This window comes from Rosa rugosa, chromosome 4, assembly GCF_958449725.1.
Source record: "Rosa rugosa chromosome 4, drRosRugo1.1, whole genome shotgun sequence".
Classification (NCBI taxonomy): domain Eukaryota; kingdom Viridiplantae; phylum Streptophyta; class Magnoliopsida; order Rosales; family Rosaceae; genus Rosa; species Rosa rugosa.
This window is the reverse complement of record NC_084823.1, coordinates 40,408,545-40,548,022: the sequence shown is the minus strand read 5'-3', so window position 1 is coordinate 40,548,022 and position 139,478 is coordinate 40,408,545. Positions and strand designations below refer to the sequence as shown.

The 139,478-nt window shown below is 38.1% G+C and overlaps 17 protein-coding genes across 33 annotated transcripts in view; 8 read left to right on the top strand and 9 right to left on the bottom strand.

Moving 5' to 3' along the window:
* Positions 1-978, bottom strand: part of LOC133706977 (WAT1-related protein At5g47470-like) — a 3,361-nt gene extending 2,383 nt beyond the window's left edge. Inside the window, exons 1-2 of the mRNA XM_062132520.1 lie at positions 520-978; positions 331-396 (exon numbers count right to left, since the gene is read on the bottom strand). Coding sequence (XP_061988504.1) covers positions 331-396; positions 520-716 — 263 coding nt within the window. The 5' untranslated portion in view covers positions 717-978. The remainder of the gene's footprint in view (positions 1-330; positions 397-519) is intronic.
* Positions 979-7,660: 6,682 nt separating this feature from the next.
* Positions 7,661-10,059, top strand: LOC133746284 (putative pentatricopeptide repeat-containing protein At5g47460). Its single transcript, XM_062174463.1, has one exon. The coding sequence runs from the start codon at positions 8,022-8,024 to the stop codon at positions 9,825-9,827; it is 1,806 nt and encodes a 601-aa protein (XP_062030447.1). The 5' UTR covers positions 7,661-8,021; the 3' UTR covers positions 9,828-10,059.
* Positions 10,060-10,987: 928 nt separating this feature from the next.
* On the bottom strand, positions 10,988-13,296 carry LOC133743810 (protein NONRESPONDING TO OXYLIPINS 2, mitochondrial-like). 4 transcript variants are annotated; one of them, XR_009863279.1, is made up of 5 exons: positions 13,021-13,296; positions 12,745-12,916; positions 12,148-12,217; positions 11,597-11,646; positions 10,988-11,287 (listed from the first exon to the last, which is right to left on the bottom strand). XR_009863279.1 is itself a non-coding variant. In XM_062171843.1 (3 exons), exons 1-3 carry the CDS (start codon positions 13,173-13,175, stop codon positions 11,262-11,264), a joined length of 300 nt encoding a protein of 99 aa, XP_062027827.1. In that variant the 5' UTR covers positions 13,176-13,296; the 3' UTR covers positions 10,988-11,261. The 4 variants fall into 4 exon arrangements, 3 of the variants coding, with proteins under 3 accessions (XP_062027827.1, XP_062027828.1, XP_062027829.1); XM_062171843.1 differs by lacking the exons at positions 11,597-11,646; positions 12,148-12,217 and having other exon boundaries at positions 12,798-12,916; XM_062171844.1 differs by lacking the exons at positions 10,988-11,287; positions 12,148-12,217 and having other exon boundaries at positions 11,299-11,646; positions 12,798-12,916.
* A 7,218-nt stretch (positions 13,297-20,514) lies between these two features.
* Positions 20,515-22,120, bottom strand: LOC133745946 (metalloendoproteinase 1-MMP). The gene has a single exon (XM_062174103.1). It carries the CDS (start codon positions 21,754-21,756, stop codon positions 20,623-20,625), a length of 1,134 nt encoding a protein of 377 aa, XP_062030087.1. The 5' UTR covers positions 21,757-22,120; the 3' UTR covers positions 20,515-20,622.
* A 9,667-nt stretch (positions 22,121-31,787) lies between these two features.
* On the bottom strand, positions 31,788-32,830 carry LOC133706741 (uncharacterized). The gene is made up of 2 exons (XM_062132280.1): positions 32,416-32,830; positions 31,788-32,104 (listed from the first exon to the last, which is right to left on the bottom strand). The coding sequence occupies exons 1-2, from the start codon at positions 32,828-32,830 to the stop codon at positions 31,980-31,982; spliced, it is 540 nt and encodes a 179-aa protein (XP_061988264.1). The 3' UTR covers positions 31,788-31,979.
* Positions 32,831-47,301: 14,471 nt separating this feature from the next.
* Positions 47,302-53,092, top strand: LOC133706925 (O-fucosyltransferase 29). The gene is made up of 9 exons (XM_062132473.1): positions 47,302-48,257; positions 48,350-48,440; positions 48,552-48,628; positions 48,777-48,865; positions 48,981-49,170; positions 49,275-49,456; positions 50,106-50,208; positions 50,437-50,765; positions 52,352-53,092. The coding sequence occupies exons 1-9, from the start codon at positions 47,931-47,933 to the stop codon at positions 52,728-52,730; spliced, it is 1,767 nt and encodes a 588-aa protein (XP_061988457.1). The 5' UTR covers positions 47,302-47,930; the 3' UTR covers positions 52,731-53,092.
* Positions 53,093-53,426: 334 nt separating this feature from the next.
* Positions 53,427-65,092, bottom strand: LOC133706924 (uncharacterized). 3 transcript variants are annotated; one of them, XM_062132471.1, is made up of 16 exons: positions 64,940-65,092; positions 64,676-64,772; positions 61,244-63,708; positions 60,634-61,143; positions 59,858-60,216; positions 59,257-59,717; positions 58,701-58,753; positions 58,511-58,618; positions 56,691-58,342; positions 56,415-56,523; positions 56,006-56,183; positions 55,567-55,634; positions 55,317-55,429; positions 54,348-55,229; positions 53,859-53,952; positions 53,427-53,773 (listed from the first exon to the last, which is right to left on the bottom strand). In XM_062132471.1, exons 3-16 carry the CDS (start codon positions 63,696-63,698, stop codon positions 53,757-53,759), a joined length of 7,059 nt encoding a protein of 2,352 aa, XP_061988455.1. In that variant the 5' UTR covers positions 63,699-63,708; positions 64,676-64,772; positions 64,940-65,092; the 3' UTR covers positions 53,427-53,756. The 3 variants fall into 3 exon arrangements, with proteins under 3 accessions (XP_061988455.1, XP_061988454.1, XP_061988456.1); XM_062132470.1 differs by having other exon boundaries at positions 64,706-64,772; XM_062132472.1 differs by having other exon boundaries at positions 56,691-58,327; positions 64,706-64,772.
* A 2,113-nt stretch (positions 65,093-67,205) lies between these two features.
* On the top strand, positions 67,206-68,385 carry LOC133742799 (F-box protein KIB3-like). Its single transcript, XM_062170475.1, has one exon. It carries the CDS (start codon positions 67,229-67,231, stop codon positions 67,934-67,936), a length of 708 nt encoding a protein of 235 aa, XP_062026459.1. The 5' UTR covers positions 67,206-67,228; the 3' UTR covers positions 67,937-68,385.
* Positions 68,386-68,902: 517 nt separating this feature from the next.
* LOC133706828 (glutamyl-tRNA(Gln) amidotransferase subunit B, chloroplastic/mitochondrial-like) lies at positions 68,903-75,958 on the bottom strand. Of its 7 annotated transcripts, none has more exons than XM_062132384.1 (10): positions 75,803-75,958; positions 73,467-74,114; positions 73,177-73,389; positions 71,614-71,754; positions 71,294-71,497; positions 70,579-70,776; positions 70,439-70,507; positions 69,642-69,758; positions 69,402-69,487; positions 68,903-69,276 (listed from the first exon to the last, which is right to left on the bottom strand). In XM_062132384.1, exons 2-9 carry the CDS (start codon positions 74,070-74,072, stop codon positions 69,407-69,409), a joined length of 1,629 nt encoding a protein of 542 aa, XP_061988368.1. In that variant the 5' UTR covers positions 74,073-74,114; positions 75,803-75,958; the 3' UTR covers positions 68,903-69,276; positions 69,402-69,406. The 7 variants fall into 7 exon arrangements, with proteins under 7 accessions (XP_061988368.1, XP_061988364.1, XP_061988369.1 ...); XM_062132380.1 differs by having other exon boundaries at positions 73,467-74,873; positions 75,803-75,957; XM_062132385.1 differs by having other exon boundaries at positions 73,467-74,118; positions 75,803-75,957.
* Positions 75,959-76,525: 567 nt separating this feature from the next.
* Positions 76,526-83,295, bottom strand: LOC133706826 (uncharacterized). Of its 3 annotated transcripts, XM_062132379.1 has the most exons (12): positions 83,242-83,295; positions 82,792-82,894; positions 82,002-82,077; positions 81,693-81,803; positions 81,375-81,491; positions 79,796-80,152; positions 79,166-79,488; positions 78,505-78,604; positions 78,365-78,424; positions 78,094-78,180; positions 77,753-77,893; positions 76,526-77,269 (listed from the first exon to the last, which is right to left on the bottom strand). In XM_062132379.1, exons 4-12 carry the CDS (start codon positions 81,726-81,728, stop codon positions 76,940-76,942), a joined length of 1,551 nt encoding a protein of 516 aa, XP_061988363.1. In that variant the 5' UTR covers positions 81,729-81,803; positions 82,002-82,077; positions 82,792-82,894; positions 83,242-83,295; the 3' UTR covers positions 76,526-76,939. The 3 variants fall into 3 exon arrangements, with proteins under 3 accessions (XP_061988363.1, XP_061988361.1, XP_061988362.1); XM_062132377.1 differs by lacking the exon at positions 83,242-83,295 and having other exon boundaries at positions 82,792-83,222; XM_062132378.1 differs by lacking the exon at positions 83,242-83,295 and having other exon boundaries at positions 79,805-80,152; positions 82,792-83,222.
* A 4,973-nt stretch (positions 83,296-88,268) lies between these two features.
* Positions 88,269-89,728, top strand: LOC133742093 (probable aquaporin TIP-type RB7-5A). Its single transcript, XM_062169781.1, has 3 exons — positions 88,269-88,494; positions 88,845-89,092; positions 89,208-89,728. Exons 1-3 carry the CDS (start codon positions 88,368-88,370, stop codon positions 89,580-89,582), a joined length of 750 nt encoding a protein of 249 aa, XP_062025765.1. The 5' UTR covers positions 88,269-88,367; the 3' UTR covers positions 89,583-89,728.
* Positions 89,729-92,435: 2,707 nt separating this feature from the next.
* On the top strand, positions 92,436-96,459 carry LOC133742090 (VAN3-binding protein). Its single transcript, XM_062169778.1, has 7 exons — positions 92,436-93,146; positions 93,593-93,998; positions 94,394-94,775; positions 95,105-95,281; positions 95,504-95,550; positions 95,703-95,760; positions 95,864-96,459. The coding sequence occupies exons 2-7, from the start codon at positions 93,720-93,722 to the stop codon at positions 96,100-96,102; spliced, it is 1,182 nt and encodes a 393-aa protein (XP_062025762.1). The 5' UTR covers positions 92,436-93,146; positions 93,593-93,719; the 3' UTR covers positions 96,103-96,459.
* Positions 96,460-97,229: 770 nt separating this feature from the next.
* LOC133742091 (formyltetrahydrofolate deformylase 1, mitochondrial) lies at positions 97,230-100,290 on the bottom strand. Of its 2 annotated transcripts, none has more exons than XM_062169779.1 (8): positions 99,977-100,290; positions 99,773-99,885; positions 99,419-99,569; positions 99,221-99,294; positions 98,969-99,128; positions 98,651-98,749; positions 98,448-98,537; positions 97,230-97,463 (listed from the first exon to the last, which is right to left on the bottom strand). In XM_062169779.1, the coding sequence occupies exons 1-8, from the start codon at positions 100,127-100,129 to the stop codon at positions 97,317-97,319; spliced, it is 987 nt and encodes a 328-aa protein (XP_062025763.1). In that variant the 5' UTR covers positions 100,130-100,290; the 3' UTR covers positions 97,230-97,316. The 2 variants fall into 2 exon arrangements, with proteins under 2 accessions (XP_062025763.1, XP_062025764.1); XM_062169780.1 differs by having other exon boundaries at positions 98,451-98,537; positions 99,977-100,288.
* A 3,378-nt stretch (positions 100,291-103,668) lies between these two features.
* LOC133745330 (uncharacterized) lies at positions 103,669-104,464 on the top strand. Of its 2 annotated transcripts, none has more exons than XM_062173387.1 (3): positions 103,669-103,843; positions 103,932-104,084; positions 104,208-104,464. In XM_062173387.1, the coding sequence occupies exons 1-2, from the start codon at positions 103,838-103,840 to the stop codon at positions 104,082-104,084; spliced, it is 159 nt and encodes a 52-aa protein (XP_062029371.1). In that variant the 5' UTR covers positions 103,669-103,837; the 3' UTR covers positions 104,208-104,464. The 2 variants fall into 2 exon arrangements, with proteins under 2 accessions (XP_062029371.1, XP_062029370.1); XM_062173386.1 differs by having other exon boundaries at positions 103,670-103,843; positions 103,932-104,080.
* Positions 104,465-105,625: 1,161 nt separating this feature from the next.
* Positions 105,626-110,037, bottom strand: LOC133744159 (phosphatidylserine decarboxylase proenzyme 1, mitochondrial). The gene is made up of 12 exons (XM_062172304.1): positions 109,764-110,037; positions 109,482-109,576; positions 109,029-109,082; positions 108,838-108,903; positions 108,629-108,689; positions 108,357-108,466; positions 108,002-108,255; positions 107,781-107,887; positions 107,453-107,520; positions 106,822-106,899; positions 106,201-106,323; positions 105,626-105,958 (listed from the first exon to the last, which is right to left on the bottom strand). The coding sequence occupies exons 1-12, from the start codon at positions 109,921-109,923 to the stop codon at positions 105,797-105,799; spliced, it is 1,338 nt and encodes a 445-aa protein (XP_062028288.1). The 5' UTR covers positions 109,924-110,037; the 3' UTR covers positions 105,626-105,796.
* Positions 110,038-119,317: 9,280 nt separating this feature from the next.
* LOC133743798 (phospholipase A1-IIgamma-like) lies at positions 119,318-121,137 on the top strand. Its single transcript, XM_062171829.1, has 2 exons — positions 119,318-119,975; positions 120,188-121,137. The coding sequence occupies exons 1-2, from the start codon at positions 119,427-119,429 to the stop codon at positions 120,809-120,811; spliced, it is 1,173 nt and encodes a 390-aa protein (XP_062027813.1). The 5' UTR covers positions 119,318-119,426; the 3' UTR covers positions 120,812-121,137.
* Positions 121,138-127,287: 6,150 nt separating this feature from the next.
* Positions 127,288-130,448, top strand: LOC133746503 (uncharacterized). 2 transcript variants are annotated; one of them, XM_062174674.1, is made up of 7 exons: positions 127,291-127,564; positions 127,737-127,907; positions 128,642-128,806; positions 128,878-129,042; positions 129,544-129,678; positions 129,892-129,989; positions 130,118-130,448. In XM_062174674.1, the coding sequence occupies exons 1-7, from the start codon at positions 127,379-127,381 to the stop codon at positions 130,299-130,301; spliced, it is 1,104 nt and encodes a 367-aa protein (XP_062030658.1). In that variant the 5' UTR covers positions 127,291-127,378; the 3' UTR covers positions 130,302-130,448. The 2 variants fall into 2 exon arrangements, with proteins under 2 accessions (XP_062030659.1, XP_062030658.1); XM_062174675.1 differs by lacking the exon at positions 127,737-127,907 and having other exon boundaries at positions 127,288-127,564.
* The last annotated feature ends 9,030 nt before the right edge of the window (positions 130,449-139,478 follow it).

The window sequence follows — 139,478 nt, the reverse complement described above, 5'->3', positions numbered from 1 at the left end:
TTCGATAATTAAACATCCATTATAAACAAACAAGATATTAGTTAAAACTTAAAAGGAAACTCAAGGTTAATTAGGATATGTTTTTCTTTGGAAAATTCTGAGGTTCACCCCCTCTCGAGATATACAGGTTATGGTCCATGAAACACCCATCACAAATTTCAGAATAAGAACAAAGTGAAATGGAATAATCCAACCAAGTCTTGCTACTAGATTATAATAATTGATGCTTGTGGGTTGGATAAACAATGAGTATCTAAACGGCATTCTGGGGAAAAGAATAAACATATCTGATACATTTCCGAAAAAAATCAAAGGTAAAATTTGACTAACCCTCCAAAGGCGATCAAAACCAACTGAATCACAAACTTGAGGCTGATTTTGTTTGGCCATTTGCTCCTGCAATTTACAAAAACACAGATGAATTCATCAAACGTCAGAATCTTCCCAGACTTGAAGAAATGCATTCAGAAATATAATATCATTGATTTTCCATATCATCCATGAAAAACAAGGGTTTACCTTTCAAAATAGTAAGCAATGGGAGAGAGGATGATGAAGGAGGCAAAGCTGGAGTAGATAACAATGGTGAGAGGGTCAAGCCCCAAAGACATAAAATAGCTCAGCAATACAGAATTCCCAGCATACACAAATTGCACCCCTACCAACCCCCCTATCAGAGCAACATCTTCGATCATCTCCCTCTTCAATATCCTCATGTTTACCCTTTCCTCCTCACCAAACAAACCCTATATTTTGGTTGGTGAAGAACACACCCCAATACAAACTTTGTAATAATCACCTTTTGTTCTTTTTATTATTAATGTTCTTTCTCTCCTGTATTTTCATTCCTCTTCTGGGTTTTTGCTTTGAAGGGTGTACGTAAAAAACTTCTCTCTGTTTTGGCCTTTTCTTCTCCACCTGTTTTTGGATTCTGAGCTAACCTTCATGGGGGTTGGTTACTTGGTTTGAGGGGAAGTTTGTAATATTCTATACCGGCCAGTCTTCTCCTGGTTCGTCGCTTTCAAGAGTATCTCCAATCCTTTTTATAGAAGTAAATAAATTAAGTGCTCCTTTGAAATGTCCCTCTCTCTCTCTCTTCGTTTTTCTGTACGTTCTACCTAACTTTTTTTAACCTTTATCTATTTGATCTTTTTTACCTAGATTGGTGTTGCTTTTCTTTTCAACGTATCGTATTACGTTTCCTAAATTTTCTCTTTGCAAAGCACTTCGTGGAGCAGCGATTTCCACATCACGTACCCACGAAATTAACCTGCCACTGGACAAAGCTTTCAACTTGAATAGAAAGTTGAGCCGTTGCATCGTGGCTGTCAACTCAGAAAGAGTTGCTAATTTGTATCCGATACACTACACTAGCGTAAACGGTATATCGTTGCTGAAATGTCAATATGGTTAATCCTAAACCTTGTTAGTTGGGATTCAAGAATTCAAGATTATTTTGTCTTTAAAATTTAAGATTGTAGAGCCGTTCCGTGATGAAAGAGTAACAACAAGAATTTTCAATACGGTACATGTGTTTGGTGGGGTGGTAAGACAATAACTTCTCGTAACCTCTCTAATGAGAGGTCATGTACGTATTCGAGCCTCATCAAGTGGAAGGAGGGGTGGGTTAAAAAAGAAAAATTCCAACACAAAAGTTCAGCAAAATTATTGTTTATTTATTTATAATTATTATTTTTAATTATATATATTCATCAAATAATATTTTTGTTGTTGTCATGTATCTAAATATTTAATTTTCAGGCGAAAGGAATTAACCCAGTATAAACTTTACATGACCAAAGGAGTTGGAGGCTATAACAGTCTAAGGTGATTGCAATTCTTATATGTTTTCTTAACTTAATTCTTTTTTCCAGCAAATTCAAGTGGTATTATTAGCCCGAACTACCATATGGCAATGTCACATGATAGTTCGAAACCATAGAATAATTACTTCACTCAATCAAGGTCCTATGCTGATCGTTTATTTTCTCTTTAAATAATAGAATGCTTCTATTCATACCTCTAAAATTGACATTTAGACCTCCCAATTTTCTCATGTAATAGTTGACTTTGTCAACTCATTTGAAATGAGTAATAATGATACAAATGAAAAACAAAAAAATAAAAAAAAAACAAAAGATAAGAAAAACTTCCTCAACCTTGTTCGATAGTAAACCCAACATAGCTCACTACATCAATTTGATATTATCACCAGTGTTACAAACTAATTTGGTTTGGTTTCTATCAAAAGATTAATAAAAACCTATATACCACCACAACCACCATTACATCATAGCCTTCAACTAGCAAGTAGCAACATGCCCGCGTTTTTCGCAGGTGATATTGTGATGGTAAGGGAAAATGAATTGACTAAAAAGAATAGTGATGATTTGGCTATTTTTTTTCAATTTACAGTTTTATCTATTTAAATTTTATTAACTTAATTTAATAGTTATGTTATGCAAAGGTACTATAGGCACTTCAAAATTTGGTGAAACCCTTTGACACTAAAAGAGGGTCTCCATTTATAGTAGTAGAGATACATCTAATGTATTATGATACAAATTCCCAAAGGGTTCTTGATCTACAACAAAAGTTGCTTGCAATTCACCAATCATATTTTCCTATTTCCAATATAGTCTGTTTCCTTTGGAACATCAAACCATTCATATGTTTGCTGCAATAAGGTATGGGTAAAATTTATGATATCCTTATTTTTGGTAGTGGAATAGTGAAATATGATAGCAATTTGGTGACCTTATTAGAAAACTCAACTCTAAGTTTGCGGCAATAAGAGCAAGTCCACCGGTTTGTTTTTGACCGGTCACCAGCTCGATTTGGTGAGGTGGTGACCAGCCAAACACCAAAACTTGCTTCCACCGGGCCTTCCTTGACCAGCCAATATCTGGCCTTTCTTGACCGAGTAGAAGAAAAAGGGCAAAGCCCTGACTAAAATTATGACCAGTCAAAGGAAAAGCCAGCTCGGCCCAAAGCCGAACGTGGCCGAAGTCAGCGACAGACAAGCAGAGAGAGACGCAGAGGAGATGACGCGTGGAGGCGACGCACGAATGAGGTTTAGCCGCATTTGCTGACTGCGTGGGTTGACTTGTTTGTCGCCTAGCGACAAGAATTGGGCGGAAGAGAGGATGTGTGGAAGCTAGCCGTTGGGTGAACAGAAAATTTGAAAGCAACTGTAAAGTAATCTCAGCCGTCTGTTTCAATTAAGATGCAGATCTGACGGCAACCAATTAATATGTATATATATTAAATCAAACGGTAAGAAAAAAAATTGTAAAAAATTCTCTATAAATACCTACCATTTGCTTTACATCTTACACCCAAAAATCAATGAACAGTGAAAATCGATGAACAGTCTTGACTGGTCAAGAAAAAAAACGGGTGGAAACCCATGTCCAGTGGCAGTGAACAGTTACTTGACTTTTCGACCTTGACATTTCTTGACTACTGGTGCACTTGCTCTAAGGTCTTCAAGTTCTTCTCCCAGTTTTAAATTTTATACCATGACTATAATTGGTTCATCATTGAGGGTCCAGTGGGAGAATGAGAGCAATAAGAAGACTGAGGGATCCCAAGATCTTGAACACCTCTAGAGAACATGCCTTAACCTTCACTTTTGATTCCGAGACTGAGAGACCTCCGTCGTCGAAGACCCTCTTATTCAACTAGAGGTAGCAACCAACCATCTTGATCTAATCAAAGTTTTCTATCATATAAATTGTAGTTTTACCAAGTATCAATTACAGATTAATTTTTACCGGAATATCATTGCATTGCAGTTGCTTGCTAAGCCTTTATGAAGAACCCTAAGTTTGGTCATATATTATGGGCAAAGTGCATCTTGGGAAAACTATGGGAGGTCTAGGTAGCATATTGTATATATGAAAAAGTAAGTAGAAGGTCTAATAAGGAAGGAGGTTCAAATACTAATTTTAGAGGTATAAATAGAAGCATTCTAAATAATAATAATAATAAAATAACATACACGTATGCAATATATAGTCTCTCCCAGCTGATCTTGGTTTTACTGTATGTAGTTACTCTTACCCGTAATTAACCTCTTTCATTGGCATGAAAAGCACATGTAATCTGTTCTGCTTCTAGGACTATAAGTAGAAAAGTAAGTTTACTAGCTAGTAGCTAGTTAAGTCTACCACCATATTATGTGCAATTTGATTGTGTCGAATTATTGGCAATTCCGATCCAAACTATCCTTGGGTGCACAGAGGTTAGAAAAGTGGTGGTGTAACTGCTTCATTGGTCGTTGGTGTTGAAAAAAAAAATTAATAAATAAAATAAAATAAAAAGAAGAAGAAGTTAAAAAGGACTACCATACTTAAACAGTCTCCTACCAAAGTCGACATATATTGTTTTCATTGTTTATTCTTGATATTCTATAAGGGTTTTGGTCGCGCAAAGTCTTAAATTTGCGATATGTACATTCTATTTGTATTCTTTCTTAGACAAATTTACTATCTTTAAATTTATCTTCTAGTGAAAATGTCAGCTTCTAGAGAGTTTGAGTTTTTACTGAGACCCGACTACCGGTTTCAAGGTGGAAAATCTTTGCCCAGTGAAGTCTAACTAGAGCAATCGTCGCTGAACCCAGAAGTTAGTGGAGTTTATGCGGGCCACGGGTAGTTCATATTGGTTATGGGTTGGTGGGCTGCTCCTCCGATCCAAATACCCGTGTTCAAAAATAAAATAAAAGGAACTTGAAATGAACAAATCGAAGTGGACCTAAAAGTGTAATTTGCCAAACTTAGATTGTTGGATATTTCATATATTCTTCACCACTTGAGCAAGCTATAGGATTGTTCAATATGTCCGATTGTATTTCTCTTAGTGGTTTACCTAAAATAATAATGTTATCATCCTCCAATTGTTTGTTGAGGACGAAAAATTAGTGTTGCCAATTTGATCTATATTTGTCAGACGCTATTAAAGAATTATAAAAGATAGAGTTATATTTGTGATTTAAGAACTAATGTAGAGTAGGTTAAATAATGTCAACAAATCTCATGGTTTCAATTTCAACCAACCAATTAACGCTTTGTGTTTTCTAAGTACAAAGATAAAAAACATTTGTTTGTTGTTGACTCTAATGATTTTTTATTGTTTGATTTCTTATTACACTTGATCATTTGTTATATTATAGTAGAGTCATTAAGCAGTCCTCACATCCATATCCAGACATGTCAAAAATAAAAATTTGGGCAGCAACACTTCTAGATCAAACTATCAAAGCTTAGCTCCTAACAACCTTTCACGTCTTTTGTACTAATCCACCGAACTACTAGTGAGTCCACACCTCATGTTCAATGGTGATGATTAATTTTATGTAGAACATGTTTTAAGTTTCCAGCTGCCTTCTATACTTGGTTACTCAAAAGGTATTTTAAAAAAATAAAAAATAAAAAATAAACCTTTTACTCGATCTGTTGACAACCATGACAAGAAATTTGGCTTTTAATCCAACCTTAACGCAGATGATTTTATACTCAATCTTCGCGCAGTCTAATATAGATATTACTAGTAGTCTTTGGACATCTATGAGCACATATCAATAACATGAGTAATGGACCGTGGACGTGTACTATGTCTTTTGGACTGTATGATTCATTTTTTCTTTTGGCAACAGATCGACTCTATGATTCATTAATCAAGTTCTCTAATTAGACTATATAAGTTGGTGGTGATTGAACAAGTATTTTCTTAGTGAATAATCAAGTTTCCCTTTCGGAAAAGCCTTCTATATATAGAGGATTTTCTACCAAGAGAATTTTTTTTGTGGCCATTTTAAATGATTGCTTTTATAAGAAAAAAAATATGATTGCTTGTGAAATTCACTTTTCGATCACATATCGCCCTTTCAATTTTTAGGTCTCTATAATATTAGTCGATAACTTCTTCATCGTCATTCTCCATACCCAAATAGCATGCACAATAAAGGCAAAAATACCAAAGAACTTAGCAAAGATAGTCATGGAGGTGGGGACCACTAAGCAACTTAACACTACTGGTCTGGCGACGTCCACAAGCTTCGGTGAAGTTCCAGTATGGTAACAATTTTTAGGTATAAAGTTAGGTAAACATCTTCATATCGAGACTCCAAGGGTTGAACATGAAGACAAGGTTGTGGAAAAAGAGAAGATTATGATGAAAGATGAGAGAATGAGGTTTCTGAGATGGAGGAGGATGAGAGGTGTGATAATAGATATGAAAATTTGGTGAGAAATTGGGCTGGAGCAAAGAAAAAGAGAATGAAAATGAGACATAAAAGACTCAGAACTCAGACCAAACCTAGGAAAACTCACCACCAAAGGGTGGAGACACACCACAAAAGGATGAAGATCCATCAACTATGTGGATTTTTTTTTTTTTTTTTTTTTTTATGGAAATAGGTCAGCCCTTTCATTATAATTCAGCAAGCAGTACAAAAACGAAACATCCCTATGGGATCGACAGAAAGAATCATTCCTTAGAACCTCATGAAACCCTATTCTAGAAGAATAAAATCCCAAAAAATCCCGAGTACACCCACATTTTGGAAAATTCACGCACTTTTATTCTAACAAAAACCTAGAAACCTCGAAGCTTACATAAAAAGGTTCCAACTAAGGTACTGGTTTTTGCGACCCAATCAAAAATTAAATAGCACTATGGGCCATAGAGTCCATCCAGCCCACTTGAGGCCCAATATTCCAAACCATGGCAAACCCTAGCATGCACAGAATCTCCATCGGCGGCAACAATGTTGCCGGTGCCGCTATCACAACTTGGCCGTCCACCACCACAGCATGATCACTGCCGCCATTACCACTTAGTCCAACCCTTTTAACAGGGTAGCCTTGTCCCAATCTGCATCGTTGCTGCCAGCGCTGGCACGAGTAGAGAATTGCGACCAACACCCAGATGCAGCACAACCACCGCTGTAGCCTAGAACCCCCAAATAGCTGTCGCCATCAGAGACACGACCCAGCATATCTGGAACCCACAAGCCGCCACCACCACCATCAACCGATGTCGTCAACCGATGTCGTCAACCAATCCACCTCAAAGTCCTTGAATCTAACCGGAAAAACCAAGAGCAACTCATGGTCACCAACATCCCAACTCAAGAAACTAGGAACAGAGTCTGCCCCATATCGATCTCCATCCCCAAACAGTAATCCAATCCCAACCCGAAATCCATCATGACGATGAAAATCGCCATTAACCTTCGTCAAGATAGGGCAAACGGCTGCACCATCCACCACAATGAGGAGAAGTAAGAGTAGGCCTAAACCTACAAAGATCTCCAAGGACAAGCCGTGGAGAAGGTGTAGAGCCGTCAGCCTTGAAGGTTGGCGGTCACAAACCCTAGCAGGGAGAGAGCTAGGTCGGGAGACAGTTTTCATCTGTTTGTTTAGAGCACTATGTGGCAATTTCTAGTTTGAAATTATTGCATCACGCTAATATAGTCATAGAGATAGAGTTTTTCAAAATATCAAAGATTCTTACAAGGAAAGGATTCAATAATCGCTTAGACAAAATCAAGGAACTTGGTATCCCTTGAAATCCTGAATCTGCATTGAGTTTTAGTTGGTCGAATTCTATTTCTATTTACAATTGTAGAAGAGGTCTCTAATTTAAATCCTCTATTCTTTAAGATAAAATAAACCACATCAACATCACAAATGCTCTACTACATAGGTTGCATTCAATATTTTGTCTTTCGTACCAACTCTGAAAACAAACATGATCTCATCTTAGAAATTTAGCATCTTCCAAATTTGCACTTCAACCTGAACTGGTTCACGGAATCATCATCTTCTAGCATTGCTTCTTCTAGATGTGCAATTTTCAGAGTCAATGCGAATTTGTCAGCTCTTTTATTTCCACAGTTCTTTTAATTTATTTTTGGTCGTTAACCAATAACCGTTGCTCTAATTCATCTCAACTGTTTTCTTTTTTAAGATAAATGTGGACTTAATGTTGAGAGTGGTTCATTGTGTTGAGCTATGCAAAGGTTTCTCTTCAAGAGAATCCAAAAACCCCTCCAAAACCTTGCACTTTGTGCAAATTATATTACCACAACTATCCCAACTCATAACAATACCAATGCCACAACAATTCCTCAAGTTGAAACTTCAGACTCATGGGCAAGTATCATTTTTGACCTTGCCCAATGTGGCACCAGAACTGGGCATGCCTTATTTGAGGCCTCTCACATGCTCAACTCTGGTACCAAACCAAATGGGTACTTGTTTGTTCAGATGGTCAGAGCTTCAGCCAACCTGGGCTGGGATTTCTTCAGCTTGCAACTTCATAGCTACATTTTACGATCTGGGTTTTGCTCCAATGTTTTTGTTTCCACTGCTCTGATCAATTTTTATATCGGAATCGGCTCATTGAGTGATGCGTGCAAGGTGTTTGTTGAAATTCCTCAACCAAGTGTAGTTTCTTGGAATTCTTTGATTTCTGGATACGTGCATTCTGGGCATTTCCGTAAAGCGTTGAGTTTGTTTCTTCAGCTGGAAAGGTCTGAAGTTTCTGTAGATTCATATTCGTTAACTGCGGCCTTAGGTGCATGTGGCCAACTGAGCTTTCTGCTGCTTGGCAAGACAGTTCACTCAAAGACTGTGAAACTAGGTTTGGAAAATAGCACTGTTGTTTTGAATTGTTTGATTGACATGTATGGGAAATGTGGATCACTTCAGGAGGCAATCCTTGTGTTTAATAACATGATAGAAAAGGATACTATTTCGTGGAATTCCGTAATAGCGGCAAGTGCAAGAAATGGAAGCTTACAACAAGCATTCAGTTTTTTGCAGCAGATGCATAACCCTGATATAATCTCATACAATGAACTGATAAATGGCTTTTCGCGGTTTGGAGACGTAGAAGATGCTATTAAACTTCTATTCAGTATGCCAAATCCAAATTCATCTTCCTGGAATTCGATAATTACAGGATATGTAAACAGGAGTCGAGCACGAGAAGCTTTGGATTTCTTCTGCAAAATGCACTTGGAAAATGTAGAAATGGATCAATTCACGTTTTCAAGCATTTTAAGTGGAGTTGCAGGTATTTCGGCTTTAACATGGGGCATGCTAATCCATTGTTGCACCATAAAATTTGGTTTGGCTACATCAATTGTGGTTGGTAGTTCTTTGATTGACATGTACTCCAAATGCGGGAAGGTAAGCGATGCTGAAACAATCTTCCATTTACTTCCAGAGAAGAATTTGGTCACATGGAATTCAATGATCTCTGGCTTTTCTTGGAACAGTAATCCGTCAAAGATGATGCTCCTTTTCGAACAGATGAAAATGGAGAGAGATGTCAAGCCTGATGAGATCACATTCCTTAATGTTATATCTGCATGTTTACATAATCAAATTCCATTCGAGAATGCACTTCAGTACTTTGAATCAATGATCAAGGATTATGGGATTGAGCCGACTCTTGAGCACTGTTGTTCTATGATTCGGCTAATGGGGCAGAGAGGGGAGGTGTGGAGAGCAGAGAAGATGATATTCCAGCTCGGTTTTGGGGCATGCGGATCAGTTTGGAGGGCACTGCTCGGTGCTTGTGGAGAGTGTAGAGAATTGAAAGTTGCCAAAAATGCAGCTGCAAAGGTGATACAGTTAGAAGGTGATGATGAATTTGTTTATGTTACGATGTCTAACTTGTATGCACACTATGCAAAGTGGGAAGATGTGAGGGTAGCGAGGAAGCTGATGAAGGAGAAAGGAATGAGAAAGGCAGCTGGTTATAGTTGGATTGAAGTGGAAAATGTTATCTCAAATTCTGAATTACAATAAAGATTGATTTCAGCTTAAGTAGTTGAGATCCCAAATTTGTTCGATTTGTGAGGGACCAAGCTCTGGATCAACAAAGAATACAGAGACTACAATTTGAATGCATAAAGTGAAACCCTCTAAATTATAGAGAATTTGACATTGGAAACAGAATGATCCAGAAATGTGGTCGTATGGACAATCCAAACTGTTATATTGAGTTAACAATCAGTCTAAAGTAAAGACCAAAAAGATAACAGAGCAAATTATTTATTTATTATTTTTATTTTATTTTTCAAGCAGAGAGCAAAGTAGTTATAAGGGTGAATTCGTTGAAACTATAGTTATAGGAGCAAAAATGGAGGCATGCCTAAGGACCAAAATTCTATTTACCCAACTTTGAAAGCATGGGTCTCATGAAGCAACTATACCTCAAAAACAAGTATTGTATTTACTTGGGTCTGCTAATTGTCCAAAGTAATTCTCACAAGCTAATCATAATGATATATCATGCAACATGTCTTTCATAATCTCAATATTAGCATGATAACCGCTTATATCAGTAGACACCTAGAGAAATGGATTTTCGTAGAATGATGATTAAATTAGAGAGTATAGGCAAATTTGATGAGGATGAGATATTGGAGAAAACCAGTATTGAAATGATGGTCTGTCTTCCGGTTCTAGGGAGAGGACTGCATATAGGAGAAGAGTTGCAAATAGTTTGTTCATATAGGAGAAAAAAACACATGAATATTTGCCTCTTTAGTCTGAAACTTGCTTTTAGGCACATGTTCTATGTACTGAATAGTAACATGATAAATAAATAAATAAGGGTATTCTTTTATTCGATTTAGACTATGAGCAAAGTACAGATGTATAACCTAAATATAATCTCATAATGATAAATGGCTTTTCCCCCTAAGAATGAGAATGCCATTAAATAGTTGAATTTGAAATGAAAAATACTATCAAAAATTTCCTTACTTAAAAGATCAATTAGGGATGTTGGGACACTTCAGGGAGTATATTCTAGTTGAATTTGAAATGGAAAATACTATCAAAAATTCCCTTATATTCAAATTTGATAACGGAACACAATTTTGCTGTGCTCTGAAAAGTTGTGCAATCTATGATCTATCAGTTGTACCAGACAAAAAAAAAAAAACAAAGTTATCACGAAGTGCTGAAAACAGCATTTAGGTTACCACTAACACATGAAATCAATTACAACTTCTCCAACAATACCAAGAATGCAACCTTGAACTGCATGCATATTGATTCAAAGATCAAAATCATCGTATACCAGTCAAGATGCACATACAATTAGTATTGAACAAGCCAACTGAGTTATTATTTTCAAGCATCCTTCATGGTTTGAATTAATGAAACTACAAAATCTGTAACTTTCCAATCCCATGAAGGTAACTTCTGATCATGATGACAGCCTGCCGCAAATCACCTTGGAACAGACAAACCAAGCTCTGGATCATCAAAGAATACAAAGGCTTGAATTAGGACCACATAAATTGAAACCCTCTTAATTGGAGAAAAAATGCAGAGTCGGTGGCATTCCAATTTCAATAACTAAATGAACCAATCAAAAAGACTACAGTTTAAGATGTGCTTTAAAAGAAATAGGCTCAACATCCCAGCATTCATTACAGCATTCACTAAATCTGCTTTCAGAAGACAGTTCAAATGGCTAGGTTGTATATAGTCCAAGAATAACTGGTCATCTTATAGTTTTGCGAAATGTTTTAAGTCAGGCACAATGAGCATAGATGGCCCACCTCCATATACAGCAAACATGTCAACATGTCTCACGTACCATCAATTCCATCTGGGAAAAGGACAAGCTATGTTATCAAACCACTTCTATTTGTTTAAAAAAAAATTACTGTATTAAGTTCAACAAATTTAAGCTAAAACGCCAAATTATGTATTGTTTGCATCAAGTCATACTATCTTTCCATACCAGCATTAAACTTAACCAATTAGTTTTAAGATAAATATATAATATGGTGAGCACACAAAGTCTATAGACAACTTACTAAAACATGTCTCAATGTATACTGGCAATACAAAGACAATTAACTGTAACACATCCTAACGGAAACTTATCATAACATCATCCTAGATTAATTGGCACACATTACTAATCTGCATATATACGCACAAGAACCAAAAGTGAAAGCCCATAACACAGAGCCAAAACATGGAAAGTGCAGTTACAGCCAACCAAATTGAAAAATCAGTCCTCAGACATAGATGGAATGGAAGTCTCTAAGCTAACATACTCCAACATTTTTAAGGTTTTTGAGGGAAACTCATAGCTTCGTACTTGGTAATGAGCAGCAGGCCATAATTAGCGGGTCCGGTTTATTTCTTTCAAGCATATGGATATTATGTGCCTGCAGGAACCAAATATTCCAGTCAGATAATACACCCTTTGATTTCCATTGCCTTAAATGTCTTATTCTCACTGGCCAAAAGAAAATTTCCCATTTCAGCAACCCCATTGAATACCCAGAAAATGTCCCATAAGCTCACATAACCTTGTCTCTATGAATGCTTCTAGGTCATAAAGCATCCTAGTTTCAGTTTACTCGGAATTAATACTTCTATGTTAGACTTGAAACATCAAAGTAGACAACGCATCCTGTACAAGTTTAATGTTGTTCAGGCTCCACCGCACACGGAAATCACATAACGAGATCATATAAAAACCATGTGAGCATGAAAAAACTTAGTAATGTAAATCCAACTATTGCTACTACCATAAATCCAACTTGTTCAATGCAAAATTCAACGGCAGCAACAATGAACCAAACTCGAATTTCCAAACAGAACCCAAGTAAGCAAACACCAAAACAAAGGCACGGGATCGAAAACAATTACAACAAACTGCGGTAGAAGCAAAAAAAAAAAAGTGACTCACAATTCAAAAAGAAAGCAAAATTTAGAGGCTGGGAGAGGTGCGGCAGAGAGTACCCTGTGAGAGCGCCCGGCAACTCCTCGAAGTTGTGCTCAGCGCTGACGTCAGCCTCGCCGCCGCCACCGCGCTGTGGAGCGGCAGCAGCGACTGCACGCATCCCAACACGCCCGTAGACCTGAAAATCCAAAACCCAAAACCCAGAAAAGCTAAAGATCAATACTTGAATTTCAAGGGAATTAGAAACCCCAGAAAGAAAAAATGAGAGAGGGGGAAAGAGACCTGGAGATTGAGAAGCCGCGAACTGGAGCGGAGGAGGGGGCGGAGGTGGGGAGGGGGAAGCGTGAGGAGGGGGATTTAGGGGCGTTGGATCTGATGGCGGATCGGATGGACGATAGGGATGCTCTGCTGGCGAATTGTCTGCAGGCGGAAGCCATTGGAGGGATGTGAGGGTGGAGAATTGAGATCTGGAAATAGCTTGGATTGGAGTTCCAGAGGGTTTAAGGGTTTTAGCCTTTTAGGAGCGCGATATGATATTCCTATTGGTTTGGGCTTTGGGCTATTGTATCTCTTGGGTTTAGGTTTAACTGGTGCTGCTAGGTTACTAATGTTGTAGTTGGACTCGAGTTTGGTTGGTGTATGTGAAAGAAATGGAGGGAACTTGAACCCCCAATGTTAGGCTTGTTAAAATATGGAGTTTAGCAAGAACTCAACTTCATATTTTGTTATGAGGAATAAAATTCACACTCTCTATTTTATTATTTATATTTTATGTTTCTTTTTTTAGTATTTTTAAAATCACATGTTTCACAATTCACATTACAAAAAGACAAAACGTAATATACTAAAAAGTGTAAATTGTAAAATGACCTTGGATAATGTGAATGTAACTCCCCCTCATTCTTCGCTTTGGTAATAGCTTCTAATATTTTGTTAAAATCAAGAGTTTTTTCTTTTTTCTTTTTGTCAAAGAATTAACGGAAAATTAGATGGGCAATCTTAAACTCTATCCCGTTCTTTTTTTTTTTTTTGAATCAATGAAAGAACTTTTATACAAGAAAACTCAAGTGAGTTGGATACAATCGTGCTGCAGCACGTCAAGAATAGATGTAGTCGCATGATCCAACCACACAATACCTATTTTTGCTTCAAAACCTAGTGCTACTAGGTGATGTGCTACCCCATTGCAATTTTTTGGAGTGTGACGTATTTTCACTTCTGTTAACCGACTTAAAGTAGATTGAATATCATCTATAAGTCCTCCATTTGCGCGCAAAGCATACTTTGTACTACAAGCTTCATTAATGGCATCCATGTAATCACTTTCAATAACCATATTTTGAATATAGAGGGAGGAGAGAAAATCCACACCTGCCCGAATAGCTAGCAGCTCACACTGCTTAGGTGAGGCAGCATGCATTATTGGCTGAATAAAAGCCGCCTTGAATTGGCCATCTAAGTCCAGGAGGACATCGCCAAGTCCACCATGGCTTTGGTTCAGAATAAATGCAGCATCAATATTTAGTTTGAAACCTGTTGCAGCTGGCTTCCATTTCTTGTTCTGAAGCTTCTTTGGGTGATTTGTACCACCTCGAGCTTTTTGAAAATCATTCAGCCAAGCAAAGTCCTGTGCAGTTTGAGCTTTTCCAGACCACAAAACATTGTTTCGATTCTTCCATAAAGCCCAGATAACCATCAATAACTTCTCAAGTATCTCAGGCTTTAGTTGTTGTACCCTCTCAAGCATCCACTCTTTGAAGCTCATATTAGGCAGTAAAGACCGCTGTAAATTAATAGGAGGTGCATATAGGATTTGTGCAGCAGAGGGGCACTTGCAGAACAGATGTGAATTGTCTTCCATATAATGATGGCAAAGCATTCATTCGGTGGTTCCAGAATAACCCTTAGTAAGCAATCTTTCTCTTGTAGGCAAGAGATTGTTGCATGCTCTCCAAATACAAATAAGAATCTTACCAGGAACTTTGGCTTTCCAAACTTGCTTCCAAAGATCTTTGAAGGGTCTCCATTTGAAGTGGAAGTAAGGACATTCTGTAAGACTTGTACTCGAGCAATCCAATAGGCTGATTTGACTTAATAGAATCCCTTCTTTTCTGGACTCCAAATAAGACGATCTTCATAAGTACGTCTTCCAAGTGGAATACACAAAATCTTTTCTGCTATGTTAAGTGGAAATATAGCATAAACAAATGCATGAATCCATTCTCCAGTTTCTTCATTGATGAGATCAGCCACTTTTTGAAATTCAGTGTTGGCCGGTTGTGGAAAAATACCTTGAGAGTGTGTAGGGATCCATCGATCATGCCAAATGTTTACTGACTGACCATTCCCTATTTTCCATTGCACTCCAGCCTTCAAAACTGGCCTTCCAGTTTGGATACTCCTCCATGAAAAAGATGGTGAGTCTCTCAATTCTGCTTCCCAAAAAGAAGTACGAGGAAAGTACCTGGCTTTAAATACTCTTGCAATTAGTGACTGAGGGTTTATGACAATTCTCCAGCCTTGCTTTGCAAGCATGGCTAAGTTATATGCATATAGGTTTTTGAATCCCATGCCTCCCTCCTGTTTAGTTAAACACAATCTCTCCCAACTTCTCCAATGTATTTTCTTTTTCTCATCAGTATCTCCCCAGAAAAAAAGAAGCACATAGCTTATGAATATAATCACATAGACCCTTTTGCAAGAGATAACAATTCATTACATACAAAGGCATTGTCTGGGCTACAGCTTTAATCAGAATTCCTTTTCCTGCACAACTAAGTATGTTTGCTTTCCAATTGATGAGTTTCTTTGTCAGCTTCTCTTTGATATACTAAAAAATAGCTGTTTTTGATCTACCAACTCTCAATGGTAATCGCAGATACCTGTCATGCTCATCAACTCTCTCAACAGCCAAGATGGATGTTAACCTATTTTGTTCAATCAAGTCGACATTTTTGCTAAACACCACACTGCTTTTCTGATAGTTTACTTTATGACCCGATGCTTTCTCATAAGTGTCCAGAATGTCCTTAAACCTGTAGCATTCAGTGTCAGTAGCAGTTCCAAAAATAAAGCTATCATCTGCAAAGAAAAGATGATGAAGAGTTGGAGCTTGGGGACACATTTTGAGGCCAGCAATGACATTTTGTTTAATGGCATTTGAGATCAAAGCAGACAGTCCTTCCGCACATAGAATAAACAGGTAAGGTGACAATAGATCACCTTGCCTAATACCTCTTGAGGGAACAATTTTGGATGTTGGTTCACCCTGGATAAGAATGGAATAAGTAACCTGTGTGATGCAGCTCATAATCATCTGAACCCAACAAGAATGAAAACCCAACTTTATAAGCATTGCTTGGATAAATAGCCACTCCAAGCGGTCATAAGCTTTGCTTATATCAAGTTTCAAGGAGAAGAAACCGGTTTCTTGGTTTCTAAGTTGATGCATGAAATGAGCAGCTTCTGTAGCCGCTAATGTATTATCAGAAATTAGTCAACTTGGGACATATGCACTCTGCAAAGGTGAGATAATCTCAGGTAGAAATCGCTTTAACTTGATAGCAACAACCTTGGAGGCAATTCTACAAATCACATTACATAATGCAATTGGTCTGCAAGTGCAGCAACTTTGGGAGATTTTATTTTGGGTATCAAACAAAGATAGGTATAATTTGACTCTTGCCATAACTCACCCTTCTCCAGGAAATTCCTAATTGCAGTACATACATCCATGTTAACAACATTCCAATACTTTTGAAAGAAGAATGGTGACATACCATCCGGGACAAGACTTTTAGATGGATGCATTTGAAAGAGTGCTACTTTAATTTCCTCTTCATTGTAGGGCTGCAGGAGACTTCCATATCTTTCCGGCTAAGGAATGGGAAACCTTTCTCTTGTTACATGAATCCAATTTTCATTTCATCCGGGAAAAGCCATCTTTCATTCATAGCCCGGTGACTTTAGTAGGTGTAGCATCAATCACAGTTTGGAGTGCCATAGTGTCACAACCTTTAGAGGAGAAAACAGATTGGAAGTACGATAGCAATAGACTTTGAATTTCTGCAGGTTCAGAATGCCACTGCCCCTAATCATCATTAAGTCCCCTGATGGTGTTTCTGCTTTTTCTATTGCTTGCACGATGATGAAAGAAAGCAGAATTTTGATCTCCATCTTGAAGCCAGATTGCTCTGGATCTTTGTCTCCAGTATTTCTCTTACTGAGACAGTAACTGACTATACTTGGCATGCAAGATTCTTTGCTCCTCATACTGGTCCGGAGAAAAGAGCAATTTCATAATGTCATTGAGCTTCTCTTGAATCACCCTCATCTCCACCTTTTGCTTGTCAAAGTCATTCTTGTGCCATTGAATGAGCTTCTGGCCAATGGATTTAAATTTGAAACTCACTTGTCTCAAGGCATTGCCTGTAGTAGGCAGTGGCCATTCCTTTTGAATAATGTCAGTGCGTGCATGATTGCCATGCCACATCTCCTCAAAGCGAAACAACATGTTCACTCTTCTGTTTGGCATCTTTTCAACACTAACCTCCACTAGTAGGGGATAATGATCCGATTCAGAAGGGTTAAGAGTAATTTAATGATAAACGTAATCAATTAAGGTATAATATTGGCACAATAAAGGTATGTTGTCTTGAATTTAGAACGGGATAAAGTTAGAAAAAACCCTAAGCGCCGTCTACGTCGGTCGCAGCCAAACTCCGGCAGCTTCCTCATCATGATGCAAGGGAGTATTCTAGTGTGGAATTGTTGAGGAATAGTAAACCTCGAAACGCAGAGAGCACTCGTCGATCTTCTCCAGGCTCGCAGATCTTCCCTTATCGTTTTAGCAGAAACCCTAGCGCAGATAACCCAAATATTGACTATCTTACTCGAAAGCTAGGTTTCAAAGATAACATTTGGTTCCCACAACAGACAGACTTTCAAGGGGTAGCAGTGTTGTGGAATGATGATACACATGTTGAATTTCGTTCATCATCTACCCACCATATTGATGTCGTAATTGGCAAGCCAGAGGACACAAAATGGCGCTTCACTGGTATATGTGGTTTTGCTGCACAGGATGCAAGAACACAAACTTGGGACCTTATCAAATCCCTTGCTGCTGAGCCTTGTAATCTCCCGTGGCTTATGGCGGGAGACTTTAATGAGTTTATGTCTCAAGCAGATAAATCTGGAGGAGCCAGACATACTGCCGGGCCAATGGAGGTATTTTGAAGCACTATGACAAATTGTGGTTTCATGGATATGGGGTTTGTGGGAAGCAAATTCACATGGAGTAACAAGTTTACTAAAGAACGCCTAGATCGTGGATTTCAAACCATGCAGTGGCGTAGTATGTTCCCGTTTAGTAGGGTATATTTGTCTAACAGTTTACTTATATGATATCTTCTAAAAACCTAATTTTGTCGAAACCATAATTATGAGCTGCGCTTAGGTAGGACCGAGTAGGATTATAGCCTGATGAGGTCTAAGAGGAAATTTTACGAGTGTTTAAAAATTATTTTGCATTTTGATTTTGTGCCTTCATTGATGTCACTATTTTTTTTTTAATAGGATTTGATGTTATTAGATATCAAAGCCATGAAAACAGGCCAGAGTCTAACAGAACTTACATAAGAAAACCGGGACAAAACCGGATAACCTCTCTAAGCCACTCTAAACTCATTAAAATCTAAAGGGACGCTCGCTGAACAGCAAGCCTAAACTAAGCAAGAGTAGTCTCGCTCTCGAAGGAAGAAATATTCATCTAGTCTAATCTGCCAATCACGCAATTGTGGTACAAATATCAACTAGAAACGTCTTAGAAAAGCCTATAGAAATTACCCCTACTTCAAAAGGCTTGAGTCCAGAATGTCTAAAATCTGAGATAGCTTAAGAGAGCGCTAGTCCCTTCCCCTTGGGGTTGGAACCGACACCATCCTCAGCTTCCTCAGTAGCCAACAACCTCGGAAACAGGTTGCTCCTTGGGCTATTCTTGAAGTTCTGCAGCCCTTCTCCAAAGTTGAGCCCCCCACAAACAGGCCCAGTCATCAGTAATGGCCCATTGAAAGCAGCCCTAAGAAACTCCGACCTAGAAGCCCAAAACAGCCCGGTCAAAGTCAACCCTAGTTCAAAACTAGGGTTTGCCGCCGGTTTTTTCGGATCTTCCCTGCAGCTTGTCGCCTCAGTCCCCAACGCTGCCAGACCAGTCCCAGCCAACCTGCGCCCCGATCTGGCCACCGCCGACGCCATCTTGGCCTTTCTATCGCCGTCACAGATCGCTGGAAATTTGCAGCACCACAGCCCGACTCGAGTGCGTCCCGGCTCGACTCCACCACCGGCGTCTCCATTCACCTCGACCTAACCCCCGACATGGTCAAACGAAGCCAGCCCATGACGCAAAGTCCGAGCTCAACGAAAGCTGCAACCGCCGATGACATGATTCGCCATCCCACGTCGAGAAACACCACCCTCAGCCGAGAATCTCCTCAGCCGGAGTCTTCGAGAAACTTGACTGCGATCCCAGCGCTGGTGCAGAAGTGACCACAGTCTCTCCACACCCGGGCCGCCGCCATCTTGCTCCTGCATGGTCTGGAGAGCACGAGACTCCCCGCCGTCATTACGAAATCGGAATTTCGCCCTACTGGGTCGCTTCGCAAGTTTCGGAGGCCCTCTCTCCATTTTATTCAAGAAAATTCAGTATTCATTATTGAAGGGAAAATATATTCTACTCTTTTGTGAATTCTCTCTCCCTCTTCTATTGACATTGATGTCACTATACCAATTAGCCCTTTTGAATATTCTTTTTCATTTCATATTGGTCCAGAAAAGAATAAATGGTTATATATATATATATATATATATATATAGCGCCAATCCAACACAAATCCTTCGTTAATTTGTTCTATATTTCGATTCAATGGTGCAGCCCCGAGTCTTAACGACCTCCTTCTTCCAAGAAGATGCATGACGAGTCTAATCTACCTAGCTGCCTCTGGTTTTCTAGTCCAGATCGATCAGTTTCCTCTGCTTCAAACTACTATACAGTTTGACTCAACCGAACACTGCCTAATATGAAAGCATAACCCTTCTTTTTTGTTTTCAGCCTTTTTTAGGGGAGTGAATTTGGGGTTAGGGGGTCAATTCATTTCCAAAAGTAATAGATCACACGTCTTTGTGAAATTTCTGGTGAGTCTTCATCTATGCTTTGAATCGATCAAAGCATGCATGTTTATTTCTTAGACTAATACCCAGAAAAAACCCACCTACGACCCAACATTTACTACTAGCAATACATATATATAACATATATTCTAGTTCTAGGAGTCTAACCATCTTATTCAAATCTATAATAATCATATTAGTAATTCTCCTTAGCAACTCAGTGTTAACTAAACAGTCTGCGAATTTATATTCATGTTTGCCACTTTGCCTTTTCAGCAAGCTTCCTCTCTCTGACTTCACTGATAGAAAGATAGGTACCTTTTATTCTTGTGATATAAGTGATACTTTAATTTCCACCAAAAATTCAGGTTAAGCATATTCTTTGCAATGCAAATTGGGTAGGCAAGACTTCCAAATCCCATCCCATCCCACAACAAATATTCCCCCTAAGATAATTAAGTCCCACTTTCATTGGATTTCAAAATTGACCTCTCATTCTTCATTTTGACCCACTTAAATTCCCATTGAATGTAATATTACCTTTTCCATTCTCCCCCTTTTGGTCTCAATAAAATCCATATGTCCTCAAATTCATAAACAAATGGTACATATCAGAAAGAATCCTCTAACTTTTTCCTTGAGTATTTTGTGTCTACAACTCCAATAAAAAATGAAGGGAAAAAATGAAAAAATTACAAGTATAAGAATTTGAACCAATTAGAAAAAGAGAAAAATCAAAGTGATGAGTGATAGAGAAATTGTCCACTTTGATGCAAATGTGGTGTCCAAATTAGTAACTGCGTGGTTGTAAGAATTTTCCGACTGCAATGAGCTAAATTTGAAATTAGGATTTGACCCATAGAGTGCCTGAACGCCTGCCACGTCATCCATTTGGAGGTCCACCTTCTTAGTCCTAGGACTCAGACTCGGATACATGACAGCATCCTTGACCGAGGAGTGAGCCAACCCAAGAAGATGCCCAATCTCATGGGTCGCCACGGAGTCCAAATCCACGGCCACCTTCGACTTGTCGGATTCGAAATCTACGGCCCATGATTCCTCTGCGTCGAGATGGAACCTCCCGTTCTCGGGAGAGAAAGCGTGAGCTAGAACACCCAGGACACCATCGAACGGCTCACCGTCGCCGTGATCACCTTTGTAAAACCCGATTTTGATGTCGGCGGAGGAGTAGTCCCTGGCTTTGGTGAAGTTCACCGGAATCACAGCCGACCACCGCGAAAAAGCGCGGTGGAATATTGTCTCTATGTCCGACGAGCTCACGTAGCTGATAACGTGTTTGGGGTTGATGGCATACGTGAGCAACTTCGCCGGAGCCCAGCGAGGCTTCCCGTTGAAGTAAGCATAACGACGCGTCGCATGCAGCTTCGCGGGCGTATGTTGCTGCTGCGGCGCGTCGCTGACCCCGCATCTCGGTGAAGTGATGGCCGAGATGGTTTCCGGGTCAAGCTTTCCCGTGACGGGCAAGCTCAGCCTGGATTGGTATAGAGTCAGGGCCGATTCGAGCTGCTTGTCGAAGACGTCGGTGAAGTTGGTCTTTTCGGGCACCGGTAAGTAGCCGAAACGGCTGAAGTACTTCTTGAGCTCCGACATGCCGACCACCTGGCTGCCCTTCCCGGCGTCCAGGAACTTCGTGAAGTCGTGCCACGTGGCGTTGTGGGACACTTTGGCCGTCGCAGTTATGACTGTTACCGCAGGGTCGGGTAGGATTCTGGCGGGAAAGCATGGGCGGGAAAGAAAGAGTAAGCAAAAGAATAATATGAAGGAGAACGAAGAGTGGTAACAGAAAAATGGAAACATGGTGGTAGTTATGTTGGGATGTGAGCCGATCATGGAAAAGCTCAAAGGCTTTTTATTAAGGAACTTTTGTAAATATAATAATTAGTGAATTTTTAATGAAGCCTGCATATATAGGAAGTATCGAAGGTTAATTTGGCTCAGCTAGGAAAGGTCGATTCAAGAAGGAGGAGGAGAAGATAGAAGACCAGAGATGGAAGGAAGAAGAGTTAAAGAAGATTCTGCCGTGTTTGTAGTTTAGTTGGAGAGATTCTGACTTTCAAGAGCTAATGATGGGTAAACCACTTGAGTCTGTTTTCCGTTGGTTATAGTTGCATTCATCCTTTTCTTTTCTTTTCTTTTTTGTTTTTGAATTAATATCATGTACGTACGTGGAGTATTATACATGGATACTTGGATATGGTTGAACTAATTTTTGGGCCTTTTTTCTTTAATTTTATTTTTATTGTAGATGAAATTGGGATATATATGATTGGGAAAATGATATGTAGTTCGAGTTAGTTGATCAGTTAACCAATTTTCTTTTTGGTTGACCAAATTAGGTGATTGATACTTCTAGTGAGGATTTAATTTCTTTCAGGGTTTAACTTGTGATGCAAGGTATCTTCCTTTTAGACACGGAATGAAGCAATGTATGAACTGATAATCCAGACATCTTTTTTTTATTTTTTCCAAGTGAATTCAAATAAGAGAAAAGGAATTAATAGCGGTCAAACTTAAGATTCAAAGTAAACAAACACCTCATGCACGGTTCATGAATTCATACAACTACCTCGTAATTGAGTGCCTAGTGTATTTTTATGTATTTATTTTTATATAAAAACGACTCACAAATCAACAATTCATGAAATATAAAAACTACCATCAATCAATATGCAGCTAAAGTAGAAAACCTACTAAAAATCGAAGTATATTATATCGGTAGAATTAATTGTCTAGAAACTTTTCTTATGGATGACCAAAAAACCGAAAAATTGGGATACTCTTGTACGTAAAATATAACAGGTTAGAGTCCACATTTGAGTTCATTGGTTTTGCCAAGAGAAATATCATTGAACTGTTTGATTAGGATGATATTGATTTCACTTTTATTGATTCACATGTTACGTTTAATTATCAGCACAATTGAGATCAGAGTTACCTGGTTCGCTCACTTTGCTTCCGAACCGCGATCTAGATCGCACGACCCAGAACACAATACATTCGCGATCCAGATAGCTAGTAGAAGCGTTCCCAATATATTGTTGTCTCTCTATACTTCTCTTATCGTCCTTAGTCTCTCTCTGTACTTCTCTCATCGCCCTTAATCAGTCTCTCCCTGCACTTCTCTCATGAAGGCTTATTCTCTTTCTATACTTTGTTGATGGCGGCTTAGGGCTCAGGGTCTCAATATCATGGAGGAGAGGTTGGATTGTGTGACAGATTCTTTTAGGGGGTGTATTGTATTTGGATTTGTGCAGACTTTTTTTAAATGACAGACTTTTTAAAAAGTCCACAGACTCTTTAAAAAGTTGATAGACTGCTATTGATTTCTTAAAACCATTTATTTTAGCAACAGACTTTTTATTGATTGTTGAAAATCTATATATTTTATTATGAATGACTTCTATACTCGTTGTCTCTTCAATGGTTAAGTATCTTCTAGTAGAACTTGACTCAAATGAATGATTATTACTCTGTCTAGCTAGTTTGTTCTCATTTCTAATCTCCCAATCAACTTAAAGATACAATATAGATCACCTGATATTTATGGTTAATTATTCTCATCAAATTTGTTTTCACCTATTAACATATATCATAAAAATATTGATCAATGTCTTGATCTATAATCAATCAACCGAAATTCAATTGTTCAAGCTTTACTTGAACCATGATATAAATTCAAATTAGCCTGCATGGGTGCCCAACTTAGTTTGGTGCCCTAGCTGGTGTTGGACAATTCTGGACTTGGGCCCTAGTGGGTTGTATACGACAGCAAAAAGTGGACTTTCTAAGTTGGTCTCCGCTACTGCTATGTGGGCTACTATGGGGCCTGCACATTTCGGGTTTCGCATTTCGGATCCAGACGATTTTAGTCTTTTGTATTTGGCCTATTTACTATGTCTTAGGGTTATCATGGTTTATAGGCTTATATGTTCCTTATGGCGCACTGAATGTTTAATGAGTGGTCTATCCCTATGTACCACCGTGGTACCACCACAACTTCTTGTCTGCCCTTAGATAACAGCGGAAGGGTATGTAATGGCCATTCTGGCTTGAGTATTAATGGCAATCATTTATGGATTGATTCAAAAATGATATTATAAATTCAAATCGATGAGAATAATTAATAAGACAAAACCTAGTATTTCATAGCAACACTATTTAAGGTTTTAGGGGTAGACCACAATATTTGGGTTTTAGGATTTCATAAATCATTTTTTATTGCTATTAGAGTTACAAGTATCACAATTGAACCAAAAAAAAAATTACATTCAACAACTACAATGAACATGTTGGGTATCAAAAAATACTGATATCATGTAAGATTAGAGAAAAGATAAGAAGATGATAGATAACTAACCTCTTTGTGCGTAGAGAGAAAACTTTGATAGATTTAAAAAAAAATCTTTAATAGACTTTTTCAAATCTTTGGTCTGGTGGCTAGAAAATTATTGGAATTTGGTATGTATAGTTAACACTACAAAGTCCATGATTATCCTTGATTTTCTAATTCCATAAGTATGAATGAAATTTTGAATACCTCTAAACTTTTATTCATTTTTAGAAGGGGAAAACATCACCAATGGTCACTGAGTTATGACTTATTCGACACTTAACTCACTGTATTTTCAACAATATCACTTAACTCACTCAGTTTTACATCCGTCTTTCACTTAACTCACTGTCGTTAATTTTGCCGTTAAAAGCTATTAAAATTGAGGGTGTATTTGTCTAAACACTAAAAAAATGCATTTCTAACTTTTTAAAAAAAAAAAAAAAAGACAATTTTTTTTTCAAATTATATTTAAGTTAAAAAAATCATTTTTTATTAGAAATCTCATAAATTTAAAAAATTTTAAAAAGTCTAATAAATGTAAATTGAGGGTATATTTATCTAAACACTAAAAAAATGCATTTCTAACTTTTTTTTTTTAAAAAAAGACAATTTTTTTCAAATTATATTTAAGTTAAAAAAATCATTTTTATTAGAAATTTCAGAAATTTAAAAAAATTGAAAAAAAAAGTCTAATAAATGTAGTTTTTTTAAGTTAAAAATGATTTTTAAGTGTTTTGACAAATATACCCTCAATTTTAACGGCTTCTAACGGTAGAATTAACGGCAGTGAGTTAAGTGAAAGACGGATGTAAAACTGAGTGAGTTAAGTGATATTGTTGAAAATACAGTGAGTTAAGTGTCGAATAAGTCATAACTCAGTGACCATTTGTGATATTTCCCCTTTTTAGAAGTCCTAAATGAATACCCCTAGATTTTGGTGGAATTCATAAAGTCTTTAAAAATCCTAATCGAATACCCCAAGACTTTCATGGACTGCTGAAAGTCTATATTGAATACACCCAGACTTTTAAATTCCATAGATTTCTTAAAAAATTCCACTAATTCTATATACAATACACCCCCTTAGTGATTATATATGAATTGAAGACTTGGTATTGTGGGAAGATATTATTTAAGTCCTTATTTTTATTTTCATTTTCAAAAAATTGGCTTTTTCAAATCTATCGTTTTTAATTACGAGTTATTTATAATTATTATTAGATAGGGTTATAGGGGTTTTGTCCATTTACCCCATTTTTAAGGATTTTTTTCCCACTTACCCCCATTAAGTATTTTTAATTCACTCTTACCCAAAACACTATAAGGAGGTCTTCCCTAATACCCCATTAAGTTTTTTTTTTTTTGTTTTTTTTTTTTTTTAATACCATTTTACCCTCACCCCTTTATTACTTAGAGAGAGAGAGAGAGAGAGAGAGAGAGAGAAAATGGAAGAGAGAGAAACCATAGGAGACTTCACCAAAATCCGGTCACCGGCCGCCAGCTGCGGCCCACCGGAATTTGCTGGAAATCTCACCGGAAATGTCTTTTTTACCCTAATAGACATCTATTGCCCCCTAATAGAGGGACAATAGACGTCTATTGCCCGAATAGTCTATTGCCCCCCAATTGACGTCTATCAGCCATGTATTGCCCTCCAATAGAAGTTTATTGCCCTCGAATAGAAGTCTATTGCCCTCCAATAGATGTCTATTGCCCCCCAATATAATTTTCGGTCGCCGGAATGAGAACTAATCTTCCTAAAATTAGACAAATAAAACTTTGATTAAAGAAAAAAACGAAGAGATTATATAAATTCAAAACGTCTATTGCCCTCCAATAGATATCTATTGCCCCCCAATAGACATTCAAAAAAAAATTCTTTCCTACTGTCCCATTACTTAAAAAAAAAAATTGGTTTGGGCACCCCAATCAATAGTCGGACCAAAACCACCGGATCGAATCAGGACGCCGACCTCTCTCACCTCTCCGAACCTCCAATCCTCGTCGGAGTAGCCACCGGCGCTTTTCTCTTCCTCGCCGACCTCGATACGAAGCTCGATAGAGAGAGAGATAGAGACGCTGGAGATAGTAACCCTTCCACGGTTCCATTTCGCAAAGCTTCAACAAAACAGTTTATGCAAAATTCATACCTCGATCGGATAGTGTGGCCGGAGAATGAGGGTGAATTCGACGAAGAAGTCGCGGTTATCGGGAAATCCTTGCCGAAGGAGAAGGCGGCCCTGCGAGAGAGACTGCATCGACAATGATCTGCAATTCGAGCCCATCTCTGTCGTTGTAGCTCTGAAGCAGCTCGCCGGAGAAGGTGGCGACGTAGATTTAGGCGAAGGGAGGAGATGCAGCAGGTCGCCGGCGTCGATATGGAGAGAGAGAGAGAGAGAGAGAAAGAGGAGAGAATAGAGAAGAGAGAGAGATCGGGATGAGAGAGATGAGAGAGAGTGGCATGGCATGTAATTCATTAATTAGATTGAGGGCAGAATAGTTATTTCGTTTTAAATTGGGTTAGTGGGAATAAAAATCTCTTGTTGGGGTAAGTGGGATAACTTTGGCTCATTTTGGGGCTTTTGGTCAATGACCCGTTTATTTATATTAGATAATGCATAAATTTATTGATAAAATTATTTATTTTTAAACAATATATGTATATATGTAACGTACCACGAACCATGAATACTAGCGTACCACGTACCCGTACCGCATTCCCGTACCTTAGTGACCCGCGATCCAAGTAATACTAATTGGGATTACAAAGCGCAATATGATTGAGTTCTTGCAAGTATGATCCTCGAAGATAAATCTAAAAGATAGATGAACAAATATGATTATTGAACCAAACTGCAAGCAAGCTGCTCAATTAATTGTTTGACATAGATCACTTTCTGCTTAATACCATTTAATCAGTCTTCAGTTAGATGCTTGAAGTTTTGATGAATCAAAAATATGATAATTTATACATTGCAAAGTAATTTTGGTGATTAATGACATGAATTTGACTTCCTGTGTTAAACAAAGTTTTACTTTAACTAATAACAGATGTGATGGACTAATCACAATCCCTCTTTGTGTTTGAAGGGTATTCATCTGCAAAAGAGTGTTTTGGAGTCTGTCTTCTTTCTATTGGCCACTTCTATAGTTTGGCTTTGTGAAGACGATCTTTGAAAGTTATTATATGAGGGATAACGACGTACGCCAGTATACTACTTTAATAATAAGCCATTATGAATATCTTTGTGATTATTGGTTATTGATCAATTGCAAACATCCTAAATCAGTTGCTTTCTTGCATAGTGCTTGCCCTATTAGTTTCCGCCTTAGCCTGATTTCTGTTTGTTGTGTTGTTTCTAAAGCTAATATGATTGTGTTGCTTCCAATACCTTTGTTTTAATACACGTTATTTTCACCTAAAGCTTATGCGAGAATTGACAAAGTCAAATCTCTGGGGTATATATCTAACATAAGTTTATTGTTTGAATTCTTCATTTGGGTTTTTAAGGAAGAACAGACTTTTATGATACAGGAAAATTTAAGACACATCAAAACAACTCTGAAAGGTAACAATTAAGATGCAACAAAATTTAGAGATCGAACAAGCACACCCCTACAGCCGAATTCATGAACAATGTTTACTACATGTAAATAAGAAGATCGTTTTTGAAACTCTAAAGGTGTAAGCTGATGAATAAAAACGTGGCCTCATGTGAATTTGTCTTTTCAGCAAGGCACACCCTGACACCCGAATCCCAGAATAACATTTACTGCATGTCATAATAGGGTCATCCTTGAAACTTTAAAGGTCTAAGTTGACGAACAAAAAATGTGGCTTCATATGAATTTGGTATTTTAGCACTCAAATAATTATTAGTTTTTGTCAGGTTTCAATTTGAGTTCATAGTTTTTTATGGGTAGATCGTAGGCTGTGTTAGGATAGGTTCGGTTGAGTGTGATTTGGTTTTGCGGCCGAACCCTAAAATTAAACTGAACTTGATTTTTGGTTTTCTTTGGTTCAATATTTTACATCTCAAGTTCGATTTTTGAAACTTAAGTTCAATTTTTTTCCCATTTTTCTATTTTCTCATTTTCTCTTTTGCAATCCCACTCCTAGGATATGTTATTCTAACAGGTATGTATATAAAGATTAAAAAAATATAAAGATAAAATAGAAGGCAAGTAATTAAGCATAAAAGTTGCAGGGAAAAAAATAAAAGCAAACAAAGAATTGAACCATGCATAGTTGGAGCATTTCACATGCGCCGAAGGGGTTTATTTTAAGCCTAGGAAGCCTTTGGGTTCCCCTTAACAAAGTCAAAAAAAAAGAATTGAACCAGGGAAGAGCAGCTCCATCGGCACTTCATTCTAATTATTTTTATGAATTTGAAACTAATTACATTTGTGTGGATGGGTATAACACTAGCAGAAATCAACTCGACCATTCTGAGCAAGCTTTACGAAAGAGAAAGAAAAAAGAAATTGATACCCTAGTTGTTTTGGCCTCTTCCACAAGCTCTCCGAGCTTATTCACAATCAAGAACCTCATTCCATCACTATCTCAATAGCAAAATGATTCATAATGAATGCGTAAGTCAGATATAACGAAATTAAGAGAATGAATTGTTTGATATATAATTCATCTCACAACGGAGGTATATAAAGAGGATTACAGAAATACAAGTGATTTACATCTCTATTCTCTACCACACAAAGAATAGGTAAGTACTAACTACAATATAATTACAATATATTCCATTCCTAATATTATGCCATGACTCACACTAACACTCCCCCTCAAGTTGGCGCATACACATCAATCATGCCCAACTTGCTTAGTGAGTCATAAAATGTCTTCCTGAAAACTCATTTGGTAAGTATATCTGCAAGTTGCTCTTCAGTTGGAACGAAAGGAAAGCTAATAATTTTGGCATCTAGCTTTTCCTTTATAAAGTGACGATCAACCTCCACATGCTTAGTACGATCATGTTGTACTGGATTCTGTGATATGTCAATAGCTGCCTTATTGTCACAATACAACTGCATAGTACTTTTGAGTTTGAAACCCAGATCATGTAACAGATTTCTCAACCACAGCAATTCACACACTCCGTGAGCCATACCTCTATACTCGGCCTCAACACTAGATCGTGCCACAACTTTTTGTTTCTTACTCTTCCATGTAACTAAATTACTACCCACAAAGGTAAAGTAACATGATGTTGACCTCCTGTCTGTGATATTTCCAGCCCAGTCTGCACCTGTGAAGCCACAAACCTCAAGAATGTTGTTGTGTTTAGAAAACAGCACTCCCCTTCCTGGGGCTGACTTCAAGTACTTCAAAATTCGCATAACAGCATCCATGTGACTCTCACTCGGGTTATGCATAAAATGACTTAGCACACTTACTACATATGCAACATCTGGTCTAGTATGAGCCAAATAAATCAAACGCCCCAACTAACCTCTGATAGCAAGCTCAATCAGTAGGTACCTGATCTGGATACTTAGCTAAACAATGGTTCTGCTCAATAGGAGTATCAATAGGTCTACAATCCAACAAACCTATCTCTGTCAGTAAGTCAAGGATGTACTTCCTCTGGCACAGGTAGATGCCTTCTCTCCCCCTGGCTACCTCAATTCCTAAGAAGTACTTAAGTTCACCCAAGTCCTTCATCTCAAACTCAGAGGCTAGCTGTCTATGCAGTCTATCCATCTCAACAGTATCATTGCCAGTGATTACCATGTCATCCACATAAATAATTAGAGCTGTTACCTTTCCTCGTTGATGCTTGAGGAACAAGGTACGGTCTGAGTTGCTTTGTCTGTAACCCACCTTCCGCATGAACTGTGAAAATCTTTCAAACCAAGCACGAGGCGACTGTTTGAGACCATACAGAGACTTTCTCAATTTGCATACAAAATCACCAGGAGAAGTAACTACATACCCAGGTGGAAGGGTCATGTACACCTCCTCAGCTAACTCTCCATGAAGGAACGCATTCTTGACATCAAACTGTCGGAGTGGCTAGTTTAAACTAGCAGCAAATGAGAGCAAAACTCGAATAGTGTTCATATTGGAAACAGGAGCAAATGTTTCATCGTAGTCTATACCATACGTCTGAGTAAACCCTTTTGCTACAAGGCGTGCTTTGTATCGACTCACTGATCCATCTGCATTATGCTTTATGGTAAACACCCAACGACAACCTACAGCCTTCTTGCCTTGTGGTGGAGGAATAAGTTGCCAAGTATTGTTCTTCTTCAACGCCTCCATCTCTTCCTCCATTGCCTTCCTCCACTTTGGATCCCCCAATGCATCCCGCACTTTGTTAGGCACTGACACAGCAGGTATTTGATTCACAAATGATTCATATGACTTAGACAACCTCCTAGTGGACATATAATTGGCTACTGGGTATTTTGATTTGGCAGTAAGAGTAGGTTCAAATCTTTTGGCTGGTTGACCCTGAGTAGTCCTTTTTGGTAACACATATTGCCCAACATTAGATTCACTACTACTAGTACCAGTGGGTGGACATACCTCAGATGAGTGATCTTCAGTACCAGGAAGCTGTGGGTCAAGGGTATGAGCCATAACCGGAGGGGCAGTTGTGTCTGCAACTTCATTTTCGGTGATTGAAACTGGTGCCTGAATATTTGGAGCTTATGCTTCTGGAGGTGATGGGTTGATGGTCTCAACTGGATTCGTCAAAATACCTCCTGTCTGCGTGACTTCTTCTCCACCTTCTTATTCCTCCCCCTCTCCATGATACAACTCTTCAAAATATGAGTTCTCCCCCTGAAGAGCTGTATCTGAAGAGGAAAAATAGCTCATGTCTTCAAAGAAAGTAACATCCATAGTGACATAGTACTTTCTGGTAGGTGGATGATAGCACTTGTACCCTTTCTGATAGCCTCCGTAACCAACAAACACACACTTAAGTGCCCGGGCATCCAATTTAGACCTCTGGTTTTTAAGAACATGGACGAAAACAACACAGCCAAAGACACGAGCTGGAAGATTATGAAATGAGGGTAAGGAGACATGAGTTGCAAGAACCTTAAATGGAATTTTTCCCTGAAGGACACTGGATGGAAGACGATTGATAAGATGGGAGGAAGCAAGTACAGCATCGCCCTAAAGATACTTAGGCATATGAGCACTAAAGAGAAGGGCACGAGCCATATCAAGTAAATGACGGTTTTTCCTTTTAGACACTCCATTTTGTTCTGGTGTTTGTGGACATGTAGTTTGGTGAACAATCCCATGGGTTTTGAAAAACTCTTGGAAAACATGATTAACATATTCTCCCCCATTGTTGGAACGAAGGACTTTAATGGTACTATGGTATTGTGTTTGAACAAGAGTACGAAAGGTTTGAAAAGTTGGAAATACCTCATCTTTGTTTTTAAGAAGAGCAACCCTGACAATCTCATATAATCATCAATAAACAAAACAAAGTATCTCATACCTGATACGGTGGGCTCTCTAGAAGGTCCCCAAACATCAGAATGAATCAACTCAAAAGGAATAACACTTTTATTAGAGATACTAGGAGAATAAGTAGCACGCTGACTCTTGGCCAAAACACATGTTTCACAGTGTAAAACAGACTCATCCACACCAATAAACAGAGTAGGCATGGTTTTTCTCATAAGACTAAAAGAGGGATGCCCTAAACGGCGATGCCACAACCAAATTTGACTTAGCTTATCAGAACTCGAAGTCAAAGCGGCGCGGGATTGTGCTCCTGGTTTCTCCCCTGCGTATGTCTGATCCAGATGGAACAACCTGCCCCTCAGATACCCCCGACCAATTATCTCCCTGGTGAGAAGATCCTGAAAAATCACATACATAGGATAAAAAGTTACGGAGCATTTAGACTCAGTATTCAACTGGGGAACAGATATCAAATGGTGAGACAAATCAGGCACATATAACACATTATGAAGTTCTAAGGTGGGAGTAATACGAACTGACCCTGACCCTAACACAGGAAAGGCCTCACCATTGGCATTGGTTACATAGGACACTGGTGGGGGAGACAATTCAGTAAAATATGATTTATCATAAGTCATATGATCGGAGGCACCAGAATTAATAATCCATGTATCAGAACCAACAAAGTTAGAAATCTTTAAAGCCATACCAATCTTACCACGACCAGCTATAGAGGCTGTAGGAGTAGCCCCACCTGTCGTATGATGATCATGTCCGGCCACACCATAGAAGTCTGGTTCTTGGACTAACTGAACCGCGGCTGCCTTCGCCTTAGGACGATAACCCTTCTTTTTAGGGTATCCATTCAGTTTCCAACAAGTCTCTCGAACATGTCCAAGGTCGTTGCAATAAGAGCATTGAGGACGAGGGCGGTTGGTGAAGCCTGGTGGAAGACCTTGGTGATGAAGTGGGACTGCATACTGCTGCTGAAGGAAAGGTGTCGGTGACTTGGCCTGAATGGCTAGGCTAGACACTTCAACCTGTGCATGTTTGATACTTTCCTGCTGAGACTCATCCTTGCGTACATATGTGAAAGCTGTGTTCAGACTAGGAGGGTCGGTCATTCTGAGCAATTCTCCCTTGGCACTGCTATGCTTCTCATCAAGCCCTCTCAAGAATACATGAACTCTTTCAAGTTCCTTCTCCTTCTAGTACCACACAAGATCTTCTTGATTCTTGATCTTGCAAGGACGCTTCTGATCAATTTTAGCCCATACATTCTTCAGCTTGGTGAAATACACAACTACTGGTTGCCCATTCTGTTGCATACTGGCAGCTTTGCACATCAATTCATGAACCTGTATAAAATCAGACTCATTTGTATATAGATCTCCCAATGTCTTCCATATTGCTTCAGCAGTCTCACACTCTTCCACCAATTGTAGCACATCTTCAGTCATGACTTTGAATAAAGTTGCCATCACAGATCCATCATCATCCTCCCACTTAGTATAGGCATCTACATCTTCCTCACTAGGTGCTTTGGTTGGTCCTATCACATGCCCCATCTTGTGTATGCCACGAAGATGGACAGACATAATTTTCTTCCAGGTTCGGAAATTAGTCCCATTGAGTTTCGTACCCCCAAAAGAAGCACCGTCTGAACTTCGAACAGAAACCTCAACCTTTTGGACCTCATTGATCCTGGAACTCTGGCCTTCAATTTCATCACTACCCATCACAACAATACAGTAGCAAAAAACACAAAATCACATGCAGCGGAAAAAAGGCAGGAAACCCCAATAACAATAACAGAACTTCTTCTTTTTTTTTTTTTTTGGTAACCTGTTGGGGTTGACTGGATTGAGTGAGGCTGACCGAGTTGACCGAGTGAGGCGAGTTGACTGGGCTGACCAACTGAAGAATTCGATCTCTGGTGTCGGAGGCAGACGAAGGCGGTCTGGACAAGAGACGAGGCCGGTCTGGACTAGAGAAGCGACGGCGGAAGCAGTGGAGGCTAACGACAAAACTAGTCAGCGTCGTGCGTCATGCTCGGTGATAGCGACGAGGATGGTCGTTCTCGGCAAGAGGAGTGTGACAGTCTGGGCAAGAGGAGAGCGACGATCTGGGCAAGAGAAAGCGCCGGCAATCTGAGGAAACGATCTGGGATTGACGCGAAGATAAGGACGGCGGTCTTTGGCTGAAGACGAAGCCGAGCGAAAAAGAGGACATCTGAACGACGTCGTTTTAGAGACTGACCCAAAACTGGGTTTAAACCAACTGTCTTTCTCGGATGGAGAAAAGACTAAAAGAAAAAAAGACAAAGTCTTTTTCGGATCTTTGCTCTGATACCAAGTCAGATATAACGAGATTAAGAGAATGAATTGTCTGATATATAATTCATCTCACAACGGAGGTATATAAAGAGGATTACAGGAATAAAAGTGATTTACATCTCTATTCTCTACCACACAAATAATAGGTAAGTACTAACTACAATATAATTACAATATATTTCATTCATAATATTATGCCATGACTCACGCTAACAGCGTACACAAGACTCTGATTTTGGGATGTCTTTATTTAGGCAACTTGAGAAATGGCCACATCCTATACACTATACACCAAAAAAATGGGCACACTCAACAATAGAGTTTGACGTCATAGGCACATAATTAATAGAGAGAATGTTGATGTTGATCATCATCATCAACACCACTTGTTAAGTGAAAACATAAATGACAAAGACAATTGGGGAATATGGAACAGAAGAAAACAAGAACATCATCTTGCCTTTTGATCATGAAATGTCTAAGTACTCTGACCACTCTAAGTGGCTCAACAGGATCAGATTCAGGTTTAGGCTTTTGTTTTTGAAGGATAGGATTTACTTAATCAGCTTTTTACCTAACAAAAACCATAGCTCAGGCACGAGCAGATTAGTGGCGCAGCGACCGTACTATGTGGCATATCCATTTAAACAATCTCGTGACAGAAAAATAAGGGTGATACAGTATAATTTTGCCATGATGACATAAACATGGGTTTGTATAGATAAAGAGTGTTATGATAAAGATGTTAGAATGTGATGAGAATTTAATTAGAAAAGGTAAGTTTTAGTTGGACTTGGTTGAATTTTATAATTGGACATGATTTATGTCAAAGTTTATTCTTTTCATGAATAAGATCTTTTCTCATGTACGAGAATGTTTGGTCTTCCAACAACCAATTGAATTGTATATGGTTTATACAGTCCTGATCACATGGTCAGTTGCTGACCATGGATTTTCTGGTCACTGACCGTCCGATTGAGATCGGACGGTTGAAAGCTCTCAGCTTAAATCTCATTACTTAGCTGTCAACCGTCCGATCTCAATCGGACGGTCAGTGACCAGAAAATTCATGGTCAGTTGCTGACCATGTGATCAGGATCGATGGTTTATATATATAGGAGGCAAGGGTAGTAAACCAATGTATGGTCTATGCGATCATCGAAAAGAGAGTGTGTATTCTTAGGTAATGGAGCAGAGATGTCAAGAGTGTATACAGTTTTTGGGTGAAGGAGTGAGTTCTTGGGAAATTCTATGAGTGTGGCTATACAAGGGTTACGAGTTTGGGTTATGGTGATTTAGCTCTATTGTATATTGTACTGCAATTATTCTCATGATGAAAAACATGTATCTCTTAGAAGGACATAAATATGGATTTGTGTTGAATCTAGTTAAATCTCGATGTTCTCTTGTTACTTTGTTTTGTGGTTTGTTTACTTTTCTATCTATATACTCTGTGAATTTTAACGGGAGGGATTTTAATTTTCTAACCAAAGAATTGTCATTGCATGTGATACGTCTAAATTTAGGACTGTCACTCGGTCGGTTCGAATCGGTTATAGGTATTACAAACTTCAAAACCAAAGCTTTCGGTTTCAAAATTGAGCTATCAATTACCAACCAAAATTTTCGGTTTTTAATCATATCTACCAAATTCGGTATTTCGGTTTTCGGTATTACCAACTTTAGAACAACTAATTCTTTGTAATATAAATTAGAATGAACAAAATTAGGTTTTTCAATTTTATAACCGTAAACTTTGTATTCATCTACTAATCATAGCTTTCTTTTGTATATATGACATCAAATTTTATCTATTTTCAATAAAACTAGGTTATTTAACCATCTTGGACTAGGTTACTCAAAATAAATGTACTATTAATTATGTAGTATATTGAGTAATGTTCATACTATTATGAAAACTTTTATGTTTATTTCTTAATACATGTATGTGTATTGAAAACCATAGTATATAAAGCTAATATTTAGATAATCGGTAGATTCAGTATTTACCAAAACCAAACCAACTTTTTCGGTAATTTTCTATTTCGGTTTTATCGGTCTCAATTACCAAAAAGTCGGTTTACCAAACCTAAAGTATCGGTTGGTATTCGGTCGGTTTGGTAATTACCAAACCAAGTGGCAGCCCTACGTCTAATGTATCAAGTGGGTCTTTGTTTTTACATGGCAAACATGAGCATTAGAGCAGCCCAAGTGATTTTACTACTGTCTCTTTCTAGAGGTGTGGGCTTGCGAAGTAAATTAGAATGCCTAAAGCCTAAACCAGATTTGTTGACTAAAATACTACCAGAGGCCCATAATATTTAAGGGCTTAAAAGGCCAAAATGAGTCAAATTGGACAAAATCTATGAGCTTCACATGGCAACTCACCTGTATGAAACACTTATTTGCTGGAAACCAATGCATTGAATTAGTGGTTTAAAGCGTTTATACAATGATGATCATTCTCAGGTAATATGAATTAAAGATGAGCTTTTAAGTGTAAAAAGCCATAAAGTATTTTCTAATCATCATTATGTTTTTAGACCAAGAAGAAGTGCCTAGAGTTCTAGCTAGACCATATGTTAACCCCAGCTCCAAACGGTACCAACTTCATTGAGCCCCAATTTGTGTTGACCAATTTGAAATGATTGATGATATATTAATCACAATATCATGTTAAATAACTCCCAATGTGTTGCCCAAATGATGATAGATTCTTAATTATTCTCATGATGAGAATTATAATTTCAAAAGAAAAAAAAAATCAAAATAACAAACTAAGTCATGTCTTTCCTTTTTCTCTCTTTTTTTTATATTTATTTTTGCAAAATCTGTTAATAAATAAGAAAAATAATGATAGCCTTTCAAAAAAAATGATAGATGTATAAATTACATCAAAATGAAAAATAATGAATATAACGCAAGATGCAAAAAGATATGAAAAAATAAACTTAGAAAAAAACAAATGGATGCAAGAATGCATTTAAGCCTACGTGTGTAGAAAGTTATAGATGATATGACCAACCATAAAAGAGCAATATATCATCAATGTAACCGGTGAATGACCAAATAAGCATATTCTACATAAAACTTACAGCGAATAAAGGGCAAACTTCCATCTATATGTTACTAATGGTATAACATACTATGATAGGACAATTCTTCATCAACAAAATGGGTGATATGACGGACCAAGAATATTTTACATAAAAATATGATGAATAGAAGACGATTGTTCACCACCATAGCTGTTGAACCAAAAATCTGCAAAATCATACCAAAATTTCAGCTTGAGCTAGATGACAGACCAAACATATATATATATTAAATTCTATATTATTTACTGTTCAATATTTTTGCTTATTTTTCAGAAAATTTTGTAAAAATATAGTTGCTCCCTAGGAGGGAATGCATACATGCAAACAATGCAACTGCTGGTCAAGATTTAGAAGTTTGGCAGCTTTTGTCGCGGTTGGGCCCGAGCCCAAAATGCACTTTTATAAGGTATTCTCACAATCTCACGAGGACCTAGCATTTTCTTTTTCTTTGTAGAGACAAAACCACGTGCATTGTGGAATAAGCTTTTTTCTTTCTTTTTTTTTTGGTCAGACATAAGCTTGCTCCATCTATATCTCCAACTATAGTACTATACTATATGGAATTTTGGACATTTTCTTCAAAATTTTGAGATGAAACTTTTAGGTTTGCCTCTTCTTCAATCTCCACCCGCGTATTCCGGCAAACGTCAGACCAACCACTTCCGGCAACTTCACTTGGCCACGAGATGGGCTGTGACGTGGTTGATCTAGATATGGGGCATCAACACGGCTAGATAAAACAAAGAATTTTATCAAGAAAAAGTAAAGTATTAGTTTTAGGTAAGTGCTAACACTCACTAGTTAGTACCTAGTAGTTACTCCACATGAGAGTCGCAACAGAAAACATCGATGAAATAAGAGAGACCTAAAGGGGAGAAGAGAAGTTTGACTTGCAACGTTGCTTATTCATACAGAGCCCACCACGTGATGGCACGTGACGAAGTAGCTTGAATGAGACTGACATGACCCAGTTGCAGAAAGAATTGCATGCACGTCGCTATAGTATCTACAGTACTCGATCGATTATATACACACACTTGTCGAGCCTCCAGGCTCTCTTCGATGAGTTCGATCCACTCTCCCAGCCGCTTGGTCTCTCCAGAGAAGGCCAGATGTACTCTTCTTCATGCACCCTGTGTTTTTTAATGGCCGCTGCGTTCAACTCTGCAAGAGCTAATTCAGAATAGCATTTACTCATTTTTACGAGCTAGCTAGCTATGATTAATGCTATGATCGATTCGAATGACCAAAGCTGGGGGCCGGACGATATATATATATATATATATATATATATATATATATATAATGGTATGGGTTCCATTTTTTTGCTTCTGTAAATGTGTTATATATATATATATAGAGTTCGACATGCAGCCTAGCAGCTATATAAATAATTATATATATATATATATATATATATATATATATATATATATATATATATAGAGGCCCGATCACAGGCGGACGTCCGCATTGTGGTTAAAGTGCGGACGTCGACGCAGCAGTAGCTTCCAGGCGGCACGCGGCTTGCAGGAGGGAGGCCGGAGGCATCCCAAACTGTTCTGGGCAGCGATCGAGGTTGCACGTTCTGGGCAGCGGCCGGACCTGCAACTGCAAGCTTCTGGACAGCGCCGCAACCTCGTCGCCCGCGACTCCACCCGACTTCTCAGACCCCTAGCTAGCCCCCCTCAGGCAAGCCCCGCCGCGCCATCGAAGCTTGATCGAGGCCGGAGGAGCGACGTCCGCACTTTTTCTGGGTTTGCGGACGTCCGCTCTCGAACGTCTATATATATATATATATATATATATATATATATATATATATATATATATATATATATATATATGCGGTTTATATAGCCAGCCTTTGCATTAATGCCTGAATATCCCTATTCAATATTGCTGGTGTAAGGAGTAAACTTGTACCTAACACAGCCTTTTGCTTTTAATTCATCGGCGGTCTGCTGGTGTCACCTAAGAGTCCAAGACTGTAATGGACTAATGGTATGGCGATCATTTTTACCTAAAGCTAGAAAAGCTACGGTTTTAGTTTCATGAGACCTAACCCTAGCTTCCTTGTCATGATTAATTAAGCCACACCTTTTTTTTTTGGCCCAAAATTTTTAATTTCATGAGACCTAACCCTAGCTTCCTTGTCATGATTAATTAAGCCACACCTTTTTTTTTGGCCCAAAATTTTTAATTTCATGAGACCTAACCCTAGCCTTATGATTAATCAAGCCACATTATGATTAAAGTGATGCATCATGAGTATCTTTTCGGTTAACAAGGCTTTTAATTCAAAAGAAAAGTTTTATTTAAAATAAAATAATAATAAATAATAAATAGTTTTTTTTATGACATAAATAATAAATAGTTGATACAATATTAGGATTGAGTCTTTTTATTTTCAAGTATAATCAATCTACTAAAGCCATAACGAGGCATATGCTTCGCTTAGCTCACTATGCAAATAATTTTTTTTGTCTATTACTATATAAACAACAAAAAACAAGTAAAACACTTGGTATAACTAGACGTACAACTCATCAAGCCTACGAGAAAAGTACAAGTCTAATAATTTAGAAGAACAACTACTCATCATCCTCTTAAACACTCGATCAATTGTAGTACCTCTAAGTAATGTTCTCTAGCGCATCTAAACAAAGTACGTAGTTAAACCATGTACATTGTCAATCTACACCAACTAGCCTTTCAAAAATAGATGCAAGAGACCTGATCATGAAAGGAATGAGGTGGATTGTAGGCAACGGTAAGAATATAAAGCTCTGGACCTTTAATTGGGCTTTTGATTATCAGTTACTTGAAGTTATTCCTGATAATAGACGGAATATGATTAATCTAGACGAGTCAGTAGGTGAGTATATTGTTAATGGTAAATGGGACAGGGCAAAGCTAGCTTCTGTCCTAGACCCTAATATTGTGAAGCAGATTCTTGGTATTCCTTTACCTGTTTGTGAACAGGAAGATGAATATATTAGGGGTTCTTCCTCAAATGGAAGATTTTCTATTAAATCTGCTACTTGGCTGCAATATGATCATCTTCATAAGCATAGCCAATCCAGGTTGATTAATAAGCTCTGGCAACTTAATGTTCAGCCAAAAATTAAAATCTTTGGCTGGCTGTTGCTTAGAGGAAGGCTCAAAACAAGGGATAGGCTTTCTAGGTTTGGAATTATTAATGATAATTCTTGTCCTCTTTGTAATAGAGATAATGAGACTGCTGACCATTTATTTGGTTATTGCGATTTTACTAAGGAAGTTTGGAGGCTGGCAAACATTAACACCTCTGTGGACTGGGAGGATGGGTATCTCAAAGTTTTTGAGGAACTATTCTTACTACAACCTTACAACGCTGACCTATTTGCAAAAATTATTACTTTGTGCTGGCAGGTTTGGAAGACTAGAAATAATGTGATTTTCAGAGCAGCTACTGCTAATCCTATGTCAATTGTTATGACAGTTGAAGCAATAATGAAAAGCTTTGCTGATTTTAATACTAGTACTAGCGGAGCAAAAACTTCAAACATTTCAACCACAATTAAGTGGTCTGCTCCTCCTAGTTCTTTTGTTAAAATCAAGTTTGATGGTTCAGTTAGTAGAGATTCAGCTGCTAGTGGTTTTGTTATTAGAGACCATGATGGAAGACCAGTTATCGCTGCCACCAAGTATATTGGCAACTCTACTACCCCCGTCGCAGAAGCTACTGCTCTCAGGCCGGGATAGCCTGGTTGCGGCCAAAGACAAAGGTTTCACAAGAGTTGAAGTTGAAGGAGACTCGAAGTTGGTTATCGATGCAGTTAATGGAGGGGTGACACCACCATGGAGGCTGCTCAAATTAATTGAAGACATTAGAACTATTGCAACTTCCTTTTCTCAAATTTCCTTTAAACATATCTATAGGGAAGCAAACTTTGTAGCTGATGCCATTGCAAATTTAGGACATGGGACTGCTTTTCCTATGTCTTGGAATGATAGGGTTCCTAGTGAGGCTTCTAGTGCCTTATTGTTTGACGTTGTAAACTTTGGTTGCCCAAGAGGCTTCCTTATTTAAGTATTTTATTTTCATAAAAAAAAAAACTAGCCTTTCAAATTTTTAGAAAAAGGTATCAATATATGCGTTAATATCCACATTTTGGATGCGAAGACACACTTTTTTGTTTTTCTTTTTGAAGGTCTTCGCAATCAACCTCCAATAATTCGCTCAATATATAATCTCAATTAACGTGGTTGTTTCTAGGATTTGATATGCCGGAGTCCAGATTGGGGATTTTTGCCATCCTAGCCGGAGGCACGTTATCCACCGAAATCAAGCGTAGTTGGTGATTTAAGAAGTTGAACATACTAGTTGGATGATTTCAAAGAAACCAATATTTATTCCAAAATCATCAAAACTAATTATTATAGTACCCTTTCTATCAAATTTAGCCTCTACATCAACCCTAACTCTAGTCCTCTCTACATATGCCTCGTAGTCCCGAGTACCATCCCCCCATAATCGAATAGATTATAAATTTATAATTAACACTATGATAGTACGTATAAAGTGACTACATATCTATTCAGTAAGTGTCTAGTAAAGATTATGAGATGTAGATTTTTCTAAGCTTTGTCAATTTGAGAGTTGGCATCATTAACAGATCCCAACATTGACTTGTACGTGCTATATATGCAATCCACACGTTGATACAAGATTTGACTATGACTTAACGTTAAAACGAGAGATGTCTCATAGTTTTCCATGGATGAATTAATTTAGCAATGCCAACCAGTTTCAAGAATATAATCAATATATCCATCATGTACTTCGCCTATCGATGCAGCCAGCATGTTGCTTAGGTACCCAGCAATAGCTAATTCATAAAATTCAACACCCCACGTTTTGCAAAAATTAATTTTTGGTTTTTGTTAAATTAGTATAGAAGTAACCAAAACCAACATGCAACAATTAATATAATTAAAGATATTTCTATAAGGTTCTATAAATTTTATTCACTTGACCTCATATGCTTTTTACACATCCTATCAAATTATCAAATACTAAATTTACTCACTAAACCTCACTAAAGTTCCTCAAATAACCTCAGTTATATAATTTGCAAACAAGCTATTATCTATAAAATAAAAAATTTAGTCATTTCAATGATTTAATTACTCTATAAATCTTAATTTCATATCCATTCCTTAATGAGATAACATAAATCTCTCTTTCGATAAAAAAAATCAAACACAAGGTATTGAGTTTTATTAATTAATTTCTAATCGACAAAAAAATAACATGAACTATTATGTGTTTTTTTTTTGTTTTAGCTGTGAAAAAAAAAAAGATTAATCATTTTTTTCTTAATGTTTAATGATTAATTATTTAGATTATTATTTTTTAATTGCTAGTTTTTTTTTTTTTTTTTTTTTTTGCAAATATAATGGATAGAATTCGATTTAGGTCATAATATGATTTATTTTGTTTTTCCTCACCAATATGCGTTCAACATGTATATTATACATTTTTATGTCACATGATCTTAATCATAGTTTTAATTCTTATTAAATATATATGAATGCTTTAATGAGAGCATTTTTAGCAGACTCTCTATTTTGACTCCTTAACTATTTTGGAGAGCATGTTTAGTTTTTTATATATTTTAACAGCTGCACCAGACTCCTGAGTGGCTCTCCATTATAACTTTTAGCTATTTCGCTCCTAAATATAGAGAGCGAGATGAGGCTCTCTATAATTTATAACATTCCTTTTGAGTTATTTTATGTAATTTTTAAATACATTTAAACTATTTAACCTTCCTTTAAAAAATAATATAAATTCAAAACTAGCTATAATAGAGAGCACTTATGCAGACGTATTTCTAAAATGGCTAGCCAAAATGACTTTTTAGCTACTTTGGCTAAAATTTGACTCAAAAATGGCTAGCATTGCTAAAGATGCTCTGAGTATGTAGTGAAATTGAAAAATGAAAATACATTAGGAAAATAAAGAATGCAATCTAATATTATTGAATTAGAAAATCTAGTAAAAATCAATATCATATTTTTTTGGTATAATTATTGTCTTAAATAGTCATTTTATAGAAGGTTATATATGTCATTTAATAATTCATAATAGAGTGAGGTCAAGTGAGCAAATTTGGATGTCCTAATAAAAACACTCTTCCTTTCAAAATAAAAACACTCTTAAGGATCGAGTTATGATCACTTGGTTTGTATTTATATAGAGAGGAAACAGACTCTACTCTTTTGATAACAGTACATATGCTTGTTTGATACAGCTTCATCTGATCAGGGTGTACAAGTGGAAGCAATCAGCTTCTATGTGAGAAGGGTTATCAAATTGTGTGTCTATGTATATGCCCGTTTTATAGCGGACCTCCTTATTTTAAGAAATTGAGGATTTTTACTATTTTACAATAATATATAATCTAAGATTAAATATTGTTTACTCCCTATACTTATAGGGTTTCATCGTTTCAGTCTCTGACCTTCGAATTTCACCTAAAAAGTCCCTGAACTCTCAATTTCCTCCCAATTGGTCACTGCCGTTAAAATTTTATGTTAAAGTTGCCAAAATGTCTATTATGCCCTCACTTACTTTTTTTTTAATTTATTTTTTGTCTCTCTTTTATTTCCTTTTTTTCATTTCACCTCTTGAACGTTTGTGGATTGGAACCATCTTGATGAGAAGATGAATAGAAGGAGGCGAGAGAGCCGGAAGAATAAGAGGTAAAAAGAAAAGAAAAATAAAAAAATAAAAAAAGAGAGGAAGAGATTAATTTTTTTTTTTAAAGTAATTGAGGGTATAATAGACTTTTTAGGGGAAGATAACAGAGTTTTTGACGGATGCTTGACGGCATTGACCAATTATGAGGAAATTGGGAGTTCATGGACTTTTAAGGTGAAATTCGAAGGTCAGGGACTGAAACGATGAAACCCTATAAGTATAGGGAGTAAGTAGTATTTAACCCTATAATCTAATTAATGATTTCAACCGTAAGAATTGTGTCTACAAAAAATCAACTGAAATCATAATAATTTCGTCATTTAAAATTGTGTAAACGAATTTAGTCCGTTAGATAAAATTAAAACGAACATTATGTTAATCAAATGGTTAAACATTTTCCGATTTTGGATAATATTTTGTATGATTTGTATGTGTGTGTGTGTGTAATTAGAGAACAAATGGTTTAGACTATTAAACTACATACTAAAAATAAAAACATTCTCATATTTCAAGTTTAAGGAGGTCCTCTTTAGATCCTATACACACACGCGCGCGCGCTTACATTGTATATACATGGCTTATAGTGAGGGATCTTTTTTTTTTCTGCCATTTTAAGGGATCGATTATTTAACCAACTTTTCAATCACATATCAACATCTACACCGTTCATTTTTCTGCTCTATATAAGTAGATCACTTCTGTAAATTTTCAGCCAAATCGATAAGCATTAAGGTATTCAGAACAGTGATTTACAATTATAAATATGAACGGTTCAAGTTTGACAGATTTGGTTCGTCCATTTATTTAATTAATTTAGTTCGATTCCTTAACGATCACCAATTTGGTTGAAAATTTGCAGAAGTGATATACTCATATAAACCTAAAAACAGAACGATAGAGATGTTGATATGTGATCGAAAAAGTTGGTCAAATAATTAATCCTTCAAATTGGTTAAAAAATGGATCCTTTAATAAAAAGGCCCTCTATATATAATATATAACGGAGCTCAGACAATTCTTTGAAATTTATACTCTTGCAATCAAGGTGCATGGAGCTGGTAATATGAATCATGCGAGGTGATCGATAACGGAGTTTGTAATAGGGGATCGATTCATGACCATTAACAGTTGACAATCACTAAAGAGTATATGGACTGAAAAAAGATATATCACATTCATTGGTCAAGTTCCAAATAATTGTTTTATTTTTTGGTTGAAATTTTTTTACACACTGGGTGTATCAAAATAAGAAGCCAAGTTTACAATTTGCAATATTTTCATTACAAATTTATTATGTTGAGTACTAGTCAATAGCTTTCAAAGTAGTGAAGAGATTGATTTCTAAATATAGGGAATCTCATCAATGATCGATCATATGGGTCCAACTCCATAGTGTATTTCCAAGCAATCCCATATCCTTACCCCAAACGACATTTCAATTTTGTCTTCTAGAAAAAGGAATCGATTTTCAAAATGACTCTTCTCTATGCGAAAGACACTTCTTTGAGTTCTTTCGGTTTCAATTGAGAGGTGAGTGAGGGACACCACTTCGTCACTTGCGCAGGAGAGTTAGTAACGGCCACCATATATACCGGTGTCGATTGATGTACACCTTATATTTTGATCTTGTTCTTCGATCGTTTTTCCTAAAACCTAAACTTAAACCCGCACATAGTAATTTGCCCAACATTTGGAAATGGTGGAGGCAAATCTATAGGACCACACATTACAGGCTCGTCTCTGCCTTGCTGATACCCATTTGGCCGGGTTTATCAGGACCACTTACCCTCTTTCCTAGCTAACACTCCATATGGGTGGTTTCTGAAAACGATGGTGCATTATAAGTATCTATCTAACTCCCAAATAGGCCTGGCAACTGGGCGGTCATGGGCGGGTTGCGGGCGGACTTAACGGGTTGGCGGTATTAACGGGTTCAACCCGTTATAACCCGTTAAGATAACGGGTTATAACGGGTTGAGCCCGATGGGTTCGCGGGTTACCCGTTGGAACCCGTTAAGACCGCTAAGGTTTTTTTTTTTTTTTTTTTTAATTTTAAAATTCTTTTCTAATCAATTACCCACTAAAACCCGTTAACAATAAATTGACCATTGAAACACGTTAAGACCCCCTAACATAAAAATGATTTTTTTTTGCATTTTTTAAACTCTTTTTCACATCCATTATCTATTAAAACTCTTCTAAAAAATAATAAAAAATTGTTTTTATTTTTTATTTTTTAAACCCTTTTCCAACCCATTACGGCATTACCCATTAAAACTCTTTTTCATTGTTGCTTTGAAAATCAACAAATTCAAAGAAAATCGGGTTAGATGGGGAGAGAAGGTTAGATGGGTTAGACCATTTTTTATTTCTAATCGGGTTAGATGGGTTCCATCGGGCAGCCCGTTTCCGCCTGTTAACTAACGGGTTGTTAACGGGTTGGCAGCCCATTAACACGTTATATTATCGGGCGGAAATAAATGGGTTTTAAGCGGGCGGTTAACGGGCGGTTAACGGGTCATGGGCTGAATTGCCAGGCCTACTCCCAAACACAAACAATGTATATAAATACGTACAAAGCCTCCAAAAGTTTCAGACTGTGAAGATTCATAGTTTCAAGCGCTTCTTTTGGCTTCGGGGGTGGTGGTTCCACTTCTAATGTCTTACATGAATAGTATGGGTTTTGTTTCCATTTCGAATGTCTTGCATGAATAGTATGTGTTGCGTTTTATAAGGAGAGTCCTATCTAGCTGAATGTACATACCTGCCTCTTCTAACCCATTACCTGAAAATTCATCAGTTAAACGTAAGTTTAGTGAAGCTCCAAAAGGCAAGTTAAGGTATAATTACCTCTGTTCGACATCCTTTCTGCATGTAAGTGAAATTATTCGACAATTCAAAATAGTTCATCGAATTACCATAAACAAATTAGAGACATCAATAATCTTTTATGAGTTAAAATTTTCATGTCACTTATCTAAGAAGAAAAATTCTTGAATGGTAATCACTATAAAGAGTAATGAACACGTGTACCATTCTACAATCCCACATCACGGATTGCTTAAAGAATCCAAGCATGAAGCCTAGCATGGCAATTACTTTGGTAATATCCCTTTTCTTATGATAATACAAAGAGAACAATTGTCGAATATCAAGAGGACAAACACAAAGATTTAAAACACATTACCTTAATCAAATGAGCATTAGTGCATAAGCTCATGCCCTAATTTAAGATTTAGTGTTGGTCCCCCAAACATGCACCACACCTTTTTCAGCAAATATATTACAACAAAAACCAAAAAAAAGCAGACAAAACATTATTAAAAATAGACCATGTAAGACACTTCAATTATTTTACACAGATCTCTCACACCATACAATATACATAGATGATGGATCTCATAAATTCCACCTTCAATGCACCTATTAATTTCCCACTCTGCCAGTTGTACCCCTCCAAAATTTCTTATATCCCGAAACGGAGTCGTCCCCATTTCCACCGCCGTTAGCCTCCTTAAAACCCGGAACGGTACGGAACGGCCTTCTCTTCTCCTGTCCTAAATGTAAACACTCTTCTAAACCATACTTCCCTTCAAAACAATTCCTCATTTTTCAATTCTTCCTAATTTTTTATTTTCCAAAAAAGGAAAAAAAATCTTAAAATCCCACTAAATTTTGTTGATTATATTATTTTACTGTTAATAAAATATCCAAAATAAAAAAACAAGAGAGAAATAGCTTTCATTCTCTCTCTCTCTTTCTATTTCTATTTCTCTCTCTGTCTCTCTGAAAACCTCCATTGTCTCTGTGATATCTCAAAAAGCAAGAGTTGTTGTCCCCCAAAGCCCGCACTAGGGTTTGCGCTTCGAAATTGAGCAGAATTCGACCTCGGCATTCCTCTTATTTACACAAAGTACCCTTCTTTTTTGGCCTCTCGCATTTTTCAGAATCTGATCAGAGAAAGGGGGGAGGCTTGATTTGGAAGAAGGATGGCATTTTGGGTAAATAAGCTGCGAAAGTGAGGGCGGAGAGTTTCTGGATGGGCGTGGCCAAGTCGTGGAGGTTCAGCTTGACACCGGCGGCAGCGAAGCTGGCTCTGTTACAGCACCAGAACGGCTACAATGGCGGCGGCGGCGGTGGTGGTGGTGCGGCCAAGCTGCAGAGCTTGAGATCGCCTAAAACGACGCCGTTTTCGCCGCGGCAGCGGAAGCAGCAGCAGCCGCCGGCGACGAGGAGGTGGTCCGTAGTGTGTGGGCTGATGCTGTTTGGGCTGGGCCTCGTCTCGCTCTTCACTGGACACGTCGCCTCTGATCTCGAATGGTGGTACACTCAGCGGGTGGCCAATCACGGCTTGTACTTGAAGCTGGTAGCTCTTTCTCTGCTTTCGATTTTCGATTTTTATGAAGTTCTTCCGAGTTTGTTGAATAAAAGGTTTTTTTTTTTTGTTTGTAAATTTAGACTGGGAATGGTCGAGAGGCGATTGATGTTTGGAAGTCCAAGTACTCTAAATTCTACTACGGTTGCAGTGAAAGAGGTCGGCATTATCCTCGTAAGTAGAAAAATAAAGGGCTGAGAATTTCTCATATTTGTATTCGCAATCATCCTCAGTTTGTCATTATCAGGCTTTTGTTTGTGTGACAATTTATGGTGTTGAATTCAGCGGCGAAAAAGGAGAAGGCATCGAATGGATATTTGCTGATTGCAACTAGTGGAGGGTTGAACCAGCAAAGAACAGGAGTAAGTTTCGGATTGTTATTTCTGTCAGCTTCATTTTTTTTTTCCAGTAAAGAAACTTTATTCCTTCTTTTACTCTCGTAATTACTAGCTTTCATATTTGCCTAAAATGAAAACTTTTTTTTTTTTTTTTTTTTTTTCGTGTGATCAGATAACAGATGCAGTGGTTGTGGCCCGAATTCTTAATGCTACCTTGGTTGTGCCTGAGCTGGATCATCATTCCTATTGGAAGGATGATAGGTAAATGTGGTTCTATCAATATTTAAGCCTCTGCTATCTAATCTTGGCGTTGGTAGTGCTTCTGGAAATCGTCTTCCAATAATCTTCTCATTTATTGCACTACTTCTATGTGCAGTGACTTTGTAAATATTTTTGATGTCGAATGGTTCATGTCTTCTCTTGCGAAAGATGTGACAATTGTTCGAAGAGTTCCTGAAAAAGTCATGAGGAGCATGGATAAACCTCCATATACCATGCGTGTTCCGAGGAAATCTGAGCCTGAATACTATATTGATCAAGTTTTACCAATACTTTTGAGGAGACGTGTAAGCACACTAATTTTTCCTTGTGTTATCTGGTTTTCATATCCTACAGAAAATACTGTTATGATGGCTGCAAAAACAAGCTAATTCTCTGAGTAATTTTGCAGGTTCTGCAACTGACAAAGTTTGATTATAGACTTTCAAGTAACCTTGATGACGAGCTGCAAAAGTTGCGTTGTCGTGTTAATTATCATGCACTTAGATTTACAAAATCTATCAATGAGCTGGGTCAGAAACTTGTTATGAGAATGCGACAGATGGCAACACGTTTCGTTGCTGTTCACTTGAGGTTTGTTTCGTATTGCTTATTAATATAAACTAGGGCTGATAGTTTCTAAATTCAACCTGATTTTATTGTTCCTGGCACATTGTTCAGTTGCACTCTACCCTCTCTAATATATATATATATTTTTTTTGAGGACAGGTAAGCATGTTTAAGTTCTCTTGGTAAATCCATCCCTTTCTCCTAAGTTGTCTTTTGTAGCTTTAATGAAAATATCAATCTTGTTGACACTTCAGGTTTGCCTTTTGAAATTCAAGTAAATGGCTACAATATATCATAAGATATATGTCAGCAGGCATGTAGTTGCATGATATGTAGTTTTTTCTATTTGGTTGTACAGTTTATGTTTTGCTGGGCAGTCGACACCCACACACTTTTAGTCAGAAAATGTAGGAGTAGAGTATAGACCACATATGTTTTCTTTCTCCCATGCTTACAAGATCTTCATGAGTGCATCTTAGATAATTTTTTAGCAATATGAATCTCTGCATTCAAATTAGTTTTCATTTTTGGTCTTGTTAATTTGTTGTAGCTAATAAAATGCTTGCATATGTGTCTGATAGTCTTCTCAACTGAAGTGCTATCCATTCATTAATCATATGGTTTGATTCATGTTAATGGCTTGTTGATGTAAGAACATCCTCTTTCTTGACAGGTTTGAACCTGATATGCTAGCATTTTCTGGGTGTTACTATGGTGGGGGTGATAAAGAGAGATATGAGCTTGCTGAAATAAGAAAACGATGGGCAACTTTACCTGTGAGATTGTTATTCCTTTTTTATTTAAGCAAATAATATGGTCATATTCAACTCATTAGATTTAGCATAGATATGCACCGAGTTATTAATACCTATATATATATATATATATTAAATGATGCATGTGTGACAATGCACAATTTCATAATGTACCATACTTGTGATCATGGTATTCGGTCCATATCTGTAATTTGTCTCATGGTGTAATCTTTCTTATTATTCTTATAGGATTTAAGCCCTCTTGATGAGCGAAAACGAGGAAAATGTCCGCTGACTCCTCATGAAGTTGGTCTAATGCTGCGTGCACTTGGTTTCACAAATGACACATACCTCTATGTTGCTTCTGGTGAAATATATGGGGGAGAAGAGACTCTAAGGCCTCTAAGAGAACTGTTCCCAAACTTTTACACAAAGGAGATGCTTGCTAATGAAGAGCTAAAACCTTTTCTTCCTTTCTCTTCTCGCCTCGCTGCAGTTGACTACATTGTCTCTGACGAAAGTGATGTGTTTGTCACTAATAATAATGGGAATATGGCCAAGATTCTCGCAGGTCGAAGGTCAGTAATCAAGTCCATTTTTGCATTAGGCTTCTCATTGATTTAGCTGATGCATTTTTTAAATGCACTGCATTAAATGAAGTTATGCACAATTAAACTGTATCTTGATTTTGACTTGCACAAGTAAAAACTTAACCATAACCTAACAAGGATGAACATGTTCCACCACATAAATTTTGTCGCACAAGCAGAAGATAGACCTCTGAACTACTAACTTAACAAATTGAGACTGCCTTCCGCAAATCAAAGTTATGTAGCACTGAAGATAATTCAGATTGAAAGTGCTGTGTTCATTGTCATAGAGTTGAAGGAAGAATTTGTTTTTCTTTTCTTGTACATTTTTTAATATAGTTTTGTTGATTCTTTCTTGTACTCTAGTAGGAGTCTTTGCATTTTCTTTCTTTTTATTACAAAATGTTAGAAAAGAAAATTTCAGCTAGGAAGACGTACAAATACATTGTCTTTAACCTTCATCAGCTATCTGGTATTTGGTTATTCCAGATATTCAAGTCCATGTAACACCTGATGACCTGCTGAAATTTTGTTGATATTTCAAGTGAAAACTAATTTCTGTTTAGATAGGCTTCTCATCCTACAACTGTAGGTGGATAATGAGTTTGCAGATAAGAGCTGCTCATTATCCAGGTAGGTGCTTTTAAATTTGTTCAGCTGTCATCTAAGTAGTAGCGGCCAGTAGAAAGTTGTATGTTGTAAGTGAACTAAATTTGAGTTCTCTAAAGAATGTGAAACCCGATTCTGCTTGAGACTTCAAAACAAGCAGGAAAGTTTGTGGCTATCCGAAGAACTATGATTGTTCCTGACTTGGTGTTTAGGGTAGGTGCTTTTAAATTTGTTCAGCTGTCATCTAAGTAGTAGCGGCCAGTAGAAAGTTGTATGTTGTAAGTGAACTAAATTTGAGTTCTCTAAAGAATGTGAAACCCGATTCTGCTTGAGACTTCAAAACAAGCAGGAAATTTGTGGCTATCCGAAGAACTATGATTGTTCCTGACTTGGTGTAGAAATTTGACAATTTCATCTATTTAGTGTTAATTTGTTTCTCTCAGTTCTGTCCAATTGTAGCAATCTGAGCTATATATATTCTAAACCCAAGCCAAAAGAACATACAAATAATTGATGTCTAGTATTTGGTCAATAAATCATATAGACTGAAAGTGAAAGATCTCTTTCAACAGGTGTTTTATATTTTCTAGAAGTATGGTGGCATTTGTTTAATTACATATTGGCAAGAGAAGGCTGCACTGAGAGAAATCTTCATGTTTAGTCTATAGATCTATGAATACTTTGTCATTATGGTTATTATGTTCATAATCTCTAATTCTCTATCCTACTATTACTGTATTTTTTTTTTTTTTTTTTTCTGGTTCAGGAGAAACATAAAATTTATATATAATAGATCAAAGTACAAGAGAAAACAAGAAGTTGGCAGAGCCTAAACATTTCAAAACAAGTAGAACAAGAAATCTGTACTCTTATTACTTGTTTTTGTTTATTTGATTTAATCTCTGTCTTTTTTCTTTTTCTTTTTGGGAGACACTAATGTTATTGCCTTTATCCATCATCCATAGGAGGTATATGGGTCATAAGAGGACAATCCGGCCAAATGCAAAGAGGCTCAGTGCTTTGTTCATGGCAAGGGATCAGATGGATTGGGATACATTTGCAAAAAAAGTAAAGTCATGCCAAAGAGGATTCATGGGTGAACCTGAGGATATGAAACTTGGACGAGGTGAATTTCATGAATTTCCATACGCTTGTATCTGCGAGAAACCATCAAGTAGTATTGAAAACAAAGATCATCACACACAAGTTGTAAAGGACTCGACACGGAAAACCAGAAATCCATATAACGTATATTCAAGGGAGAAGGCTCTACACGTATCTATGAAGAGGAACACGGGAAAATCTGAAAGAGATCATGAGAATGATGAAGTTTTCCCAGACTAGTGGCGTGCAGAAAGGAAGCAAACTGAGGACTTATGGTGGTTGGAAGAACTTCTTATCTAAATTATGGGGTATGGCACTGGCTTTGCTGCTTCCTTAATATGGCATATTTTTTTTCATCGTGCCAACACAATTTTATGCACGGCGTGCTGCATCTTGGGGGCGATGTCAATATCTTTGGTTGGATTGATGAATGACTGGAGTGGATCCATGTATAGGTTCAGTGAGCTGCAATTGTTTATAAGTAGTGTTGCTAGTAAATAACTTGTAGGTTTGACAGCAACTGATTGTTGCCAGCTTTTGCATTAACAAAAGTTTCTTGTGTGCGAGTGTATTTTCATTCAATATAGCTTCCACTTTGACAATACGCATGCTACAAGTTCGAATATATCCCTCCAATTCCTTTTCGTTTAACATGTCTCGAACTTGCAACAATGAGGCCGCGTGGATTGCTTTGGAGCCGGTGGTTCTGATGGTGTTAGAAAAACTATTCTCAAATGAATGCAAGCATAAACTACGCTTAATTAGACTCGCTCCATCTTTGTACAAAATCTGAAGCCACATATGAAAAATCTACTAGAAAGAACGCCATCTAACAAAGAAAAAGTACATAACGTCAAGAGAAAACTTTATCAGGCCGAGCAGGAAAATTATTGATTAACTGACGTTTATGAAGATTGGGACATTTAACAACAATCATTGAAACCAGATGATTCCCATCAAGTTGCTGATTAATAATTTAATGATCATCTGAAAGACTTGCATTACAACAGGGCCAAACTACATGGACAATTTCCATATACAACCTATCTGAGCGAGACCTAGGAAGACCATTAACTGTGAAACAAAGGCTAAAATCACTATGAACATCTACTCTCAACTAGTTCTTTACTGACCATCAAACCAAGGAAGCAAGAGTTTCCATCCTATGCTTCTCTATGATCATATGCACAATATGCTGGGTATGTTTCCCTTGCCATCAAAAACCGACGTTCCTCTGACCGGAACCTGTCATTGCAAGAGCTCCTCTCAATCATGGTTACTCCCTGTCACAATCTAACAGTCAGATTCACATAAAGTTTCCCAAAAAAAAAAAAAAAAAAAAAAAAGCCCTGGAAGATCATATTTAACCTCTAGAAGCATTTCTATTCTGACTTCTGGGCTTCTCATGGGAAACGGAAGGAATCTTTGAAATGCTCAACGAACTTTGCAGTCCTTCTAATAGCTGTGGCCAGCAAATTAACAGAATGAGCCTTAAACTTGTGAATATTCAAAAAGAGATTGTTAACACACATGCAACAGAAGCAAGGGAGCTAGCATATGCATGAAAAGAGTTGTATATGGTGGATTCTGGAGTTAATTTCTTTAAATAGTCTTTGTATAGTTCTTATAAAATACTTTCTAGCTACGGATTCATCTATCATGCTATTTCATTAATTCCTCTTTTCTGGATATTTTACATCAAAATAGTGGAGAAGCATGCTACCCGCTCATAGATTAAAACAAATACTCACGCCCATGCAACAATCTTCCGACATAAAAAAGACATGTGAAAAAAAAAAAAATTAACATTGAACATCTATATGCAAAATAAAGAAGGCATGCATATCAAATACTTACTCTTGATGTTGGCTGAATTCTGCGATTTGATCTACGAGGCTCGACTACTTCTGAAGTTGACTTTACAGGATTACTACTTGTACCTTTGCCCTCCTCAATTTTACCCAACTTTCCAACAACTGGTGCAAAATTTCCTTTATTTCCCCGTTCGGATTTAGCAGTTGTAGTGGCTACCTTCTTGGATGGAGGTAAATCTGACGACGGAGTTCGTGAAGAAAACATGGCTGCGCCCTGTGCTCTTCCATCTGAGCTATAACCTGATCCCGTCTCAAATATGTTACGCTTGCCAGATAAACCCTCAGCTTGTCTTACAGAGTCTTTGACCTTTCTTGTATGGTCCATCTTACTGGAGCCATCCGCGGCAGAAACTAAATCTATTGAAAAGTTGTCCCTCTGAGGAACTGTTTTATCCGACATACTTCGCTGCTTTTCAGATCTAAAACCCCTTAGCTTGTTATCAGCCCCCTCTTTGTCCTTTGTATCAAATTTAGATGTATTTTTCAATGCACGGAAACCTGATGATTGTGGCATCAAATATTTCGCAAATTTCACTGAATCATTAGACTCGTTAACCTTACTAGTCTGATTGGCCACATAATGCTTGCTAACTTCCATAAACTTTCTTTTGGGCTTCGGAATACCAAATTTTACTGATCCTTCCTTCTGCAACCCTGTCCGATTTGTTCTGGCTCCATCAAGCTTATTCTCGATCCTGGTATTTTTACCTATATTAAATACCTTTTCATTTGCAGACAAATTAAGCAAACTTGGCTCTTCAGGTTTTCCTGAATCAAGAACATTGCTTTTTAAAGTCTTATCCTTCCCTTTTCCTTCCACTGTAGAACTGCCCAATTTGATTCGCTTTTCCTGCGGCAAGCCATCCTGAATACCAAACATGCACTTAGTGAACTAAAAAATTAACTTTACAAAACTACAAAACCAAGCACAAGTGCCTGTCAAGATGGGCACCTCCATGGAAGAGCCGTCATTCCGCACACTGGACCATTCAACCCATTCCCCCTCCTTCCAAATCAGAGAAGGCCGAAGATGCCAAGCTTTAACATGTGATGTTTCCCCTTGAGCTATAAGAATTAATCAGCATAGGATCTTATAATACAATCAAAATCAACTAGATGCGGAGTCGTACGCAGAGCACCCCCATAACCAATGCACTCAACCACCCCCCCCCCCCCAAAATAAATAAAAAAGAAATACACACCTGGAAAGTGGACTTTTAGTATAGTTTCATCTTTCTTGTTTTTTTCAGTCACAACACCTTCCCACCAGCTGCAAATAAATTGATAGTCATCAGATGAGTTAATGATACCAATGGCTCAAAAGTGGATGTGGAAACCGGAGAAAAAAACACCAAAGATGCAGTACATAAATAGGAAGACCTGATGCAAATTCATCGATATTTAAGATACCAACACTACCAAGTTGTTTCAATTGATGAAGAAAAATACAAGGAAATGTAACCTAGAAGTCCAGTATCACCCAAATTGCAGAAGAAGTTTTGTTTGGTATTCTTGAAAAGCATTCACAAAATCTTTTTTGCAGCCTTGATACAATTGCAGGCAATAGTCATATTTACCTTCCTCGGCAATTTCACGCATACAAAATTCCCAACAAACAATTATAAACAAACTTGCGGTTACCTGTTTTGTATCCAGGCATCAACTTTGTCTCCAACAGACCAAGCGTAATCTGCCATTGCTTCTCTCCGCCTTTTCCTTGTTCCTTCAAGGGAGGGGGTAAGAAGGCGAGCAACGCGTATTTTTGGTGGCTTATCGTCTTTGCTGTCAAGTGCCACCCATTCCTGTAGTTTCCCTGAGCCTATGTCAATGGGAAACCATATATACATTGGGTGAATGACATGCACGTAGGCACAAGATATTCTTTGTCAGAGGAGCATAGTTACGTGTAATAATAAAGGTAGCATTGCCAGCAAAAAACATACAGCAAAACTAGATCCTAAACCTAGCAGGACTCAAGAATTTATCACTTAAGAACAAGGGCAAAGGATTGATTATTTGTTACTATCTGGCAGCACTAAGAGAAGCATACCTTCGTCTGACTGAAGCTCAGTGTAACATACACAAGCTTTGCCATCCTGCAAACTCAATACAGTAGCTGTGAACCAGCCCACTGCAAATCCACCCCCTTCTTTGAAAACCTAGAAGAAACCAAGTGAGTAATATGTTAAAGCCCATACCATCTCAAGCTTCAGAACAAAGTTGCACATAATCACTCTACGAATATATGATTGTACATTGCAACAGCAAAGGGAAATAAAAAGAGAAGTTATAACAAAACATTTCTGATCATTCTTCAGCTTTATACCTCTACTTGAGAACCCTCCACGATGCAGCTATCTTTGGACGCTTCTGCAGTTTTTCCAAGATCATTCCCAGCAGTGGGCAAAGCAGACTTTATAATCTCAGTAACCCTTTCACTGACTGTAGGCGATTTCTTAGTTGCAGTGATCAGTGTTTCTTCCTTATCTGAATCTTCTCCAACAGTGGAAAAATTTGATTGTTCCCTCATTCCATCATTTGATTTCTTAACAATCTCTGAAGATACTTGGGGTGCTTTCCAATAACCCTCAGGACCAGCTTTTACCAAGTCGCTCAAAGGCACAGGATCACCCATAGCAACAACTGTTCCAGCTTGTGATACAGCTTCTGCGGCTAGCTCAGCAGCTTTTACTATGGCGTCCATATTTTCAGCTCGCTTTGAGGCTGCAGATGCAGCTTCAACCCTCCTTCTAGCAGCCTCCCTAGCAGCAAAAAGGATTGAACTTGAACTGTTTGTGCCATCCTCAGCCCTAAAAACAGATCCTGGAGCAGCCAATCCCAATGCATTCACTCCATCAGTACTCAAATCTATCACACTTTCGCTTTGATTCCCATAGGCTTCCTCAGCCATCAGTACTGCTTGCAATGCAGCATTTGCCGCAACATTGGCAGCTGCAGCTGCTGCTTTTGCAACAGCAGCGGCGGCAGCTACAGCTACAGCAGCAGAAGCTAATTTGGCTTCGGCATCTGATGTCAATCTGGAATGTTTCTGCTTATCCAATTGGCTCCATATTTCTTGACTGTGACCAACAGCTGCAGCAGCATGAGCAGAAGCTTCCTCTGCTTGTTGCCTAGCCTCCTTAGCTTTACTAAGAGTCTCTTTTGATAAAGTTGCCCTCTGCTCCAAACCAAGATCTGCTTTCTTGAGGTGATCGGAGGATACCGACATAGCCAATTTTTCTGGCATGGCCTTAGACACAAAGGTACTTGGGGCAGTGACTACAACAGATGTAGATACACTACTAGTAACAGCCAGGGTTATAGCTGACTCAGGTTCAGATTGAGGCTGCAAACTAATCGGACCAAGTTCCTTAGAATCTGAGATCTTTTTTCTTTTTCTAGACTTAGGTTGAGATGAAGGCTCGCCAAGTGATGCTACTCCCACTTTCTTTGAGTCAAGCAATGGAGAAACCCCTGCAAAAACACTGGTTGTACCCCCAGTTTGACCAGTAACAACTGAGGAGGCATGCTTTATACTGGATACTTGTGATGAAGTTGTTTCTTTTACAGGAGTCAGCAGCACTGACTCTGTACTAGGAAATGCTGAGAAACGAATACTGGTTTCAGCTGCAGATGACTGTGGGGAAGGAACCCAGGGACCCCGAAATGGGGACTGAGACATCCACGAGGAATTTTGTCCAACAATGTTCCTTATGGGTGATGTTTGGAAAGGATGCAATGGAGTATGGGCCTGCTGATAATCCATTACCGAACCTCTCGGCAGCACACTATATTGAGGGGCCTCACAAGCAGGGGTAGGAATGCTCCAAAGCGGTGATGAAATTGGTATCATGGGACTCGCAGTAGGTGGAATACCCTTTGTGCTGGCTCGACCAGCAGGTGAGGAGATAACTTTACCCTGGAATGCACTTTGTTTACCAGCTTGATCAGGAACCCTACCACCTGTAAATCTCAGGTCTGAAGCAGAGTTACAAACTCAATAAAATCAATAAAGAATTTTTTTAAAAAGAAATAGATTTCATTAAAGAAAACATGAATACAGACAAAATGGACAAGGAGTCTACAAAACAGAGATGCAGAAAATATTCAAAAGAGAATAAAACAGCTTAAATTTCAAGGATGTACCAGAGGATGACTGCAAAGGGGTTTCTGGATTAATAGGGGTGGATTTTTGACTGTGTAGCCTCTCTATGCACTTACGCCACGCATTCTCCCAGATACTCCTTCCACCATCTAACAGGAAAAAAAAAATCCCAAGTTACTATACATTTATAAAATTGTGAAGAGAAACAAAATAAAGACAACAATAACTAACCAGGTCCTCCATATGCTGACACCATATAAGCTTCATCAGGTGCTGTTCCTTGACTGTACAATAAAGGGGAAAGAAAATGTGTTCACTTTTCTCAGAGTTGAAATACAATAATCCCATAATTGAAGAGCTTCCATGTTCTGTTCTTTTTCCTCGTAGCACACCATTCATATAATTATCCCACCCCCCACCCCAAAGAAAAACACAAATCCTCTCTCAAAACCAATGCAGAAGCATCAAAACTCTGCCTTCTTACTCTTTTCAGTATATAAGTTTCAGGACATCACATTTTCACTGTGTCTTTTCTTGTTTATGATAAAGATTCTGTTATCAATTACTTTAAGCAGCCCCAAAATATATAAAAAGCACCATTTGAATGTTTCCCATTCATTTTATAGAAGAATATGTTCTTATTTAGATTTTTGCCCTTCTTCATTATATGAGTTTGGTTCATACTAAGAGGACTCACATCAGTAAAGAAACTAAAGCACGAAAAAGGACAAATAAAAAAAATAAAAAAAATCAGTATAGAACATATAGAATTAGCAAGAGGACTCACATCAAAGCTCCATAAACAAAGATCTGAGCACGTAATTGCACTTGCTGCAGATCGGTGAAAGGCTGCTGAAATACTAGAGATGCTGGAGCAGAAGAATTCAGATCTGGCAGACTAGATGTTGCACTAGTAAGAACTGAATAAGTTTTTGAGCTACTATCCACAAGCCCAAAGTACTGTATGTCACTTGGATGCGCAAACTGAAAAATTCCAGATTTCCCCAGGGGCACACTGCTAGATTTGTCTCCTCTGTCTGCTTGTCTCATTGGAGTTGTCGCTTTCACAGTTCCCTTCTTAGCACTCTCTTTACCCGTTCCCTTACTAGATGCTCGCCTTCTTTTCCGTTCTGTGGTACCTTTAGAACCACCACTAGCAATCTCTCCATCACCTCCACGAGAAATTTCTTGCGAGATCTTTGCATCCATCTGGCCTGAGGCAGAATTTGTTTGAGACCCATCTACAATCTTCAAAAAGAAAAAGGAAAAATCTAAATAAGAATTTTGAACAGTTAATGGTGACACAACACCCAAATATATACATTCTTAAGAAACACAAATATTAGTTCACTATAAAAATGAGCAACAAATATGGTTAAAAATAATACTTTGGGAGCTGAAATTGCAGGAAAGGGCTGCGAGCTGTTGGCAGCAACCCCTATAGGCAAATCTGCAAAGGAAGTGATATCTGAGGTGCCATATCCCTGATCTTTGGGGACATCATTTCCAGTTGGATTCGAGGAATTAGAAGAATGTTTGCCGCCATCCCCAACTACGTTAGTATCTGCGGCATTCTGATTTGTCGACTCCTTGATATTGCCTTTTTCATGTTTAGTCTCAGGAATCTCAGTTGTTCCAAACACTTTGGGAGAATCACAACCAGGCTGGTAGGGATCAGCAGACTTAGAACAAGATTCGGGCAAACAAGTAGAAAGCATTGGACCTTCAAAATTTCCAAAAGCATCACCTGAATAATGATCAAAATGATAATTAAACCAACTTGACATGGCAGTAAGACCAATAGATACGTATGGAACTAGCTTTCGCCTGTGTCACAGTCCCCTCACTAGAAGATGTAAATCCCAGATCTCAATTCTGATTCATGGTCCCAACATGATAAAGCTAGATGACTTCCATCAAAATTTAGGAAACAATCCAAGTGATCTCAGATGTCACAGAGAGCAACGTAAAGAAACTCAACTCACTTATATTCAGAAGAAGTTGATACAAATATATGACTCGTTCAAGCTTGCCACATTAGGCAGTGCAACTCATATAGATGATATTGACAGAGATCATATATACAAAGTTATATTGTTTTAAGTCCAAATTCTTTCTAAAAGGAGAAACGAATAATGATAAAAAATAAACTAAAATTTATCACCTGTTGCATTCGCTGATGCCTTTTCAGATTTGTCTTCTGTGGTAGATTTGTTTTCTGTTGTTGCTCCATCTTGAGCTTCAGCATCATCACCTCGTTTTACTTCCATATCCGTTGTGCTTCTCTTGCTAATTTCAATAGCAACTGCTGTTCCAGGTTCACTTTGGTTTTCAGTATTGCAACCAACTGAAATTGGCAGAGACTGATCAAGCGTATTGCATAACAGTTGTCCAGCAGTATCACAAGAAGCACCTTTTTCAGCTTCACAAACAGGGCCTGGTCCAGATTCTACCATAGGTGATGACACTGTACCTGATACACTTGCATCTTTGGATATTTCGATTGCAGTTTCTCCTTTATTGTCCGAGTGTGATCCCATAGCAGGAGAAGGTGCTGCAGGAACCACTGATACGTTATGAATATGTGTGGTTGCACCATTCTCAGAAGACAAGGGAACAACATCCCTTGTGCCGCAAGAAGCCAGATCACAACTTTCCAAGGGAACATCAGCCACTGCAAGAGAGAGAGAGAGAGAGAGAGGTCCAAGTTAGTACATTTAGACATTTAGTTGATATGAAATTTATGTCCATCCAGTCTCAATTTCAAAGCATACCTGATGCATTGCCATCAACATCATGTTTTAGTGTTGGAACAATCAACTCTTTTTCTGCAGAATCTTCACACAAAGATGAGGACTCATCTCCCTTACCAGCAGATCCAACAAACTCCAAATCCATACTATTAGATTCAACAGGCAAATTTGTAGTATCGTTTTCACTGTAAGAGAGATCCTGGTCACATTTACCAGATATACCTTCTTTGCAAACTTCATTTTCAGAACACCTTTCTGTAGACTCCTTCAGATTAGAAGGTGACACATGGCTTTCTTCATTTAATTCCTCGGCAGAAACTCCAAAAGCATCATGAAGACTTTTAGAAGCTCCAGTCACAAGCACTTCACTAGGCATTTCGGCTGAAGAGCATGTTGGAGTCAAATTAGAATGAACTTCCAGATTCTCATCACCTCTGCCTTTGAAAACCTCAGTTTCCTCAATGACTGCCATAGAAGCCTCAGACTTTCTGACCAAAATCTCACTATCAAGGGGTTGGCCACCACTTTTTAATGCATCCTCCTCGGTGCTCTTTCCAGAATTCACCTTCAATCTAGAGTCTAGACTGGACGAAAATCCAGAATTGCTGTTCCCGACCTCATCTGCATACACAGTATCACTTTTGTAGGCTACAGGTGATAAAACATGTGGGCTTATGTTAGATTGATCACCAGCAGTATCTGTGCCTTTGGACAACACTATGTCTTCACATTTAGTGGTCTCCACAGGAACATCAGGGCATTTCCTGTCACTACTTGCATCCACTGTATGTAAATCATTATCCGTTCTCAAGGTAGGGCTTACACAGGCAGAAACACTGTTGCCAAGTTCAACTGCATGCCCAGTGTCATTCCCATAGGCCATTGGTGATAAGTCAGGTGCGTGTAATTTAGATTGATCACCACCAGTGTCTGTAGCTTTCAACGAGACAGAAGGAACTTCAGGGGATTCCTTGACAGTACATACATCCATTGTATGCAAGTTAGAATCCCCTTTGAGGGTAGGATCTAGACCAGACAAAACTCCAGTATTGCTGTTCCGATCCTCAGTGCCATAACCACTGTCATTTTTGTCAGACTTAGCTGGAACACCACCAGTATCTGTGTCTTTAAAAGAGATAACAACATCTTCACATTTGTTGGTGTCATCAAGAACTTCAGGGCATTCCCTGTCAGTGCATCTGTCCACTGTCTGTAAATCAGATTCCCCTTTCAGAATAGGATCTAGACTGGAAGAAATTTCGCCAAGGTTGTTCCTAACCTCAATTCCATACCCAGCATCATTTGTGTAGGTCATTGTGGATTGATCACCACCAACATCAGTGTCCTTAGACACTACCATATCTTCACATTTATTGGTCTCAGTAAGAACTCCAGGACATTGCTTATCACTGCATCCACCCATTGTATGTAAAATAGAATCCCCTTGCAGCATAATTTTAGACGTTTCCTGCACATCAATAACAGTATCTTCATTTGCAATTTCTTTTTTTCCAGACTCCACCTCTGAAGCTAAACAATGAGGTTTGTCCAAATCATTCCTACATTGAATATCTATGCTTGCCGCATCATGACTGCCTGGATTCTCTTCAGTAATATCCACTATATGATGTGGAACATCTTGATTATTCAACTCATCACTGCTTGTAATAATACTTTGCACAGAAGTCATCATATTATCAACTTGCATCTCTGAAGCAGATGAATTTTCATGCATTTTTTTAACTGGAGGATAATCAACAAAATTATCAAATTCCATATTATTCACATCCTTGCCTTTATCATCAGTCAGGCTCCCTGTAGTTACAGGCAGCCTATCCCGATCACTGACAGAATTTGGATCCAAAACACTTGAATTTCCATCAACCGGTAATTCAACTTCCTGAGTTTGTGAAGCATCCTCAAGCCGAGGCTGATCTCCAACATTATCTAAGCCAGAAAGGTTTCCGGCAGTTTCATCTAGCAGTAAAGTAGAATGTAGATCTCTAACATCCCCTGTTTCAGTGAGAATGTTATCATCATTCTTCAAATTAGTCTCCATCTGTTTTATGCAACCCACTTCCTTACAGGCATCTGATTCCTCCAAGATAGTCTGAGCGGGAATTATTTCTTCCTGCCCAACAGATTTTAATAGCATTTCAACAGATTCTGAGGACGTGGCCTCAGACCAAACATTGTTCCGCCTTGATATAGAGCACGATTCTACTGCACTTGAACTAAACTCTATCCCACTACTCCCACGAGAGAAATCCTCAATCCAGTTGTTAGCTTCGCTACTCTCAATGCCAAGAAAAACCTCAGTTTCAACCAAACTATCAAACCTCAAATGCCCCTGAAGGCTGTCATCAAAATCAAATTTGGGAAGACCATATGGCTGTAAAACTGGAGGACAATTGGTGCTCCCTTCACCAGCTAATTGAAGATTCTGGCTTTGAAAATCATTGTCATCATACTCCATGGGTGAATCCCTACAAACAAGAAAAATAATAATGATAATAATAAGACATATTATTCAAACCAAAAAAAAAAATCAAAATCAATATCAAAATCTAAGTTCCCAGATAGCTGCTACAGTGAAATAAAACTTTGTGCAATTAGATAATTAGATTCACCAAATATTTACGACTATCATCTTGCAAAATAAAAAAATAACACCTTGTCACAATGCGTCATAGCCTTACAACTGTCTTCAACGTGATATGTTTAAGAAAGGCACTCAATTATCCAACGGAACCATATAAATGTTTGCCTTGAAAAGGTGCTTACAAGCATATTGAATTATGGCATCAAAAAAGCAAATTGCTTGTTGTTTTGAAAGCTCCAAGATATCATGCAAAAATCAATCCAAACAAAAGCAATAAAAAGTTTATAATAAACAACTGAAGCTAAGCAACGAAAAGAAATGATAACTAAATGCATACATGCTAACCTCCACAATGCTGTAAGTTTCTAAATTTGAACAGTTCCTATGACCCAAGATTGTAAAGACAACAGTAAAACTAAACCTCCATCCTAGATCAACTTTCTGTGTATCTACCTATCGATTACTAAGAAGATAACAACTCCCAAATAACTGCAAATGAGTAAACCAAGCCTGACCCGACAACCAGACAATATTTCAATTCCCTAAAACTTGCATGACTCCGGAAAAGAATCCACCTTTACTCACTAAACACTAAGTAGGGGTTACACACAAATCAATTAACTCCTAGACACCGTGCCGCGGAGAACAGTAATCACACATAACGCATATAATCATAAATTCAAAGATTAAAGCTTCGGCATTTCCAATTGTCTCCTGTTAGATTGTGGGGGAAGCAGAAGCTATTGAATTAAACTCACCGTTTTACAGGAAAGCAAAGGAACAAAATTTGCCCTAATTTTAAGAGAGAGAATCCCTAGACAGATAAGCAAATAGAGAGAAATGAACAGTACCAGAAGAAGTAAGAAGTGTAGAGACGCTACCTCCCTCCATCCGGTGACGAAATCCGGCCCGGTTGATCTCTCAGCTGCTCCCCAATCGTGCGCTCATCTGCAAAACCAAACCCTAAAACTCAGTCTCTCTCCCTCTCTCTCTCTCTCTCACCCCCCTCACCTAATTTTTTGATAACCGCAAACACCAGCGAGAAGAGAACAATAAGAGCCCTAAATGACAAAAAAATTCAAAAACGTCGTCGGCAGAGGGTTTTGGTTTCTTACCGGAGTGTTGGAGTTTCCGGCGGATCGAATTAGGGTTCCGGCGAAATCAAATGTACTGACGAACACGAAGTGATACAGAGAAAAAAAAAATGAGTGAGAAACAGTTTCTTTTGTTGTTTTCTAGAGAGAGAAAAAATGTTAAATGCGAAGCGAATTTTCAAAAAAATTAAAATTAAAAACGGAAAAAGAAAAAAAAAAAATTGGAAATGGGGAAAAGATCCGACGGGTATGGAGAGAGGCCCGGGACACGTGGATTGTTATGAGTGGTTGATGGAAGATTCTGAAGTTGGATCGAAGGTTATAGGCGGTTATGGATCGTACGTCACAGGCAATTAAATCACAGTTTGATTTTGGACTGGGGCCCACGTGACGGGGGCGTGGAGCTGTGAAGGAGTTAAGGGTGGTGATTCGGGAGGGTGAGGGAGGGTGAGGGAGGATATGTGACAGGAGGGTGAGGTGATGGGGGAAGAGTCCAAAAGAGAAGGGACACGTGGCGGGAGGTATTGGATTGGCCGATTGGGTCAGATGAGGGTTACCTATAGAAGAGTACAATTAGAATTAGGGTCCTGCAGTCTATATGTGAGTCCCTAAAGTAGTACTTTTTCTTTGTGGATTTCTTAATGGACCACCATGTGGATAAGAATTACTTTTTCTTTTTTCTTGTTTTTGTTTTGTTGAGGTGAAGACTTTCAGTTTAAGCCCTAAAAGAGAGTTCATTCAAATCTAGTACCACCAAACCATATACCCACCACCTTAAAAAATTCGCGCAATATGATTAGTCCATGTTGTTGTTAGTTTACGTGACGGCCTCATATTGGTCTACGTTCCAACCTCTCTTTTTTGTTTTTTGACCTAAGTCTTTTTATGAATCATGTAACGTGTCGTCATATAATTGATAATCGAGACGACACAGATAAAACCATAACAGCTTCTAGGGAGTTGACCTTCTGGTGCACAAGTGACACATTATTTTGAAATTTTTGAGGTACTGTATTGCCACTTTATGAATGAGATCACTGAAAATCATGCAATAGTTTGGTGCTAACAAATATTCAAATTTTAGAAATAAAATGATAATTCAGTTGCTAACCGCTGAACTATTGCATGATTTTTGGTGTGGTTCTACGCAACTGTGTAGTTTAGAAAAGAGTTTTTCTATTGGAACCTCCAAATTTACTCACTTGACCTCTATGCTTTTTACACCTCTTATCAAATTTTAAAATACTAAATTTACTCACTAAACCTTACTAAACTTCCTCAAAAAACCTCACTCATAAAATAAAAAATTTAGTCATTTCAATGATTTAATCACTCTATAAATCTTAACTAAATATACATTTCTTAATCAAACGAGTTTTAAAAATTAATGTCTAATCAATAAGAAAATGCCATGAATTATTCTTTTTTATTTATTTATTTATTTTCTATTTTAGATGTGCAAAAAAAAAAAAACGAAAAAATCATTTGTTTTTATTCTAAAAAAAAAAGCACTTTTTTTTAATGTTTTTTTTTTCTGTATTTTTTGTACCACATGATTAATTATTTAAATATTTTTAGTTTTTTTTTAAATGCTAGTTTTTTTTTTTTTTCAAATATAATGGATTGACTTAGATTTAGGTCATAAATCATAAGAGGATTCATTTTGTTTTCCCTCACCAATATGCGTTCAACATATATATCATACATTTTCGCTCAAAAAAAAAAACATATATATCATACATTTTTATGTCACATGATCTTAATCATATTTTTAATTCTTATTATATATATATGAATGCTTTAATGAGTATGTAGTGAAATTGGGGAAAATGAAAATAGATAAGGAAAATAATAAAAAATACAATCTAATATTATTGAATTGGAAAGTCTATATAAAATATTTTAGTATAATTATTGTCCTTAATAGTCATTTTATAGTAGGTTATATATGTCATTTAATAATTCATAATAGAGTGAGGTCAAGTAAGCAGATTTAGAGGTCTCAATAGAAACTCTCTTTAGTGGAGTAAGTGGACAATTTTTAGACTAAAATTAGGTAAGTAGTCACGGCCCCTAATATTTTTACCTAAAATATATTTCCAATAAAGAATCGTAAGTAAACATCACCGTTTTCCAAGCCCGAGTTATCCCTGTGTTTTCCTCATGGGCCATGGTCATCCCTAAGCACGACTTCATAATATTGTGCCCTAGCCCTAGCTAGTAGTATTTGATTAGGATTTTACCACCACCCGAAATCATAATCATAGAGACTTTGGAAACTCTTCCATCCTGCTATGCACTACTATCCCAATGACAATGGCCGATGATCAGAATTGCTGCACCAAAAAGAGAGCACAGCAATGCGAATCAAAGTGGTCCGAGCTCCCAATTGAAATCGCAGATTTGATCTTGGAAAAGCTTGCGTCCGTTGACATCCTTCGCTTTAAAGCAGTTTGTTCTTCTTGGAAGTATGCTGCAAACTCTTACATCACTGCACCTTATTACAAGCCATTGCCTCAATCTCCATGGCTCGTGCTTGGTAATGGTCAAGAAGACAACAGTTGTCGGTTTTTCAGTCTCGAAGAGAAAAAGGTCTATATCATCAAGAACATATTATTTGAAGGCTGTTGTGTGGGCTCATCACATGGGTGGCTGGTGATTATGAACAAGGATTCAATCTTAAATCTTTTCAATCCTGTTTCAGGTGAAATCATTCAACTCTCAGATATTCGAGTTCTTGATGGCTTTTCCAGCTTTTCTAGTAGTGAAATATTGAAAGCTGTCCTTTCTTCAGAGCCGTCTGGCCGGAATAAGTTTTTCTTGACGATTTGCATTAGACAAACATCAAGAAGTAGGAGGTTTGATAAACTTGCAGTCTATAATCATGAAGACAAAACATGGAGTCCCTTGCTCGTTAACCCTAGCTCTCGGGAGATTGTATTAATTCCTCAACGGCAAACTATTCGCATTGTTACCAAATGTAGTACAAGTTTGGGACTTCGAGAAATCTCGTCATGATGGGACAAATTTATATATTTTCAAACGGGATCGATCTTTGACTCGTACTTACTTGGTCCAGAATATACAGTCAATACTCTCGCTTCGTGGAGTCATTGGGTGAGATTTTGCGTGTGACGCTGGTTTTGGTCAAGAGCTTGGATGATAGTTCCCACAAAGAATCGTATTTTGAGGTCTATAAGATGAATTTGAGGCCTATAAGAAGTCGAGCTCCGTGGGAGAAAGTGGAAAGTTTAGGTCACAGATTTATAATTTGGTGCCGAAATCGACCTTCGATAGCATTATCCGCCTTATATTTTACAGAATTTGAAGAAAACTCGATTTACTGTTATCATCGTCGTCGTTACATTTTCGTGTACAACTTAAAAGATAAAGTTGTGAAGCCATGTTACAAATTTGATGAGTCCACAACGGATCAAGAACCGTTCTGGATTGTTCCCAATGTATCCCTGAAGTAAGTTCCTATACTGATATGTACACCCATGTTTTCAATTTAGTTTACCTGTTTAGAGCACTTGTGTTGGATTTGATGAGTGGATGGTCATGTTACAATAAGCTATTTCAGTATTTTGTTATCGAATTCACATCAAAGATAAGCCAAAAGACGTATACCTAAAATCTATTCCTTCTGGATTATTTGTTGTCATTGTAAAAGTATGAACATTAGGATTTTTGGGCATCATGAAGATCATGACAAAACTGGTTGATGGGCTCACAAATAGTAACAAACAATAGTACAAACTATGAACATCACCGAATTGTCTTTCAAAACTGACAATCTTCTCATCTATTTTTCACCAAACCTTCAAATTCTATTTTTTCTAAGCTTTCTAACCTGGGCAAAGATTACCTCTGACAAAGCCAATTTACAACCTCTATAAATCAGTATTCAAAACATTAGTTACTAGACAACGTTGGTGAGTAATGAAAGATGGTATGCCTGTCCGCTGAAGATTAACATCTAGAGAAAGAAAATGAACTCCAAAATTAGGAGCTTGAAATCTGGAAGTGATTATATAGCAGGAGCATGTCAGGTTACAATTCAATATTGATCCGTCCAACTTGCTAACATTATAGACCAAAATCAAACAGAAGAAGGAAATACAATATCAGGAGCAAATCACTTCTAGCTAGGCTCTCCAGATAGGGCACATAGATTTTCAAGCGGCTGTCAATTACTGGTTCAGAAGGAGAGATGTCAACTAACACATCAAAGTCTAAATAGACTTCCACCATGAGCTGTATAAATCATGTTACAAAGTGTAATGGCCCTTCCAGTGTGATCAAATTCACTAGAGTTGAATACATCTGGCCAGGTCATTGCATCATCTGGTAGCAAACTGATATAATGCAATACATATATATTATATTTACATCAGAATTCATAGAGGAACATCGTAAGAGATGCATGATCAGCAGTTGTGTGTATATGTGAATTACAGAAATTGTTTGCAGATACCTATACCTGTATCAGCTTTTGGCATTTAATTTCTCTAACAGAATCTTATTTAGAAGCCCTGGATTTGCTTTTCCTTTCGATAGTTTCATTATCTGCGCAGAGTTAAAAAGTTCAAACCACCTCACTCAAAAAAAAAATAAATAATTACTAATAGCGTAATCATGAATGGAAAAGGGAGGGATAAAAATAATCTACCCTTGTGATCAACACAAAAAGAATATCTCCATTGATTTGACAGAATTTTACCTGGCCAGCAAAATAACCTTGCAGCTTAGTCTTTCCACCACGATATTGGTCCAGCTGCTTTGGATTCTCTGACAACACCTTTTCCACCATTTTCTCAATCTCAGCGGGATCTACAATCTATTACAACCAAAGCCATTAGAGAACCGTCAATTTTCTAACAAATTATATATTATTTTATCATAAGATGATTTTCTTTGCTCTGTTTTCATGGCTGCAGAAGTGTATAAATTCTGTTTGCCATCATATAACAGAACTACTCTATTCTATAAACTTAATATGTTAAGTACAGAAATTAATAGTCCGTACAGCTGGGGGAAAGGCCAAAAAGCTATTCCCTACTTACCAATTTTTTGGTCCTTGGAAAGAAGAGATCAGCTTTCCGAAGGATACATCAATCCTTATATTGTTTTTGAATATATATATATATAACGATTTCCATAACTATCCTTTTAATGACTGTCTATTGACTTTCTAACATATAAAGGTGTATACTAGCGAAAAAAAGAGTTTATCTTTTAACTTCTTAAACTAAAGTACATCTTAGGACATTCCAATAATTCGCCAAATTGTTAAAAACAATCTAAAATGTTGTTTTTAAGAAATATGGTGATATGTGTTGATTTGACACAATAAGAAATTAGACGAAGGAAATAAAATTAAAAAGTGAATGCTATATTAGGCAGTTCCACAGGCTCTGGCCCGTGACCATCAATCCATTAAGTATTCACACATCTGACCACTTGACAAGAATTATGTGTTATGAATTAAATAGCCTGGCAATACAATAAACAACTTGCCTGAACTAAATCTTTTTCTTCTATCAGTCCCTTCACAGTACCACCTTTTGCTAGTAGCTCAAACAATATCTGCAAATTTATTGATTTCAGAAATAATTAAAATTGTAAAACTTGTCCCGAAAAGAAAAAGGAATCATTACCTGTTTCCCTATCTTCCCACTAATAGTCCCATCTTTTATGAAAGCTATTAACTCAGCCAACTCTTGGGGGGAAAGCTTGACCTCATTGATGGACAACTCTTCATTTTTCATATAGGCAGCAATATCACTCATTATCCAGTTGGCAGCTAGCTTCGCATCAGCACCCTTCTTAATAGTGGTATCAAAAAATTCTGCAACCTAAGGTATACATTAAGCATGTGCCCCGCTTCAGGTCATGTACGATGATATACCATTTAAATAACATATCACTAGGAGTACTTAATGATTAATATAACTGACTGATTAAAGGATTTCCTTGAAGTAAGACTTAAGAAACATCTAGCACTAAAACCTTCTGGTCACACTTTACACTCGGTGCCCAGACCATGTAAGAAGACAGACATTCACTTTTGTCTTGTTCTTTCCTTCTTTCTTTTTTTCTCCTAATCCAGTTTTCACTGACATTTAATCTTGTTTGAAATGCAGATTGAATAACTTAACCGGAAAACTATATTTTACATCGAATATATCTGTAACAAATATAAGGATAGAATACATTTAGCTTTTCTATATTTCTTAGCTACTTTGTCAAATCTTCAAGCAACATTTCAGTCATAAATTTCAACTTCTGCTTTGTTCATTTAATAACAAATTCAGAACAATTAGCAACTTCCAGACAGAGCAAGCATTTAGAAGAATAATCCAGGGGACTCACATTCATGTCATTAGCAAGGAAAAGAATGTCCTGCATGCTTAGGCCCATCTTTTCATACCTTCGACGCTTCATTTCTGGAAGTTCAGGCAAAGAGTTATGAATACCATCAACATAGTCCTGGGTGAGGAAAACTCCTGGAAGGTCTGGTTCGGGAAAATATCGGTAATCAGATAGTCCTTCTTTCTTCCTCATTGTAACTGTTTTCTGAACATTACAATAATGTTAGCAGAGCATGTAATTAGACACAAAGGAAATGACAGCCATACACTCTTGTACTTGTTTGACTAGATGCTGAGAATGAAAAGAAAAGGTAAAATCACCTGAGCTCCTTCGTCCCATAGTCGTGTTTCCTGTACAATTTCTTTGTCTTGGCCTTGACTATGAAGAAGCACCTGCCTCGAAATTTCATGGTCAATTGCCCTGCTCACTGCTGAAAAAGCGTTCAAATTTTTTATCTCCACCTGCCAATGTAAGAAGATCATCAGACGCCAAAGGCAATAAATGATAGTATTATATCATCAGATGACCGAAAGAAAAACAATCGTTATGTTGCAACTTCTTTCTTCATCCCATTTTTTCAGAGAGTGTGTGTGTGTGTGTGTGTTGTGACTAGTGGATTTCTAATTTCAGAGCTGTGACTTCAACAATCAATAATATACTTTATGTTGTTCATTACATGGAACAACAATTTTCTTTTTTTCATATCTCATTCTATCATTCAAGTACTATAGTGTGTACATTTGTGTTTGATGGTTGAGTACCACACATTCTTTCTGGGAAAATGCCACCGAGGACTAAAAGTAACAAATATTGACATTTCCTGAATATTATTTCTTTCAAAAGGTAAGAAGCAGCTAATTTGATGGAATATTTGACAACGTGTTCAAGAGTAACAGCAGTTTATGTAGGACAACCCACCTACGGGATTGGGTATGGTTCTGGTGGGCTTAAAAAGTTGAAAGTTTAAAATATATAATCGTTTTAGAAGAAGAGAAAAAAAAAGGTTTATAGCTATTGTAGTTGCAGAGAACTTAAGAAAATAAAGAATAAAGCAAGTTGAAAAGATACCAAAGGCACCAAGCCTTCAACAACACTATTTTGGTGTGTTTCAATCTACCTTGGTTTACAGCAGATAACCATATTGGCTTCTCAAATACATCCCCTTGGAGTCATAAAATACCAAAAGACTTATTAAGGACTCAATAAATACCAAGAGATCCTTGCGGTTCTTAAAGATATTGTACTACTTACCCTAAAACTCAAATAGAATCTTAAAGATATTGAACTACACCAACATATACTATAACAAAATGATATATGAACTATTAAAGTCTCGATTTCTTTATATATTAACATTTACTGACTTGGACTCTTAAAGTACCATTGAGACTTCTTTTTGGACCAAAAATGCCTTGGTTTTGGAGTTGGTCCTATAGTTTATGCCTTGGGTTTACAAAGAGGGTAATTCTTTTCTAGCCAAGCTGTAGCTATTGCAACACTAGTTTCAATCCAACCTTTCTAGTATTCATGTTTCCTTGTGATATGTGTTATAACATTCTAGAACTTCATACAAAAAACAAACCTACAGTATTTTTCTTTGAGCCTTATCGGTCTCAATCAATTGGCATTGCTGAAATTTTGACTGTTTAGGCATGTCAAGATGATATTGCAATAATCACCAAGCATTAAAAAAGTAAGGATGACTAATTAATGTCATCCAGAGCATTCATTGCACTGATTTATAATTATTCGTAAAAACTTTTCTTATTTCTAATTATTAAGTGCTTGTGGTAATGTCACTCGGTCCTTTGTTCTTCTCTTCTTTTCTTTAAATACTATCTCTGTAGACTAACACAATAAATCAATGAGTAAAAGCTACTTGCCTTCGTCCCAAACTGTAATTGCCCAATTGGTCGAATAGAAACATTGACATCACAACGAAGTGAACCTTCTTGCATATTGCCATTACTCACTCCCAAATACCGAACCACCCTCTGTATTTCTGCAGCATATTCTGCAGCTTCAATACCATTTCTCATATCAGGTTCAGAAACAATCTCAAGCAAGGGCACACCCGCTCTATTTAGATCAACCTGCAGAAAAGAAACAAACAGTATTTTATATGAACTAGAAAAATGTTGATGGCAAGTACAAAGTGAAATGTACTTTCCTGTGAGTAACTTCCATCGTCTGAATGCATCAGCTTCCCTGCATCCTCTTCCATGTGAACTCTTGTAATGCCAAACTTCCTATGCCCACCACCAAACTCTACTGGAATATCCAAATCAATGTAGCCACCGGTCGCAATTGGAACATCAAACTGGGATATTTGGTACCCCTTTGGAAGGTCCGCGTAAAAGTATTGTTTCCTATCAAACTTCGAGTTTATTGCCAATTTGCAATTGAGTGCAAGCCCAACTTTCACAGCAGACTCAATGACCTTAAAGTTCAAAATCGGTAAAGCACCAGGCAGACCCATACAAATGGGGCAAATACTAGTGTTTGGTTGAGAGCCGTAATTATAAGGGCAACTACAAAAGGCCTTGGTCTGAGTAGATAGCTGGACATGGGTTTCGATACCTATGACTGCTTCATAGTCCTTCGAGATATTCTCCAGCTTCTTATTCGGGTTCAAGTTAGAAACTTTCACTTGGGTGGCTGTCTGGGTTTGTTGACTTCTCATTGTGCAATACAAAAGAACATTCTTTCTTCTAAGTAATGTGGTGGGATGGAACACAAAAGGGTGGGTTTGAAAGCTTCTGAAAATTGTGGAGGCCATGTTCTTAAACTCGATTCAATTCGATATCAAACAATGCAGGGCCTGTCTTTGCAAACATGAAACAATGCCTGAAGGATAAGATTTTGAATCTAAATTCATGGAAATATCAACTATTGAATAACAACTGATAACTCAATCAATCCCAAAAACACAATCCGAACCAAAGCAGTCACCTTTATTCAAATAATCAAAGCACATGAAAAACCCAACTCAGGCTATCACAGAAAACACAAAACCCAATTCCAATACCACCCAAAAACCAACATTCCCAACTCATCAAAATGGTACAGGGCATTCATAGCATTACAGAAAGCACTTGAGACAGAAAATGAAAAGACTTACTTGCAATCCCACAAGAGTTGGGTGTTTTGGTTATGGAGCCAAAACTGAAGTTGCAGTGAAGTGAATAATGAGTTGGTTAAGCGCCCCAGAAGCAGAGGAAGTTACCACCACCCAGAATCAGAATATCAGATAACAAAAACCCAGTTCAACAAAGACTTTGGCTCCAATCCCTCATATCGCTATGAACTCGAACTTGAGTTGTTTTGGTTTTTAGTAGTTTTTTTAGAGGTTACTAGTTTGTTTAGAGGCTACTTCTCATTCAAGTGGACGTGCCGGAGTGATTATCGGGCATGACTAGAAATCATGTGGGCTTTGCCCGCGTAGGTTCGAGAACCGATATAGAACCGAACCGACCATGCACGGGTCGGTTCCTCGGTTTTTCGGTTCCATTGTCGGTTTTTCGGTTCCAAACTCGGATCGGTTCCAAATTCGGTTCCTCGGTTTTTCCATATAGAAACACTGCTTTTCAGTCAACAACAGTTAAAATTAACATCAAGATCAAATCAGTTAAAATCGATCAATCAAAATCTATTGGGATGGTATTGTATATATGTGACAACACAATGCATGAGAGCCAGTGCTTCGGGGACCAGTCTAATAGAAAAATTAATATCCTTCAGACCTTGTCATTAAAAAAAAAAAAAATCCTTCAGACATACCAGGTTTGTATTTCTTTCAAATTTAGTTTACTTTTTCTTTTCTAAAAGACTCCATTCTGCTAACCAAACCGAAGCTAGCTAAGCTCGAACACAAATTATCCAAAGACTTTTTCAAAAAAGAACAATTCTTGGTATATGACTAGGTCTCGATCCATTCTTGATGACAGATGAACCTTACTATATATAAAGATGAAAATACCCCATCTGCTTCCAGATAAAATAAAAGAGTAAAACACAACACACCCATCAAAGTGGGAAACCACTCCCCATCAAGACAATAAATCTCAACAATAATTAGTGGCACTGCAATAACACTTTGGTTACTTTATTCCAGTAAAAGCAAATTGGACAGAAAAGGTTTTTAAAGGTTAATCATCCAACTAGGAACGACTAAACTGGAGTTTAATATAATCATTCCAGGGTGTATGGAGCACCAAAACGTTGTCTTAGGCACTTGGATTTTGATTGATGTGATGTTCAGTTAATTAGCAACATTATCTTCGTTAAAAACCTAAAATTACCATCAAGATCAAAATATCAAATGGAAATCGTCAAATCGAACCCATTTCAACTATACCCATTCAAAATCGAACCCATTTCCCACAAGATTAAATGGAAATCCAAGTATCGAACCCAGTTTTACAGATTAGAAATTTAGAATTCAGAAACTCAGAAGAGAAGAAGAGGAGGAGCGGAGCTCGGAGAGGGGAGAGAGAGATAGTGAGATACCTGGAGCCTAAAGGCGGAGCTCGGAGACCGGAGAGGCGGACTGGCGGAGACGGGTTGCTGGCTGCAGCTGTGTTCGCTGGGAGACTGAGAGAGTGAGACTTTGAGGGAGGTCGTCTGGGTTTTGATCTTCTATTACAATGCGCCGTTTGTGTTTCTAGGATGGAGACTGAGAGAGAGAGAGAGTTTTGATCGAATGGATAGGATATTATGAGATAAGATGGAAGGCTCTGATCGCATTTGGAAGGCTAAGTGTGTGCCTCATCACATGAGAAAGGGTCTATTTTACAGAAATAAGCTCACCACTAATGTCCACTTATACACTGACATATGTATTTCGGTTCCAATGATGTTTTAAAAACAAAGACCGAAACCGAACCGAGAATATGTCTTCAGGAACCGAACTGAAAAAAATGTGTATACATATGTCGTAGAACCGAACCGAACCGAGACTTTCAGTGCGGTTCCTTCAGTTTTACGGTTCCAAATCCCAGCCATAGTAACTATCATGAACCATGCTGCCTTTGCATCATGATGATGACTTGCTCTGTGCCCATCAAGATTCTTCACAAAAGTCTGAAAATGTTACCATTTTCAAGAGCTGCAGGAATAAAGTTTGGCAAGCAAAAGTTCTTACCATGCTTGTCCTTGTATAAATGAGTCGTCTCTTTCAAGTGGAAGTTTAAAGCTCCAACTCTGCCCTAGGGAGGAAACCTAATAACTGAATAAAGTTGAAATTACGAATTTATTTTACTTAGGTAATGAACAGATAAAAGAAGATTAATAAAGAGCGCCGCACGCAAAATGAGTGCGAAAATCGCCGCTTACATTTTACTACCTTACTGCATAAACCGAGGAATGCTACAACATTATGTACATTAGTCCTCCCATATACAAATAAAGATCTGAAATTTAAACTACAACAGCTGCAAGACTGAGAGTAATGTTAACAGAGTTAGATTGAACCTATCAAGTTCATACAAAGCTCTTAGAGGGAGGATTTCAGGGAAATAAGATCAGATGCACAAGAAGAGTGTACTCCGCGTATTGTTGACTAACCAGTGTGATGAGCTATTAGCACCTTCAAAAGCCGACAAAGGTCAGATTTTTTCTTCAAGCATTTGGGATGAATCTCTCAAGTCACAACCACCATGGCTTCTCTGCTAGATCCTTTGGGAACACGTATCGGAACCTTGAATTGTAAGGCAACCACTCTATGACTTGAGATGCCTTCTTGCTGGATTTATGATCAATGCATTTTCTAATTGAATCCTGAAGCTTCTCATCAACATTGTCAGTGACCCATTTGAGAAGATCATCAGAGCCAAAAGACGCTTCCCTCGAAAATCTTTCAAGCATCTTTGGTAGAAAAACTTTCCTCGACTTCTTTACCACTACATTTGCTTTGATGAAATCTTTCTTTGCTTCTTCAAGCTCATCTCTAACATTTGAGGCTGTGTAGACTTTCAACTACAAGTAAGAAATAAGCATCAGTCTGAATGTGTTTTGATTTTTGAAGAATGATTTTTAATGATGAATAGAACATATTGATGGTAAAATAATTTCATCAGATGCTTCTTATGAAGAAACATGGTAAAAAGACAAGTGAGAAAGTAAACAGAAATTTCAAGGGGAAATCATGCACTAAAGCACTACAGTAGACTAATTCTTATTCCTGGGTGTTAGGCATGAGTCATGACAATGGGTTCCGTACTAGTGGCTTCTCTTGTTTTGTATTGTTCTTTGTTTGTACTTTCTGTTTCCAGTTGTCTTTTCCACCTTTTGGGTGTGTTTAATTGAAGTATCTTTGACCAAAACAACAACAACAACACTACAATAGACAAATCTGTGTACCAATAGGGAAGCCAGTAATAAACTTCAACAACTCTTCAGACAATTATACTCATCTACACTACTATGCTAAAACAAAGGAGCAATCAGCAAAGAACTTACCGCAGGATCAGAAAAAGCTCCGGTACAAAGAGCAAAGCAAACAAGGGGTTCGGAAACTGGGAGACCCAATTTTGAATTGCGAAGCTGTCTGTCTTCCCCAAACTTCTTCCTCAAGGCAGTTGAAAGGAATGTTTCAAGCCACTGCAAACACAGAAGCAGATTAGATGAGATATATAATGTAGAGTTTCTACTTTATATAAAACACAGAAGAAAAGAAAACCCACTGTTTAAGCCCTCATTCATAAGAATGAGCTAAATGACTTGCCAAACCAATTTAAGGAATTTAAGGAATAGATCAAAAGACATTTCATATACATTCTTAGATAAGAGTTTGTGAGTACCCGTCCAATCCTGGGTGTTTGGAAGCCAAATATGGATTGCTCTATGGCATTTGCGCTGATGACAAGGCCCCCAATGTTGTAAGCAGCCTGCACTATACCAGAAGTTCATCATCTATCTTTTTCTTTCTAAAGTCCAGATACACCTTATGGGCTGAAGAGTCGGGTCTATCCACCCAGCATTAAGAAGTATTAATTTACAAATAGATGCACGGTGTTTTTTCTTTTCTAAGCTGACAGCAAAACCTCTTGTACTAGCAAAGAACTGAACTACCTTATGGAACAAGGCCAACCTTCTTAAAGAGCTGTTGGGAATTCCATATGCTAAATATGCCTGCACAAAGGTAAGGAGAAAATTATAAGTACTTGCAATCCTAATAAGAGACAAACAATGGTTGGTTAAGAACTCTCTACATGCATAAGCAGCGCATTGTAAATGTTGATCCAAAATGCAATTTGGGCATCCAATTCCATCTGAGTGACATCCACCTTCTCCAGTTGCTCGACCAATATTCTGAGATTAGAAATGACGTGCATGTCAAGTCAAAACTACTATTAGGTGAACATAAGAGGAAATCAAGTGCAAGTTTGCAGACACGCTCATATACCTTAAACTATATGTGTCCTACATAAAGAATATTAATGTTTGTATGGGTCAGGATTACACATTATGCTCCAAAATTTCATGAATCTATTGTTTAACTACATAGTGCTAGCTTTACCAGTTGCACTTTATTGTGCTTCATCACCATAATTTGAGAATTTTATCTTTATAGTGGATTTATTTTTAAGCCAAACTAGCACAGATAAAAGGTCACAGTCTGAAGTCAAATACCCCTGACAGATTTGTAAAACAATGTCAAAGGATTCTTTTGGTGATGCTAGTCACCAAAACAAAGGTTCCAACCTGAATTTAGACCAGTTGCCAAACACAAGGTCCAAATTACTGAAGTCATACTTATTCCAGTCAAAGCCCCAGTAAATCGAGGAAAAAGGACAAAACACGCCCTCCTTTCACTTGTGCTATAACATTTGTATGATTTGGCTAATGATAGATGAATTGTACAGAACTAACCTATAGTTATTAATGGCATAAGAAGCATGAGAAGACTTTCTCTTATCGGTTGATATCCAAGATATTTCTACCATTGATTTGCCTGACCAATCTTGGGCATCTTCAGTACCATGTGGAGGCTGTAAAACATTAGTGGATGACCTAGACAGCAAAGGCGATTGGTTTTTCTCAATCTTCTCAGAGGCTGCACTGCAAAGCCAACAATAAACTAGAGACATACACCTGACCATTTCCTCAGCTAACTTGCTAGGGCACTGGTGGAGATGATCTTTCAGAGTTCGCAGCATGGAAGTTTTCTCCAGGACTGGAACCCTTTCACGAACCTGAATAAGAAAATGATTAATGGCATCAACAAACATATAGCAGAAATGGCCAAACAGTTATATGAAGCACATGCTAACTTCCTGTCATATAAATTCACCACAAACCGCCTATTAAAAACTCTGTTTACCATTTAAATAAAGACTTGCCAGAAAATAATTGTTCAAAAATAACTCTCTTCACATTTCAGCAAATACAACATTTTGAACATACAAGTCATATTATGTACCAAAGTAATATCTTCAATCAGATGACACAGATAACAAAGATGTTCAACAGTAAACTAAGAAGTATAAACTTATATTCTACCTTTTCTACCTTGGAAAGGTTTGAACGAGTCTTTGCAAAATCAATGTCGCTTTTGCCACTAGATAGTGGAGTATGACTAGTCTTGGAAGTTCTTTTTCCCGAGTCATCTATGGCAACTAGAGCTCTGAAATGTCGGAAAGGAAATTTTTTTGCAGAACAAAATGCACTTGAAATGATACTGGGATGTTTCCTGGATCCATTCTTCATATGAGCAGGGGAAGCAACAAGTGAGTTCTGCTCTGAAGCTGGCTTACTAACACATTGTTCAAAAATACTCCTATAGAGAGAGAGAACTTGCTGCTCGCGATTTGCAACTTCTTCTTCAAGTAATTCAATTTCAGAAATCAATTCCTTCGTCTAAAGAAACAATTTGTGGTTATTTTCTGCTTCAGTGTAGTGACAGCTAAGAAATGGAATTAGATACATACATATATATAGATGTTGACAATTTGAGATAATACACAAACACACTATATATATATATGTGTGTGTGTGTGTGTGTGTGTGTGTATAATGTCTACCATGAGTATGAATCAGGTATACAGTAGAAAATTTTGAAATTAATGTTGATGATGCCCTGAGCTACAAGACACAATTGTAGACAAGCAGAAAATACAGCAAAACAAACAATTAATTAAAAGAATTCAGAAGCACTGACACTTACTACTCCGTTTACCTCACCAGTCTAAACTTTGAAGATTGAGTTGGACGTTTTAGACAACCACTAGATGTGAAAAGCTTTTGCTGTTAGAGAATGTGTCAGCAATGTATATCAAGCCAACAGCACCCCTCAAGTGCAGCTCCATCCTGCACATGGAGAGGCCATGCTGCAAACTTGCAAACCAACAAAGAAATGGGAAATGGAGAAAACCTAGACCTCGTACAATCCAAGGCTCTGACATCATGTTAAACCCATGAGTAGAACTCGTCCTTGCAAAACCGGCTTAAAAGGAAAGGGTTCCCATGTTTATCTATTAAACATTTTGAAGGTACTTAAGTGATTCAAGACCATGCTAACACTCACCCCCATGCTAGGGATTGGAGATACTTGGATCTCCCTCTCCACACACAGGGCTATAGTTTCTAAACTCACACATCTTTGCAGTACACCTATTCTGGTATTGTTAAACCATTAACATCCTAGCATAACCAGTGCTATAAGGAAAGCCTGGAAAGGGTGCCCATGTGTTCATATACTAAACAACAGGACTACGCTAAGAGGACCAGGTGATATGTATTTTGAGTTGAAATGCATAGGAAAACCAAAAAATAAAAAAAAATGGAGCAAGGATCAAAGTTTTACAACACTGCACCAAAGTTCAAATACGTGCAAAGTAATCATAGCTATGAGACAGCTGCATAAAGTTCTCAAAAATTAAGCATGAATTATACATCACACATTCACTGAGGGTTGACAAAGTGCATGCGTAACATTATTTCCATGCTGGATGAATATGTAGATTTCTCAAAAATCAATCATGAACTTATACAAGCTACAAACTTGGTGTCCTAGTCAAAGCACTGACAAACAAATTCTGGTACAGTTCTTCCAACTAAAGTAATGAAGACTAGTAATTACCTGGACAGAGAAATGTCTATGTCCAGGTGATAGAGTACTTGAAGCTCGGCCCATTGCCCTCTCAAGCATGTTACGCATAGATTTCTCTTCCTGCAAACGCAACTGCAGCTGTTCGATCTGCAAATGTGTATCATTATCAATAAAATTTTATGGTCAGATAACAGATAGAGAATTGGTAATTCAGCAGTCTCAATGCTTGCAACAACGTTCTAGTAAAAGATATTTGAATATACTATAACTATATTAATCTGAGCATGATATAGCAAGATTCATCTAACACAATGCTGAAAGAGACAGAAACTGAATTCCATTTCTCACATCTTTTTCCAAGGACGCTCTGTTGTTCAATGACATATTCTTGTTAAAATAAATAGGATTTTCATGCCAAGGACTCTGTCCCGTAGACGCACTTGTTGAAGGTGATGAAACCTGTTAAACTCATTCAGAAAAGAGTAAAGCATTTCAGATTTCATTAACATTCAAGATTAGAAAGAAGCTTAAATCTGCGGTCATTTTATGAATTTACACATGTTCAAGTTCGATCATAACAATATAGCAGGAGTCCTATATACACATAAAGTATGATAACAATATTAATTTCATATCAACTGGCATATGTGGTCTCACCTGTGTTTCATTCTTGTCCTTCTTTGTGGAACTTAAAACTCGACCTCTTCGAATACCAAAATTCTTGTCAGAAGCACTGAAAGGGAAAGAGGGAATGATAGATATGTCAAATGTGACTGCTCTAAACTTAGCCCAACCAAAGTCCTCTAAAGGTCACTAATCTTACTAAAAGTCTAGAACACAAATCTATGAGCATATACTGATCTTAATATGCCAACATTGTTGATTCAAAACCAAACAAAAACACACAGGTGGATAAAGAATGAATAGATGATGGAGAGCACCATGTGAAATACTCTCTGATCCTTCCAGGCTTGGAAGAATAATATATACTTTTTGTTGAAGATCCCTTAAGAATGAAAGCATTTATGCTTAGTAGTCCTACCAGTAAGTTAATTTCCTGACAATATTCTCTGAATACTAACTCCTTAATTGCATTGTATACAGGACTAGCCATCCATCTCATTACTTGCTAATCTCTCCTCACACACCCCCTAATTTATCTCCCTATATCACAATACAGACATTCAGAATCTTTCAACTTTTCACTTTGAAATGGACCAATAAATGATGCCAAAAATCTCAAACAGTCAAAACCCTCCAAAAGTTTTTTTTTTTTTTTTTTCTTTTCTTGGGGTAGCAGAGTCTGGAAAGTGAAATTTTTCCCAGGTAATACAGAAATCTCAAGACCCAACTAAATGAAATCCAAAAGTGCATGCACACATCCATCTCCAAAGACACATATTCACAAAAGTAATCACAACAATTATCAGAGTGGTAAAGCCTAGACCTTTTGGAGCGCCTGTGTTGGGTACGAACATCTGAGCGTGGCCCAGAATCTCCATTCTCTCTTTTCCCACCTGCTTGTTCTTGACACCCATCTTTCTCTCCAACTGTGTTACAGATAAAACCCACCATTTTAAATCTTATTTCTCATAAAACCCACAAAGCATTCACCCACTTCTCATAACCTATTCAGCTACCCAATCAATCTATCAAGAACAAGAGCAGGTGAGACAAAGTGGAAACCAGACATGGATAATGTGATAAATATGGTGAAGTGGGTAACACATAAAGAGAGAATCTGAGTTAAAAAAATTGGGTGCTTCCTAAATGGGTATGATTGAATTTAAAGCTTGAAAGTTGAAACTTTGAACTTTGAATGATTGTGTATGGAATTGAAGAGGGTCTTTTTTTCAAACAATGATATGTTTTGAACACAAGTGTGGTGTATAATTACCAAATGCAGCTGCAAGGCCACAGTTCCAGAATTAAATTTCTTACTTCTGAGTTGTTGAGGGCATTCAATTTGCTCCTAATTTGAAGAGTCTGAGTGGTTTTTTGAAATGGAAGGGACAGGAGTTGCACACTGGTCTGTGGGCCTTGTGATGCTGATGGCCACACGGCCTACTTCCCGCCAGAACCATAAATGCCCTGCCACATTACTGTTATGCATTTGAAGACCAATTAGGGATTTTTTTCTTAAAGTGAAAGAGAGCTTATTCGATTACATTGTGAATGATGAGTTAAATTCTCAACAACTTCAAATGAAGAATAGGAACTACTAATCTACCTATATATGGAATTATCGGTTCCAGTCAACATATATCAACAAACTCTAACCACAACAATCGTCATTTAATACGAATTACAGATAAACTACTAAGTTAGATAGTTATGATACGTTCTCATAGTTAATAATAATAAGAACTTCACTTTATTATACACTGTATCCCAAAATAGCTAAATCATGTGCAAAGACGGTATATTAACACACCGACAACAAGAAAACACCTGAAAATATAGTGTGGCTCCAGGTGCTATCGCTGGATTGAGATTCATAGGGTGGCGAGAATTTTGACTGCCTTGTATCATGTGAGAGAGGGGGGGATTGAAGTCTTGAACCTAAAATAGTAAAATATAAGCTCTAACATCAGCTTGAGCCTCAGTAACTAACCAGGGAAGTCGTAGTTGTGCCAAATAATTTGTATACGATGCTTGACGGCAAAAGTAACAAGTTCATGTCCAACCTGATTACTAGTAGATGCAAAAGAGCATGTCACCAGACAAAGTGCCGTAGTTGTCTTTTATTCCATCCAAATGGTGTCCATCGATCGCTATATTCTCTGTCTAACAAGTGTATCATTGATCACATCTTGTGCATCATATTCAAGTTCAATTTGAGCGAAACCCAGCTCCCATGCTAATTGTAACCTGCAAGAGATTGCTAAAATCTCTGAATGTCTAGGAGTAGAAACGCCATAAGGAGGAATGGTTTTAGCCACCACAACTTCTCAAGCACCATCAATGTTTAGTTTCAAGGAACCATTCGGACGTGGTCTCCTTGTAGCAGCCAAGGCTAGGCTTGAGCGTATTCATTAAAACGCTGCACTGTTGCTGCAAAAGAGATATGTGCATTAAACGCTTCCTTTTCATATATCAACCTATTTATGTCGTGCCATAAAGCCAAACAAAATCATTTCCTCCCTTGTTAACAACCAACTTCAATGTTCCATGAAGTTCATGATCTTTTGTTCTTTCTTTGTTTGGTTAGAGTTTGGGCTCATTCACATATGGTATAGTTTTTTTTTTTTTTAAGAAGAAAAAAAGAATTGCATTGATAAGCAATTTAGATAAGTACATCAGTTATAAGTACAAGAGTCCTCAAACCAAACACAAAATACAGGAAACAAAAGCGCATTTCTAGCTAACAAGTGCGCTGCCTGATTACATTTTCATAGGCATTAAGTACAACCAACTGCTTTTAGGTTAGATTTATATCCTTTTTGCATCATAGCATACTAATATATGTTTTCACAAGAAAATGTCGCGTCTCTCTCTACTATATTAATTCTTACAATGTAATTAAGTGAATTTATGTGATATAGTTGCCAATATAATTTTTATTTTTTAAAATGCCAAAGCTTCCAATAAGCTGTTAGGGTTTAGGGTTATCTTCTTTGTTAGTTAAGCAAATTCCAAAGACAGGTTAAATTTTTGAACTTCCACAACTACCCTCACTTAATTAAAAGTTAATTACGAAACTATTTATATGTCAAGACACAATAGTAATTCAATAAGGGAAAAACTCACAAACAGTACCTGACCTATCGGCCACTAATAACTTTCGTACCTCAAGTTCAAAAAATATCAGATTGGTACCCGAACTTCTGACCCCGACCCAATATCAGTACTTGGGAACAGTAAAATCGTTAATGGGGTTAATTTTTGAAGGGTAAATCTGTCATTTCACTGTTCATCATCTCCAAAACTCTCCCCTTTCTCTCTGCAAACCCAGATTTTTCATTATCTTCTTCATACCTCACACACACAAACCCAAATCGACCAATGGAGAGGTAAGAGGTGAGAGGAGTTGGTGGTGGATGGGACGGTGGCTATTGAAGAAGTGAAAGGTTGGTTGATAGTGGTGATGAGGTATGAAGAAGAAGAAATTTGGTATTGCAGAGAGATGGGAGAGTTTTGGAGATGATGAACAGTGAAATGACAGATTTACCCTTCAAAAATTAACCCCATTAACGATTTTACTGTTCCCAAGTACTGATATTGGGTCGGGGTCAGAAGTTCGGGTACCAATCTGATATTTTTTGAACTTGAGGTACGAAAGTTATTAGTGGCCGATAGGTCAGGTACTGTTTGTGAGATTTTCCCATTCAATAATATCTAATAATAGGTATGAGATGAGAATCATCTTAACAAACTGTTTAAAACTATGTTTGTATTGGGGAAATTCCCAAATACCCTAATTTTAAGGAAATTAATCTCCCTTACCCCACCAAAGTTATGGATTTCTCCATTTACCCATAAGATAATTGATTTTGTTCCTTAATACCCAATTAAGTTTTTTTTTTTTGTGTGTGACTATTTCGCCCTCTCTCCATTTGTCACATAGAGAATGGGGGGGGGGGGGGGGGGGGGGGTGAGGTTACCGAAAAGTTGAACCTTGTCAGAACATCGCAAGAATTTGTCAGAACCTCGCCGAATGCCTTCAGACTCTCGCCAGTCGTCAGAGATCATTGAAAATGTGACCGAAGGTCCACGAGGAGGTCGTCGGAGATCTAAAAAAAGTTTTAGGAGGTTTATTGACCCCCAATAAGAACTGTTATTGCCCACAATAAAAAAATTATTATGTTTATTGCCTCTAAATAAAAGGCATAAAACGTTTTATTGCCCTCAATATGAGATAGCTTGTAATCTTCAATACACAGAAAGGGAAGGAAAAAAACAAAGGATTTTTTGTAAGAAAAAAAAAACTTAATGGGAAATAGAAGAAAATCCTAAATAATAATAATAATAATAATAATAATAATAAATAAAAATAAAAATCATATCCCCCGTTTGCTTTTATTGCAAATTGATACTCCAATTATCAAACAATTTAAGGAGTTAGTCCTTCAGCTTTAGTTGAGTGGTGGTTCATACTCTTTCAGAAAAGGCAGATTCCAATCTTGGCTCAAGGGAATGGAAAACATATATCTTTTCTTCGAAACCAAATTATTCCCCCATCCTGGAAATCAAATATTCAAAATAAGCGAAACCCAACCTGAACCCCTTATTCAAGATTCGATTGGGCAAAACCAAAACTATTCCGTAAATCAAAATAAGCGCCCATGTGTATTTCCAACCTCATTTCATGTAGACTAGTAACTTTGTTATTCTTATCGGTCAATCTCGTAATAGCTGGTGATTTGACCAAATTAAACACTTTACTAGTGATTTAGGATAATCTAACAAGAAATAATTGAAGGAGAGATACCAAAACTAACACACAATACATACTTACAATTTTGTTTGACTTATTCCCGAAACCCGTATCCCTACAGCCAAAGTGGCTTAATATCTGAAATCCATTGGTTATATATAAGCGGTTTCATTCCAGCAACAATTCAATAACTACACTTTGTGGCACACCCAATATTAGCATTTAGCTAGGAAAATTTGCTTAATTAGTTGCTTTATGATTTCTTTGATTTGCCTCATGGCATGGAAACAATTCCATATAAGGTTGAAATTGATATTAATTGCATGATATTCTTTCTTGGTCATGTGATTGATATTCTGATTTCAGTGCATCATCGAATTTCGATGGTATGATCTCACACGTTTAAGCTGAAATAGTCTAATCGTTGCTTTGATTCTCTGTGAACTAACTGATGATCGATCCAGTCTCATTTGAAATTTCTACAGGCAGGCCAAATTAATAGGCACAAATTGCCCGGTTCTTTAGGGTTAGTTCAAGTGGTGAGGGAAGATAGAGAGTTGGGTTAAGAGTATGCCAAATCGTTAGAAATTTGATTCTCCTCCAATGTGAGAAATTAAAAAAGAATTTAACGAAGTATGGATTTGAGAATAGAAAGAAGCACCAGCTAGCTCTAGCTATTGCATTCATGCATCCAACAAATTATCAAACATCAATTCTTTCCAATCATGAGATCATTCACGTGAAGTAAAACTCTTGAACAAGCGAGTCATGCTCAAACCTACCTCGAATGGTCTCGTGATATAAATACAAGCTGCAAGTACGTTCACTGCCTCAAATTTAACATGCACGTGTTCTTTACGAGCTGAATTCGAACAAGCTAAATTGAGCCTAACTCGATCAATAGAAACTCAAAATGTCCCGAGCTTGTTGATGATCGTAAAAATGATAGAGGACATACATCATCATGGGAGAGCTACATTCCTCTCAGTCTTTTTTATACATGTCTTCTTAACAAATAAAAGTGCTACTCTATAACCTCAAAACGCACTTTTATATCCTGCTGTCAAGTATACACCATTATAAGAAGTACTTGAAGTTATCTACAAGTGCTTTTGACACTTCCAAAAGCATTTCCAAAACGTAGGTGTCTTCACTAATATTTTCTTATATCACACCACCGACAACACATATAAATTAAGTTACAAGGAAAATGACATAAAACCTCAAATTAATCACTAATGTAGTTTAGTGTTCATGGCCTCTATCATATATTAATCCGTGGGAATTAACATGCTTATCTCCTAGGACTACAATAATCCTTGGCGGTTCATAATTAATACTAATTAAACTTAATTGTCCTATCTTCATAATGCCTACATAATATAATCTTAACCCAAAAAAATATAGAAATGGCTGTTGGTCGGCGGCCAATTGGACAATGACAACCCATCCATGGCTCCAACCTCTATGATTGCCGCCGGCTGAATTGGACGTTCTTACATAGTACCTACTATTACTAAGCACTATATATAGAGTCCATTCTCAAAGGATGAAATGCACCTACCAAAACCTCGAGCTCTTCTAGTGTTTAAGTTGGCTTAGAGTTTAATTTGATTCATTTCCCTAGTGTTTTTCCAGTACAAACAATGGTGAAGATTGGTTTTGGTAGCTTTGGTGACTCTTTCAGTGTTGGCTCCCTCAAGTCCTACCTAGCCGAGTTCATCGCCACCCTTCTTTTCGTGTTTGCTGGCGTTGGCTCTGCCCTCGCTTATGGTAAGTTCGGAATTTGGTTATAAAGAGTGGCGACGCACGGTGTAATTCAAAACAATAATAAAGTGTTGGTTGCATTTTATGTGTACGTTACAAGAAATTCTTACATTCAATTAAGCATGATATATAACTGTTTCTAGCTCAAAAAACCAACCTGTCACATACATAAATGCGTTTGTAACGTATCAAAAATAAGACAAAAGTTGTATACAGTGGCTAAATGTAGTATCCAATATATTACTCATGCAAAACATGTTAAATATGAGTCATGACTCAAGAGCATATAATTGAATTCTTTGAGAAATAAACCCTTTTGTATAATCAAATTTAATGGTTTTGATATGCATGTGTAGATAAGCTGACTACAGATGCAGCTTTAGACCCTGCCGGCCTAGTCGCTGTGGCCGTGGCCCATGCATTTGCTCTGTTCGTGGGGGTCTCCGTTGCTGCAAACATCTCCGGTGGCCATTTGAACCCAGCTGTCACTTTCGGATTGGCTGTTGGAGGCAACATTACCATCCTAACCGGCATTTTCTACTGGATTGCTCAACTCTTAGGCTCCATCGTCGCTTGCTTTCTCCTCAAGTTTGTCACCAGCGAGGTATAAATATTTGGTCATCAATTAGGGTAGATAGTAACTTTTGGTTCCTTTATCTTTGGCCAACTAATCTTGGTCCCCTTAATTCAACTCTAATATTCTTACTTGCCTTTTGCAGAGTGTGCCAACACATGGACTTGCCTCTGGTGTAGGAGCTATTGAAGGTGTTGTGTTTGAAATCATCATAACCTTTGGTCTGGTCTACACTGTCTATGCCACAGCCGCAGACCCCAAGAAGGGTTCACTTGGGATCATAGCACCCATTGCAATAGGGTTCATTGTTGGTGCCAACATCCTAGCGGCCGGACCATTCAGCGGTGGATCTATGAACCCAGCTCGCTCATTTGGCCCGGCCGTTGTCAGCGGAAACTTCGCCGATAACTGGATCTATTGGGTTGGTCCATTAGTTGGTGGAGGTTTGGCTGGCCTGGTCTATGGTGGCATTTTCATTGGATCCTACTCCCCAGTTCCAGTTTCTGAAGATTATGCCTAAGGGATGTGTTTCTGTTTGGAGTGTTTCTTCAAGTTATTTGCTTTCTTGCTTTTCTTGTTGAGCATTTGGATTGTACTGGTTAATGCCAAGAGGAAAAAAAACTTGGAGCCGTTAATAAATTGTAGATAATGAATCGGTTTTGTGAATTGTGGATCTAGCTATATGTTACACGAGTCTTATGCATGTAGAAGTAGAAGTAATTCTTACTCACTTAACAATTTGGGTAACAAAATAGAAATCTATATGATGAATCAAAGCTTCAGCGAGGAGATTTCAAATATTTTCAACACGTGGCCAAGTAGTGTTTCTGAGAACTTTTGTTCTTTGAAAGGATTTGAACATAAAATTTGAGTCTACTTAATTATACGCATCGTTTTACTGTTGGGGTATGCACCTAATTAAAAAGCTAAGACTGTATGCATGTCTTGTGATAGATCTGAATTTAAATTTTTAGCTGTAAGATTTTGAAAAAGACGTCTTAATTTACAATATTCATGTACTTGATTCTTATCATTTTACTGTTAGGATACACATCCGGTTAAAAGGCTAGCCGACTGTTTGGATGCCTCTATCTTGATAGGTCCGAATTTAACAAACATCATCATAAAATTGAGGCCACTATCATCTACTTTTTTGATGCGAAGTGCTGTGCTTTTATGAGAGGATTTAAACTAGATAGTTACTTTTAATCCTTTTTCACGTCTTTTCCTAGTTCGTGGATTGTTGATTTGGATCAATCTCTTCTGTTAGCATGTAAAGTTAGAGCTTATAATTATTAGAGGAATGTCAATGGGGATAATGGAAGGTGGAAGATGACAGGAGAACCACATATTCCTTTTCAGACTTCTTTTTCACCATACTAGTATTGGCTTTACTTTTATGTCATAATGGCCTTGGCTATTGGCTAATCAAATGAGTTAGTGACTATTTTTTTTAGATTCATAATGAGATAAGATGTCTCATTTGTGTTATAGCGTATAATATAAAGGGACGAATTTTACACTTTTGCTTCCTTTATTTGTATAGTTATCTTTGTTTTTATGCGTGTCTTATTTTTATCTAAACAGCTTTCAAGTATTTCACTAAATACTTTGCCTTATTATTTTAAAGAGAATCCAAAGAGTATATAATTAAGTTGAAGAGACTCAACAAAAATTTGGCCGGGTAGAGTTGTGCTTAGCAATGTCACTTCATGAGCTCTTGAAGAATAATATTGCAGCATCCAAAGGATGTCGGTTGAATAAAATTTCTGCAAGAATACGTTCGTATTGTGCTGAAGATTTCCAATGCATTCTCCAAATAACTTTTAAGGTCATTTTCAATTTCAACTTTCCAAATCCATCAGGCATCGATGAAAAAGGGTTTTGAGTGGAGGAACAGACAAGATTCGTTTGCTGATATTTGACGTGTACCTTCCCACAAAACTTCAAATTTTCGGTAGGCAAGAACCTAAGAAGGTGATCATACTCGGAAGCTTGCTAGCTGTGTGACAAGGAAATAAAGGGGCACCATACTAGTGCTACCAAAACCACAAGCTGTCAAAGTGGGACAATGGCCAATAAATAGGTAGACATAATTGTGTATGGTAGCACATGAAAATTGTCCTCGGATATATAATTTTGGTACCACTATATATATGAACAGCAGCCTAGCTTGACCAAACGAAGCTTCATTGCCTGGTAAAGAAAACATTATACATGCTATTATTGTGGATATCACGAACACCATGTATGTGACACCATACCAACTTCATTAAATTCTCGATCTGAGATTGAGGATGTGATCGATCTGGCATCCGTTAGTCTCTGTCTTCCTTACGATAATGTTTGAATCTAGCATCTATTTACGTACTTCTTCATTCTATTGAGGTACAATGGTACGAACATGAGTTATACTTCGTAGAGATATCAAGTACACTAGTTCATCGAAACAAGAAAAAAGAAAAAGAAGAATTAATGGTAATATAACGATGTTTCATTTATTCGATTTTGGATCCAGACAATACCTCATCATAAATATACGTACATGAAGACATCATTTTATGAACAAATTTGATGAATTTTGTGTTAAATATATAGCGACAAAACTGACTCATTACCTATTATTGCATTAGGTGTTGAGTTTTAACTCAATAAACCTCGATTCAATTGAGAATGAGCCAAGCATCCCAATTTTCGATATGAGATATGGTTTGTTGCTTGGTTGGTCAAGTCTCTAATGTGGGACTTATGTGGAAATTGGTTTGTTAATCTGCAGTATAGACCTAAGTTAGGTTGCACGTAAGGCGGTGTGTTGGAGAAGAAAGATTTCACACACAACTTATAAATAAGTGGCTCATTCTCATTTGTATCGAGTTTTTTTTAGTTAAAACCCAAAACTTGATATGTGCTTAAGTTGAAACAATATCGGTGCAATAGTAGGTCATAAATCATGCTTGTTGCCGTTTATTATCTTAATATTCAGTCTATGAATCCAATTTACCTTCCACGACGATAGCTCAAATGCTCTACCCTCTCTTGCTTCCCTTGAAAGTTGATTAGCAGTACAATACTTTGTCGCTGATGTAGTTGCTAGGTTCTCCCTCTCATTGGATTTGGGTCTATTAGTCTTGAATTCTCTTTTTTCTTGCTATGAGCAAATATTGTTTTATAATATGATAGGAATAGCTAGACCTCGTAACATCTTTGATGTAATTTGTTTCTTTCGTCAAAATGGTGAGTTTGTTTTTAACAAATGAGGTAGATATGGTTTCATCCGAGTATCTAAACTAGGGAGAACTAGGTATTTTCCTTGCACAAAAGTGCTATAATTCTGTAATATAGAAATGAGTTAGCGTTATTTTTGGTTATTTCCAAAAATAAATCGATCTCGGTCATCCACTCCAACAAATGCCGGAATACCTAAATCGAAAAATTCTTAGATGCAACCTGTTGTATACGATATTGGCAGCTAACACCGTGGAAGGCACTGGACTCGTACAGGGCTCATAGCCTCATGGGGATAAGGGCTTAGGAAGAAGGAAACATAAGAAACATAAGCCCTATCCCTAAACCTAAAAAATTCCTCGTCCCCACCTTCCGGTCAACGTTCATGCATGGCTATTGGCCATAGGTGATCTTATAAATCTTATATGATCTACCGAAAGCTGAAGCCTGAAACCCACAAAAAACAAGAAACGATTCCATTTCCATAAACCTTCGTTGTATGCACTTTTGCATTCCTTTGTAATTTCATATCCATCTTCTTTGGCATTCACAGGAGGCCTTGGCTCTCGTTTGCATGTGTGTTAAGAAACCATTCCCGGCTATCCTGGATTGTGTTCTGTCCCCCCTGTTCCTTAAATTGGAGATTCCTAGTTTTCGAGTTTCGTGAATTCCATATCTTATTTCCTTTGTTTTCTGCAAGTCCGACCTGATTCATAGGAGTTCAAAGCACTAGGTTTCTGAATATGTTCGTGTGACATATTCTCTCTCTCTGCCTTGGAGACTGTGCCCCTTTCTAACATATATATAAGAGGACCTTTAGCTGCAAGTGAAGGAGAAATGGTGCTTTCAAGATTGGAAGGTTAGTAAACCGATCTCTCTAATCCTCACCTGGGTTTTTTCATTGTTTCTATGGATAATGCCTATGATTTTAAGCCAAAATTTTCTGATCCAATTGGGTTTTGCTTGTAGTAATTGATTGTTGTAACAGTGTGTTTGGATTATGAGAAATCAATGTCTAGCTTTATAATATTTGATTATTCATTTCGGCAAATCTTTGTAGAAAAAGCAGAAAACTTGAAGTCTTTTTTCGTTTGCTTAAAGAAGCAAGAGAGTAGTTCCTAATCCTACCCAAAAGTAACCCTCATTTTTTGGTTATCTGAACTGGATTTTAGTGTCTCTTAGGCCAGTTTCAATTCACTTTTGGTTGAACCACCAAACTAATTTGGTAATGATTTTTTTTCTAGCATGATTGACTCGAGTAGTCTACAGGGAATTTCTAACCTTTACCTTCAATTGATGTCACAGAAAAAAGGAAAAGCCGTTAATTGTGGAAGTTTTGATTAGGAAGAAAAGGCATTTAACTGACCTCCACCACCAATCACCACAAAGAAGAAAAGCTTTTTGTTTAACTGGAGACATTTCAAATTGAGAAATGGAAGACAGTTATCATAGTTTAGCCTCGAAGATTAGTAATACAGGTGGTTCTTTGCATGGGCCAGAGATGTTACAGGAAGCAGATGACATGAAAGTCGCTCCATATATGGCTGGAATTCCTCAACCACAGACACCGCAGGAGCCTATGGAATTCTTGTCAAGGTCATGGAGTATCTCTGCTTCAGAAATCTCGAAGGCTCTTGCTAAAAAACAGAAGCAATCTAACATTCCCAAGAGTCCTGACACAGTCCTAGAATCAATTCCTTTACCACAACTGGTAAGCATGTGCATGTGCAGTAGTATTTGTCTTGCATTAAACTAATTCTTGGAATTTTGGTTTTGGTAATGCCATCTTGCTTCGAATTCTGTTTGCTAATTGTATATAAACTCCTGGCACCTATATGCAATTGGTTTTGGGTCAGATGCTTTAACTTTAACACAATTTTTATGAAACAAATGAATGAATGATACCTTATAATGTCATACCTTTTAGGCCCCCAACCAACCATTATAAGGTAGCTACATATTTTTAACTTGTGCTAATTTTACACAAGTATTTCTTGATATCTTGATCCTCCCTGAGTTCCCCACTCTCCCATAACCAGCACACATAAGTCTCAGTTGGAAGTTGTTAGGTTCTTGTTCTAAGTGTCTGATGTTTTTTTCTTGCAGCGAGGCAAGGTCAGAAAATCTGGTACTAAACAGAGTCGGAGAACCGGGTCAATTGGAAAATGGTTCAACAATGAGTTCACTAATAGCACAGTGAAGAAGAAAGACAAGGAACGGATGGAAAGGGCGCGAGTGCATTCTGCGGTCTCCATTGCAGGAGTTGCTGCAGCCTTGGCTGCTATTATGGCAGCAGAAAACACCAGTGGCCCTCCCTCGAAAATGGCCATGTCTTTGGCATTGGCTACAGAATTGCTGGCATCACATTGCATTGAAATGGCAGAGTCGGAAGGAGCTGATCGCAACCGTCTGGCATCTACCGTCAGATCAGCCCTTGACATTCAGAGTCCTGGTGATCTTATGACCCTTACAGCAGCAGCTGCAACAGGTACTTGCTCAACACACACACAAACACATATAAATTACATACAAAGTTCAGCTTTTTCTTGTTTTGCTTTTTTTTTTTTTTTTGGGTCAACGAAGTTGAGCTTAAAGTCCATTGTTGGAAGGATTTTAAAATGAGCGACTTGGAATTTACAAGACAAAAGTAATAAATTTCTTTTGTACTCTCTCTTTTTCACTTTTGCTATTAACAAGTCATAGTTCTCCTATGCAGATTTTGTAAATGTTAAATTTCTTGACAACAAAGTGCTATCCAACACTCTTATTTTCATATTTTCATGTTTTGATCATTATTAATAGAAAGTTTTTCTATAGCGTTGCGAGGAGAAGCAGCACTGAAAGCAAGATTACCGAAAGAGCCGAAAAAGAATGCGGCCATTAGTCCCTATGATAGGGGAATGGCAGAAATTACTTCACCTTCGGCTTTTCATAGTCATATGGAGGAGCAGGATGGTCCCTGTGATGGAGATTTACTGCAACTTATGGGAAAAGGTAGCATGATATAACATTTTCTTGGCATAACATTTTGGAATTCCAAAAAAGCTGAAATTGGCATTGAACTTGGAAGCAGTGTAATGTTATGTACAGAAAGTCAGAATTTTGAAGGACTAGAAACTAAATTGTTCAATTGCGTAGAAGTATATACGAATCATGCCATGCATCTTTTAAACGCTGTTAACTAATTCATATGACTGTTGAAATCGATGTGCACAGGTATTCAACAATGGAAGAGTGTCTCTGTCTACATTAAAAAATCTCAGGTAACTGAACGGATAAATGTTATTGGAATCAGCCTCTTCCACTCTGTGCAGGACTGGAGGAGGCTTCCTGATGTGTTTTAGTTCAGTATTAATTATCAGAGAAAGCATCGGATAGAAAAAAAGATTCTGATTTCAGATCTTTGCCTTTTCAGGTCATGATTAAACTCAAACGTAAACACGTTGGGGGAGCCTTTGCCAAGAAGAGTAAAAGTAAGCTTGTTGACTGTTTAACTTGAAACTAAGTTTCATGTTACAATTCACAGAAAAGTTTCCTAACAAATATCTTAATGAATGTACTATCTGCTGGTACTAGGTGTTGTTTATGGAGTCTGTGATGAGAATTCTGCTTGGCCATATATGATAGAAAGGGATATTCCAGAAGAGGTTTATTTTGGCCTCAAAACTGGACAGGGTTTAATGGAATTCAAGTGCAGGAGTAAGGCCCATAAGCAGCAATGGGTTGATGGGATCAAAAATCTTCTTCGTCGAGTCAGCTCTCTTGATGAAGCCGAGCGCTCTATCGGACTTTTAAGCGTCAGCAATAGTATATGATTCTCTTGTGTATGAAGAACAGAACATATTCGTTCATGCAATATACTTCTGTTACTAGTGAGATAAAAAAAACGCGAAGAACACAGCTCTTTAGACCACATTATGTACTACATCACACAGCACTCGTATATACAAGAGGATCGTAACTGCATTAATTTTATTTCGTACAAGAATGACATCCCTGTAATACTATTCATCCACAAAGGTCAAAGGCATCAAGGAATGTGAATTTGGGGGCGAGATATGAACATTTGTACAAAAGTCTATGAGAGATTTTGTGTGTTCTCTAAGAAGTTTCTATTCTGTATTAGCTAGAAATCTTTATTCGTATTTAAAGAAAAACATCAATTTCAGCCATGACAGCCACATGAACACTTCCCCCCGTGCAGTTTTTGATGCTGCACTCAATAGGACAGAACTTGGTGAAATCACTATCACCAGAACATGTTGAAATCGAGATTACTTTTACTGCAGAGTGTGCAGGGCCAAATGGGCATGCACAAAGGCCATTAATACAGATGCTAGGCAACTCTAAACATATGGCTTTGCAGTGATTGACATCACATTTGTCTTGGCATTCAGCATCTTGGGTGCATTTGTATTGCTCATTTTGGGCTTCTGCTCCTACCATCCTTCTGAATTGGGAACCTATCACACCAAAATTTATGATTAGTAAAATAGTAGATAGAGAGAGAGAGAGAGAGTCACAAGAAGCAATGAGCAAGGAGGCAAAGAGCATAAGTGAAGCCTTCACCATTAGCTAGAGCATCAATTGACTATTGGTAGTCTTTTTTTGCTGGATTAGTTTTTATCTTTTTATTTTATTTTTATTTTTATCCATGCCTAGTACTCAAACTGATAGAACATATGGCATTTGGGAATCCAAATGATCTTTATTGTCTCAATAGGTTTTCTCCATGGCCATATTTGATAATGATTTTTTATTTTAAAGTTGAACTTTTTCCTCCACGGTAGAAATTAAAGGGGCAAATGACAAATTATTGCCTAAAACCATAATTGCACAATGTTCTTTTCCAGCTCATGTATGCTTTGAATTTTGTTCAACATGTGTACGCGGTTAAAGTATACTATCAAATATCTCTCTACAAATCTATAAACCAGGGAAGTGAAAAATGTGTATTGATCAACATTTCCAAAGAATAATAATGTACAAACAGAGTTGAAGAACCAACACATTTTATATTCTTTTTCCCTCAAAACACAACAGTCTTGTTATCCTCATAAGGTAACACCCGCAGTTCACAGTATGATTTGATAGACCTTGAAAGGCATTGTTTTTCAAGGTTCTCCGACTTCTGCACAAAACTCTGCAAGTTATCTCTGTGGGACACTCTTGCAACCTGCATATCGAATTGAGATGTATCTTAAACTCTATAAGATCTTACACTACAATATACACAACACCTTATATCAACGCCTTGGTAATAAATTCTACAAATACATCTGTATCAATGTAATCAATAAGCTACATGAATTAGTAAACAATGGCAATACCATGGTATTATAATCAAGATCCTATTTAAAAACTACAAAATATAATACCCGGATATTTAATGTGAGGGATCAAGCCATAAGGACTCTCTATTATTCTAAACCTAAGGCCAAAGGTTATTGGATGCTATGACTAAAAACCCAGAAAAACATAACTTCAGTCAATATAAATATGATTTGTTCCTGTTCCACTTTGTGTAAATTTTTTTCATTTCTTTTTCAATTCAGCTACTCAAGTCCAAACTACAGGAAACCAATTTAAAGGTTCTAAGCAGGAAGCATGTGAAATCACAAACACATGGTGTCTCCTCCAACCCAACAAACCTGAAGTCTGCACCGTTTTAGTCAAGAAATTTAGCTTCACTATCCCAAAAGCTTCAGATTTGTCTCCAGAACTCACAGAGTGAGTTTTAATTTCAGATTCACAACTAGGCTAGTGCATTCTATCTGGAACTATTGATCCAAAAGCGGTAGTCTCACTCAAAAACATTTCTTATGGTAATCCAAATATATTTTAAAGCACTCTTAACTTCTAATAATTAATGTTGTAATCATGTCCCTAAGCCTATCCCACCTCACCATGTTCTGGAGTGTGTAGCTGGTTCATTCCTTTCACTAGATGGAGATTGGTTCAGCTATTTACTAGATCTCATCACCTACTCATCTAAACTTGGCTAGAAAAAACCACAGGTTTCTATGGAAGTCAAAGTTAAAATGGGGGTGACTTCTAAATAGTAGCAAACAGAAGAATAATGGCTCACAGAATATAATCAGCCTATATTATCAGTGATATGGAATCACAGGAAAGCAGTATAAGGATGTCAAAGACTGACTACCATCTGTTCAATAATAGGCCCTGCATCAAGTTCTTGGGTCACAAAATGAGTTGTTGCACCAATAAGCTTCACCCCTGCATCAAAAGCCTGCGAACATAATCTAGCAAATTAAACATGTATAGAGAGTTAGGATGAAAGCATAGATACAGTTCAAAAGGTAACAATATATTTTAACACATGGAACAAAAAGAAGTGTCAACCTGTTTAGAAGGTCTTCCACCCTTGAATGATGGCAAAAGACCATGATGAATGTTAATTACATCTTTTCCGTAGCTATTTAAAAAATTGCCAGATAATATCTGCACAATAAAAAGAATGATTTATTTTCTTTGTTCTGTTGTTTTCTTCCTTCAATTGAACGCCAGAAGAGCAGGTACTTAAGAATTTCATAGTTTTCAAGTATGACTTCTACAACTGAAGAACAGGGAGAAGCTATTTCCTCCGGTTAGTACTGCAAACTTCTTCAGCAATACAGTTTGAAATGGTGAGATTATATATAGAATCCATAGCCTGATTACCTGCATGTACCTCGCAAGGACTAAAAAGTCGGTATCTTGAACCAACTCCAATATTTCCTCTTCTCTTTTATTCTCTTCGGTCGTGTGAAGATAATGATACGGTATACCATGTCTTTCTAGAAACCGACACACACCAGTGTTTGGACCCCTCTCGTGATTACTGAAAACACAAAAGAAGTGCAATTCACTTCATGGTCAAAGTTCTGAGAACCAAAAATATGAATTAAGACGATGAAATGTCCAAAACCTCACCTTATTACACAAGCTATATCTACTGGTAGTTTTCCATCCTGCCACTGATGTAGCAAATCAATCAGGCAATGATCCTGCATCAACAGAAAGAGGGACTCAGCATGAACAACACTGTAATCTACGAATACAAGTCTGTGATATTCGAACAAGCAATATAAGGTGTGTATACAGAAGTGTAAGAAAATTTGCAATGTACACCTGCTTTGATGCAAGGACACCAATCTTATATTTGGGATCTTGATCTGGCACTCGGACCACAGATCTATGCGCGGCGTACATTTGTGACAGCTTATTGAAATCCTCATTCATTTGTGATCTTGTCCATTTAACAGGATCAAAAATAAACTCACTGCCAAGTTGCAGACATTCAGAATTTTAGCTCCACCAATTCAACAACACGTTTCAACAAACAAACAAAAATGGGTTCTCGACAAAACACTTTCTTTCATCAAACTGACACACCCCAATGATCAAATTACTAAACTTTGAATCCTACAATCAATGCAAGCAAACCAGACAAATGAAATCTCAGTTCTTTAGCAAAAAGGGTACCTTCTGGAATAGAAGACGTGCTTGTTTTCAGGCACAAACACATTGGCAGCGAGTATGTTACCTCCTCTAGAAGCAATGGACTCCGAAAGCTTGGCCACAATCCCAACTGCATCCTATCCGTTCATTCCAACACTCCCCATTTTTCAATTCAAGAACCATAAAGAAAATGAAAATGAAAATGAAGACCCAAATGAGGGGACTTACCGGGCAATGGAAGACGTGGATTCCATAAGCGAGAGTTGGAGAAGATGAACAGTCGGGGGACTCACCCGGGAATCTCAAGGACCTGATGGACCGTTTTGCAAATCCGAAAAGTTTGGGGAGGCGTTTTGGTGAGGCTCTTTGGACGAGAGCCATATCTATTAATCTATCAATCTCTCTCTGTGTGACTGTAGAGGATGGTGGCGCCTCCACAAATTTAAGCTCTACTTATTTCCATTTTCTATGTGATAATGAAGGTGATAAACTGATAATGAAGGTGAACCATCAAATGGCGAAAGATGACAAGGAATTCCAGCATCATGGGTCTTTTAATTAAGGAAATGTTTGTAGTTGTTTGGTTTTAAGTCAAAAAAAGACTTCAACTACCATTAAGCTTTCAAAGAGTTTAGAATTTTCGTTAAGCTTTATGTTATTTTTATGTTTTTGCTAGGAAGTCGATTCAATAATAATGTAGAATGAATGTCAGCCGTGTAATGTGACACATGCGATGCATTAAATAATTTTTTTTTTTCATACATGAATTTTGACATGTTAAGTTGGGATGGATAAAATATCTCATAAGTTTCATGTTAGAAATCATAAATATATATTTTAAGAATAAATTTTTAAGGTGTAGCATTGAATTATAATGAAAACTTCTCACTTTTATAATAGGAAATGTATATGATTATAAGGCACGAAGCCGCGTGATAGGTGCAGTTGCCCAGTTAGATACAAGCAATAGAGAACTAGAGATCCTAAATATTTGTGTGAAGGATAAATTTTCAACGATGTGGCATTGAATTACAACAAAAACTTCCCACTTTTGTTAAAGGAAACTTGTATGATCATAAGGAGTAAGTCTTCAATAAGACGCCTCAGTCAGTAGTCCAATTAAACTTATAGAAAATTACATACAAGTGTCAATTTGAAACTTAAATTAGCCATAAGGCCACCAATGTTTTATTGTATACATAAGGCCACTTGTAGCTTTAAATTATTTTCAACCTGACAATTTTACCCTTCCACTAACTCCATAATCATCCGGCCAAAATGAACAGAAATTCATTCCCTCTCTCTCTCTTTCCCCGATCTCTCTTCTTCTTCTCTTCCCGCTGCAATCACCGGAAAGAATCAATTCCGGCCACCATCTCTCATCACCGTCACCATCAATTGAACCACAACACAAACCCAACCAAAGCCCAGCCACCCCCCGCCCCGATTCCGACGACCACTGCCTCTGATCTGGTGAGATTCCAATGGATCTAAGCTTACAAAACCTCAAAACGGCGCCGCCATGCCTGAAGACGATGACGACGACGACGACGAAGAAGCTCCGATCGGAGCTACCTCACTGGAGTCCAACTCAGATCTCTCTGATTCTCTACTCATCTCCGATTCTTTCTGATTCTCTCACTGGAGACGATTCTCTACTCATCTCCGATTCACTCAGATCTCCAATTTTGACTTGAGACTCCTCACACGCCTCGGCTTCGGCAGCTCCCTTCGTCACCATCTAGCTCGGCTCCGGCAGCACCCTTCCTCTACTGCCACCATCGCCTCTTCCTCCACCTCACCTGCATCGGAAACCTAAACAAGCACTGATTCTCCAGCGACGACGACAAGGCCCGCGGCCTCTTCATCTCCAACCGGAAAGTCTCTCCGGCTTTTCGACATGGCCTACAGGTCGGACGATGACTACCACTTCAAGGTCGTCTTGATCGGCCATTCCGGCGTCGGAAAATCTGATTTGTTGTCCAGGTTCATGCGCAGTGAGTTCAACCTCGAGTCTAAGTCCACCATCGGTGTCGAGTTTGCCACCCTGAGCATTCACGTCAATGATTAGATCGTCAAGGCCCAGATTTGGGACACCACCGGCCAAGAAATGTGATAAGCCTTTTAATTCCATTCGTTATTGTCATTGTATTTGGTTTAGTTATTGAGGTTGAGACCAAATCCTTCTGGTATTTTTGTTGAAATTAATTAGACGGCATGATTAGAATTTGTTTAGTTTGGTTTGATTTGATTGTGATTTATTGGAATAAATGGGCTTGGATTTGTTTGAATTCATTTGTTGTGGAATTTTGCAGGGGAGAGAAAGAGAGTTGTGCTCTTGTGTGATGGGGGGATGGTTTTGTGGTTGAATTCTGTTTTCTGATGGTGTTGTGATGTATTTTGATTGATGAATAATGAACCATTTCTTGTATGTTATTTGTTGCAGTTAGTAACTCGCTATAACTGTTATAGCGGCTTTTCAACATAGTGATAGTATCTTTCTATATCTATGTTAGTATTTTTTCAACATGATGTCAATAGCTTCTATTTTCATTTTCATTATTTCAAGTTAGCAGCTCCGTGTAATTGTTCTAGTGGCATTTCAATATAGTGATAGTAGCTTTATGTGTCTATGTTAGTATATTTTCAAGCTAATGTCAATAGATTTTTTTTTTCAAATCAGTAGCTCTCTGTAACTATTATAGTGGTTTTCCATCATAGTGATCGTAGCTTTCTGTACCTATGTTAGTAGCTCTCTAATGTTAGTGAGAGTAGCTCGTTGGTGTTGGTGACAGTAACTTTTGTTGTTGGTGAAAGTAGTTTTTGGTGTTGGTGAGAGTAGTTTTTCTGGTGCTGGTGAGAGTAGCATTTGTTGCTGATGAGAGTAGTTTTTGGTATTGGTGACAGTATCTTTTGTTGGTGGGGATAGTAGCTTTTCGTTTTGGGGAGCATAAGTTTTTTTGGTAAGGAGTAGCTTTTGTTGTTGGTGATAGTAGCTTTTGTTATCTCGCCGGAAGTTGCCGGAAATCTCACCAGAGTAACTTTTGTTGCTAGTGACAGTAGTTTTTGTTGCCAGTGATAGTAGCTTTTGTGACCTCGCCGGAGGTGGCCAGGAATCTCATCAGAGTAGCTTTTGTGGTCGCCAGAGTTCGCCGGAAGTTAGCCGGAGGTCTGCCGGAGACCCGCCGGAGTTCGCCGGAGATCGGCTGGAGAGCTCGCTTGAGAGGAGAGAGAGAATGATTGTTGATTTTGTACTCTAGTGTCATTTATGTAAATGTGTTGGTTTTTAATATTCAAAATATAACACTTTTTTTAGTCTAGTGGCCTTATGAGGGAAAAAACTAGTTGGTGACCTTATGGCTAAAAAAACAATCAAATATGCACTTATATGTAATTAACTCTTAAACTTACCACTTTCATTAAGAAAAAAAAAAAACCGTATACTACTACAATGATCATAAGGCAGAACATCCCACGTAGCAGGTGTAGCCACCCAATTAGATACGAGCAGTACTTGGTGCGGAGGGTATTAGGTTTTCCTTTACTACATATGGAGTATGTGAAGCTACTTATCTAAAAGATAGTTTTTGAGGGATGTGAGAAATAAATGAATTTAACAGTTGAAAACAAATACACAATTTTAAGTTAGTGCGTATGATTGAAATAGACTTGTCCCTTGTCCCTCAGAGTCTCATAGGCTAGCATGACTTTTGACTATATAATATAAGAAGAAAAAATTATATTTCATGGACGGACTGTGCCATGTGACCTGATCGTCCCACCTTAGACTTTCTCGATCACCGGAGTCCGGTGACGTGTAGATCTGTAATCAAGATATTGGGCTAATAACTTGGCATTGGGCTCAGACTTCGCCTTTTTGCTTAGTGGGCTTGGCTTCCCCAACTCTCTTGGGAGTAAACACATTTAATCAAAATGACCAAGTCGCGACTCGACTTCCTTCTTCTTCTTCTGATGAGCAAAATACTGATATAGTCTCAACTCCGATCCCCTTCTTCCCGTCACCGGAAAATCCCAGGCCCTTCCACCGCCGTCACAGCCATCCAGAGCTGAACCTCTACAGCTCCAACAATGCCTGTAACTCTCTCTCTTTCTCTTTCTAATTATGGATCCAGATCTACGTGTTTCTGTATAATCCTTAACAATTGGCTCCGATCCTGTGCAGCTCAGGAGATTGGTGGAGGTGGAACCGCCGAGCATACTGAGATACCTAATCGGAGCGGCGATCATGATGATCGGAGTCGTCTTACCCGTCGGTTACATGATGTTCCGTAACAAGCGTGTTCCTTCTGCCTCTTCCTACTCCAAACAGACGTAGGTGTGCCCTTTTCGAGTTTTTCATTTTCGTCCCCCAAAGTTTTCGTATTTCTGAAATTGGCCCAGTTTTCAGTTTAGGGGTTTCAATTGAATCTGATTTAGGGATTTGTGGTGGTGTTTTCAGGAACAAAGTTTTGATATAGAGATATTAAGGAGGACTCCGGATTCGATTTTTTTTTTTTTTCGTGTGGGGTGAGTGTTGAGAAGTGGAAAAGCAGGCAGGCATTGATGGAAACCTACTTTAGAAGTGTAAATTCATTGAAACTTCGATCTGTTATATGGTTTCGTGTGGAATTCTAATTAGATTTTGTACAATGATATTTGACTCTGTATTTTTACTGCTGGGTTTAGTAATGCAGCTAGATTGATGCTTATGGTATACATGCCCCTCATGACTGGAATAATTTCTTCCTGTTGTTCTTGGTTTCTCTTAAGAAATAGTCACTGATATAAAGTGGAATAGAACCATTTGGTGGGGATTTTTTTTTTTGTTTTGAGCTGGATAATAAATCAGATATAAATTTGCTTGCATATACGATACCATATCTCCAATCCACATTGTGTGCTATTATGTGATTAGTTAAGGCAGGGCTGGTTTTTGAGGTTCCTTTTGTATGCTTTTACATTCTGTAATTTGAAGTGGTTTATGATTGTGAAGAGCACATCTGGTGGGAGTTCTTTTTGAGCTGTTGGTTCAGTTGAGTATAAAAGTTGGGTGGGCGTGCTTACCCCTCTAGTTTCACCAGGAAAATAGCTTGTGGTTGGGTTTGGGTTTGTTCAGCTGGTGGCGGAATGGGTATTCTTTTTATTCCTGTACCCAGTTAGCGACGTATAACTTTCATAATACTGAGCATTTCTTTAAGTTCCTGTCATCTCCTGCATGTTCTTGCTTTTGGTCTGCATGCTAGAAGAGGTTTACGAAAACAAGTTGAGTTGCCTGGGTGGGGGAGGACAAATTCTCGCATGTGACTGGTGTAATGACCCTTTTACATCCAACTCCAGTATGTCAAATGACCAGTTATTGTGAGAGACTGAGAGGGGTGCTACACTATTGGTATGCAAGAGGTTTTCTAGGGAATGAAGATAGTGGGAGACCAAGAACTGCCACATGCGTTTTTGATGTTTTTCTATTTTATCACTTGTTTCTATTCATTTGATGCAAGATATGCTGATAAGAGTTGATGATTTAATCATTTGTGAAGTTATCAACACATTGTAAGATCTGCATTCTGCAGTTTTGAATTTGAAATGGTTCGTAAACATTGATCCAAGAGAGGGTTTTTTTTTGTTCTAAAAGTTTGAGATACACAGCATGTCCTCCTAGGCATCAAGGTGTATTGTAGTTGATCCAGGTTCACTACACTATGCATCTGCTTGGTGAAAATCATAGCTGATTTATGGAGCAACATCTTTTTACAATGGCTTATTTTGTTACATCATTATCTAACTCGAACACCAAGTTTATATAATTCACAGGAAAAGAGCAATTTAAATGGCTCTGGAAAAATATAAACCTGCAAAGGACAGTATTACACTAATATGTACTCAAATTTCTCCATTATATTGCCCTCGAACACCCGAGTTTCTTACAATATACAATTACAAGAATGGAGCTAGTTGAACGGCATTTGAAAAAGTAGAATCTGCAAAAGGAAGCATTACGGTGGCCAAGTGATTGAATAATGAACACCATATGATTAGACTACTAGTGCCTTACTGATCTTGGCACCTCCCAAGGGCTTCTCCAACACGGACTCTATCCCCACGTTGGACCAAAAACTTGAAATCTGATGAGGACTCCCCATTTTCTGGTGAAAGTGATATGGGAGCCTGGAAAACAAGCACAACCGTTGACCCCATATTGAATGCAGCTACCTGAAGTAAAAGACAATACCAGAACCCTGTATAAGCAGAAATACTAACACAGCAAAGTTGAAAACCAATGGAAGAGGAGTTCAAGGGAAGCGAATCATGGAAGCATTAAAAGAAGTAAAACAGAAGATTTTATGGCTTTATACTGGTTTTAAATCCCCCTAGCAGATTTGTTTTGTTAATATCTCGGACAAGACAACTAAAACCAAGTCAATCATACAAAGTCAGGAAGACATTTTTCTAACCTCATCGCCTTTCTTGAGCGTCCTACCAATACCATCAGGTTCATACAACCGTTCTTCTGGACGATCAGAGTGCAGTAACTTCTTTTTTGCCTGGTTCGTCCGAAGTTCAGGTTCAATGGAAAGCTGCACATCCAAATTCAGACAAAGTCAATAACATAGCAAGACTATCAGAGTAAGTGGTACTGCAATTACAGCCAAGTCAATCTCCGGTTGTGGTTGGCACTCATGAATTAACGACATTTGATTTTTATTTTTCCTTTTCAGGCTCAACTGCTTGAGTGGGTTGGTATACTCAGTTGTGCAGTCTTCATCTAAACTATAGGTCTATACCCCATCTTGGTTACCTTATTAACTGACATGCCCATTAAATTTTTTCTTGAAAGAAAACCCTATGCATCAACTGGTCCTTCCATACCAGTATTTGATTGTGTCCTAAAATCTAGCCTCATATTGTCAACCTTTTGAGCTTAACTGTCCAACTTATTTTGAGTTGGTAAATATCAACCCAGAAGTATCAGTAGAGGAAATATTTTTGTGCAAGTGGTGTCTACGTTTACTGTCAGTGTTTGAGCATGCATGCCCTGAAAAATCAACTCATGATCTGCAAAGAGCTAACTCTACCTCAATTGATCCAATATTTGTTGCACCAACAGCAGCAAGTGCCATAAATCCTTCTTGCCATAGACCTTCCAGAACAACCTGATGACATGAAAAAATAACAAAGAAAAGAGTGTAGTCAAAGAAAGATCAGGGAAGGATGCACACTGACCTATATCTAATTCTAGCCTGAAAAAGATAGGAAATGTAAAAGGCCAGAGCAGAGCAAATTCACATATTCAAACTATCTGACAATGGGAGAACTGTGGAACACTACAATGCACTAAGGGTTCAGCAAAATGCCATATATTGCAACTGGCAAGGAACTTATGTTTTCATTGGTAGAATGTGACACCTAGTCGAATTCCTTTTATATGCATTCAATGTGGCATCCACTTTTAGCTAACCTCATACAGGCCGTCATTATGTTCTTTATATCCATCGCCTGCATTTCACTTGGCTGGTCTTTGCATATTTTCACATTAGATTAGTTCTTGAATTTGTGATTATACCATAAATGATTTTTTCTTCTTCAAGAATTTAGTTGCTCCATCTAGTAATGCATCTCACGTACCAATAATGAAATCGATAATACAACAAATAAACATAGAATTTAATAAGACTACTCTCAAAGGGCCAATAAGAAACAACTTACCCGTTCATTCTCAACATAAAGATTTCTGATTGTTCTTGTAGCACGTTCATTTACAGGATATAGACGACCTTCAAAGTAGATAACATAACATAAATATAAAAACGACGAAACCAACTATATATTATTAGAGTCAAAGCTGATTGTCACTACAACATATGCAAATAAACTGAATGGCCAATAGTATATAGCAAAGAAAGATTTAGATAAAGAGCATATTCATTAAAATCAGGGAGCCAAATTCATTCATAATCTGAATTATTAATACGATGTTAAGTAAGGAACCATCCCCGATGTGTTGAGCATAAAGGTTCCTCAGCATTGAGCTTACCAGAAAAATGCCGGCGGACAAGAATATTCCAATCAGCAGGTGCATGTATACGATGATAATCTCCAGGCTTCAAGTAAATTACACAGTAAAAAAGGCCTTTCGTAGGACTGCAATAAAAATTTATGTATTTGTTAGCATCATATTCACGTTGATACATGACCAATATGACCAACAGTGATGTGTCAACTAAATGGAGCTATTAGCGTGCATAATCTCATTACCGTGCTGAGTAAGGGTTCCAAACTTTAGGAGATGCGAATGATATACTCCACCATGACTTCCTACTCTTCTCCCCAGAAGCATTTTCTGCTTCACTACTCTCATCATGCATATCTCCTTTAGCTATAGTAGGAAGAAATGAGGTTGCCCCAAGAAGAGAAAAGACTGAATAAGAAAACCCTTTGACTTGCTCAATCATAGCACCTGCTCCTTTAATCTCCCCAAATCTTAGTACAGTACCATCGACAGGACTAACCTATTACCCATAAACAAAGTCATGTAATGCTGAAAAGTGAAAATACTTCATACGGAAAAATTTGGACAGATAGAAAGTCCAAAAAGCTTGTTACCAGTTACCAGACATTGGGGATCGGGGTCAATAGGCCTGGAACCTTCTTTCAAGGTGCGTACAAAGAAATCTCGTAATGATGCATATTCATCCAGAGGCAGAGCTGCTTCTTCTAAGTCTTAAATGCAAACAAATCATTTTAATATATGTCATTATCTTTAACTTTTCATGCAAAAATTGCCAGCACTTGTATATGTAACTATTAAATGAAATTCTATAGAGGCAAAAGTCTTATCCAATTAATGATGCATCAATAATAAAACAGGTAAAACAATCATACTTGAATGGAATGCTCGAGCCCAGGCTCCATAAACATGTGAACGCAACAAGACTGGAATTTCCTGGAAATGTTGCAGTGGGTATATCATGATATCATAAAAAGAATTAAAACAATACAACACAAATTCTTTCTCTACATAGGGAATTGAAATAAACAAAACATGTAGCTCGAAAATAGGAAACCTAGATCAAGAAACAGGAAGATCTTACCACACTTGTCAACACTCCCCAACATCTTGAAATGGAGCGCAGAGGCAGTAACCTTAAGAATGTAGACTAATGTAACAAAAAGGTCAAGTCAGAGATAGAAATGAAGGAACCATATTTGCAACAAAAACATAGCAGCTATAAGTGAAATCAAGAAAATTGCAAAAAAATCAGGGAAGGTATCGATATATTACTTTTACATCAGGCTGGAACTCAAATTCAGTTCCCTTCTCATGTGCCTCCACAACCTATCAATCAAGTGGCAAAAATTATTTAAGAAATGAACAATCACCACAAATCCTAGACACCTTCCCACTGATGATCAGTAACATTCGTACGCGTAAAAATTGTGATACATTTCCTACATACACTTTCTTTTCAAGAAACAGAAATCACATAAAATAGAAATTGTTATCCAAAACAGGTACAACATTGCATGTAATCTCTAAAATCCCCAAAAGGAATAGACACTGCATACAATAACTATGACTATGTAAATACACATTCTTCTTTTCAAAAAAAAAAATACACATTCAAATTGTGAAGCATTGGTTCAATAATCTGTTCCTTTTACTCAAGACACATCTCAAGCTCATTTATTCTGAAATGTACTGTTAATAAACCAAATGTGATTCATCCAGATATACCTTCATGTCCTCATACATCCGACGAGCATGTAGAGCACCCAGCATCAGTAGTGTAGCCACCGTTGCGCCGGGCAACAGAAACCAATCACCATTTCCTGCATACACAGCTCACAATTAGTCAACAAACACCCCAATTTTTTTTTTTTTTTTCAAATTCCCTTCATCTAAACCACACTCATAAGTTTCTTTAGCTACACTGAGTCCTATATTTTATCTGAAAATCAGGGTATTGCTTCAAACTAAATCAAAAGGCTGATTCATTTGGAAGTGAATTTCACTGACCTTTGGAACTTCCACTTCCGCCATTGAGAGAAGCGCGGACCTGAGTGGTCTTTTGGAGTTTCTTCAGAAGAGAAGTGAAGCAGCGACGCTGGTTGTGGAGGTGATTGAGGTGTGTGGAGTGAGGGAATATGGGGACTCCATGTACAACCCTAAGTTTCATACTGTAAAAAGATTCAGTTGAGAGCTTACTGCCTCACTGCTCGGTTTTGGTGAATACGATTTGTGATTTTATAGTTTACGACCGCCACCGGCGACTATTATTTTGGGCCTTTCAAAGAGAAAGGGCACTTTCCCTATCGTTTGGGCCTTTTCTTCTAAATCCAAAAATTGTCTATAATCTAGATTTGAAGTTTACACCGGAGAGAATAGTCATCGATGAGTTAATATCGCATATTTATCTGATTATTTGAAGAAGCAAAAAAAAAAAAAAAAAAAACATCTAAACACCATGGTTTACGGAATAAATATATCTCCTTGTCTAAATCTTATGTCCATGAAGATTTTACATTTTTTTTGTTAGTATACGTGCATGTGAGTATTTCAATTGCATGCCTTAGCGAGTTATGCGAATTGTCCTACTATGAGGATATGTTCGATCAACCGAATTCTTGCTTTCCCTAAAGCAGTCTCTAATATGTTGATTCATAACTCTAAAGGTTGACATGACAATGTTTCTATTGTTGGTAATTATCTTTAGAGTATGAATTTACTTTTGAGTCCTGCTAGTGTTTACGTTGTTAATTCAAATATGCATTATATTGTATTAGGAAGTGTAGTACTCCTCCTAGTTTGTTTTACCTTAGGTCTAGGGTCAAGCCAATTTTGACTCGTGTATGTTTTCACTTTTATTCGAAATACCCTCTTAAGCAATTTCTATCGCTGATATTTCAATGAACTTTTTCCCTTTAAAAAAAAAAAAACACAGAGAGAGAATAAATGAGGAACTATGAATAAAAGTATGTGGTTCATTCTCATTAGACCCCTTCATAGGGGTTAAAATTTACAAAGATTTTATCATGGGGTGGGGTATGAACTTTATTGAACCAGACAATATAGTACCTGAACTTCAAAAACGATCAATCAGGTACCTGAACTAAAAAAATTGTATTAGTTAAGTACTTCCATTAATTTCCGTCGAGTCTCTATTAAAACCAAGCATGTGTCACACATGTGCCCCTACATATAAGGACAAAAAAGACATTTCTTACATAAGAAAATAAACATAGTTTAATTAAGGGGAAATGATCATTTACCCAAATTTGGGGTTAATTAACCCCACTTACCCAACACTCTAAGAGATTGACTACTTAAACAACAAGTTACACTTTTTAACCCCACTTACCCAACTCTTTCTCTATGGGCTTGTTTTCTTCAAATTTTTGGACCATTTTGCCCTTTTGTAACTGTTAAAACTGAAAATTGAAACAGAATGAGATTTAGAGAGAGAAGCTCTGCCATTTTAGAGAGAGAGAGAGGAGCTATGCAATTTCTGGAGAGAGAGGAGCTTTGCGATTTCTAGAGAGAGAAGTTATGCGATTTCTAGATAGAGGAGTTGTGCTGTGATTATCACCATGGACCGAGATCTAGCTCTTGTTTATGTTCCTCCTTCATCGCGGTTTGATTCTTTTCTTCATCGATCTCTAATTGTTTGATTTTAGCTCGGTTTAATCTGTTTGATTTGAATTTCTAGGTCTTTTTGTGTATATTGTGTTAGTTTTGAATTGCTGTGTTAATTTCGAATTGATTTTGGTGAATCTGAGCTTCGTGTTAAGTTTGAACTAGTTGTGAAGTGTTTTTGTAATTCTGACTATATTATTGGGGGGCAATAATTTGTCTATTGAAGGCAATAATGTGTCTTAATTGTTATTCAGTCTCTATATATAATTGTTGTTTAGTGATCTTTTCCTTTGTGTTCAGAGCAATTTGTTACAGTTTTCTGAAGTGTTTTGCTAGTTTTAACTACATTGGGGGGCAATAATCTGTCTATTGGGGGGCAGTAATGTGTCTTAATTGTTATGAAGTCCCTATAATAGTTGTTCAGTGATCTTTTCCTTTGTATTCAGAGTAATTTGTTACTACTTCTGATGTGTTTTGGTAGTTCTAACGTTATTATTGGGGGGCAATAATCTGTTTATTGGTAATAATAGTTTTGGTTTGTTATTTTTTGCAGGAATATGGGTGATCCTTTAGTTGCTAGGTGCATTTATTCTGGCAAACGTTATATAATTCCTCTGAAGCAGTAGTACATGTTTCTGGAAAGAATTGTTAGGTTTTACAGTTTTTATAGGGGGCAGTAATAGGTTTATCGGGAGGGGGGGGTTGGGGGGCAATAATTGTTTATATTCAGGCTCATTGTAACATTTTTCTTTTGAGGATGATTGATATTGACTTTTATTTTAATTTCTGTTGCTTTTTAAGAAATGGATTAAATTTTGAACATGATTGAGTTTGCAATGACTGATTATAAGAGGTTTATTAGGGGGCAATAGAGATTTTATTGCCCCCCAATAAACCTGATTATTTAGGGACTTTAGTTCACCAAGTATTGATTATGAATGCCTGTACTTTTGTAAACTAATTAAAAACCCAACTGAGTTACTTCTAACCATCTTTATAAAGATGGGCAATACAATTTTTATTGCCCCCCCCCCCCCCCCAATAAACCTGATTATTTTGAGACTTTAGTTCACTAAGTATTGATTTTGAATACCTGTACTTTTGCAAACTAATTTAAAACTCAACTGAGTTACTTTTGACCATCTTTATAAAGATTATTGGGGGCAATAAAGTTTTTATGATCCTCCAATAAACCTGTTTATTTGGGGGACTTGAATCTATCTGCAATTTGTTGAAAGGACCTGTAATAATTTGAATGCAATAGAAGTATATCACATCATCCAAATCATGTCATTTCACTGTAATTGGAAAATAAATTGCATACGAGAATGTACAATCCCTACTTTCAGAATCCCTAAGTTAAATTCTTACTTTCAAAATAAAGATCCTACTTTACAGTACATTAGAAGTTAGATATCATGTTCAGGATTTCAGTTTTCAATTTCTCCTAGCTCCATCAAGAGTCATGATTTACTCAACTGTGTGCTTCCTATTCAAAATCACTCAATAGGTTGAATCTTGGTCTTGCCATTCTGCACCCAAACAAAACCAAAATCATCATCTTAGACTTTCAAAATCAAAGTTTCTAACATTACTGGCCCATAATAAAGACATTAGGGGTAATAATTTGTCTATTGCCCCCCAATAGACCACCAAGAAAACTCCATTTTCAATCAATAACAGATTAGTGTACTTTAATAAACATAAAGAAACAGAAGACGTTTCAAAGCCCTAATTTCAATTATTAATGAACCACAGTTAAAGACATTATTTGGGGGGGGGGGGGGGGAATAATCTGTCTCCCAATAGACCACCCAAAAAATGACCAGTTTTTTTTTTTTTTTTGAGAAAAATGGCGGTGCGGTAGGCCTCAAGCCTTGATAGCCTTAATTAAAGAAACTGTCGAATACAAGGGGGAGACATTGAGCCTAAACCCCTGATTACAATAAGTACCTAGAGAACATCCTGAAATACTATCCTGAGTCTCTACTAAACACTTGTACTCAACAAAGCACCGACTAGCAAAGAACGCTCTACTGGCGACTCTATTTGCTTTAGCTGCATTAACGCAGCGGTAACACAACGGAAAGATAACTTGGTCTGCAACTCGATTACAGCAAAGCATAACTACCATACACACAGCTTTCCCATCATGATGCCACTGGAAACAACATCCAGTGACACTTAGTTTCACACTGCTACTAGGAGGCAGCGACCATTTGCAAGTGCAAGGAACTCGTCGCCTACCTAGAGCAAAACAGGCACACAAGGTGCAGAGACTGGCACACAGGCCACTTCTTCTAACCAGAACACGGTTGGAGCTTATTTCTAACAAAGCAACAACAGAAAAAAAAAAAAAAAAAAAAAAACAACAACAACCAAACAAGCAATAAAATTGGAGCAAGGCCAGGAGGTTTGAGGCCTTGGACCCAGCCCAAAAAACCGTTTGCACAGAAATCCCCGCCACCACCACCTCACCCTCAAAGTCACCGCGACGCCGTAGTTGTCGAACCCCGCCCTCGGTCGCACAGACGCCGCTGCCGCCAGATCTGGAACTCCTGTCGCCGCTTGCTGCTCCATCCAACACCAAGATCCACCCAATCCCCACCGGATTTGCGACGAGATCCGGATGGATCCAACCACCAACCACTGCTCGCTCCGCCGAACTTGAATCCGCCCCAAGAAGACGCCGCAGCAACACCATCCCTGCCCACTGGCCAACAAACCGCCGCCTCCACCCTACCTCTCCTGCAAACGAATTGGACATCGGACCCATCACCACAAAATCTCCACTCCGATTGAGCTTATTCCGGGAAGACCCACTCTCCAACAAGTAAAGAAAAAAATGACCAGTTTCTATCATTCACAGATTATTGTACTTTAATAAACTCAAAACAACATAAGACTTTTCAAACCTCTAATTTCAGTGATTAATTGTTAATGTCTAAAAGTTCGGCGGTAGCTGAACCTTTGTTAACGCTGATCCGGTGGGCGGATCGATACTTGTGACGCTTTCAAAATCTCCGCTACCTGTCAAGTAAAATACAAAGGGCGTCAGAGGGAGACCGCGTTGGGCGGTCTTCAACTCTCCGATGCCTAAGTTAGTCAATGTATTTATGTTGACAAAGTAACAGCAGGTAAGTATTGAATGCGTAATTAATGAGGAGAGAGGAGAGGACCTTTTATAGGTGAGGAAGAGATTGATCTTCTCTTTGTTTTCGATGTGGGACTGATATGCTTCAGTTCCCAGTTTCAGAAGCTTCTGATGCCATCTTGGCGCGGCGCGTGGCGGCGCGTCGGCGGCGATCTGGAGGTGGTCCGACGTTGGGGCTGTAGCCTGCCTGGCGGTGTGTCTGCATGTCATTCCTTTGGTTGGAATTAGTACCTTTGGCGGTAGAATGAGCGTAGCCCATTAGAGCTAATTATGCTTGCAAACGTACATGTATGTACATTAATTAACCACAGTTAAGAAATTATTGGGGGGCCATAATCTGTCTACTGCCCCCCCCAATAGACCACCAAGAAAACACTCCATTTTCAATCAATAACAGATTAGTATACTTTAATAAACAGTGCAGTGATTATTACCCCCCAATAGACATATTATTACGGGGAAATAATCTTTTTTTTTTTTTGGGTTTCAACTCCACAATAGGCTTTCAACGAGTCTCCATTTTCACTCAATTAATAGTTTATAATAAAAAAAACCAACATTCATAACAGTATATTTCACACGTATGAACCAGAAACCCTAGATTTCACAGATTTTCGCACATGCAAAGTCTATTTCATAGATATAAACAAAATTTAAGCTATCAACAAGTTTATATTGAAGATTTATGTAATCAATTTCGCAGAAAACTTGAAAATCTGAAAAACGAATCAGAAATTCAATTTTTACCTCTTTCGATGTTTCCGAAGCTGGAGAAAATACAACCGCTACAGGACCTTGAATCTTAATCCCTGGTGTTCGGTGACTATCGTGCTTGTTTAACACACACACACACACACACACAGAGAGAGAGAGAGAGAGAGAGAGAGAGAGAGAGAGAGAGAGAGAGAGAGAGAGAGAGAGAGAGAGAGAGAGAGAGAGAGAGAGAGAGAGAGAGAGAGAGAGAGAGAGAGAGAGAGAGAGAGAGAGAGAGAGAGAGAGAGAGAACTGGAAAGGAAGTCGTGGTGTTAGTGGGTAAGGGGTAGTGACACGGCTTGTAATTTATTTGTTTTCGGAGCCCAGAAGCGTCGTTGCACTATTAGTTTGGGTAAGTAGGCACAAATATCTCTTGATGTAGTGTTTGGGTTCCTGTTGGGCCTAATTTAGGTAAGTGGTCACTGCCTTTTTAATTAATTGTTGCCACAGCCTACGAGTCTTGACGAGTGCTTCTTCATTTTCGTTTCTTGAACAACGACGGAGAATGCTTCTCAACATAATCCCGACCAGCTAGGTTTTTCATTTTTGGTTTCATAATTTGAAAAACAAGTAATTAACTTCGATTGTAGCTAGGACTATGGGTTGTAGGACAAAACAAGAATGACGACGCTATTATTTATTAAATATATAAAAGTCTAATCCCCACGGCCTGTGAATGTAACAACTAACTGCATCCATTAGATAAGATCGATCATCTGGAATTCTTGTTAGAGACAGACTATAGTACCCCCCCAGTATGGGATACCTTTTTTTTTTTTTTTTTTTTTTAAAATATATAACAAGTTAATATGATGGTAACCTGATGAATAGGTCATCAGGTTACCCATTTAAATTTTGACACATGGCAATTTAAAAAAATTAAAATTACATTTTTAAGCACACATTTGTCATGAATTTGTAATATTGTCCATATACTTGTAAATATTGTCCTAAATTGAGTAATTACTAAAAGGTTTACCCCAATTACAGAATCGAGAACTATATTATGTGAAATTGTGAATGAGAACACTTGCTCTATTTGGTATAAATATGAAGATTTACCACTTGTACAACACATTTGTTGTCAATTTTGTAAAATTGTTCATAAACTAGTAGATGTTGTCTTAGAACTTGTAATTACTACAAACAGAACATTTTTTACAACATTTTTCATCATTTGTCCTTATATTAGTAATAATCATTGTTGGTGATGTAATTATTTTCTCAATGAGGAACATTACACAAGTTATCATCCAATTACACAATCGAGAACTCTATTACGTGAATGAGAACACATGCTCTATTTAGTATGAAATATGAAGATTTATCACTTACACAACACATTTGTCATGAATTTGTAATATTGTCCATATACTTGTAAATATTGTCCTAAATTGAGTAATTACTAAAAGGTTTACCCCAATTACAGAATCGAGAACTATATTACATGAATGAGAACACATGCTCTATTTGGTATAAATATGAAGATTTACCACTTGTACAACACATTTGTTGTCAATTTTGTAAAATGGTTCATAAACGGGTAGATGTTGTCTTAGAACTTGTAATTACCACAAACAGAACAGTTTTTACGATATTTTTCATCATCTGTCCTTATATTCATAATAATCGTTGTCAGTGATGTAATTATTTTCTTAATTGGGAACATTACACAAGTTACCACCCAATTACACAATCAAGAACTCTATTACGTGAATGAGGACACATGCTCTATTTAGTATGAAATATGAAGATTTAGCACCCGGACAACACATTCGTATTCAATTTTGTAAAATGGTTCATAAACCTGTAAATGTGGTCGTAGACCTTGTAATTACCACAAAGATGACATTTTTTACAACATTTTTCATCAGTTGTCCTTGTATATCGTAATAAGCAGTTGTCAGAGATATAATTATTTTCTCAATGACGAACATTACACAAGGTATCACCCAATTACACAATCGAGATCTCTATTACATGAGTTGGGACACATGCTCTATTCAATCTAAAATATGAAGATTATCACCCGAACAACATATTCGTCTTCAATTTTGTAAAGTGGTTCATAAACCAGTAAATTTGGTCCTAGAATTTGTAATTACCACAAAGATGACCTTTTTTACAATATTTTTCATCATTTTCTCTCATGTCATTTTCAGCCCCTCTCGGCCTCTCTCGCTCTCTCAGAGTCTCTCCCTCTCTCTCATAGTCTCATCCATACACTTTCTCGGTCGCTTCACCAAAGATTGGGTAAGGTTTCGAAACTCAGGCCTAGCTAGTTCAATGTCTGATTGAAATTTGGGTTTCTGGGTTTCATAGTTTGGGGTTTCAAGTTCATATCAGTTTGCATCTGGGTTTTCATAAGAACCGTTTTTGTGACATGGGCTCATCTCAATGATTCAAACTTCACCGATTTTCATGATGATTTGATTTTGATTTAGAATTAGAGTTTTGATTTGGGTTTTAAGGTTGACAATTCTGATTTTCTTGTTTCGGGTTCTGATTTGGGTCGGGCTCTGGATTCCCAAGTCTCTGAGCACGCTATCTGGTGCTGTTCCCGGATTGTCGTCTCCGGTGACGCAATTGAAGAGGAAGCGGTTGGCGAAGCTTTGCATTCCGATTGTATCGACGAGATTTGGGGCTGCTCCGGGGAAGCTGTCTACGGCGGCGTGGAGAGAGGTGGTGGAAGATTGAGAAGGTTACTTCTCTGTATATTGTAAGAAAGGGAGGAGAGAGGCTTTGGAGGATCGGTATTCAGCCACTCTTAATCTTCAAGGTGATCCCAAACAGGTAAAATTTTTCCCTTTTTTCTTACTGTTTCTATTAGTAATTACACCCGGGACTGTGTTGATTATACTGGCTGGAAGGTTTAAGGGGAAGAGAGTTGTTTTCCTTAAGCAGCTTTCATCTGGGCTGCTTCTTGTTACTGGTGAGCTTCGGTTTCTCTTAGAAAAGTATTAATCGAATGTTAAAGTTGTTTTGTTCTTTCGTTTTCTGTGTGTTAATGTGCAGATTATGACCTCCTATGCACACTGCAATTGTTTGTAGGGTGGTTGGGTAGTTGAGCAGTAGTTAATTATTGGGTAATAGGCACTCTAAGCTAGTTGCTGTTTAGTTGTGTAAAGATTGAAAATGTATTGAAGTTCGAGTTTTCGGTCACTTTTCGGTCGCATATCCACATCTCAACCGTTCACTTTCTATGTACTAGTGTATAGATCATCTCTGCAAATTTTCAGCCAAAATTGATGATCGTTAAGGCATTGATAACTGCTTTAAAGCTAGTACGGTTCATGTTGACAGATTCAGTCCGTCCATTGGTTTAAGCGAGTTAGATACCTTAACGATTATCAATTTGGCTGAAAATTTGCAGAGATGATCTATACAGTAGTACCTAAAAACTGAACGGTCGAGATGTGGATATGCGACCGAAAAGTGACCGAAAACTCGAACTTCACACGTTAATTTCAAAGCGGAGCTCCGCTCTGGATAAAATCATTATATATATATATATATCCTCATGAATGTTCCAATTAACAAGTAATTAACTTCGATTGGAGCTAGCACACTATGGGTCGGAGGATAAAACAAGAATTACGACGATAGTCTAATCCCCCGCGGCATGTGAATATATGTAACAACTACATATTTACTTCCATTAAAGCTATCTTGATAAGATCGATCATCTGGAATTCCTGTTAATATTTGAAGTTGTAAAATTATAGGCAGCTTTCAGATGTTCAATTAATCGTGAAAATGCAAATACATCAATTTCACGTTGTACTTCTCATCACATTAAATAACCAAGAAGGATAAGAACTGATATATATCAATCATTCATATACAGTGTAATACCAAACGAACTTAATTAATCTCCAACGTTTTATGCATGTGCAATGTATCCATGATAGTAACCAAGGTGTTACTATCGCCCATTCTCACCAATAATTGGTGTCTACTGACCCAACCGACACCAATCAGAATGGAGTCCTTAACCCAGATTTGTGGTAGTGTCATCACCTATAAATACAAGAACTTGGATGGGGGTAGAAGCACGCATCAAGATTCAAGATTTAGATCATCAATCCTCCTTTCAGATATACAATTAGCCCAAATACTTGAGCTAGCAAGCAAGAAAAATGGCCGGAGGTATAGCAACAAGGTGGAGGATTCTAAGCGGTGAAGACGAGTGGGAGGGTCTACTAGACCCTCTCGACATTGATCTCCGCCACTATATTATTCACTACGGTGAAAGGGCGGGAGCCGTAGCCGTGGTGTACGAACCAAAGTCGAAGAACTACCGACTTCCTCGATACTTAAAGGAACATTTGTTCTCAAAGGTGGGTTTGCAGAGTGGTAACCCATACAAGTACGAGGTGAAAGAATACTTGTATGCAGCAATCCATCTGCCATTATCGATCGGGAAATCAAATTTTCTCGGTTTTGTTGCGGTGACAACAGATGAAGGAGCCAAAGTGTTGGGGAGGAGGGACGTTTTGATTTCTTGGAGAGGAACCCAGTTGGAACATGAGTGGCTTGTTGACGACGATATCGATTTAGTTTCAGCTTCTGACATTCTGGGATCGAATAACGGACTCGATCCTTTGGTGCACCAAGGTTGGCTGTCCTACTACACTAATAAGGACATTTTTTCCCCACACAATCAACTACGTAGTTGTAGAGATCAGGTATTTCATGATTATATTTTTTATTCTCCGTCTTTAAATTTTGATAATTAAATTAACTTCAAAAAACACACTAATTGAGTTAATTTATCAATACATTAATCTCCAAAGTGTTATGTTATGTCAACTCCATGATCTGAGCCTCTCAAGAATTGATCGCAATATGATGAATTACGCTAGTTGATGACCAAATTCAATTGCTTTCTAATTCTCAGGTTCTAGCTGCACTTAAATCAATACTAGAAGAATACAAGGATGAAGAAATCAGCATTACTGTCACTGGTCACAGCATGGGTGCTGCAATGGCAACGTTAAACGCAACCGATATTGTCTGTAACGGACACAACAAACCCACAGATCAATTGGACAAGCTGATTCCTGTGACAGCAATTGTGTTTGCCAGCCCCCGACTAGGCGATGAGGGATTCGAGAAGGTGTTTTCTGGTCTCGAAAACCTTCACGTCTTGCATGTCACTAATGACCAAGATATTGTTCCTAAATTACCATATTTGGATGGTAAATATGTTCATGTTGGAAAAGAGTTGAGAATTGACAGTCTCAAGTCGCCTTACGTGAAGGTTTTCCCTGAATCAGATGAAGCAGGAAAGCTTGGCAGTTTGCACGATCTGGAGGTTTACTTGCATGGTGTTGCAGGGACACAGGGAATCAAAAGTAACGATTTTAAGTTGGAAGTGAATCGTGATCTCGCACTGGTAAACAAATATATTGATCTTCTGAAGGACGAACATAAGGTAGTTGGTAGCTGGTGGACTGAGAAGAACAAGTCTATGATTCAAATGGATGATGGCTCTTGGGTCTTGGATGATGGTGAGTCTTGAATGAAGCTTAGCTAGCTAGCTAATCGGCTTTGAAGGAACAAGTAATATACAATAGCCTGTGGGTTGAATATGTGTAGTGCATGTGGCGATATATACAAGGCCGCATTTAAATAAGAGCTCAGAAAGCTCCATGTATGTTTAGAATAAGGGTTTTTCTTCCTTTGGTTTGGTATTGGACTGTTGGGGTTCCCAAATCCCAACTGTTGTTTATCAGCTTTGTGTGACTGGGCTACATTATCATGTTGCTTCCATGGCTCCTGCCTCCGGCATAGCCTGTAGTCAAGTCTTTCATTTCAAATTTTCAATAAACTTCGCATTTTTTTTTTTATAAGATTTTATTATATTGGTCAAAGAGGTTTGTCTTGATGAAAGAAAAAAAGATGGAATTTAAATAAAAATGTGGAACTCATAACAGAGAGAATCTTGCGTAGGGCACCCGCACGGACACGTGGTGGGGCGGGCCAATCACCCCCCAGCAGGGGGGGTGTTTTGGGTATTTCAATTCAGGGAGCAGGGGCAATTTTGGAAAAGATGAAAAATTTCCTCTCTTCTGATTGGTGGGCCGTAAAGACACGTGGTGGGGAAACCCCCACCTAAGAATTTCTCCTCATAACATGTACCTCATTTAAAATTATAAACTTGGAACTTAATTATACATAGAAATAAAGGAAATTGGCGAGTATTTAGCTCCACAAAACTCAGAGTAAAACTTTGGGTCTATTCCTTGCGTTGGTTTCTCTCGTCCGGCGGCGCCCCAATGTTGACGACGGCTCTCTGCCTAGTCAGAGTATGGTGGCTGCAACCGGGCGGGGATATAGGTGCCTTGGGCGTGGAGTCGTACGTGATCTCCTTTGGTTCCGATTGGTGACGGCGGCGGTTCACGAAGCACGATCCTTCTGCGATCAATCTTTTCTGGTGGCGGTATTGAGTTGTTTTGCTAGATGGTGGAGGAGGAGACATGGATGCAGTGACTGGGCTTCTCTGATCTTGATGCATGGTGGCTATGGTTGGTGGGTTGGTGATGAATATCAAGGTTGATGGTTGAATCATCATGGAGGGGAACAGTGGCCTGTTGGTGATGGTCAGGCCCTATGGCAAAGGGTTGATGGTTGGGTGAATGGAGGAGGGGTGGTGGCCTCTATTTTTTGTATTTGGAGACAAGGAGGTCAGCTGGGTAGTTCTTGGTTCTCCGGTGAATACTCTTAATTAGGCCGGTGTTGGAGCTTTGGGAAAAGGAAGGGGACGGTGGTAGCCGCTGGTTCTTATTTTTTAGGGTTTTTGTCCATTTACCCCATTTCTAGGGATTCTTTTCTCACTTACCCCATTAAGTTTTTTTAATTCCCCCTTACCCAAAACACTCTAAAGAAGTCTTCCATAATACCCCATTAAGTTGTTTTTTTTGTTTTTTTTAGACTATTTTACCCTTACTCCTTTGTTACTTAGAGAGAGAGAGAGAAAATGGAAGAGAAAGAAGCCATAGGGGACTTCGCCGGAGTCCGGTTAACTTTCGCTGGAATCCGGTCACCGATCACCGGATTCCGGCCAACTTTCGCTGGAATCCTGTCACCATTCGCCGGATTCCGGTCACCGGCTGCCGCCCACCGGACTTTTCTGAAAACCTCGCCGGAGGTCCCCAAAGAGGTCATCAGATATTTCATAGATCTCCGAAAAGGTCTATTGCCCCCAATAGTCTATTGGCCCTTAATAGATGTCTATTGCCCCCCAATAGACGTTTATTGCCCCCTAATAGAACTTTCGGTAGCCGGAATGGGAACTAATCTTCCTAAAATTAGACAAATAAAACTTTGATTAAAGAAAAAATATGAAGAGATTATATCAATTTAAAAACGTCTATTGCCCCCCAATAGACATTCAAAACTTTTTTTTTCTTTTCCTTCTGCCCCATTACTTATAAAAAAAAATGCTCTGGGCACCCACGTCAAAAGCTGATCGTGATTTCTCGTCGATGCTAGTGTAAGAGAGAGATAGGTGATTGTGCCTGCGTGTATTGGAACTCGATTGTGTAGGAGAGAAGCATAGGGCTGATATCGCCGGTGTCGGGGCGAGAGACGGAGACGATGGTGGCGCTGAGCAACTCCTCAACGCGCCGGTCGGCGAAGACGAAATCGCATCCGGCCGATGGTGTAAGGCCGATCTGGGCAAAGGCGGATGAAATTGACCGGAGAATCTGTCGCCGGCAACGTGAGAGGGTTGTTGAGATGCTTCAACTCGACCAGCACCGCCATCGTGGTTGGAACGCCGTCGTTCGGGAGTAGAGAGCTCGTTGGTGGTGATGTCAAGGCCCTTGCAGACCTGCTTTTTGTCGGCGTTGATGACTTCGAAGGTGGCCGGAGAGAAGCGGGCGACTAGGTCAAGGGAGGGCGACGTCGTCGTCTTCAGGTGTGGATGCCATCGTCAGAGAGAGAGAGAGAGATCTGCCGGGGAGGGATGAGAGAGAGAGATCGATGGCATAGTGTAGTTTTTTAAAATGGGTTAGATAAGCAAACTTAATAATTAAAATTAAAATGTAGGGTGTAATGAGCAAGTAGGGTGAACAAAGAAAATAATAGGGTGGCAATAGCCGCACCCAATTTATAATTGTCTCATCCAAACGCAGAGCAAGTGTTATATAGGAATTGATCGTGAATAGCAAACCTACATGGTCTTGGGATGGGTTAAAATTTCAAATTTGATGAAAATATCAGTAATTTGAATTTATGAAAATTTAGATGAAAATCTTGATATATTATTGACACATCATTAATGGAAGCTATGGATACCATTTGACATGGTTAAATCTAAAGACTAATAAAGAGTGTAAATATATATAGGTATAAAGTTATGTGTATTTGGTGGGGTGGTAAGACAATGACTTTCCATTTGAGAGGTCATGCATGCATGTGTTCCAATGAAAAATATGTGTTCATTGAACCTGACCCAACCCAACTTAATTAATTATATCCATACATTTGACTCTCCGTCTACATTGATCCTAAAAGAGTGAAAGAATTTTTTTTTGATTTTATAGAAGAATCAATATACTATTGAAATTTGAAACTATTAATAGAAATTTTAATGGAAATTTCTTTCATATGCTTTAACATAATACTGTATTTATTTCTTATACCCGTGCGTTAAGCAGTAGAGGTAGGGTTTTCTTTGCCCTAGCCGTCTAAAACTCTAAATTGATCGAGCCTGTGAGATGATGATGGAGGAGACGATGGCTCCTCCGGTACTTTCTGAGGAGACCGTTGTGAGCCTTGATGGAGGAGAGGATGCGATCCACGACTCGTTTTTCTACTTATGTGGCCGACTCTTGTCCAAGAAGAAGGTGGTGATCCCGTCGTTTTGGACGGCGATCTCCAACGTTTGGGGATTAAGAGAGAGAGTTCTGATTCGGCAGGAGGAGGAGGACATCTTCGTCTTCCAATTCAAGGATAGGGAGGTGAAGAATCGGGTTCTTTCTAGAGGCCCATGGTTCTACAACAACTCCATGCTACTACTAGTAGATTATGACGGTATTTCGGCTCTCGATGAGGTACCGCTGCATTCTCTTGAGGTTTGGGTGACAGTGAGAGGCTTGCGTATAGCTATGCTCAACGAGAAGGCGCTGACGATGATTGGTCGTGCTCTGGGGACTTTCGTTCGGATTGACAAGGGGGCTGTGCAGAGGAAAGACACGGTTCAGAGGATCCGTGTGATCCAGGATTCCAGGATGTGCGCTGGCGAATATGGGCGGGGCGGCAGTTTGCGTTCTCGCCGACGGTTTCAGTGTGGGTGGAGCTCCAGTACGAGAAGTGCCATGGGCTTTGCACGACATGTGGATTCTTCGGGCATGGCGGTGGGCTATGTGATAGGCGACTGGAGGCTGAGGCGTCGCTAGAGGTGCCGGATGCTATGGAATCGGGCTGTGCAAGGCTAGGGCTAGAATCCGGAGTGCAGGCTGCTGTGGCGGCAGTCATGGGGACGGAGATGGTGCCGGCGGGAAGTGGTTTGCCATCGGAGGCAGCTGCCATGGCATTGGTGGCGGTGGATGGGTCGGCATCGACAGCTGAAAGAATTGCAGCTTTGGCTGCTCCGGAAAACGCGAGAAACCCTAATTGCGGTTGACTGGGCTGTCATATTCTGGGCTGGGCCTCGTGGCAGACAAGGGATCTGCTGGGCTTTCTGCTGGGCCTGGATTTGCTAGAAAATGGCCAAAGTTGGCTTTGGGTTTTGAAACTGGCCCAAAGTTGGCTTTAGGAGTGAAAAAGAAGAGTTTCAAGCCAAGTTTGGCATTTATACCTCTGAAATTTCAACTTGGCGAGTTGGTGGAGGTCCCGATTTCAAGTGCGCCAGCTCCAAGGAAGAGGGGTCATCCTTCTAGACGCCGAATTAAAACTCTTGAAGCAAAAGGTAATACTGCAAATCTGGATTTAAGCTCCAACTCGAATGGGAAGGAGCTGCTTATTGTTTAGTTGTTTTGGCAAGGGTTTTAAGCCTGTGTGAGTGTGATTAAGTTTCTATGAGCCTTTCTATGACGTTTCTAGTTCCTTACTTGTACCATAATTGCGTGACTGGCAAGTGAGGGCTAGTTGAATGATTCTTTCCGTAGGAGGCGAAGCTTTGTCATGTTTGGATAGGCTTGCTTAATTGTGAGCTTCCCATTGATGTTAATTAATTTGCTTTAGCTTGGATAGGTTTTACCGGATTTTCTTGCCGGATTTCTTATGTATGTTTTGTAAGCTATGACCATTTGGCTGTTGATTATTGAATAACAATCAACTTCTATTTAAAAAAAAAAAAAACAGTAGATGTTGTAACTTCATCAAAACTCCCAAGTCAAAATCCAAAAATTGACTTTCTTCGATTTGATTTTAACATACTATTTTTATTCAGGGGGGTGTATTGTATTTGGATTTGTGAAGACTTTTTTTAAATGATAGATTTTTTGAAAAGTCTACAGACTCTTTAAAAAGTTGATAGACTGCTATTGATTTCTTAAAACAATTGATTTTAGCAACATATTTTTTATTAATTCTTGAAAATCTATATACTTTATTATGAATGACTTCTATAGATTTTCTAGTAAATAAAAATAAAAAATAAAAAACAAAAAACACAATCAATGCAGTCCAAATGCAAAGCAAGATAATAACTCGTAGAACTTGACTCAAATGAATGATTATTACTTTGTCTAGCTAGTTTGTTCTCATTTATAATCTCCCAATCAACTTAAAGATACAATATAAATCACTTGATGTTTATGGTTAATTATTCTCATCAATTTTGTTTTCACCTATTAACATATATCATAAAAATATTGATCAATGTCTTAATCTATAATCAATCAATTGAAATTCAATTGTTCAAGCTTTCCTTGAACCATGAAATAAATTCTCGATGGGAATAATTAATAAGACAAAACCCAGTATTTCATAGCAACACTATTCAAGGTTTTAGGGGTAGACCACAATATTTGGGTCTTAGGGTTTCATAAATCATTTTTTATTGCTATTAGGGTTCCAAGTATCACAATTGAACAAAAAAAAAAAAATCACATTCTACAATGAACATGTTGGGTATTAAAAAATATTGATATCATGAAAGAGTAGAAAAAAGATAAGAAGAAACAAGAAAGAGAGATGATAGATAACCAATCTCTTTGCGCACAAAGAGAAACTTTGATAGATTTAAAAAAAAAATTAAAAAAAATAATAATAATAAAATCTTTGATAGACTTTTTCAAATCTTTGATCTGGTAGCTAGAAAATTATTGAAATTTGGTATGTATAGTTAACACTACAAAGTCCATGATTATCCTTGATTTTCTAATTCTATAAGTATGAATGAAATTTTGAATACCTCTGAACTTTTATTCATTTTTAAAAGTCCTAAATGAATACCCCTAGATTTTGGTGAAATTCATAAAGTCTTTAAAAATCCTAATCGAATACCCCAAGACTTTCATGATGGACTGCTAAAAGTCTATATTGAAACCCAGACTTTTAAATTCCATAGATTTCTTAAAAAGTTCCACTAATTCCATATACAATACACCCTCCTCAGTTTCATGTCCTATGAGGAATTCATAAACCCAATTAATTATCTAAGATCAATTCATGTATAAATTGAATTGACTCGCCTGTGGTTTTAGGCACTATTGCCTTCTTCCAATATCGAGAAAAAGTAGAAGTGTATCTCTAATATGTCTTGCAAGAATACCTTGCTCATTGGATTAGGCCTAACGATTGCCTCCTTGTTGCTCCAATGCCAAGAAATACATGGGAAGGAATTCTTGGTCGGAGATGACAAAGGCTGGAGCCCCTATCCCGGCATATCTGACTGGCCAAATGGCAAGACGTTCACAACAGAGCTACAAGCGACTTCCAATTCAGTCAGTCTCACAGTGGTGAACAAAAACTCAAAAAGGTCGAAAAATGACGCGAATAAGAGTAATATATTAAATTTCTTTTGGATAAATAGTGACATATGGTGTTAAATGCCGACCAAAGTAACCCCAATAACATCCAAAACTAACACAGTAGAGAGAGAGGCAGAGTACAGGAAAAGAAGGAAGTCTCAGTTATGGCTGCTGCTTCAAACATAGTCAAGTATGGGATTGTAGGGGTGGGTATGATGGGTCGAGAGCACCTCATCAATTTGTACCATCTTCGCTCTGAAGGCGTGGCCGTGGTAGCCATAGCTGACCCCCATGTTCCTTCCCAAAAACTGGCCTTGGACTTGGCTCACTCTTTCCATTGGCCTCTAAAGGTAAACTGAACTCAGTTTCACTTTAGATGATTACTTTAAATCATGGTTGTGTAATTAGACCACTGTTATCCGTTGAGGGTATTCAAAGTTTTTGCCTTTTTTTCTGCTGGTAATTACATAATGATTTGAAGTGTTCAAGTGCCATGAATGATTTAGTTTGTGGGTTTTAAAGGTTTTTTCAGGCCATAAGGAGCTATTGGATAGTCTTCTCTGTGATGTGGTGGTTGTGTCGACTCCAAATATGACCCATCATCATATTCTAATGGATATAATTAACCACCCCAAACCCCACCATGTACTGGTGGAGAAGCCGTTGTGTACCACAGTTGCTCACTGCAAAGAGGTCTGTCAATCACAAGGACTGTTAATTCCACTCTCATCTCATTGTATGAATCGAATTGGTTTGGATAGAATGTTTTGGTGATGTCTTTATTTTTGTTGTTCCGGGTGATCAAATAGTGGTGATATGAACTTTAGGTTGTTGTGTTATGAAAGCCTCACGACTAAGGGCTGTATGCAGTAAAATTACACTGAAAGAACAACACTCCGAAGAAGCTAGGATGAATGTTTTCCATGTTGTTGTTGATTTCTAGGGTCCACAGCCCTATATTTAGCCGTAACTTTATCTAATGTGACATCTTACTTGTGTTATCTATTTTGGCACAACAATTGAAAATGTCTGACCCAGTAGTCTGGTTCTGTTTGTTTCTATGGTAATGCGTAGTTAGTGTTTGTCATTGATTGAGATGCAATTCAAGTTTGTAGAACTTGCACTGACTAACTGTAGATGAATTGTCTACAAGTAGCAGGAAAAAGGCAGTTACAAGAAAATTTAAGATAATTCTCTGACCTGTTCACAGATCCTTTGATATATTTTTGTATCCAGTGTCTACAAAGGAACCCGCTCATACGTACATATTTGTACAATGTACACAGATATCACAGATTAAGTTACTAATTCAGTAATGCAATTCTTTATCTTGATTTGTATAGTGCTTCGTTCATGTACCATCTTTATTTTGTATTTTGTATTATACTTGTTTATTGATTTCTATCATATAGTGCGTATGGAATTAGGTTATTGAAGCCGCTAGAAAGAGGCAGGATATGTTGGTGCAAGTTGGACTGGAGTATAGATACATGCCGCCTGTTGCTAAACTGATAAACATAGTGAAGGGTGGAAGTCTTGGGCAGGTCAAAATGGTGGCAATCCGAGAACACAGGTTTCCTTTCTTGGTTAAGGTATGTCAGGCAACTGAAGTTTCAGTTCTCATGTTGTAGTAGGTGATCTTAATTAATCATGTTTGTAATAGGTCAACAATTGGAACCGGTTTAATGTTAACTCTGGGGGGACACTGGTAGAGAAGTGCTGTCACTTCTTTGATTTGATGAGGCTGTTTGCTGGAGCTAGTCCTTTTCGTGTGATGGCTTCTGGAGCCATTGATGTTAACCACAAAAATGAAATATATGATGGGAAGGTAATTTCATTTTGTTCAGATTTGAAATAAGTGACAAGATATGCTATATTTAAAGGACTACAACCTTTCAAGAATTAAAGACATATGCCTTCCCTTTATTATAGCCCTTTTCAGAAGTGAGCATCATATAAAGGAAATCAAACCAAGTTTGCTTTTAGTTTAGCCATCAAAACTGATCCTGATCCAATAATTGCTGAAAACTGATAAATTCTTGTTTTTGTTTTGCCTATTCAAGGTAAATAATACAGTTCACAATTTAGGAGATAGGTTTTAATAGCAATCCTGTCTTTGGCTGAAGGACTGCTATCATGCTTGCAATTTGTACAGGATAATCTTGTTCCATTTATATACTTTTTTTTTTAGAGAATTGTTCCAATTATATACAAGGACTGCTACTTCTGAAGTTACAAAGAGAAAACCTTGTGAATTGTTTTATACTATGGAATTACGGAGCACTAGATATTATTATTATTATTTACACTGGTCTCTTTTTTTGTTTAGGTACCAGATATAATTGACAATGCATATGTTATTGTCGAATTTGATAATGGTGCTCGTGGGATGCTTGACCTTTGTATGTTTGCTGAAGGGAGTAAAAATGAGCAAGAAATATCGGTTGTTGGTGATGTCGGAAAGGTAGTTCTCTTTGTCTCCCTCTCCCTCTCTGATTACCCTCTGCATTATAGGTGGTGACCATTTCATTGCAATCTTTTACTTGAAATTCTAGTGGATAATGCAGTGTAACATATCCGCCATTGGCTCTTTCTTGTACAAACATTAGTTTGCAGTTTCTCTGACCTTACCTGTGGCTTCTCCTTTCATTTGATCTAACTAACAAGTTTCTAACAGGGAGAGGCCTTTGTTCCTGAGAGTATTGTACGTACTGGTACTCGAGTAGGTGGGAGAGATGGTGTCAAGACTTTAAAAGCTGAGAATGATCAGATAAAGTATGATTTCATTTCCCTCTTGGTATCAACTGTTTCATGTTCTCTCAACAGCCCCTCTGGCAATTCTCAGTTCATTGCGGGAAACTATTCACCCATGCTTTAATGTGATACTGAACAAACTATTTCAGATATGATGGGCTGCATCATGGATCTAGCTATTTGGAACACCTGCACTTCTTATCTGCAATTAGGGCTAAACAAGGACCTGCTGTTGATTTGCATGATGGATTAGTTTCAGTTGCCATTGGAGTTGCAGCACAACTTTCCATAGAGAAAGGCCGGTTTGTCACAATTGAAGAAGTCATGAATTAGTTCAATTGTATTCTTTCTGTATAGGTCTTATTATTACTGGTGGGTTGGGGGGGAATGTTATTGGATTTTCTTCTCCTGTCCCAATGAGACGTATATACAAATTAATGTTTTCTCATGTATTAATAAACGTTCACTAATATTTACTTCTTTTTTGTACGAACATGTTTGGTTTACCATTCCCCCTCATCAAGTATGTTTTCCTTGGGCCTTCTCTTCTAAGGAAGCTTATTACAATGACAACCCTCACTTTCCAGTCCCCATGAGCATTGATTCATTACATGGGCCTATAACTTCTTTGTCCAACTCTGTAAAGATAGTGGAACTTCCACAACACCATACCGAGCTGAAGGTTGACTCTCCACCTAAAGTATCATCTGCCCCAGCAAAAATGAAGAGACAACGGAGGAAAACCACTGCTGATCAGACCCCAAAGATTATTACAAAGAAGCCAAGAGTTCCTAAGAGCCCAGGTCTGCGGTTGTCTAATACAGGTGGTAGAGGTCGCGGTAGAGGTCGCGGGAAAGGGGGTAGTGGAAGAGGAAAAAATGAGCAGCAATTGGAGACACAAGACTGTGGTTTGAATCAATCAATCACAGGCGACAGTACTTATGGGAGGGCTGCTGACCATACAGAACCATCTCTTACTATAGGTATGGAGGATTTAACCCACCTCCAAGGTTGTGGCGGCTGGCCTAGTACGGCTGCAAGGGATCAATGATTGGGCTAGCCTGGAACTGTCAAGGCTTGGGGAAGTCCTTGACAGTACAAACGCTCCGGGAGATCACCCACTCCCATGGTCCTGATTTTATCTTTTTATCAGAAACACACCAAGGCTACTCTTATGTTGATAGTATTAGAGAACAGTTGGGATACATCAAGAGCTATAATGTGGAACCTATTAACACGGCAGGAGGCCTTAGTTTATGGTGGAAAGATGACTACAAAGTGGAGGTTGTTGACTACTCTAAGTTTTTCATCGACACATTAGTTTCTCTTCCCGGTTCAAACTCTTTGGTTAGAATCACATGGATGTATGGTCCCCCTTATGCTACAGATAAGGTAGCCTTCTGGGATTCATGGAATAATAGAGGAAGAAGGGATAATATCCCTTGGCTGGTTATGGGAGATCTTAATGAGCTTCTGTGGCAGTATGAGATGGAGGGGGGAGTCCCATGGAGCCCTTCTAGGAGGTGCTTATTAAGGGAATTCATGAACTCTAATTCCCTGATGGATATTGGCTATAAAGGACAGAAATTCACGTGGGCTAGAAGAGAAGGTGACCGTATTGTTCTACAAGAAAGGCTTGATCGCAGTTTCATTAATGATCAGTGGTTATTGGGGTGGCCGGATTCTTGCCTTACTCATCTCACTCGGATTGGGTCGGATCACAGCCCGATTCTACTTAACACAAATCCATCTCTGAGGAGAGTCAAGGCCAGATTCAAATTCGAAGCTTCCTGGGCTGATGAAGCTGAGGTTGTTCCTATTGTTGAAGCTTGCTGGAAGTCTAATTCTAATCTGCAGATGCAAAGTGTCAATAAGTGGACCACTAGCCTTAATAGATGCAGATCGAGGCTGAAGTGTTGGAGTAAGCAGAAGTTCCCCTTAAGTAACAAGGTGGAAATTCAAAGATGCCTTGAAGAGCTAGAGGATTTACAGATTAATGCCCCTTTCACCAGCTCTATTAAGCAGCTGGAAATCTCCAACAAGTTGGGATCTTTTTGGTTAAAGGAGGAGAAGTACTGGCATCAACGGTCCAGGGTGAAATGGTTAAACTCGGGGGACTCAAATACTAGATTTTTCCATCTATCTACCCTTCAACGTCGACAGAGAAACAGAATTTTAAAGATACAAAACGATGCTGATGCCTGGGTTGTGGGAGAGTCCTTTATCCGCAAGGAATTTGAAGCTCAGTTTAAGAAAATTTACACTACTACTGGAGTCCGATCTTGGGGACAGTCCCTTAGTGGGCTAAATAGAGTGGTAAATGATGATATGAATGGGGAGCTTCTGGCCCCTATTTCGCTGCAAGAAGTAAAAGAAGCTGCTGACCAGCTGGGGGCACTAAAGGCCCCGGGACCGGATGGGTTCCCGGGCCTCTTCTACCACAAGTACTGGAGGATTGTAAAACAGGTTGTGTGGGAAACTTCGAAGGATTTTGGAGTTGGAAGGGTGAGACTCATGGATCTTAATAAAACTCACATCGTTCTTATTCCTAAAATCCCTAACCCGGAGAGGACGACACATTTTCGACCTATCAGCCTTTGCAACAACTCTTACAAGATATTATCTAAGCTTCTTGCTAACAGACTCAAAGCCTTCCTGCCTCAGTTGATTTCTCCTAATCAGAATGCCTTTGTGCCAGAGAGACAAATACAGGATAATATTCTTCTAGCTCATGAATCCTACCATTATCTCAAGTTAAAGCGAGAAGGGGGCAATCATGAGATGGGGCTAAAACTGGACATGAATAAAGCCTATGATAGAGTGGAATGGGATTTCCTAGCGGCTACCCTATTTCACTTTGGGTTTGCAAGGAGATGGGTGAACCTAATCATGGCCTGTGTATCGACTGTGTCTTTCTCCATTGTTCTGAATGGTAATCCTGGGAGGTTCTTCCTCCCAAGCAGAGGGCTTAGACAAGGGGATCCCCTATCCCCTTACCTATTCCTATTAGTGAGTGAGGTACTCTCTCTGCGTATGACAAAGGCGGTTAATGAGGGATCACTTATGGGCATCAAACTGAGTATGTGTTGCCCAACCCTTTCTCATCTATTTTTTGCAGATGATGCTTTGTTTTTTATGAAAGCCACTCTTGTTAACTGTTGGCATTTGGCCCGGATTCTGAGGGAGTATTGTACTGCATCTGGCCAACAAATTAACAATGAAAAGTCAAGTGTGTATTTCTCTCCAAATACTCCCACACAAATGGCTCATCTGATGTGTGAACTAATGGGATTTGTGGAGGTTTTGAATCCAGGGAACTACTTAGGCCTCCCCACGATGTGGGGCAAGTCAAAGAAAGCGGCGTTGACCTATGTGGTTGAGAGGGTTAATCGAAAGATTGAAGGCTGGAAACAAAAAACACTCTCGTTGGCAGGAAAGGAAGTACTCATAAAGTCAGTTGCAACAGCAGTCCCAGCGTACCCGATGGCATGCTTTAAGTTCCCCAAAAGCATCTGTAAGGAGATTGATTCAGTACTAGGCAAGTTCTGGTGGGGCTCGAGCGCGAATGGGCAGAAGATACACTGGAAGAGTTGGGAATTCTTGGGTTTACCTAAATCTGAGGGTGGCATGGGCTTCAGGGACCTATACCAATTTAATCTGGCTCTTTTAGCAAAGCAGTGTTGGAGACTAATACAGGAGCCTCATTCTCTCTGGGCACAAGTGCTAAAAGCTAGGTATTTCCCAAATTGTACCTTCTTTGAGGCAGTTAAGGGATATCGGGCTTCTTGGAGCTGGTCTAGTCTCGTAGAGGCTAGGGATTTGTTGCTGCAAGAGTGTCGAAGGCAGATTATAAATGGCTTCTCTACGGAAATATGGCAGGATAAGTGGCTACCACCTCCAGGTGAGGGTTTACTGAGGAGGAATGGGGTCCAACTCGGCAACGCACCTGTTTTGGTGAGCTCTCTCATTGATTCGGACACCCACCACTGGGTCTTAGATACTATTCTTCACCTTGTCCATCCAAGTGACGTGGACAGGATCCTATCGATTCCTATAGGTGATGGGGTGGGGTGTGACCATCTAATCTGGCCCTGGACAAAGAATGGACTCTATACTGTCAGGTCAGGGTACCATGTACTACACCACAGAAATACAACCATTTCCAGCCCTAACAGTGGTCCTTCTCACAGAATTGATAAGAGTGTATGGAAGGTACTTTGGAAAATGAATACACTACCAAAGATCAGATTGTTCCTTTGGAGAGTCTTGAATGGAGCTGCTCCTACTATGCTCTATCTCTATAGAAGGAAAGTGGTTACCAATCCAACCTGTCCTATTTGTGGGGAAGCTAACGAAGACTTTGAACATCTTCTATTACTATGTCCTTGGGTAGAATCAGTATGGTTTGGCTCTCCTATTGGACTGAAGATTAACAGGCAATCTGTCACTACCTTTGATAAGTGGTTTCATCATATTGCATCAACCCCTTCCAACAAAGACGAAAAAATGAGAGTACTAACCTGGATTAGTTTCACTTGTTGGAGCATCTGGAAGGCGAGGTGTGCTTATGTCTACCAACACAGACCAATCTCCCCAAGCCGAACAATTGAGATCGGAGTAAATTTGGCTTTAGAATTCGAGGAGGCCACAAAAGTACTGATTCTTGAGCCCTCTACAATTACTGGTGATCATAATGATACAAACACCGGTCGAAATTGGGAGGCCCCGCCTCTAGGGTATGCGAAGATAAACTGTGATGCCGCTTGGTCTCCACCTTCTTCAGGTGGAATTGGGGTTGTAATTCGGAATCACACAGGGGCACTGATTGGAGGGCTTTCTTCCAGGGCTACTTGTGGTTCTGCTGCAATTGCTGAAGCAGAAGCAGTACAGTATGGAGTCAATCTAGCTATCTCTCTCAATTTGAAAAAAGTACGCATTGAATCGGATTCGTGTGAGATCATTTCTGATCTGAAAGCTACAAGAAATTGCAGAAGCTGGAAGACTTACCCAATCATCGAACAGATCAGAAATAGTTGCTCTTGGTTTGATGATTGCTCCTGGGAATGGGTTCCCCGTGAAGCGAACTGCGCTGCACACACTGCAGCCTCGCTTGCCAAACAGACCGTGGGTCCTTTGCGATGGGCTGATCAGCCACCACCGTCTCTGATTAGAGTTTTAAGGAACGATGGCCTCCCATGCCCACATGATGTGGGAATATGACCGTTTCTATTTGCTGCTGTGGCTGTATTTCCAGTTTCTATTCCGTCATGGAACTAGATGGATTGTATGGCTGTTTGTTTATTTGTTGTTTTTTAGCCTTAGCTTCTGCTGGGCTCCCGAGGCTTTTGTCCTCAGTTATGAAAGTATTTCATTCTCCAAAAAAAAAAAAAAAAGTATGTTTTCCTGGTTCAGCCAATTTAAAAATTGAACCGATGCAGATACTATTCCTACGATTCTCAAAAGTTGTTTTATCTTCTTTTATACGAAAGAAAAGTTTTCCCCCTAAAGTCCTCTTTTCTCTCACCTTCTTTTCCTCTTCTGTTCCAGCCCAAGGCCTCTGCGCTTTCTTTTCATCTATCAAATGCTGATTGACAGGGAAAAATTGGATACCCCATCAGGCACTCATTGGAAGAAATTTCATTTCTGAGTTGATTATGCAATAAATTGATGTACTGATCAAGTCTTGGTATGAAGATGCAAGTTGAACCTCGTAAGTCCTAACATATAGTCTTTGTTTGGCAACATTTTTCTTTCCTTCTCGCTATGAAAATTGAGATTATAGAGAATACATGGAAAAAAATGCAGAACAGACTAGTTAACAGAAGTGTGAGAAATGATGGAACAATAAGGGTGATCAATGTCACCATTTTCATTAAGAACTCTCTTCTGGTTCTCGTTTTGTTCGCTTTTCTGATTGTTCTGTACAACACTACAACCAAGCAAAGCTTTACTGTTGGGTTTAGGCCAGTATTTTCCTTACTGGGACATCTTACAAGATATGGTTCAATGTCAAAGTTTCAAGGAAGAATTCAGGATAGGTAAAGTGCACTACCAGATGAAGTTCGTTGTCACATACTTTCCTTCCTCCCCACAAAATGTGCTGCGAGGACCACGATTCTGCCAAAAGACGGAACAACAAATGGACTGCTGTTTCCAATCTAGACTTCTTGGATGAAGCATTCCATAGAGATGTTGAGTTGAAAAGGTTTGTAAGTTGGGTACTTGACTTCCGCGGTTCATCAAACATCCAAAAATTCAAACTTGAATTTTCGCGTTACAACAATTTTCAGTGTTCATCATACATAGAAATGTTCACTGTTGATCGTAGGCATGATATTCATTTGTCGTTGGATTAGCACTGCCATTGGGCGTAATGTTATTGAACTTGACCTGAATATCGAGTTGTTTTCAGAACGAAATGATTTTGTGTTACCTAGCTAAGAGCCTTTTTGTGTGTAAAACACTGGAGGTTTCGAAGATTGGGCCAAATTTTGGTATCAATGATCTTCCCCAGTCAGGGAATTTCTTCCCAAGCCTCAAGTTTCTTGATGTTTCAGTTCACCATCCCGACAATGGCTCAATGGAAAAGCTTTTTCCTCACTTTCCACTACTTGAAGATTTGGCTATAGATGGAGTCCTCGGGCAAAAGGAAGATTTGAATGTCAACATCTCTGCACCCAAACTGAAGACGTAAAGAATATATTTGCAGGTTGACAATGGTGATTATCACGAGAACAGTTTTTACATTAAAGCTCCAAATCTTGAAAACTTTGATCTCATGCAAGGGAAAATTCCATAAGACATACCCGTATGTCATACACACATTTATAAATGTGACAACAAATTTGTTCTCAGAGTGGTAAAGTTGAGTCCTATTTTGTGTAATCTTAGTTTTATTAGTAGTAATTACATCACCTATGACTTTGTTACATGTTTTGAACAAATTCATTGTCAATGTTGTAATTTTTGTTTAATTATATGTAAATAGTGTAAATGAATATGGTAACTTTGTTCTCAATGTTGTAATTTTGATTCATATAAGTTGCAATTTTTGTTCAAATAGATATAAAATGAGTGTATGATAAACATCACAGTACCATAACTTGTCTCCTGATGCAAGATAATTTTACAAATTTTTACTTTGGAAACTCCAAACTCCCTAGTCAAACCTAAAGTTGATGTCAGAGGGCGTTATGCAAAAGGAAAGCCTGATTGTGCAATCACACTTCCTGAAGGAATTTCCAATGTCAAGTACCTGTCTCTCAGAGATAATACTTTCGAGGGTTGTTCTCTGCCTCCTTTTTATAACTTGAACGACTGTGTCTTTGTGATTGCAGTTATGGGGGGGGGGGGGGGGGAATAAATGATATAGTAATTTTCATCCTCAATCCGCTCCATTGTCATTTTTACATGTTTTTTTTTTTTTGTCAAAATTTTTGAGTGTTGGGGGGGGAATAAATGATATAGTAATTTTCATCCTCAATCCGCTCCATTGTCATTGTCATTTTTACGTGTTTTTTTTTTTTTTTTTTGTCAAAATTTTTGAGTGTTGCTATTGGGACCTCCAAATCTGCTCATTTGACCTCACTCTATTATGAATTATTAAATGACATATATAACCTACTATAAAATGACTATTAAGGACAATAATTATACCAAAAAAAAATATTACATTGATTTTCTATAGACTTTCCAATTCAATAATATTGGATTGCATTATTTATTATTTTTCTTATCTATGTTAATTTTCTAATTTCACTACATACTCATTAAAGCATTTATATATATTTAATAAGAATTAAAACTATGATTATGTGACATAAAAATGTATGATATACATGTTGAACGCGTATTGGTGAGAGAAAACAAAACAAATCATATTATGACCTAAATCTAAGTCTATCCATTATATTTGTAAAAAAAAAAAAAAATGAGCTAGCAATTAAAAAAACTAAACAAATATTTAAATAATTAATCAGGAGGTACATAAGATAAACATTAAGAAAAAATGATTAATCTTTATTTTTTTTGCAGAGCTAAAACAAAAAAAAAAGTAAAAAAAAAATCACAAAATAGTTCATGTTATTTTCTTGTTGATTAGAAATTAATTTTTAGAACTCAATACCTTGTGTTTATTTTTTTTATTAAAAAAAATATTATGTTGTTTGATTAAGGAATGGAATGTAATTAAGATTTATAGAGTAATTGATTCATGAAATTAACTAAGGTTTTTTGTTTTAAAGATAATAGTTTGTTTGCAAATTATATTTTTTTTTTTTGAAAGGTGGATTTCATTAACGCATGCCAAGATGGCCATTACATATCCTTCTGCTGCCTTCAACTAGACAGATCAAGAAGTTGTAGTAAGGGAACTACTTTGATACATAGAGACAGACCATCTATATTCGAACTAATCGCTCACTTATTAAAAGTGAGCCTATAAACTACGGAAAATAGAGAGACATAGTAAATAGGCTCCTACCACAACCAACTATATCTTGTTTTTGCCCTTCAAGCTAGGGCTTGGGGGTAGACCTGAGTACAGAACTGTTAGGACCTCATCAGCAGAGACCTTCTTTGTCTTTGGGTTTTTATTTTTGGACCCCAAAGGCCTTCCTCTCTTCTTCTGTGTCCCTGGTAGCGCAAGAACTGGCTGTGGCACCATGCCCTCAGCCGGCACCAACATTCCTCCAGGAGTTTCCACAAGGCCCAGTGACTTGGCACTGAACTTAGAGGAGAATTCAGGTAGCTTTATCTTTTTTGCAGAAGCAACCGGACTAGTTTTACCTTCAAGTAAGTCAGACATCAAAAATTTCAATTTTTTTGGGGAAGGAAAAGGTCTACCACGCTTAGCTTGGTCCCCATCTTCAACCGGCACAATAGCAAGGGAGTCGTCAGCACTAGTCACCCTTGATTCAGCATTCCTGATGATCACTGGCCTACGAGGCTTGCTAGACTCAGCACCCCCAAACAGGGAACGCCCCACCGATGGCAGAATGGGAGTAGTGATGCCTTGAAACCGGAATGCACCCTCCTTGAACTGAGGACCATGGAATCCCAGAAACTGCTGAGGGAGTTCGAGCTTACGAGCAACAGGTTGTCCAACAGGCTTGATACTATTTGGCAAAGTATCCGGATTGCATGGACCATTCTCATGGAAGATACGAGCACATATATCACACTTGCCTACTAGATTTTCAAACAGAAAGTGTACTTCTTGCTCAATCCCTGGACCAAACTTTAGAGTTTTTTCCAGAAAAAAAGGCTTGAAGATTGAGTGGGAGACACGAACCCGAATCTCCCCCAGAGCATCAAACAACTTTCCATCGAGTTCCAAGTACTTTCCGGCAACCGAGGCTACATTGGCAATAGTTTTCCGTTGTTCATATGCCGGTGGCATATTGGTTATGCGAACCCAGAAGAATAGGTCATGCATTTGTATCGATTGCAGCGGAGCAATACCATCATATGGCTGCATCACGACCAGAGCCCGGTTAAAACTCCACAGCC

Bases quoted from the DNA above. Each gene is read 5' to 3' on its own strand.
- LOC133746284 (XM_062174463.1), top strand. From the start codon at position 8,022: ATGCAAAGGTTTCTCTTCAAGAGAATCCAAAAACCCCTCCAAAACCTT.
- LOC133743810 (XM_062171843.1), bottom strand. From the start codon at position 13,175: ATGGCTTCCGCCTGCAGACAATTCGCCAGCAGAGCATCCCTATCGTCC. The intron at 12,917-13,020 runs GTCTCTTTCCCC...TTGGATTTTCAG, and splicing joins CGCGGCTTCTCAATCTCCAG to GTCTACGGGCGTGTTGGGAT. The intron at 11,288-12,797 runs GTACTCTCTGCC...TTGATGATCCAG, and splicing joins TTGCCGGGCGCTCTCACAGG to AGCTTGGTTTGTCTGTTCCA.
- LOC133745946 (XM_062174103.1), bottom strand. From the start codon at position 21,756: ATGATCGGCTCACATCCCAACATAACTACCACCATGTTTCCATTTTTC.
- LOC133706741 (XM_062132280.1), bottom strand. From the start codon at position 32,830: ATGACCGACCCTCCTAGTCTGAACACAGCTTTCACATATGTACGCAAG. The intron at 32,105-32,415 runs GTATGGCTTTAA...GTGATTTTTCAG, and splicing joins AGCTGGTCGTGGTAAGATTG to GATCTTCTCACCAGGGAGAT.
- LOC133706925 (XM_062132473.1), top strand. From the start codon at position 47,931: ATGGGCGTGGCCAAGTCGTGGAGGTTCAGCTTGACACCGGCGGCAGCG. The intron at 48,258-48,349 runs GTAGCTCTTTCT...TTGTAAATTTAG, and splicing joins ACGGCTTGTACTTGAAGCTG to ACTGGGAATGGTCGAGAGGC. The intron at 48,441-48,551 runs GTAAGTAGAAAA...TGTTGAATTCAG, and splicing joins AAGAGGTCGGCATTATCCTC to CGGCGAAAAAGGAGAAGGCA.
- LOC133706924 (XM_062132471.1), bottom strand. From the start codon at position 63,698: ATGGAGTATGATGACAATGATTTTCAAAGCCAGAATCTTCAATTAGCT. The intron at 59,718-59,857 runs GTATTATTTTTA...TTCTTTTTGAAG, and splicing joins CTGCAATTTCAGCTCCCAAA to ATTGTAGATGGGTCTCAAAC. The intron at 55,230-55,316 runs GTGCCCATCTTG...TTTGGTATTCAG, and splicing joins ATGACGGCTCTTCCATGGAG to GATGGCTTGCCGCAGGAAAA.
- LOC133742799 (XM_062170475.1), top strand. From the start codon at position 67,229: ATGACAATGGCCGATGATCAGAATTGCTGCACCAAAAAGAGAGCACAG.
- LOC133706828 (XM_062132384.1), bottom strand. From the start codon at position 74,072: ATGGCCTCCACAATTTTCAGAAGCTTTCAAACCCACCCTTTTGTGTTC. The intron at 71,755-73,176 runs GCAAGTAGCTTT...TTACATTGGCAG, and splicing joins AATTACAGTTTGGGACGAAG to GTGGAGATAAAAAATTTGAA. The intron at 69,759-70,438 runs GCAAGTTGTTTA...TGGTTGTAATAG, and splicing joins AAGAAAAAGATTTAGTTCAG to ATTGTAGATCCCGCTGAGAT.
- LOC133706826 (XM_062132377.1), bottom strand. From the start codon at position 82,919: ATGGTGGGTTTTATCTGTAACACAGTTGGAGAGAAAGATGGGTGTCAA. The intron at 81,804-82,001 runs GTGAGACCACAT...TGAGTTTAACAG, and splicing joins AGGACAAGAATGAAACACAG to GTTTCATCACCTTCAACAAG. The intron at 81,492-81,692 runs GTGAGAAATGGA...ACACATTTGCAG, and splicing joins GAGCGTCCTTGGAAAAAGAT to ATCGAACAGCTGCAGTTGCG.
- LOC133742093 (XM_062169781.1), top strand. From the start codon at position 88,368: ATGGTGAAGATTGGTTTTGGTAGCTTTGGTGACTCTTTCAGTGTTGGC. The intron at 88,495-88,844 runs GTAAGTTCGGAA...ATGCATGTGTAG, and splicing joins TGGCTCTGCCCTCGCTTATG to ATAAGCTGACTACAGATGCA. The intron at 89,093-89,207 runs GTATAAATATTT...TGCCTTTTGCAG, and splicing joins TCAAGTTTGTCACCAGCGAG to AGTGTGCCAACACATGGACT.
- LOC133742090 (XM_062169778.1), top strand. From the start codon at position 93,720: ATGGAAGACAGTTATCATAGTTTAGCCTCGAAGATTAGTAATACAGGT. The intron at 94,776-95,104 runs GTACTTGCTCAA...GTTTTTCTATAG, and splicing joins TACAGCAGCAGCTGCAACAG to CGTTGCGAGGAGAAGCAGCA. The intron at 95,551-95,702 runs GTAACTGAACGG...TTGCCTTTTCAG, and splicing joins TCTACATTAAAAAATCTCAG to GTCATGATTAAACTCAAACG.
- LOC133742091 (XM_062169779.1), bottom strand. From the start codon at position 100,129: ATGGCTCTCGTCCAAAGAGCCTCACCAAAACGCCTCCCCAAACTTTTC. The intron at 98,750-98,968 runs GTAATCAGGCTA...TTTATTGTGCAG, and splicing joins TCCTTGCGAGGTACATGCAG to ATATTATCTGGCAATTTTTT. The intron at 97,464-98,447 runs GTCAGTCTTTGA...TTCGATATGCAG, and splicing joins CTATTATTGAACAGATGGTA to GTTGCAAGAGTGTCCCACAG.
- LOC133744159 (XM_062172304.1), bottom strand. From the start codon at position 109,923: ATGAAACTTAGGGTTGTACATGGAGTCCCCATATTCCCTCACTCCACA. The intron at 108,904-109,028 runs GTAATATATCGA...TTGTTACATTAG, and splicing joins AGTTCCAGCCTGATGTAAAA to TCTACATTCTTAAGGTTACT. The intron at 105,959-106,200 runs GTTAGAAAAATG...CTTTTACTTCAG, and splicing joins CGCTCAAGAAAGGCGATGAG to GTAGCTGCATTCAATATGGG.
- LOC133743798 (XM_062171829.1), top strand. From the start codon at position 119,427: ATGGCCGGAGGTATAGCAACAAGGTGGAGGATTCTAAGCGGTGAAGAC. The intron at 119,976-120,187 runs GTATTTCATGAT...TCTAATTCTCAG, and splicing joins TACGTAGTTGTAGAGATCAG to GTTCTAGCTGCACTTAAATC.
- LOC133746503 (XM_062174674.1), top strand. From the start codon at position 127,379: ATGGCTGCTGCTTCAAACATAGTCAAGTATGGGATTGTAGGGGTGGGT. The intron at 127,908-128,641 runs GTCTGTCAATCA...GTATGGAATTAG, and splicing joins CAGTTGCTCACTGCAAAGAG to GTTATTGAAGCCGCTAGAAA. The intron at 129,679-129,891 runs GTAGTTCTCTTT...AGTTTCTAACAG, and splicing joins TTGTTGGTGATGTCGGAAAG to GGAGAGGCCTTTGTTCCTGA.